At 48.2% G+C, this 132,121-nt stretch overlaps 39 protein-coding genes across 39 annotated transcripts in view; 20 read left to right on the top strand and 19 right to left on the bottom strand.

Moving 5' to 3' along the window:
- Window positions 1–14,308: 14,308 nt before the first annotated feature.
- M430DRAFT_47069 (hypothetical protein) lies at window positions 14,309–15,250 on the bottom strand (the record flags this gene model as incomplete). Its single annotated transcript, XM_024867897.1, has 4 exons — window positions 14,309–14,650; window positions 14,719–14,928; window positions 14,981–15,123; window positions 15,175–15,250. The coding sequence occupies 4 exons, from the start codon at window positions 15,248–15,250 to the stop codon at window positions 14,309–14,311; spliced, it is 771 nt and encodes a 256-aa protein (XP_024725535.1).
- Window positions 15,251–16,270: 1,020 nt separating this feature from the next.
- On the top strand, window positions 16,271–17,937 carry M430DRAFT_92917 (hypothetical protein; the record flags this gene model as incomplete). Its single annotated transcript, XM_024869746.1, has 2 exons — window positions 16,271–16,502; window positions 16,556–17,937. The coding sequence occupies 2 exons, from the start codon at window positions 16,271–16,273 to the stop codon at window positions 17,935–17,937; spliced, it is 1,614 nt and encodes a 537-aa protein (XP_024725534.1).
- A 20-nt stretch (window positions 17,938–17,957) lies between these two features.
- On the bottom strand, window positions 17,958–20,915 carry M430DRAFT_32537 (hypothetical protein). The gene is made up of 4 exons (XM_024866193.1): window positions 20,616–20,915; window positions 19,987–20,554; window positions 19,341–19,933; window positions 17,958–19,291 (listed from the first exon to the last, which is right to left on the bottom strand). The coding sequence occupies exons 1-4, from the start codon at window positions 20,655–20,657 to the stop codon at window positions 18,425–18,427; spliced, it is 2,070 nt and encodes a 689-aa protein (XP_024725533.1). The 5' UTR covers window positions 20,658–20,915; the 3' UTR covers window positions 17,958–18,424.
- Window positions 20,916–21,346: 431 nt separating this feature from the next.
- M430DRAFT_92411 (hypothetical protein) lies at window positions 21,347–22,225 on the bottom strand (the record flags this gene model as incomplete). The annotated part of the gene is made up of 2 exons (XM_024869708.1): window positions 21,347–22,062; window positions 22,111–22,225. The coding sequence occupies 2 exons, from the start codon at window positions 22,223–22,225 to the stop codon at window positions 21,347–21,349; spliced, it is 831 nt and encodes a 276-aa protein (XP_024725532.1).
- A 235-nt stretch (window positions 22,226–22,460) lies between these two features.
- On the top strand, window positions 22,461–23,441 carry M430DRAFT_63195 (hypothetical protein; the record flags this gene model as incomplete). Its single annotated transcript, XM_024869039.1, has 4 exons — window positions 22,461–22,506; window positions 22,564–22,711; window positions 22,774–23,338; window positions 23,402–23,441. Exons 1-4 carry the CDS (start codon window positions 22,477–22,479, stop codon window positions 23,439–23,441), a joined length of 783 nt encoding a protein of 260 aa, XP_024725531.1. The 5' UTR covers window positions 22,461–22,476.
- A 444-nt stretch (window positions 23,442–23,885) lies between these two features.
- M430DRAFT_55417 (hypothetical protein) lies at window positions 23,886–26,375 on the bottom strand. Its single transcript, XM_024868539.1, has 4 exons — window positions 26,163–26,375; window positions 25,794–26,096; window positions 24,162–25,738; window positions 23,886–24,112 (listed from the first exon to the last, which is right to left on the bottom strand). The coding sequence occupies exons 1-4, from the start codon at window positions 26,165–26,167 to the stop codon at window positions 23,892–23,894; spliced, it is 2,106 nt and encodes a 701-aa protein (XP_024725530.1). The 5' UTR covers window positions 26,168–26,375; the 3' UTR covers window positions 23,886–23,891.
- A 189-nt stretch (window positions 26,376–26,564) lies between these two features.
- Window positions 26,565–27,035, top strand: M430DRAFT_15234 (hypothetical protein; the record flags this gene model as incomplete). Its single annotated transcript, XM_024863204.1, has 1 exon — window positions 26,565–27,035. The coding sequence occupies one exon, from the start codon at window positions 26,565–26,567 to the stop codon at window positions 27,033–27,035; it is 471 nt and encodes a 156-aa protein (XP_024725529.1).
- A 135-nt stretch (window positions 27,036–27,170) lies between these two features.
- M430DRAFT_113331 (hypothetical protein) lies at window positions 27,171–28,626 on the bottom strand. Its single transcript, XM_024861507.1, has 4 exons — window positions 28,301–28,626; window positions 27,857–28,243; window positions 27,353–27,809; window positions 27,171–27,301 (listed from the first exon to the last, which is right to left on the bottom strand). The coding sequence occupies exons 1-4, from the start codon at window positions 28,515–28,517 to the stop codon at window positions 27,181–27,183; spliced, it is 1,182 nt and encodes a 393-aa protein (XP_024725528.1). The 5' UTR covers window positions 28,518–28,626; the 3' UTR covers window positions 27,171–27,180.
- A 679-nt stretch (window positions 28,627–29,305) lies between these two features.
- On the top strand, window positions 29,306–31,035 carry M430DRAFT_47061 (hypothetical protein; the record flags this gene model as incomplete). Its single annotated transcript, XM_024867896.1, has 8 exons — window positions 29,306–29,429; window positions 29,488–29,741; window positions 29,788–29,879; window positions 29,933–29,983; window positions 30,034–30,583; window positions 30,682–30,737; window positions 30,796–30,907; window positions 30,958–31,035. The coding sequence occupies 8 exons, from the start codon at window positions 29,306–29,308 to the stop codon at window positions 31,033–31,035; spliced, it is 1,317 nt and encodes a 438-aa protein (XP_024725527.1).
- Window positions 31,036–31,471: 436 nt separating this feature from the next.
- On the top strand, window positions 31,472–32,502 carry M430DRAFT_63190 (hypothetical protein; the record flags this gene model as incomplete). The annotated part of the gene is made up of 3 exons (XM_024869038.1): window positions 31,472–31,576; window positions 31,647–32,436; window positions 32,487–32,502. Exons 1-3 carry the CDS (start codon window positions 31,561–31,563, stop codon window positions 32,500–32,502), a joined length of 822 nt encoding a protein of 273 aa, XP_024725526.1. The 5' UTR covers window positions 31,472–31,560.
- Window positions 32,503–33,244: 742 nt separating this feature from the next.
- Window positions 33,245–34,253, bottom strand: M430DRAFT_93263 (hypothetical protein; the record flags this gene model as incomplete). Its single annotated transcript, XM_024869768.1, has 2 exons — window positions 33,245–34,095; window positions 34,151–34,253. The coding sequence occupies 2 exons, from the start codon at window positions 34,251–34,253 to the stop codon at window positions 33,245–33,247; spliced, it is 954 nt and encodes a 317-aa protein (XP_024725525.1).
- A 347-nt stretch (window positions 34,254–34,600) lies between these two features.
- M430DRAFT_161610 (hypothetical protein) lies at window positions 34,601–34,973 on the top strand. Its single transcript, XM_024863404.1, has 2 exons — window positions 34,601–34,846; window positions 34,899–34,973. Exons 1-2 carry the CDS (start codon window positions 34,617–34,619, stop codon window positions 34,915–34,917), a joined length of 249 nt encoding a protein of 82 aa, XP_024725524.1. The 5' UTR covers window positions 34,601–34,616; the 3' UTR covers window positions 34,918–34,973.
- A 4-nt stretch (window positions 34,974–34,977) lies between these two features.
- On the top strand, window positions 34,978–39,478 carry M430DRAFT_113318 (hypothetical protein). The gene is made up of 6 exons (XM_024861506.1): window positions 34,978–35,498; window positions 35,558–35,691; window positions 35,761–36,150; window positions 36,201–36,267; window positions 36,322–37,705; window positions 37,757–39,478. Exons 1-6 carry the CDS (start codon window positions 35,435–35,437, stop codon window positions 39,075–39,077), a joined length of 3,360 nt encoding a protein of 1,119 aa, XP_024725523.1. The 5' UTR covers window positions 34,978–35,434; the 3' UTR covers window positions 39,078–39,478.
- Window positions 39,479–39,907: 429 nt separating this feature from the next.
- Window positions 39,908–41,709, top strand: M430DRAFT_24371 (hypothetical protein; the record flags this gene model as incomplete). Its single annotated transcript, XM_024865053.1, has 2 exons — window positions 39,908–40,725; window positions 40,776–41,709. 2 exons carry the CDS (start codon window positions 39,908–39,910, stop codon window positions 41,707–41,709), a joined length of 1,752 nt encoding a protein of 583 aa, XP_024725522.1.
- A 1,554-nt stretch (window positions 41,710–43,263) lies between these two features.
- Window positions 43,264–43,888, bottom strand: M430DRAFT_32532 (hypothetical protein; the record flags this gene model as incomplete). Its single annotated transcript, XM_024866192.1, has 1 exon — window positions 43,264–43,888. One exon carries the CDS (start codon window positions 43,883–43,885, stop codon window positions 43,574–43,576), a length of 312 nt encoding a protein of 103 aa, XP_024725521.1. The 3' UTR covers window positions 43,264–43,573.
- Window positions 43,889–47,039: 3,151 nt separating this feature from the next.
- M430DRAFT_63184 (hypothetical protein) lies at window positions 47,040–47,291 on the top strand (the record flags this gene model as incomplete). The annotated part of the gene is made up of 1 exon (XM_024869037.1): window positions 47,040–47,291. A coding segment is annotated over one exon (199 nt), but the record flags the coding sequence as incomplete, so codon positions are not given.
- Window positions 47,292–47,325: 34 nt separating this feature from the next.
- On the top strand, window positions 47,326–49,149 carry M430DRAFT_161547 (hypothetical protein). Its single transcript, XM_024863400.1, has 5 exons — window positions 47,326–47,689; window positions 47,895–47,999; window positions 48,052–48,192; window positions 48,264–49,011; window positions 49,061–49,149. Exons 1-5 carry the CDS (start codon window positions 47,454–47,456, stop codon window positions 49,061–49,063), a joined length of 1,233 nt encoding a protein of 410 aa, XP_024725519.1. The 5' UTR covers window positions 47,326–47,453; the 3' UTR covers window positions 49,064–49,149.
- A 1,437-nt stretch (window positions 49,150–50,586) lies between these two features.
- On the bottom strand, window positions 50,587–52,427 carry M430DRAFT_161552 (hypothetical protein). The gene is made up of 4 exons (XM_024863401.1): window positions 52,200–52,427; window positions 51,742–52,131; window positions 51,440–51,693; window positions 50,587–51,379 (listed from the first exon to the last, which is right to left on the bottom strand). Exons 1-4 carry the CDS (start codon window positions 52,228–52,230, stop codon window positions 50,669–50,671), a joined length of 1,386 nt encoding a protein of 461 aa, XP_024725518.1. The 5' UTR covers window positions 52,231–52,427; the 3' UTR covers window positions 50,587–50,668.
- Window positions 52,428–52,500: 73 nt separating this feature from the next.
- M430DRAFT_55408 (hypothetical protein) lies at window positions 52,501–54,895 on the top strand. The gene is made up of 2 exons (XM_024868538.1): window positions 52,501–54,576; window positions 54,632–54,895. Exons 1-2 carry the CDS (start codon window positions 52,726–52,728, stop codon window positions 54,821–54,823), a joined length of 2,043 nt encoding a protein of 680 aa, XP_024725517.1. The 5' UTR covers window positions 52,501–52,725; the 3' UTR covers window positions 54,824–54,895.
- Window positions 54,896–55,243: 348 nt separating this feature from the next.
- Window positions 55,244–55,853, bottom strand: M430DRAFT_38691 (hypothetical protein; the record flags this gene model as incomplete). Its single annotated transcript, XM_024867269.1, has 4 exons — window positions 55,625–55,853; window positions 55,484–55,550; window positions 55,341–55,405; window positions 55,244–55,283 (listed from the first exon to the last, which is right to left on the bottom strand). Exons 1-4 carry the CDS (start codon window positions 55,753–55,755, stop codon window positions 55,244–55,246), a joined length of 303 nt encoding a protein of 100 aa, XP_024725516.1. The 5' UTR covers window positions 55,756–55,853.
- A 1,619-nt stretch (window positions 55,854–57,472) lies between these two features.
- Window positions 57,473–58,500, top strand: M430DRAFT_93092 (hypothetical protein; the record flags this gene model as incomplete). Its single annotated transcript, XM_024869758.1, has 5 exons — window positions 57,473–57,533; window positions 57,591–57,897; window positions 57,950–58,191; window positions 58,255–58,325; window positions 58,387–58,500. The coding sequence occupies 5 exons, from the start codon at window positions 57,473–57,475 to the stop codon at window positions 58,498–58,500; spliced, it is 795 nt and encodes a 264-aa protein (XP_024725515.1).
- Window positions 58,501–59,641: 1,141 nt separating this feature from the next.
- On the bottom strand, window positions 59,642–61,831 carry M430DRAFT_94219 (hypothetical protein; the record flags this gene model as incomplete). Its single annotated transcript, XM_024869825.1, has 3 exons — window positions 59,642–61,149; window positions 61,206–61,514; window positions 61,786–61,831. The coding sequence occupies 3 exons, from the start codon at window positions 61,829–61,831 to the stop codon at window positions 59,642–59,644; spliced, it is 1,863 nt and encodes a 620-aa protein (XP_024725514.1).
- On the bottom strand, window positions 61,453–62,417 carry M430DRAFT_161355 (hypothetical protein). Its single transcript, XM_024863394.1, has 2 exons — window positions 61,786–62,417; window positions 61,453–61,529 (listed from the first exon to the last, which is right to left on the bottom strand). The coding sequence occupies exon 1, from the start codon at window positions 62,293–62,295 to the stop codon at window positions 61,828–61,830; it is 468 nt and encodes a 155-aa protein (XP_024725513.1). The 5' UTR covers window positions 62,296–62,417; the 3' UTR covers window positions 61,453–61,529; window positions 61,786–61,827.
- Window positions 62,347–62,997, top strand: M430DRAFT_32524 (hypothetical protein). The gene is made up of 2 exons (XM_024866191.1): window positions 62,347–62,469; window positions 62,561–62,997. Exons 1-2 carry the CDS (start codon window positions 62,432–62,434, stop codon window positions 62,859–62,861), a joined length of 339 nt encoding a protein of 112 aa, XP_024725512.1. The 5' UTR covers window positions 62,347–62,431; the 3' UTR covers window positions 62,862–62,997.
- An 831-nt stretch (window positions 62,998–63,828) lies between these two features.
- Window positions 63,829–65,845, bottom strand: M430DRAFT_47044 (hypothetical protein; the record flags this gene model as incomplete). Its single annotated transcript, XM_024867895.1, has 2 exons — window positions 63,829–65,313; window positions 65,372–65,845. The coding sequence occupies 2 exons, from the start codon at window positions 65,843–65,845 to the stop codon at window positions 63,829–63,831; spliced, it is 1,959 nt and encodes a 652-aa protein (XP_024725511.1).
- Window positions 65,846–67,235: 1,390 nt separating this feature from the next.
- On the top strand, window positions 67,236–67,841 carry M430DRAFT_32520 (hypothetical protein). The gene has a single exon (XM_024866190.1). It carries the CDS (start codon window positions 67,294–67,296, stop codon window positions 67,456–67,458), a length of 165 nt encoding a protein of 54 aa, XP_024725510.1. The 5' UTR covers window positions 67,236–67,293; the 3' UTR covers window positions 67,459–67,841.
- Window positions 67,842–68,979: 1,138 nt separating this feature from the next.
- M430DRAFT_24363 (hypothetical protein) lies at window positions 68,980–71,229 on the bottom strand (the record flags this gene model as incomplete). Its single annotated transcript, XM_024865052.1, has 1 exon — window positions 68,980–71,229. One exon carries the CDS (start codon window positions 71,227–71,229, stop codon window positions 68,980–68,982), a length of 2,250 nt encoding a protein of 749 aa, XP_024725509.1.
- Window positions 71,230–73,754: 2,525 nt separating this feature from the next.
- Window positions 73,755–76,708, bottom strand: M430DRAFT_32517 (hypothetical protein). Its single transcript, XM_024866189.1, has 5 exons — window positions 76,596–76,708; window positions 76,242–76,388; window positions 75,886–76,193; window positions 75,426–75,836; window positions 73,755–75,247 (listed from the first exon to the last, which is right to left on the bottom strand). Exons 1-5 carry the CDS (start codon window positions 76,656–76,658, stop codon window positions 74,107–74,109), a joined length of 2,070 nt encoding a protein of 689 aa, XP_024725508.1. The 5' UTR covers window positions 76,659–76,708; the 3' UTR covers window positions 73,755–74,106.
- Window positions 76,709–77,519: 811 nt separating this feature from the next.
- On the bottom strand, window positions 77,520–85,714 carry M430DRAFT_47039 (hypothetical protein; the record flags this gene model as incomplete). Its single annotated transcript, XM_024867894.1, has 10 exons — window positions 77,520–78,374; window positions 78,431–78,748; window positions 78,799–80,555; window positions 80,609–83,512; window positions 83,598–84,126; window positions 84,186–84,717; window positions 84,769–85,102; window positions 85,152–85,209; window positions 85,316–85,402; window positions 85,460–85,714. 10 exons carry the CDS (start codon window positions 85,712–85,714, stop codon window positions 77,520–77,522), a joined length of 7,629 nt encoding a protein of 2,542 aa, XP_024725507.1.
- Window positions 85,715–85,962: 248 nt separating this feature from the next.
- Window positions 85,963–86,985, bottom strand: M430DRAFT_38684 (hypothetical protein; the record flags this gene model as incomplete). The annotated part of the gene is made up of 3 exons (XM_024867268.1): window positions 85,963–86,802; window positions 86,867–86,885; window positions 86,944–86,985. The coding sequence occupies 3 exons, from the start codon at window positions 86,983–86,985 to the stop codon at window positions 86,087–86,089; spliced, it is 777 nt and encodes a 258-aa protein (XP_024725506.1). The 3' UTR covers window positions 85,963–86,086.
- A 2,931-nt stretch (window positions 86,986–89,916) lies between these two features.
- Window positions 89,917–92,305, bottom strand: M430DRAFT_132043 (hypothetical protein; the record flags this gene model as incomplete). The annotated part of the gene is made up of 6 exons (XM_024862226.1): window positions 91,844–92,305; window positions 91,398–91,729; window positions 90,834–91,338; window positions 90,617–90,703; window positions 90,518–90,568; window positions 89,917–90,464 (listed from the first exon to the last, which is right to left on the bottom strand). Exons 1-6 carry the CDS (start codon window positions 91,926–91,928, stop codon window positions 89,917–89,919), a joined length of 1,608 nt encoding a protein of 535 aa, XP_024725505.1. The 5' UTR covers window positions 91,929–92,305.
- A 1,776-nt stretch (window positions 92,306–94,081) lies between these two features.
- On the top strand, window positions 94,082–95,419 carry M430DRAFT_132039 (hypothetical protein). Its single transcript, XM_024862225.1, has 4 exons — window positions 94,082–94,505; window positions 94,565–94,770; window positions 94,866–95,264; window positions 95,328–95,419. The coding sequence occupies exons 1-4, from the start codon at window positions 94,333–94,335 to the stop codon at window positions 95,405–95,407; spliced, it is 858 nt and encodes a 285-aa protein (XP_024725504.1). The 5' UTR covers window positions 94,082–94,332; the 3' UTR covers window positions 95,408–95,419.
- A 378-nt stretch (window positions 95,420–95,797) lies between these two features.
- On the bottom strand, window positions 95,798–99,597 carry M430DRAFT_113285 (hypothetical protein). The gene is made up of 6 exons (XM_024861505.1): window positions 98,966–99,597; window positions 98,579–98,723; window positions 97,571–98,470; window positions 97,051–97,401; window positions 96,494–96,766; window positions 95,798–96,442 (listed from the first exon to the last, which is right to left on the bottom strand). Exons 1-6 carry the CDS (start codon window positions 99,134–99,136, stop codon window positions 96,084–96,086), a joined length of 2,199 nt encoding a protein of 732 aa, XP_024725503.1. The 5' UTR covers window positions 99,137–99,597; the 3' UTR covers window positions 95,798–96,083.
- Window positions 99,598–117,607: 18,010 nt separating this feature from the next.
- On the top strand, window positions 117,608–119,038 carry M430DRAFT_93167 (hypothetical protein; the record flags this gene model as incomplete). The annotated part of the gene is made up of 1 exon (XM_024869764.1): window positions 117,608–119,038. The coding sequence occupies one exon, from the start codon at window positions 117,608–117,610 to the stop codon at window positions 119,036–119,038; it is 1,431 nt and encodes a 476-aa protein (XP_024725502.1).
- Window positions 119,039–120,293: 1,255 nt separating this feature from the next.
- Window positions 120,294–122,383, top strand: M430DRAFT_269289 (hypothetical protein; the record flags this gene model as incomplete). Its single annotated transcript, XM_024865474.1, has 5 exons — window positions 120,294–120,445; window positions 120,501–120,519; window positions 120,575–120,654; window positions 120,716–120,989; window positions 121,043–122,383. 5 exons carry the CDS (start codon window positions 120,294–120,296, stop codon window positions 122,093–122,095), a joined length of 1,578 nt encoding a protein of 525 aa, XP_024725501.1. The 3' UTR covers window positions 122,096–122,383.
- Window positions 122,384–123,060: 677 nt separating this feature from the next.
- On the top strand, window positions 123,061–123,893 carry M430DRAFT_15209 (hypothetical protein; the record flags this gene model as incomplete). The annotated part of the gene is made up of 2 exons (XM_024863201.1): window positions 123,061–123,283; window positions 123,346–123,893. The coding sequence occupies 2 exons, from the start codon at window positions 123,061–123,063 to the stop codon at window positions 123,891–123,893; spliced, it is 771 nt and encodes a 256-aa protein (XP_024725500.1).
- Window positions 123,894–123,911: 18 nt separating this feature from the next.
- Window positions 123,912–124,433, top strand: M430DRAFT_32511 (hypothetical protein). Its single transcript, XM_024866188.1, has one exon. It carries the CDS (start codon window positions 123,953–123,955, stop codon window positions 124,166–124,168), a length of 216 nt encoding a protein of 71 aa, XP_024725499.1. The 5' UTR covers window positions 123,912–123,952; the 3' UTR covers window positions 124,169–124,433.
- Window positions 124,434–124,610: 177 nt separating this feature from the next.
- On the top strand, window positions 124,611–130,373 carry M430DRAFT_132028 (hypothetical protein). The gene is made up of 3 exons (XM_024862224.1): window positions 124,611–125,115; window positions 125,169–128,956; window positions 129,004–130,373. The coding sequence occupies exons 1-3, from the start codon at window positions 124,689–124,691 to the stop codon at window positions 130,168–130,170; spliced, it is 5,382 nt and encodes a 1,793-aa protein (XP_024725498.1). The 5' UTR covers window positions 124,611–124,688; the 3' UTR covers window positions 130,171–130,373.
- A 665-nt stretch (window positions 130,374–131,038) lies between these two features.
- M430DRAFT_24351 (hypothetical protein) overlaps window positions 131,039–132,121 on the bottom strand; it is a gene marked incomplete at both ends in the record, with an annotated part of 1,585 nt that continues 502 nt past the window's right edge. Inside the window, one exon of the mRNA XM_024865050.1 lies at window positions 131,039–132,121. This exon is cut by the window's right edge and continues 75 nt beyond it. Within this exon, the coding sequence (XP_024725497.1) occupies window positions 131,039–132,121 (1,083 nt within the window).

Below are 132,121 nucleotides of genomic sequence, written 5' to 3'. Positions count from 1 at the left end.
TCTAGGATAAGGCTAAGGATCTTAATTAACGGTTCTAGGGCAATCTCTATATTACTTAAGGAGAGGCCTACGTTTAGGTTATGTTTTTGTCTTTTACTTAGGTAGAGTAGATAGTATTTCGTTAGTTTAAAGACAGCCTTATGTCTATAGGCCTAGTTAGAACATACCTAGTAAATCTTTACTAGCCCTTAGTAATTCCCTTCTGTTGTCTTGCCTTAGACAATAATGTTTATATTATTAACAAATCTAATAGTACTTTCTTCTTATAAGGTAGTATTATACTGTTTTACTAGTTCTAAGTTATAAAACAAAAAGAGGATAAGAGACAAGAGGGAGCCTTATAGAATTCTAGAAGGGACTTTAAAGAAGGGGCTAGTGTAGTTATTGATCCTAATTAAGCTACTTCTTCCTAAGAAAAAGCCTTTAACTAGTTAGACTATCTACTCTAAGATCCCCTTTATACACAAGATATAGAGGAGCCTTAAGTAAGATAAATTATTAAAGGCCCTAGCTATGTCTAGGCTAAGAATTAACGCCGCCGTTTTTAGGCTACTTTACTAAGCCTTATAGACCTGTTCTATAATTAGTTCTAGCGCTATAGTTATGTCTCTCTCTCTTTACGCCCTTATTTAGTGTACTAGAAAGAGTTAGTAATCCTTTACTAAGTTAGTTAGTCTTATAACGACTAGCTTCTCTAGAGTCTTTCTAAGGGTATTAAGGAAGGTAATTAGTTAATATAATTTTACTTAGTAGTAGTCTTTTCTTAGCTTTAAGATTACAATAGTTTAGGCTACCCTAAACTTCTCTAAGAAGTACCTAACCTAGGCATAGTAGTTAAAGAGGTAAGTATAGTATTAGAGTAAGACCTTTGTTAACATTTTAATAATCTCGTTTAGGATCTTATCTAGGCCTAGGGCCTTTCTGTTCTTAAGCTTCTTAATTGTAGCGTAAACTTTATCTACTAGGAACTCTTATAGGTAGAACAGACTGTCTCTATATCGTCTCCTTCTTAGGTTAACTAGCCTGTCCTAAGGGTGTTAGTATTCTAAGATGTCTAAAAGATTAGCGTTAAGAGCTAGAGTAAAGAAAACGTCTTAGAAAGCTTTAGCCTTCTTCTTATAAGTATTAACTAAGGCGCCTCTACCCTAGGAGTAAAGGGTTAGGAACTATAGTAAGGGTCTAGGCAAGTAGCTTCTATTCTTTACCTATCGTTTAAGTTACTATATTCCTCCTTTACGCTAGCTAGCCTTATAGACTAGGGCCTTAAAGTAGAGGGTCTAGGCTTTTAGGATTACTTTCTTTTTTTCTCTTACTATTCTATACTACTCTCTTATTATCTCTTTCGGAATTCTCTTACCTCCTCTTTAGTACCTTCTTAGGTCTGCCTGTCTTACCCTCTTTACTTGCTTACTGTACTCCTTGTTCTAGAAGCTTTTAGACCTGTTGCTTACCTTTTACTATAAGACTACTACTTTAATAGCCTGATTTAAGGAGTCTATAAGTAGTTAGAGCTAGTTATTAATATCCTCTAGAGTACGTAGCTTAGAGATTACTAGCGCTAAGCCTTATAGGATTTTAAGGAGCTTTAGTTTGTTAGTCGCTTTCTATTGTCTCTATAAGAGTAAGACGTAGCTTTTAGCCCTAAATCTAAGCTTTATAGTAATAGAGAAGTGATTAGACTAGAGGTCGTGTCCTAGCTTTACTCTATAAGAGCTAAGGAGATCTTTAAATTCGATTAAGATTAGGGCTAGGTCGATATAAGATTTGTAGTTTCTTCTTTCCTACGTTTGTTCTTTAACAAGCGTTACGATCTTAAGTAAAAAGTCTTATAGAATACTTATTACTTTGTCTAACATTCTCTCTAGGTCTTAGGAGGCTCTGCCCCCTTATATAGAGTAATAGAGGTTAAAGTCCCCTACTACTATATACTTGTAGCTTTAGTTGTCTAGCTCTTCTTAGAGGGCTAGGAGAGTAAAGGGTCCTCTTAGGGTATACTTGTTAAGAAGGGAAGGGTTATAGATGTTTGTAACTTTAACTAGCGTTAGAGTGCCTATAACGTCGACTTTAAGGCTGACTTAGTACAGGTCTAAGTAAGGGGTGTTAAAGGTCTAAGTAGTCTGATCGATCCTTTTGTTTATATACATTACTACTCTTGTACCCTCTACCTGTCTATAGATTAGTCTCTACTAGAGACCTAGCGAGGTAGTTATAAAGTTGTGTCTATTGTACTAAGGTTCTTAAATAGCTAGGATGTCGTACTAGACTAGAGAAGGGTCCTAGAGTAGCGCGATTATAACGTCCTTCTTTTTGTTAACGTTGTATTATAGTATGTTAAATAAGTCCCGGTCTAATTCTATAGGGAGTCCTGGCTTACAAGCATTTCATCTGTTTAGGGTTCTGTCTGGCTTAGGATAAGGACTTATATAGAACATAATAAAGACTCTTTACTAGTAAGTAACCGAATAAGTAATAAGAACTAAACTAGATTTAGTATAAAACAATAATTAGGATAATAATTAGGACAGCCCTAGGCCTATATTAAGATAAGCCTACGTAACGTCCTAGCTAGTAAATAAAGGCTATACTTAATACGTGTACAAAACTAGTACCTAAGGTAGTTATAAAAGTAATTTATAATATAAAGAGAAAAAGAGGCTTATAAGATTAGAATTTTTTATCTTAAGAGTTAAAAGAATAGCATATAGACAAATAAAGGGCAACCCTTAAGTAAGAACTAAGGTAACTATAAGTAGTTATTATTTTCTTATTTCTAATCTAAGAACAAAGTAGAGTACTAAGAGTAGTCTAGTATATAAGAGGCGTACTATATTTATAGTAATATCTATAGGCTTATATAAAGAAGATAAGGATATAACAAAAGGACTAGCGATATAATAGCGCCTTAGTAAGAGGGTTTTATTTTCTTTTCTTCTTATAGAACTATATATATACTAAAACTTAGATTAAACTCTTATAGTACCTAGTATAGGTATTTAATAGAGGAAGATGTTACTACTACTACTACTATAGTAAGTACAAATTTACTTAATAACTAGGCTACTAGTATTAGTAGTAGTTACTTTATACCTTACTTACTAAAAGGGTTTTTATAATACTAAGAGTATTAGGGGGTGTACCTAAGAGATGCCTAGGGCACCTATTACTAAGCGCTTACTAAAGCAAGCTAACCTGTATACAGCTCTTGTCTATAGCCTTTCTTTAATCCTTAAGAATAAGTAAACCTTTAAACCTAATACCTCTCTAGATAGTCTAAGTCTATTATAGTCTTATTCTTTAATTCTCGAGTCCGGCTAGGTATTAGATTACTACTAAATTTTGTTTTATCTAAAATCCTACTATTTTAAATAGCCTACTAATTTAATACTTAGAACAAGTAGCTAGCTATAAGATTAACGACCTTACTTTACTCTCTAGTTAAACCTAGTTAAATTTAATTATCTAACATATAGTCGAGTTCCTTAATTAGGCTAAGAATCCTAAGTAGATTTCTTATATAATTATCCTTAAGTACTTTAGCTTCTTATCCTTAATAAGGTAAACAATATATAGTAAAAGAAGAAGTAGAAGAGGCGCTATAAAGGCTATAGAAAAGGTATATACTAGACGTTAGATTATAATAAGGAGATAGTATATTAGTTAACATATTAATAGACAGTAAGGACTATAAAGACACTATAGTACAAGACTTAAATAGGATTAACCTAAATAAAGACGACACTATTACTAATAGATCGTCTTCTTCTCTATTATTAATTCCTAAAAACATACGCTCTAGTTAGTAAGGGCCGAGCCTATAAAGTAGCCCTAAGGTAAACCTAAGATAAGAAGACTAAGAGTAGCAAAACTATTAATCCTTAGCCTACTAATCTATCTTAGTAGAATCCTAATATATTATTAAGGATTAAGCCTAGGTAATTAGAGAGTAGTAAGAACTTATCTTAAAGATAAAGTAATAAGGGGCGGTTATAGTAGACTAGAACCTACTATTAATGTCTAGTAGCCTAGACCTATATAGACAGCCCTTACTAATGTACTTACTGTTCTAGCCTTACCTAGTATAGTAATATATTCTAATCTTAAGACAACATTACTACTACTTATTTACCTACTTCTAGTCTATACGACTTATGCCCTTAAGTATTATAGGACTACTAACGATCTCTATACCGTCCTAGTAACTAGAACCCTAAGAGGGCCGTTTCTAAGAGCGCCTTAAGGTAAAGGCGCTACTAGTGTTTAATCTAAAAAAGGACGATATACGGCTATAGATACTTAAGCTTAAAGATTACTTATAGAGAGAAAGGGTAGCTAACCTAACGCTTTAGGCGGCTATAGGTTAAGACTACTTTTTATAGACTATTAAGACACGTATATAACTTATACGACTCTATAGACAGCTAAAGGAATTAGCAAAATTTTAGGACTAGGTATAGCTAAAATCGTAGTTATATTAAGAGTATAGTCTTACTAACACTTTATTAAAAAGAGATTTAAAATTAAACAAGTATAAAATATTTAAAACTTAGTTAGTATAAGATTTTACTAACTACTTTAAGTTACTACTATAGAATATAGTATAAGTAACGTTAGATATAGTAGTCTTATCTACCTACTAACTAAAGCTTATAAAGCCTATACTTAAGCGTATTTACAAATCTTTAAATAGCGTCCTCTTATTAATATATACAGAATTAAAACGCGTAGCTCTTAACGTAAAAGTATAGATCTATAGTAAGTCCTAATTATTCTCTTAAAAGAATAAAGAAGAGAAAAAGCCTAGAAAGTTAGTTACCTTTATAAGAATAGACGACTCTTTATAAAAACTACTTATAGAATTAGTAAGAAATAAGAGAAAGGACTCTTTATATCTAGATATCCTAGTAGAGACAAGAAAGAAGGCCTGTCTTAATTAAACCTACTTTTACTATTAAAAGAGCGGCTATTTTATTAGTAATTACCTAGATTAATTAAGAAAAGACAAGTCTTTCTACTAGAGGTAGTAAGAAGAAGAGAGCTCTTAGGCCTTACCTAAGACTCAGCCCTAATATAACATTACTTACTTATAACTAATAACGATATAACTAATAACAACAACAATTATTACTTAGATATAACTATTTCTTATAATACGCTTAGTATAAAGGTAGAATTATTAGTTATACTCGCCTTACTCTACTTAACAAAAGAATACTTTAATTCTATTAGGTTATAAGACATAAAACTTATTAGCTAGATAGCTACTCTATCTATTTCTTTACTAGATAGTATAAATACTCTATAAGCTATATTAGATTAACAAGATTAATTTTTAAACGTAACTAGTATTAATTTAAATTTTTTTACGACCCTTATAACGTTCTAAGAGAAGGATAGACAGAACGTCTTAGCTTAGGCTTTAGTAGATTTAGTAGCTACTTTAAATTTTATTAACAAAGATTTTGTTAATATAGTTATTTATAACGTTATACCTTAATATTACTTACTAGTTAAGGATATAAAAGGACGAATCCTAGTGATAGCGTTAGATAATAAGGCTAGGGTAGTAGTAATATCCGGGCTATTAATAAGTTTAGTATAGGCTACTACCTTTAGAGTGATTACTATAGAGGCCGCTAATGTAATCCTTAGATTACCCTAGCTACGTAGCTATAACCTAAATATCGACTAGGCTACAAGTTACTTATTAGTTAGAAAGTTAACGACACTAGATATAAATAAGGTAATTACTACTTTAGTATACCTTAATCTAACTTATAATATAGATAAAGTAGTAGAACAGGCTCTTAGGGATTAGCTAATAGATATAATATAGGCGCTAACATACCTCTTGTTTATAGTAAAGCTAGATAGCGCCTAAGAGGTGCCTAGGTTAAACACCTAAATCTTATAAGAGTATAAGAAGTAAAGTAGAGTTTTTAGTAAGAAAGAGGTAAAGAAGCTCTTACTATACTAGCTAGGATTAGATTACAAGATTAACCTACGCCTAGATAGTAAGGTACTATTTAGGCTATTATATAACTTGTTAGAGTAAGAACTTTAGACCTTATAAGAGTATCTAGACAAGATACTATATATTAGGTTTATTAGAGAATTAACGTTAGAGGCTAGGGCCCTAATCCTGTTTATAAAAAAGAAGTTAAGAGAACTTTAGTTATATATTAATTACTATAGATTAAATAAAGTAATAGTACCTAACTAGTACCTAATTCCTCTTATCTTAGAAATCCTTAACTAATTAAGCTAGGTAAAGGTATTTACTAAGTTAGATCTCTAGAGTACATATAATTTAATACATATAAAGAAGGGCTAAGAGTAGATAATAGTGTTTAAGACACGCTTTAGCTCTTTTAAATACCTAGTAATACTATTTAGTCTATATAATGTACTAGCGACATTTTAAGCCTATATAAACAAGTACTTATAACGCTTTATAGATGTATTCGTAATAGTCTACCTAAATAACATCTTAATATTTTTAGTAGATCTAGCTATATACGCTTACTATATTAGCTAGGTCCTTAAATAGCTCTTAGAATAAGGTCTCTTTTATAAGCTAGAAAAGTGTAAGTTTAGTGTTAAGGAGGTCGGATTTTTAGGCTATATCGTTTTTATTATAAGGGTAAACATAGACTCTAAGTAGGTTAATACGATCTGTTATTAGCTAACTCTATAGACAACTAGAGAGGTACTTTTATTTCTAGGATTCTATAACTTCTACTAGTAGTTTATATACTAATATAGTAAGATAGCTTCTAGTATAATAGTAATCTTAAAAGGTAAGATCCCTTTTACGTAAATAAAAGAAGTATAACAAGTGTTCCTTTAACTAAAAGATATATTTTTAAGAGCGCTATTACTAGTTTATTTTAACCCGGCTCTCTTTATTACTCTAGAGTATAACGCTTTTATAGTAGCGTTAAGTAGTATCCTCTTATAGACCTAGGTAGACACCTACTAATACCTAGTTATATTTTACTTATAAAAGCTTATCTTAGTAGAAGTTAACTATAGAACCTTTAATTAAGAACTACTAGTTATAGTAAAATTAGCTAGACATTAGAGATACTTCCTTAAAAGAGCTTAATTTATAGTAAAGATTATAATAGACTATAATAATCTAAAGTATTTTACTATTATACGTACTCTAATAAGGCGCTAGGTAAGATAAGTAGTATCCTTAGTTACGATCGACTTTATTATTAAACACAGGCTAAGAAGAAAGAACCTAGCTAATAGCTTATCTTAACGTCCTAACTACGCTTAGTCCTTACTAGTTCCTTAGCCGCTACTATAAATAGTAAAACTAGATTAGGTCTTACTATTAGACAAAAAGAAAGACTACGTCTATATAATAAGAGATATAGCTTTATAGCTACTTTAAGAAGGTAGGGATTTTATACTAATAGAACTTATAGAGATAGACGATCTAAGATAGGCGTAAGATTAGGTAGATTTTCTAGTAGTAACTAAGGATCTCTTAAAAGGCGCCTAGAAAGAGCCTTTAGCTAGTCTAATAAACAAGATCTAACAAACGTAAGAGTACTATCTAGACCTAGAGAGTCCTAACTTCTTTAAGTAAAAGGGTCTCTAGTTTTTTAATAACATAAGACTATACGTATTAAAAGACAAGAAGCTAAAGAAGACCTTATTATAGAAATTCTATAATAGTCTAATAGTAGGCTATTTTAGGTACGACTATACGATCTTAGCTATAAAGTATATACTATACTAGCTAGGTATAGATACTAACATTAAAAAGTATATATAAACCTATACTACTTATAAGAGGTATAAGGCTTTAACTACTTAAAAGGCTAGAGAGCTCGCCCCTTTACTAATTCTAATACGTCTTTAAAGAAGCGTTTCTATAGATCTAATTATAGATCTACTACTCTCTTAATATATAGCAGACTTTACTACATTAGATATATTAGCCTTACTACTATTCCTAGTCTATAATTTTATTATAGTTATAGTATACTAGCTAACTAAAGAGATTAAGCTAGTTTTGTATTATAAGGATATAAGCTCTTATTAGTTTACTTATATCTTTATAAAGTATATTATTACAAAGTATAAAGTACTAGATAACATAGTAATAGATAAAGCTAGTCTGTTTATATTAGCCTTTTAAGAGTCGTTTACTAGTATTATTAGTATAAAAAGAAAGATCTTTATAGCGTTCTACTTATAGACTAATAGTTAAACAAAAAGGCTAAATTAGATTATAAAGACGTACTTAAGATTATACGTTAACTATAACTAAGTAAACTAGGCTAGCCTACTTTATATAGCTAAATATTATTAGAACTCGTTATTATTACTAATAACTAAGCTGTCTTTATTTAAAGTAAACAAGAAAACAGTAGTATTATTCTATATTAATGTAGTAAGGGATTATAGGTCTAAGTTAGTGTTATAACTTATAGTAAGGATAAAGTAACTATATAACTAACTAAAGGATAACTTAACGTACGCCTAGAACATCTAGGCTAAGTACTATAATATAAAATACAAAAGAATAGAATTTGTAGTAAGGGATTAAGTTTAGTTGTCTATAAAGAATCTATTAATAGATTAACTATTAAAGAAGCTAGGCCTAAAAAGGGTAAGGCCTTTTAAAGTTACTAAGAAGATAGGTTTATAAGTATACTAACTAAAACTTTTACTTTAATACTAAATCTATAATGTTTTTTATATTAGCCTACTATTACTATACCTAAGACCCTCTTAAGATAATCTTAAGGACTAGGTATAAGAACCTTTAAGGCCTAAAGTCGTAGTAAGACTAAAAGGTAACGTTAATAAAGAGTAAGAAGTTAAGGCTATACTAGATTCTAAGATTAGGACTAGATAAAAGAAGTTATACTATTTAGTCTAATAAAAGAGATAAAGTAAAGACTATAATATATAGTAGATAGTAAAGAAAGTAAAGAATACTCTTAAAAAGGTAGCTAAATTCTACTTAAAGTATCTATTTAAGCTAAGACTAATAGTATAGTAAGTACTATAATATTTTAGTAGTTACTAAAGGTTTAAAGTAAGTTAATTAAAACTCTTATATATATTTAAACTAAGCGAATTTAAAGAGTTAATTAAGACTCCTTATACTTATTACTAAGTAACGCCTTATTCTTATATAAGAACTAAATTAAAATCTAACTGTTTATAGTAGTAATACTATTAGTAGCCTAGATAATAGTAGTAGTAACGCTAGAGGCGGCTAAGACAATAGTAGTAGTAACGCTAGAGGCGGCCTAGACAATACTAAGGACTACTCCTTTTGTCTATAGTAATGATTTCCTTTGTTTATAAAGTAAATATAGTAGGTATTTAATCTAATTAATAGCGCTATAACTCTCTCTTAATAAGTAGGTAACTTGATCTAACTATTAAGTTATGTTAACTCTATAACACTACTTACCTTCTGTTCTCTAACTTCTCTAACCCTAATCTAATATAACTATTATAGCGTCTAAGTCTATAAGACTTAAGTTATTAAGCCTATAGAATACTTTAGAACACTTTTTACTAATAGAAGATAGAGCTTATCTAACAAGACTTTACGGCATTAAACGCTAGCCTTACTTACTCTACTCTTACGGCTTTAAACGCTAGTACTATACGCTCTACCTCTTAAGGTTCTTAAGCGGCTCTTAGGCTCGACTTAGAGACAGCCTACTAGAACGCTATTATAAGAGTAATTAAGTCTAAATCTAATTAAGCGTAAAGCGTTATTTTATATAAATCTTACTATCTAGTAAACTAACCTAAGAAGTATAAGTTCTCTTTTTAGGTTAGAGAAACTAAAGAGCCTTTCTTATAGATTACTCTAGTTTACGTATCTAGAGCCTTTAGAGAAGTAATAGATAGCTTTAACCTTAATAATAAAACGTATTAAGGAATAGCCTACTAGGTCTATATCTAGAAGAGTAGTATAGGTACCTTGTCTATAGATCTAATAGACTTAAAGTTTAAACGCCTTTAGGCGTACTATATTATAGACAAACACTTTATAAAGTAACTATTTAAAGAGTTTAACCTAGAGATCGACTAGGACTATACTATATAGAGGATATAGACATACTTTAAGACGTACTTTACTTAGTAGAATACCTAAGAGTAAGAGCCTACTACTACCTTAGTTTATAAGAATGTAGTATAGTAACTCTTTAATACGCTACTACTAATAAGACAAAAAGCCCTAAAAGTAGGTAGTAGTAGCTCGACAAAGTAATAATAGGCTATAAAGTAGGACAGTACTTTATTAAGACCTATAAGACACTAAGTATTAGAAGACAAACCTTTATAATCTATAAAAGTAGACAAACAAAGTAACGTTAGTATAGTTAAAGTAGAGGACATATAGGCTCTACTATAATCAGAACCTGCCTATATAGTAAAGAAAAGAGATAGAAAAGAGTTTAAGGTATTTAATTAGAAGACTAGAACGTTTGTCTTACGTAATACTAATTAAGTAACTAGTAGAGACGTAGAGTTTCTAAGAATAAGTAATAACAACATCCTAGCCCTAGTATTAGAACTTCTAGACCTAAGAGAGTTATAGTTCCTTTATATTATCTTTTAAGATTAGAACACGTAAGCCGTACTAGTAGTATAGCTATTAAAAGTAAAGTATAGAGCTAAGAATTCTAACATTCTATTTAGTATACTTTACTAGAACATTTTTAACTAGAACAAGAGACGTTAAATAAAAATATAAGGTAAGATAGCTTAGGAACTTAGTCTAGTTATACTAAAGACAAGAAAATAAGGTAAGCCTATCTTCTTAAAAATTTACTTAGGCTGTTTTGCCTCTAATTAAGTATTTGTTAACTAAAAGTAAGTATTTATAAATATAGACGATATGTTAGTCTTAGGTCTCTAGACTTTTAATTAATTTGTTATAGTAGCTTTATTAAACTATAATAAAAAAGAAGTAGCGGCTTATTTAAAATATAACCTTAAGATATTAGTCTAGTTAGCTAGAACTAGGTTAATATCCTAGTATTCCTTATAAGGACGTACTAAGTAGAATAAATACACTAAGTACTACATCTTCTTAAAAGAAGAGATCTTTAAACTACTATAAGTAGTCTAAACTATAACCTAAGTGTTTAGCTAAGGGTTAGTATATAAGTAGCTAGTAGTAGTAAGTATAGCCGTTTATACTCTAAGCCTATACTTATAAGGCGTAGACCTAGACAAGACTCCTTACTAGCTAGTACGCCGCTCTAACTACTACTATTAATATAACGTTAAAGTAGAGGTTAAGGAGTAGACAAAGGACAAGAAACTACTAATAGTCGTAGAGGATAGAAAGATAATAGTAGAAGAGTAGGCTAAAGAGGATATTATTATAAAAGGATAAAGGCTATAGTACGACACTATTAAGGACGACAGCTATAAAGAGAGGGCGAGTATTAAGGGGTGTACCTAAGAGATGCCTAGGGCACCTATTACTAAGCGCTTACTAAAGCAAGCTAACCTGTATATAGCTCTTGTCTATAGCCTTCCTTTAATCCTTAAGAATAAGTAAACCTTTAAACCTAATACCTCTTTAGACAGTCTAAGTCTGTTATAGTAAGTCTTCTTATGTATTTAAAGTTTAGCTACTAGATACTCTTTACGTGTTTACTAGTATAGATAAGGTCTTTAGATTATAAGAAGAGCCTTTCTTAGTATAGTATAGTATTAAAAGGGCTCTATAAGAGCCTTCTTATTACCTTGTCTAAATAAGAGTTTCTCTTCTTAACACTACTACCTTAACTACCTTAAAGGTATCTAAGACCTTACTACTTACTATATAGGCCCTTAACTTAAGCTTTAAATAATTAATAAGAAGGTAGATATAAAACATCTCTAAGAGAGTATAGCTAAGTTTAATAACTAAAGAGTTATACTATTAAAGGAAATTCTTAAAGGTCTTGTTTTAGTTTTAAGTTAATATTTAGAGTTTTAATACTACTTTAAGAGAGTAAGTACTCTTATTTATAATACTATAAAGAAGCTATACCTTTATTTCTTTCTAAGTTATATTAAGAACTATTCTATCTTTTTTTAAAAAGATAAAAGACTTTTAGTACTCTTTAATATAATCCTTTAGTACTACTACTATAGTACTAATGCGTTTAGTATCTATTAGATAACTCTTTAGATAAGTATTAAACTTTGTTTCTTAGTTAAATAAAAAGGTTATAATACTAGTATATATCTTATTTTTTAGTAAAATAAAAAGAGTATTATAATAGCTCTTTTTTATTTCTTTAATATAAGTTTACTAAAAAGGCTATTCTACTTTAAGAGAGTTATTAAATTTATATAGGTTTATTAAGAGAGCCTCTCTCTTCTTAAGTACTATAAGGTAGTCTTACTTTTACTTAAGGTACTACTTTACCCTTACTTAAGTAATCCTCTTATTTAACTTAGTCTTACTTAAGAAAAGGATTTTTATTAATATTTAGAGAGTTATACTAGGTTCGTTATTATCTACTTATAAAGAGGTATTCTAAAGAGTTACTTAAGAAGAGGCCTACGTCTTATTAAGGTTTATTTATTATATTTACGTTATTACTTCTTACTCTAATAGTCTATAACCTTAGTCTATAACCTTTTAGTAAAGAAAAGAGATTAGAATGTTAGGTATATTTTTATAAAGTAAAAGAGATAAGAGTTAATAGATAGTCGTAGTGTATTTAAAGGTATATTACTACTTTAACTATAGACTAATCTCTAAACCCCTTTTCTTTTCTCTTTTTCTTCTTTATTCTTATACTTCTTAATGCCTATTATTACCTTAGTTATAGTACGTAGTTACCTTATACTTGATTTCTAAGCTATTATAGTCTTACGTGTTAGTATACCTAACAAAAAGATCGTCTAAACCTATAGTAATTAGTTACTAAAAAACAGTATAGGCTAATTAGAGCCCTTATATAATACATAAGGCCTATAGCTATAAGTACTAGGTAGTATATAGGCTAATAGAAGGCGTTATATAAAGGTAATTACTCGCTTAGTAAGGACTAATTAGCGCTAAGGTACGCCTAGAAAAAGAGAGAGAAAAGGGTAATGTAATAGGTTAGAACCTAGTATAAGGTTAGTACTATAACACGTAACCTAAGTACGCGACTAGTAGATTATTGTTACACTATCTTAACTATAGAGTTTTCCCCTATCCCTTATATTGTACGACGCTCCTTTCTTTTCCTCTTCTCTTTAGAGTATTCTTCTTGTAGAATAGATTAACATTTACTCAAGCATTGTGTTGTCAACCCGTGACACTGTATACAGTTATGCAAGTAATAGGTATAGGTATTACAAGTAGATTTAGTTACTAGTCAAGTAGATTTAGTCTATCCCTATCTGTTTGATCCCTTCCGCGATCCCGCGGGTACTGTCTGCTAGTACAATAACATCATGCTCGGCTTCCTATTCTACTATCTCTTCCTAGAAGTCATAATGATTATGTGGGTTGCCCTCATCATCCGCGTCGCTATGCGCGTGTTCAAGGGAGAAGCGCTAAGGATCCCAGAAGCGATGTAGAGGGGGGGAAAGAAGAGTCCGAGGATTGAGTGTAAGAAGCAAATTGATTAATAAATGGCGTTTTAGAAGAATTAACCTTGGACAGCTCGGGAGGGAGTCTGTTCGCCCTGTCATGCATAAACGGCCTGTGCAATCACACCAGTCAGGAGCATCTATAGGCTTCAAAGGGACACTGATGAGAAGAGTTCTGGCGTGGGCGTGTATTTTAATGGCGTAACTCTATGTGAATATGGTAGGGAATCGCGCATACGGAAATGAGACCGTATTGACTCAAATGATTCTGCCTAGACATCTAAACAGGATACAGAATGTCGCAAGTATAATAGTATTGTATTTTAACGCTTTCGCAATTGATACAATAGATCCTGCATTTGCCACAGGTACAGATTCTGATACATGAGTATTGTCCCATATTAGCAGAGGTGCCTTTAAGTCTTGCTTCAGTGATGTTGGCATCTGACTTGCCAGAAAGCATGTATAGTTCGAATTTAGTTCGAGCTTAGGCTGCCCCATGTCTCTGTAGTTCTAGTCTGGCCGGTCACAATCATCTCACCAGCCTGTTTAAAGAGCGGTTGGAGGGAGGGTATACAGGCCTCGGGATGGTCGAAGGTTTCAACTCATCGAATTGGGACATGTAGCTCTCAACCTTCCCACCTCGCGAATTTGCACGCGTTGAGGTATAGCAGAGGTAATTCCACCGGCCTTAAAGCAATTGACTTTATACTGGACATATAATTTGACTTCAGAACCGTTCTTTCATTCTCGATGCTACCGTTCGCAAGTTGCCATAGACTTTCCCTGGAGGACTGCCAAGAATCAAACTCACAATAGCCTCTCTGGCAATATGGATGTTCTTGAAACCACCCAGGATGTGAATCTTGGAATCAGCTAGCACCACTCTTGTCCTGCTGGCATTCTCAATAGCGAACTTTGTCTTCCCATCTTTGCCGGCTATTCGGCCGATCGCACGACCAAGGTGCTCACCCTGAAGCGTCTTGACGTCCTTTATCTCGAAAGTCTCAATGTAAAGGTCATCTAACCGTAGTAATGCTATAGCATCGTCGACATCAAACCCTAGAGAAAACTATGAAGATTTCGGAGTCAGAATTTTCAAGATCGCAATGTACGACGTGCAGAAGTCTCGAAACTTACGGCCTTGACAAAATCCTCACCCTTCTGCAATGCTCCTGTATCGGTGGTATATTTCGAGGTCCTTAATTCTACGGTTCTGTTCTTCATACGGACTTGTAGCTGTAGGTGTTCGACGAGAGGAGGGTAGATTTTGGGCCACGAGGCTTTCAGGGGGGTCATGCGGTGGGGAGGGATAGGAACTTTTCGAGTTTCCACTCTCGTTGGGGCATCCTATGCACGATTAGAAACTGCCTTGGAAGGCCCGAGCTGCACATCCACATACAGTATGCTTTGCTGGTGCAAATCTTGGCCGTCCTTCCTCATCGATGTGCATTTCAGTATCTACATCTTGGGTGGCGCTCGGAATAGCATTTGCGTCTGGCAGAATATTGCTCGGGGCATCAAGCAGAAAATCGTCTTCCTGGCCTGTTCCACATTTAGATCACTATCGTCGACATCTGAGATCCGCAGACTTACTGTTGCCCGGTAAAGGCACATTTACGGGCTCAGCCCGCTTCTCAGGCTGCCCGATTAATGCTGTGGGCGCCGGCATCTCGATTGTATTTCAATCGCACACAAAGGATTCGACCGAGGAGACTGGTTACCTGTTGGCGGGGGGTTCTTGGTGTCCTGGGTTTGGAGGAGTGTCCGTCTATCTTATCCAAGAATGCGAGAAATGATTTTTACATGTGGGGAGCGACAATCAATCAGGCGGTGAATTATCTAGATACCTGAGATACCTGAGGCCGTCAGATTTTCCTTATCGATAAGATTTAAGATTTTCTTGGTCGGTCGAGACTCGATGGAGAAAAAAAAGCAGAAACGCCCCAAACCAGAGCAAGCCGAGAAAGCTCTCGTCCCGTCATTAAACCTCCACCACCTCTCTGTTCGCCCACATCTACGTCCACCCCCGCACCGCCAGAAGTAATGGGACCTGCAGCTTCAACAGCCTGCCATCCTTCTTTCTCATCATGATCGTGAGTCGGAGATTATGTCTTCACACCTAAGGCACCGGATATGGTCCCGATGGGATCCTGCAAACCAGCTTCTCCCCCCTTCCAGGACCCCATGGCCTAGTCCAACTCATCCGCAGACATCGCGGCACGTCTTCTTACACACCAGACCAGGACTACCGTTCCGTGCGGCGTTAAGGATACCGACCAACAGAACCTTTTCTTCCTGTGGCGCGCCCATCTATCGAGTCAACTTTTGTAACGGGGCGGCCTCAATATCAACAGCCTCAATAGCGGCATCGCATGCGACCAGCGTGGGAAAGACTCTATATACAGGCCCGCCGGTGTCAGTGTCACGGCAATCGATTTCGTTCTTAGCCCAGCAAGTATGGCGGAGAGGTATATACTCGGGCGGTCGACGCCGAGAAAGAGGCAGTGGAAGGCGAAATAAGAGCTCGGCATCCAGTAGCCGGAAAGGTCAAAAGCCCGTTGAAGACGACAAGCATGCTTCACCAGCACCACCTCCACCCGACAAAGTCGAGCCCCATTTGCCCGATTCCTCGCCGCCTGGCAAATATCTCAATCTTCCGCAAATGCCCAAAATGCCCCAGATGCCCCAGATGCCACATAGGCCAACAAAGGAGGAGCTACTCCAGGCTGCAACGGGATTTTGGTCTCGCCTGAAAGTCCGTTTCAAATGGTTCTCTATCAGGAGTGTACGACCTTGGAACGTTGATGATTGGAGCGCCTTCGTGTCCTGGTTTGTCCTTGGGAATATAGTATGGATCTTAGTTGGAACCACGACCTTTTTCTCACTTGTCATCCTTTCTATCAATACTGTTGTTGCCCAAGGTATGTTAATTATATTATAAGTTGCGTAATATAGATATTGACCGTCATTCCAGAAACGTTGGCGAGATGGGTAGGCGATTACTTAACGCATTCAGCTGGAATCAAGGTTGTATTCGAGTCTGCGATCGTTCCGAAATGGGGAGATGGGGTAATAACGTTCCATAATGTCTTCGTGTCGAGGAGACCAGGGCAGGGAAAGACCAAGGTCAGCAAGGGGTCTTCCATGAGCGCCGCAGCAGCGGCCGCTGCTGAAAGACAGGCGGAACTTGAAGGGACCCGAGAAGAGGAGGAAGAAGAGGAAGATACGAACTACACTCAATTTGACCTGACGATTGATACTGTGAACGTCACACTATCTTTCGTTAAATGGTGGAATGGCAAAGGGCTCCTCCGAGACGTCGAAGTCAAGGGAGTTCGGGGAGTTGTCGACAGAACTTCAGTACATTGGGATGATGAATACGTCGACCCCAAAACTTTCCGCCATGAGCATAACCCTGGGGATTTTGAAATCGATTCCTTTAAGATGGAGGACCTTCTGGTCACTATACACCAGCCGAACGGATTCCGACCTTTCTCAGTCAGCATCTTCTCCTGTGAGCTACCTCAACTACGCAAGCAGTGGCTGTTTTACGATTTCCTCTCTGCAAATAACATGTCCGGGGCCTTTGACGGATCGCTATTCACGATTCACCCACGTCAAATCCATGGGTTTGCGGGATCTCAAGCATCCCACATTAACTCTGGGACTGATGGTGAAGCGAACCCGTGGAAAAAGCACAGTAGACTTCGCATAGATGGCCTGAAGATCGATCATCTCAACCGAGGGGTTGAAGGGCCGTTTGGATGGATTCACGAAGGGAACGTCGACATAGTCGCAGATGTCATGTTTCCAGCAGAAACAGACGACAGCATCGCCAAAGTCATGTCAGATTTCTATGATCGAATGGAGGCCACAGTGGCCTCGAATAGATATTTACATCTCCTTGAAAATAACCCAAGGACAAATGACCTCGATACTCCGGAGCAAAGAGCAGCCTATTCGGAGAAGTTGAAACGGGACGACGACAAACGCTTTCTTGTAATGGACCTCCGAGTCCACCTTAACGATGTAAAAGCCGCGGTCCCCCTCTTTACGCGAGATTTGTCTTACATTAATTCGGCGTTGATCCGGCCAATTGTAGCCTATATCAACTCTAAAAAGACCTTCATTCCCATCAATTGTCGAATCGTGAAACGAGCGAGCGAATTTGACGGTAGTTGGACAATATTCGACAGTGGTTTGATGGAGGACCTTTCAGCTGAGACATACGAGGCATTTGCAAAGGACGTGGTTGACAGTCAGGCCCGGATGCGAAGGCTTAAAAAGGTTGGGTTTTGGTCGATTTCATTGGCAATTCAGGCGCTTTTTATGGGAATGGCAGGCAACGTTGCCTGATAATGACACTCTTCTCACTCCGTTAACGATATATGTATAAAGCCGTCAATTTGTAGACTATGGGTTAGCGGGTACATCACCGGATCGGCGTACAGATATGGAGGTCACATCTGTCAAGATCGCCATGGAACACAGGAGTTTTGGGATATGGCGAACTGTATATAGTTGGTTGTAATATGGATAGACACGGGCCGCGAACGCACATCTGCCCATAGCAATGATTCAAAGAACAGATCATCTCACCATTGGTTTCTTTCTACAGGATTGGCTCTGAGCTGGTCTTCGCATTATTAAATATGATACCACCTCATGCCGCTATATCCCCCCGGTACAAAGGCTGCGTTGCTTTTTCCCAATCCGACCATGTCCACTTCCGATGTTAATACATGCAAATCGTGAAGAAATGTATCGAGCAAATTCAGGATCCGCGGCTAGACTTCAAGCGTCGCTCGAAAGCCACAAAACCATTACGCCCTCAGATTCATACTTACTTCTTGGGTGTAGTGTTAGCTGCCAGATCCTTGGAGTACACGGAGTCGCCATCGTATCCAAAGAGGGGTTCGTCAGCCTTCCCGCCAATTTCCATGAACTCATTCGGATTTCGATTCTTAGACGGCGTCTCTTCCTGCTTCGGCGCACCCGCGGGGCCCTTTGACAGTCCGCCAGCATTTGTAGCCATGGAGTTGTTGACTCGGTTTTGGGAAGCTTTCGAGTTTGGATTCTTGACATAAACCTTGATTGGATCTTTGTCTGGCTGGATCTCTATGACCCGCGTAATCTTGACATCGTTGATGCTGCTGAGAAGTGTTCGTTCCCGCGCCATCTTCCTTTTGCTGAAATCCAGACCCGCAATTCCACCAACAAGACCATCTGTACTGTCGTTAGGGTTCACTGCCCCTTGAGTTATCCATGGGTGTTCCAGGCAGTTGTCTATAGTGTATCGCTTTTCCACATCCACTGTCAACATGCGGTCGATTAAGTCGAGGGCTGGGTCACCAACGGAGTCCCAGTATGGGGATGGATAGTCGAACCTTCCGGTCTTGATCTGTTGCGTGAGGGTATATGGGTTCTCCTTTGTGTATAACTCGTCAGAGAAGGGAGGAAAGCCACACAGACATATGTAGAGCACAACGCCCAAGGACCATATGTCTACTGCGCGCGTATATCGGCGGTGTCTGCTATCCTCTAAGATTTCGGGGGCCACGTAGCTTGGCGTTCCACATAACGTTGTCGTGAATGATTCTTCACCAATGATCTTTGCCAGGCCGAAATCAGCTAACTTCACGTGCAGGTCCTTGTCTGTAAGTAAGATATTCTCGGGCTTGATGTCTCGATGCACAATGCCTCGATCATGCTGTAGAATGTTAGTGAAGAAGACACTTCAAGAGTCGAGCCACACCTACCAGATATTTAACACCCTGAAATAGTTGGATGAACACTTTCCTTGTTTCTTCCTCGGTCAACTTCTGTTTCATTACGATCCAGTTGAATAATTCGCCCTCAGGCGCAAGTTCCAGGACAAGATATACAGAATTGGGCTCGTCAAATGTATCCTTTAGACATAGCATGTTCGGATGGTTGACGCCCATCAATACCGCGATCTCCTGTTGTAAGCCTTCGGTCTTTGATCTCTCCTCCACACCAGGCCTCTTCGTGAAGATTTTGGCAGCATAACGCTGGCCTGTGGCTTTCTCAACGCATAAAAACACCTCCGCAAAGTGTCCCTTCCCAAGCTTCTCCAGCAGTGTATATTGTTGCAAGAAAGCACTCGTACCCCGATTCTTTGGATACCTGAAAACGAATCTGGCTTTATCCAACAAAGTAATCTCATCTTGATCTTGCAGCTCCCGACGTTTGTTCCGCCCGATGAGGGCTTCGTTGACAAACGTTCCGTTACTTGACAAATCCTCGAGAACAGCAACGTTATCACCACCTTTGTTCTCGGCGAAGATAAGACAATGCCTGTTTGAGACAATGGGATCGTCGATAATGAGATCTACCAAACTTCAGATTAGTCTCGGTCTTGACAAAGAATCTTTGGTCACTTACCGCACTCGGGATGGCGACCTATCAAATATCCACCTGAAGCGGTTCCCTTCGACTGCGTCTGCTCGTATGCCTCCTCCCCCTTTTCGAAGACCTTGGCATCATCGTTTTTGTTCTTTCTATTCTCACTGTATTTACCAACCTCCTCTATCCCATCGGGCTTCGGACACGCGTTTCGTCTACGCAAAACTAACGACTTGCCATATTTTTGATCCAACGGAAGCAGATATCCCCAGACACCCTCCTCCACCTCATCCTTGACTTCATCGGACAATGCAGATGTGGGATAGACGAATTGTGAGAAGGCTTGAGTATCTTGAGGTGGGGAGGAGAAACCAGGCTCTTCTGTTAAAGAGCTGGGATCGGGAGGACGCTGATGTAGTTGGCTTGGTCGACCCTCAGGCGGGGTTGCTGTGGCCTCCTTGTATGCTGCAGCCGAGGAAGCCGAGGATTCCTGAGTGATAGGAGATGGTAAGTGTTGCTTCTTGGATACCGGGGTTGTCTGAGGCTGAGATAGTCGTTGGGAACGGCGTGGTTTCTTAGCTGAATCTCTGTCGTCGGCAGCTCCGCCCTACGTCGCGCACACATCAGCTCAACAGTTGACACAGAAGGTATGGGAGGGCTAAACAGACTCGGTCGCGTTTCAATTGCAATTTTCCCTCTTGCGGAGCCATCTTCACTGGTAATCAGAGGCACCTCTGAGAGCAAGGGGAAAAAGCAAGAGGGGGAGAGCCGGGCGCCCAACGGCAAGGAGCAGAATTGGAGCAAGCTTGATGCCAGCCAGCGGAGCAAGAAATATAGAACTGGAGATGAAAAATGAAAATGCGAATTAAAATCAAGGCGATCAAGTCAGTTTGTCTCGAGTTGAAGGGGACGTCAATGGTAATCAAGATGTGGTTCTTGGAGGACGGGCGACGAATGCCTGATTACTCCGTGTGATATGATATGTAGCTATCAGGCACCGGATCGTCGACTTTCGGACGTCGAGCCGTTGGAGGAGAGATGCAAGTCACATAACGTCACAGAAGGTCATCACCATGGCGTAGTTACGCACATACATCTACAGACGTATACATTTACATCTAATTAATACGTAAAATACTCTGTACAGGCACGTAAAATACCCAGATGCTCACTCACGGCAGGTACTGTAAGGTACCTGGGTACATCACGGAGAATTCGCCCAAGGTATCTTGCAGGGCTTCTCGCCTCTGATTGGTGGTGCCTGTCCCCGGGACCTAGCCTCGTGAAGCCCCAGCCTTGCCTTGGAGGGCATCAGATAGCATCTTGGAGTGAGCTGATCAAGACCTGTGATTATATATTAGTTGTAGGAGGGATTGGATAGGCTATCTATCATCCATAATCAGCTCTCGAATCTGCTCTTCCTCTTCAGATTCGGGACTTGCGGCGAGTTTGATCGGCCTCTGTCGAGCCCCGCCATAACCCTCTCTGCCGCACTCTTTTGGCCCATGCGTCCTCCAGCACCTGGCGTTCCGCCCCTGGATGAATCTCCGGATGCTGTTGCTGGCACAAATTCTATGGCGTCTCTCTGGCCCCTAGTGTTTTCGTCTTCGCGTTTCTTGAGGATCTTTTGCTGGCTCCTCGCCAGCCCTTCTTTGTATGCACGCTCGGGAAATCCATCGGGATCCCATAGATCCTTTGGTAACGTAGTTGAGTACTGACTGGCCTCGTCAATGTCTGAAAAATCCATGAGCTTTTGCATGAGACTGGGGTTCTTGAGGGCCGATGATTTGGCTAGCTTCTCGTTGAAATGTATGCCCTGCTGTTTCAAGCGAAGGAAATGCTTGAATTTCACGTTTGCGCTGGCATCAGGGGACTCCGGAGGGGAAAGTGGGATGTCGTAGTTGGGGACTGTGGGAAGCGTCAGGTCTCGTATGAGGGCTCGATTTGCAGAGTACGGCGATAGTGGCGCGAATCCTTCACCTTCCGACGACTCGGGAATGGTATCGTCGATTGGGTTGGCCGGTCCTAAAACAGGACCTACGAGCGGAGCTGTCACCGGAGCTGGTTCAGGTGCAGGTTGGACAGCGGTCCCATTCTTTGGGGTCTCGATTGTATCTATCGCACGGTTAGAAAGAGGGTGCGGGTAGGGTTCAAGAAACATACCAATCGAGACGCGGGCCGTGGAAGCACCAGACGTTGGTGAATGGACTTTCTGGAGAGCAGCCACCTGCGGGTCTTCCTCGTCGTCACTACTCCCATAATTGACCAGTCCTGCCATTGTGGGGTTGTGAATTGTTGTAGACTTGGTGTTGGATGTTCACCCCCAAGGAAGGCCACGAAATATTTCAGTGCCTCACGGATCAGGTCGTCATTGGCGCCTTGACGCGGTCAAGCTTGCCTAGCCATGCTAACCCCCCAGCTTCAACATCCCACAGTCTCCTCCACAGTATCTGCTTCACATACTCTTTGAAAGCCTTCTGATTCTACCCCTCCAGCTCCATTCCATCAAACACACAGACAGCTGCAAGCATGAACCATCTCCCCCAAGCTTGGGGTCGGGTACGTCCAGAGCATCGAGCTTGGTTTATTGTAGCTCGCTGACCTTCTACTCTCCAGCCCCGGGACGACTATTACGGCGCGTATGATGCCTCGTACTTCCAAAGCAACGGACCCAATCAGCATACCCAGCAGCCCATCGTTACTGGTACCTCGGTGGTGGCTCTCAAGTTCAAGGATGGCGTTGTGATCGCAGCAGACAACCTAGGTACACCCCATCGCCTTCATACTATGCTTCTGGCCTGGACCTGACATACTGCACTCTAACAGCATCGTACGGATCTCTTGCTCGATTCACCGATGTCAAGCGGCTTCGCACCTTCGCTGATACCTCTGTTGTTGGTTTTGGCGGCGACGTCTCAGATATGCAGTACCTAGACCGACTCCTCAATTCTCTCGATACCGAAGAAGCTTATACCTCATCTGGCCACACTCTCAATGCACGCAATCTTCATATCTATCTCTCCAAAGTACTTTACAAGCGCCGATCCGATTTTAACCCACTCTGGAATCAAGTACTAGTTGCAGGACTAGACGAGGAAAAGAAACCTTTCCTGGCAAGCGCCGATTTACTGGGCACGACATTCAGTGCACCAAGCTTGGCTACTGGGTTTGGTGCCCATTTGGCTCAGCCTCTATTAAGGAAGGTGGCTCCTGACGAGGAGGCTGCAGCCACATTATCCAAAGAGCAGGCTCTGGAAGCGGTGAAGGAGAGTATGAAGGTCTTGTTCTACAGAGATGCAAGAAGTATGGACAAATATTCCATTGCTGTGGTGACGAAGGAGGGTATTGATCTGAAGGAGAATGAGAAACTGGAAAATCAGAGCTGGGCTTTGTAAGTTGCCTCCCGACCTCCTTGGACAAGGATGCCTAAGCTGACAAGAGGGATTAATTATAGCGCGGATCAAATTCGAGGATATGGAACACAAGTCAACTGAGAGACCTGTTTTGAGTACCACTTCACTGTACCATTAGACACGTAACAGCACGAGGCATGACCGAAGGCAGTAATTCCTGCAGCAACCTGGCCTTCTTCCTTCTAAACCCAATGGTGATTTTGAGAGAGATAACTGGTCGACGTTTATATATTTATTGTAAAGATACTCTGAACGTGATTGACTAGGGCCGGGCAGCCTTATTCTATGTACTTTGAGGTGTGAAGAGATATCTCATGATCTCACAGTAGGAACTTTAGCGGGTAAAGACCTGGGACAGATCTTCAATTCAAGAACATCGCCAATAAGAGTCATATAATGCACCAAGTCAATTACTTCTGCAAGAGCATCTAGAGCACAAATTCAAGACGTGGCTTATTTCCGGATTCCTGGACCCCTTTTCCCTCTCGCTAATACAATTATCAAACAATTTGGTAGAGGCTTCGAGGGCGTCTATTCTACCGTGACAGACTTCGCCAAGTTACGTGGGAAATCCACATTCAAGCCCTCTGCAACAGCCAGCCAGTAGGCCATAAGCTGTAGTGGAATGACGTTCAGCAGACCCTGCAGACAGTCGACAGTCTTGGGGATCTCAATCTTCTCGGCCTGACCATCCTTGAACTCCTCATCGTTAGGGTTGCAGATGACAATTGGCTTGCCTCCGCGAGCAATGACTAAAGATGTTAGAGAGGGGTAAAATTTAGGGTCTCTTCTGAAGCTTACCTTGTTGATAAGCATTGAGGGACTTCGCGAAGATATCATCCCGTGTAAGAATCATGATGATAGGTAGATTCTCGTCCACCAACGCCAATACGCCATGTTTGAGCTCTCCAGACATGACAGCCTCGCAATGTAGATATGAAATCTCCTTAATCTTGAGAGCCCCCTCCAACGCGGTAGAAAACTGACTGCCTCTGCCCAGAAGTAGGAGACTTTTTTGGTGCTGGAACACTCTAGCACAAAGTTCCTTGATTGGCTGATCGAGTTTCAAGATCTCCTTGATCTGCTCGGAAATGCGGCCAAGGCCATCCATAATATCCTCTCGCCTCTTCTGCTTTGACGCCCGATCTTCACTCAAGGACAGTGCGAACATGATCATAGCAATGAATTGTGACGTGTAAGCCTTGGTCGAGGCAACACCGATTTCTGGGCCGGCGTTCACGTGCACACCACAGTGCGTGAGAAGGGATATGGAAGATCCAACCACATTAACGATACCCACAGTCAATGCACCCCGTTCCAGACAGTAGCGCAGAGCCATAAGAGAATCGGCAGTCTCGCCAGATTGAGAGACGAAGACACAAGTATCGTCACGGAAAACAGGGGCCTGTCTATCGAGGAAGTCGGAAGCTAGCTCAACTGAGATTGGAATCTCAGTGAGTTCCTCAAAGGTGCCACGAACTGCCATGCAGGAGTGGTAACTTGTGCCGCAAGCGATGAAGATAATTCTCCTACAGCGACGAATAGTAGCGATATATGATCTTAATCCGCCTAGCGTGACCATCTTGTTCTCAACATCAAGGCGACCTCTCATTGTGTTGACGACGGACTCAGGCTGTTCGAAGATCTCCTTCTGCATGAAATGGTCGAACTTGCCCTTCATGATTTCTTGGAGTTCTAATTCAAGCGTCTGAATGGTACGGACGTTCGATGAGCCATCAGCCTTTGTGAGTCTGTGGATATTGAGAGAGCCCTCGTGGATGTGTGCGATGTCATCATCCTCCAGGTACATGACTTTCTTGGTGTGCTCAACAATGGCCGAGGGGTCTGATGAAAGGAAGAACTCGGTTGGCATTGGAGCCCCGTCGTCTGTCATGAAGGCTCGAGATTGGGATCGGTGCAGGAGCGATTTGTCAGGGGGTGCGAGCAGATTGCCAGCTGAAAGAAAGTTTCCAACATTGGATTTCTTCAGAGCAACGTTCTGGGATGCTTGCTCAGCAGGAAGTGGCCCATCCTCCGTATATTCGACGTCGACGAAATCCACCTTCATTCGCTTTTGGGTTCGAACTCCAATGACCAAGGGGGAACCCTTTCTGGCCGCAATCACCTCATGGGGATAGTGAACTGACTTCATCAGTAATCCGAAAGCCCCCTGCAACTCCTTGATGACCGCCTTTGCCAAATCTGTGAAGCCAATTGTCGGGTGCTGGTCGTAGAGGTACTTTGCGAGCTTGGCGATACATTCGGTGTCGGTGTCGGTCTCAAATGTGAAGCCCTTGGATGTCAGGAGTGTCTTGAGCTCCTTGTAGTTGGTGATAATGCCGTTGTGGACGACTGAGAACTGCCACGATGGGTCGGACCTGAAGTGCTACGTTAGTGACTGCAATCTAACTCCGCCCATACGCGTGAATATACCTGTGCGGATGGCAGTTGCGGCGAGACGGAGAGCCATGGGTTGCCCATCTCGTGTGTGCAATGCCAGCATGTGAATCAAAGATCCTGCTCAAATCTGGCTTCTCTTCCTCAATGAGCTGCTTCAATTTCGCAACCTTGCCAACCTCCTTGTAGGCAAAGACCTGGTCCTTCTTGTCGCCGTCTACAGCAAGTCCCGCAGAATCATAACCACGATACTCGAGTCGCGACAGGCCATTAACGAGAGTGTCGAGAATGTATTTCCTGTCCCTCTCGACGAGGTAGTTGATGTAGCCAAAAATGCCGCTGCATGAAGGATTAGCGGATGTGATTTGGGAAGGACTGTGAGACCTGGGCTATGCGTATACGCACCACATTGCTGTTTATTTTTGGGAGAGGGGGAGAACGGGGGAACGACCGAGCGGGCAGAGGGAGAGAGAGTGTGTATGAGTGAACGAGAGAAGAGGATAACGAGGGGAGCTGGGTTTGTTGTATGGAGGGCAAGGCAAGGGAAAAGAAGAGAAGAGAAGGTCTTATTCTCCTTCCATGAAGCAAGCTCTTTGTCTTTAACGGAGGACTGTGTACACTTCGGATTGGTGTTTTACAAACGTCCAGCCGCGGAGCGCCCTGGCTCGCTAGCGCCAGGTGGCTGGTGGCTTGGGGGTACGAGGTTCCTGGTACGAGGCAAATACGGGGTTTCTATTTTCTATTCTATTCAGGGACGCCGGCTATTAACATTTATCGGTTTACCCTGGCGTCAAGCCCCTTTGTCGGATGGCAGAAATTGGTCAGAACCAAAGTACCCGATTCATACCACACAAGTTGTATACAACGCCCTTCCTCTCCGACATTCTGTGGGAGCTGGAGGCTGCTTGGCTGGCTCTCTCCAAGCTTCCAGACTCCCAGGCTCACGGTCCACCCGAGCACCTTGACACCACACCACACCACACCGACACCGACACCGACACCGACACCGACAGGTGCTTACGGAGTAGCAGGAAAAGACTGGGCCGGATCGCGGATGGCGCGAGTAGCGAGGGAAGGGCAGCAAGACAATGCACTCTCACTACCTACTCCGTACAAGCCTCTCTGCAAGGGAATCCTAGCCCTGTCAGGACGAACGGCCGCCGTGTTAAGGCGCCATTCGATTCGGTGTATGCCCAGGGGGAGGGGACTATTACTTATGAGCGTCAACGAACCTTTTATCTACTTGGGGCTGGCCAGATCATTCAGATTCAACACTGAAATGCATTTGGCTTGCACAGCATCGCCCGAGCACACGTTTTGAATGTCTACGCATTTGTAATGTTATTGTTACAGGGTCAAGCCATTCTCGACCTCCATATGCCATGGCGCCAACGCAAGAAAAACAACCACTCTCAGACCTAGATTAGAGCTTTTGGTACTCCAGTTTGCCTTCCAATTTCTTCGACTCTGCTACCTTGCGAACTGCTTTGTTAAAATCGTCTTGATTGACGGCATCCCGGTAATCTTTAATTGCGAATAGGCCACTATAAATAGAGTTAGTCCCTGGAAAGAGCGGTTCTGGGAGGCGTGCCTACGCTTCTGTTACGACATTTCGCAAATCGGCTCCATTTAGCCCATCACTCATCTTCACCACACTCTCAAAATCAATGTCCCCCTCTGTAACCACGCCAGCCGCGTGGATCTTCATGATCTCCAGACGGCCAACTTCGTTCGGAAGCGGAATCTCAATCTTCCGATCTAGACGCCCAGCTCTGAGAAGGGCAGGGTCCAGGGTATCGGGTCGATTCGTAGCCATGATAATCTTGGTCTTGCCCAAGTAGTCAAATCCATCAAGTTGGTTCAGCAGTTCCATCAACGTCCGCTGAATCTCGCGATCTGCTGAAGTGCCCTCTGAGAATCGTCGGCCACCAATTGCATCGATCTCGTCCATGAAAATGATGCAAGGTTCATGTTCTTTGGCGTATCCAAACATCTCTCTTATTAGGCGTGCCGACTCACCAATGTATTTGTCGACGATTGCAGAAGAGACGACTGCAAAATGTCAGAAGCTGAGGGGGAGTAGACCTGTCCAGACTTACCTTTCAAGAAATTGGTCTCAAGACTGCTTGCTACAGCTCTCGCTAGTAACGTTTTCCCTGTTCCAGGAGGGCCATATAAGAGAACACCCTTGGGAGGCTTGATCCCAACTCTGAGGAAAAGCTCGGGGTTCTTCAACGGGAGCTCGATGACCTCCCTTAATTCTCTGATTTGTTCATTCAATCCACCAATTCCACCAAAGCTAACCTGGCCAGGGTCCTCCAGAGACATATTGTAGACAAGCGGGTCAACTTCTCGGGGTAACATTCGCATTATTGTGAGAGTGGTCATGTCGAGCGCAACGCGGGTTCCTTGCTTGAGCTGCGCCTTATCAACCTTTGATCTGCAGCCAACAACATAGCGAGGACCTGAGGACGCCTTGACGATAACTGTTGGGCCCTGTGTCAACGAAAGCAGATCGTCAAATGTTACAGAAAAGTACTCACATCTTTCATCGTCAAGTTGCTTCAGAACCTCTCCAATAATCTGTCCAACACTCTGTAAAGCTTTGATGTTATCTTCTGTGTCATCGAACTCCTTCTGCAACCCCTTGATCTCTAATCGTAGCGCCTTAAGCTTTGCCTCCCACTCCCTTGATTCCAGTAGCTTCGCCTTGAAGGAAGCCAACGCGTGTTGACGCTCCTCATCACTTCCGGAGGACATGTCGGAATGCGGAGGTAGGCAAGAGATGAGAAACGGCAATCCTGATGGGGCGCTGTGATGGTGGCAGGAGAGAGGAGGTCGAGGTGTTGGGAGGTGAAGGGTTGGCTTGGAGCTCCGTAGATGATGACTTTGGTACGCGAATGCCTTCAACCTGGAGACTAAGGTGGTCGGTGGAGTCGATAGCTTCGGGGAACCTCAGGCAGAAACGCAAATCACGTGCCGTCATATGCGCCGTAATAAAGGCATGTTGGGGTAGAACAGGCTCCCGTACCCCGATAGTGGCCCCCGTATTCCCCCACCAAGTTCTGTTGACCACGAAACAGCCCCTCTTCTCCCCCCATCACTCAACTGCTGAAAACGAAGCAAAAGGCAACTCGCGCATCACAAGGTCAGTCTACTGTTTTGTTTTATCTCGTTGTACATCCCTTTATATACCTATTGATTCTGTCTCTCTCGCACAGACAATGTGTGTGCGACACCCCTCAATGCCTTGATGTGTACCTTGGAGCCCTCTTCACCCCCTCCCCGCCCTTGCTCGCACCATCATGTTACCATATCACATCCTCAACCCCCACCTCGTCTCTGCAAAATCTTTTCTCCCTCCTCCAACTTCTTCATTATTTGGCACTGACAGCTTCTTTCTCTGTTTCTTCTTCTCAGTAACCAAATCAGCAAACCACAGAAAGTGAGCCTGAACCCCGAGATCGCGTCCTTCCTTTGCCTTCTTGTTTCATTTACCATTAATAAATAGCTAATGAGTTCCATCCCAGCAGACATCATCTGTCATCATGGCTATCACTAAGATCCACGCTCGATCCGTCTACGACTCTCGTGGCAACCCTACCGTCGAGGTCGATGTTGTCACTCATACTGGTCTGAACCGTGCCATCGTTCCATCCGGCGCTTCCACTGGTCCGTATATCCTCTCTTCGCTGCTTGCACAATAGAACTGACTAAGGGCGCGATTTAGGTCAGCACGAAGCGGTTGAGTTGCGTGATGGAGATAAGGCGAAGTGGGCTGGAAAGGGTGTTACCAAAGCCGTCGCCAACGTCAATGATATCATTGGGCCTGCCCTCATCAAGGCAAACATCGATGTCAAGGACCAATCAAAGATTGACGAGTTCTTGATCAAGCTCGACGGCACTCCAAACAAAGGTAATTTGGGTGCCAACGCCATTCTTGGTGTCAGTCTTGCTGTTGCTAAAGCTGCCGCTGCTGAGAAGGTAAGTACATTGCATTTTATCGCCAGCAAGCGTCTAATTTTGTTAGAATATCCCTCTCTACGCCCACGTTTCCGACCTTGCCGGAACTAAGAAGCCATATGTCCTTCCGGTTCCATTCATGAATGTTCTTAATGGAGGGTAAGTAATCCTGTTTCCAGATACCGTAGAACAATGACTGATTTCTCATCTAGATCACACGCTGGTGGACGTCTAGCCTTCCAGGAGTTCATGATTGTGCCATCGTGGGTCAAGTTTCTAAATTACAAACAAACATTACACTGACATCTTGCAGTGCCGCACCGTCCTTTTCCGAGGCTCTGCGCCAGGGCGCAGAAGTTTACCAAAAGTTGAAGTCCCTTGCCAAAAAGAAGTATGGACAATCTGCAGGCAATGTAGGAGATGAGGGTGGCGTTGCGCCAGATATTCAGACCGCCGAGGAAGCCCTCGAGCTCATTTCCGAGGCTATTGAATCCGCCGGATACACTGGGCAGGTCCATATCGCAATGGACGTTGCCTCCAGTGAGTTCTACAAGGCGGATGTGAAGAAGTATGACTTGGACTTCAAGAACCCTGATAGTGACCCAACCAAGTGGCTCACCTACGAGCAACTCGCGGAGCAGTACAAGGAACTGGCCAAGAAGTACCCAATTGTCAGTATTGAGGACCCATTCGCCGAGGATGACTGGGAGGCCTGGAGCTACTTCTACAAGACCTCTAACTTCCAGATTGTTGGCGACGATTTGACCGTGACCAACCCTCTCCGAATCAAGAAGGCTATTGAGCTGAAGTCATGTAACGCCCTCTTGCTCAAGGTCAACCAGATCGGCACCCTTACCGAGTCTGTGAGTATAAGCCCGCCCCATGAAGACCTTCTAGAATACAGTCCTCCTTCTACCGCAGTGTCTTTTGATGAGATGAAGCTAATAGTGATCTCTCTTAGATCCAAGCAGCGAAGGATTCTTTCGCGGCCGGTTGGGGTGTGATGGTTTCTCACAGGTATGCATTTTCTAGATCCCTTTGGCTCCTACTGAGTGAGACACTAACCGGATTCCAGATCGGGTGAAACCGAGGATGTGACCATCGCTGATATTGTCGTCGGCCTCCGCGCTGGTCAGATTAAGACCGGTGCTCCAGCTCGATCCGAGCGTCTGGCCAAGCTGAACCAGGTGAGCCTCATATTAGATCCTGAGGAGAACCTTCCGTGCTAACTGAATAGATCCTGAGAATCGAGGAGGAGCTGGGAGACAAGGCTGTGTACGCCGGCGAGAAGTTCAGAACTGCTGTCAATCTGTAAATAAACGAGTTGAATTGCCCCCCTGACAAGTTCTTGCTGGGAATGGACACCCATATAACGCATTGGCGGGTCTAACAACAAGCATATGCTAAGAAATAGAGATAAGAGAATGAATATTGTAGCTGGAACTGTCCCTCTAGACTTGCTTTACTATTATTTATGCAGATTTGCCAGATGAACGCTTTGTCGAAGTGCGCTGTCTCAGGCGCTTCAGGTACCAGGGTAACTACTTCGTTACTACGGAGTACCTAGGTACCTGAGCTTAACCCAGCTAGACTATTGGCGTGGCACGTGCATTACCCGATAAATTTAGCTCGCTTTATCAATTAGGCCGCAACGGGCCCTTAGTTAAGGCAGAAAGAAACACACCAAACGCAAACCTCAAAAGGCCTTCCCACAATTTCGGGATCTGTTTTCTTTCAAGCCTCAAAATCTTGAAAGAATCGCCAAAGATACCGCCACTCTCGATTTATAACCAGCACAAATTGTCAGATACCTCCCACAACGCGATTGAAAATCCTCACCATGCCTGAGAAGTGGGGTAAGTGGCCAGCTTTCGCACACGACCTTCGCGCGATAGGTAAATGGCTGACCACTACTTGACTGAGCAGACGAAGAAGAGGACAGCTCTACCCCTCCTAGCTCGCCTCCAACCGCAGCAGCCATCCCTAGGAGGAAGTTCGACGATGAAGAGGCCGAAGATAGCGATGTACTCGAGTCTTGGGATGCTGCTGAAGACTCCGAAGTCGAGCGAGAGAAGGCCAAAGCTGCCGCAGAGAAGGCCGAGAAAGCTAGGGAAGCAGAGAAAGCTGCCAAGAAATCTAGGTCCCAGCGAATAGCAGAACGGAAGGCCGAGAATGAGCGACGACTTGCAGAGCAGAACTTGGACGACAGCAGCGAGGAGGACGAGGCATCCAGGAGGGAACGTCTTCGACGCACCGAACAAGAGTCGGATCTCAAACACGCCGAAGACTTATTTGGCAATATTGGTATCAACGATCGCAAGGTCATTACTGCAGCCAATGCTGTTGTGCTTGATGACAAGAATCCCTCTGCAACTGTCGACTTGACAACTCTCCCACTCTTCGACCCTAAGACGAAACTGCAGTTTGAGAAGCTCCGAGATACTCTCATACCCATCATCGCCAGCAACTCTAAGAAGGCCCACTACGTGATCTTCCTCCAAGAGTTCACGAAGCAACTGGCTAAGGATTTGCCAAGTGACCAAATCAAGAAGATCTCAAGCAGCTTAACTGCACTGAGCAATGAGAAGATGAAAGAAGAGAAGGCTGCTGAGAAGGGAGGCAAAAAGAGCAAGGCCCAAAAGACAAAGGTTGCGCTCGTCACGAGCAGGAACACAACGACTGCGGATGTCAATGTTTATGATGATGACTTTGGAGAGTAAGTCTCACAGGTCCGTTTGTTGGAGCTGTTCTGCTAACAATGGACAGCGACGATTTTATGTGAAGCGGCTCGTGATATAGGCATTGCGCTTCTAACATCTTCTCGCACAACCTCTGCCAATAATAAGTGGCCAGCCTCAGCATTCTTGGCTTCTAGTAAGCAAAGCAAACGTCAACAGCGTGGCAAAGTGGACAATTACAGGTGAAACTCTGTTCGCAGGCAGTTAACTTCCCAGGCTTACCACCCTACGCTCAACGATTGTGTGGTTGAGTCGGTGGAGGAGGGTTGTATCGACAACGGATTTGCAGCGGCCTTTCATTTCATGATATTCATGTATTACTTGTAGAACGCGTGGTCCTGACTCTGGCAAGGCCCTTGCTTTATGCTTCACTCTGGAGGCACTTATTAGTCATGACTAGTATGCTGAAGGAATGCAAGGTTAGCAATGTCTGCTCCCTCTTGAGAATTTGACAAGTGAGACTGGCGGATATCAAGTTATCAAATTGCGAACTCTTATCAGTCCAAGGCAGTCAGTCTCCTGAAGACTTGCGCGAAGTACAGGGCATACATATACATATACATGCCTCAATCCATTCCCAAAACTTTCGTTCTCTGACTTCTCTACCGCTTTCACGTGCATACATTTCTGGAAGTCGAAGAAGTATCATGACGGAGCCAGGCGTCTTGTATAGGAATAGAGCCGCCTTGCTCAGCCTACGTACTGTATCGTTGTATCCTCGGATAGTCCGCTGTCGCCCCAGGTTGTTGAGCACGATTTGGTCTAAAACGTGTCTTGGACAAAGCTCTATATTCTAGCGCCCGTCTTACGATTTGCTAGATTTCTTTCCGAACCAACAGCTAGAGCAACATGGTGGCTCAACGCCACTATCTCACCCCCTTCATCAAAGACCACGACCTCCAAATCCATTCTCCCATTTTTTATCTGTTTAGTAGCCACCCTCACGAAGAGCCACTCCACCCCCTCCGCTGGTAAAGCTTTCTTGATATCCAGGTTCAGGAGGACGGTGGGATACCAGAATCCTGGCGGCTTAGCTGCAGCACTGTTCGTGGTGATATCGTACGGATTCTCTTTACTGAGAAATGACTCTACTGGCATGGGCCACATATCAACGACATACCCCAACGACGCACTTGTCCAACCCTCCCCAGTCTTTAGACGAATCCATTCATCTGCCATACCCCGCTGCTTCTGCCCTGCTCGCGGAAAGTGGAATTGCGTCTTCGATGTGGCCTTCCGAAATGACGCAAATGGCATATCACCCTGTCGAGCCCATCCAACGTCCTTGTCTTGTTTTAGGAGAGCAAGATCCGCTGGGACAGGGGGCGGCGTGAGCTTGTACTCGGTGGAGAACGTAACACCTTCTTCCGTGTGCATGTTACTGTGAGTAATGTAGCCCACAACCTCTTCACGAGAGTTGGGAGACTCTCCTTGGGAGAGGGTGACGTGGATCACAGATGTCTGGCGTCCAAGTTTGGTATCAAGCACCGTAAAGAGGGCAGGGCCTGCCTGAGTGCGGCGGAGGAAGTCCAGATGGAGAGTTATTGTATGAGGCTGGTTCTGCGCGGCCAGAGTGCTCTTGAAGTGGGCTTCAGCAACTCTCAAGAAGACAGCCGTCACGAAGCCTCCATGGGGAACTAAGGCGCCGTGTTAGTAGGTCTTCTGACTTTGACGAGGTGTCCTCTTAAAGACCTGATCCGATGCACCAATCATCGGGGAAATTGGCAGCGTACGTATGAGAAGACAGTTGGTTTACGGCGGTCGCCTGAGCGAAGGTCTTGGTATCTGAGGCCATGATGGTTCAAGAGAGAGAGGGGAGAGGGGGAAGAGGGGAGGATAGGTGGGTAGGTAGGTAGGTAGGTAGGTAGGTAGATCTCTATATCTACATCTACATCGAGGTATAAAGGAAGAGTGTACAATATGACACGAGAGCAAAGAGAGTCAAATCAAGCCATCGAGGGGAGTAGAGCAGGAGAAGAGGAAGAGGAAGAGGAAGAGGAGACAAGTTGATGTTTTATTCAAGACAAGGTATGTCATGTTCTAGATGGATGCTGCAGAGTACATGATGTACCGAGGTTGATGCATCCTATTTAGCCCAGGTACCTAGGTACGATGTGCTTACGCCTGAGGCACAAAGGTCAGGACCAGTATAGAAAATATGAGACGGATTTCCCGGTTCTGTAGAATACAGAACTGGCTCCTGTCCTGTGAACGTATAGTGCCAGCATGGCCGCAAAATACGAGACGTACTACTGCATCCTGTCCTTGTGAGACACCGCTCTGCTGTTACGGTGTATTGCCAATTTGTTACATGTTACAAGTTACGAGTTACGCCGTCTCTCCCCAACTCCACAGCCTCGCTCTTGCGGCGTCAGCATACCTAGGTAGGTAGGGATATATATAGAGATCATATGTATACGGCTGTTTATTTATATATCAGTCTGCTGGGCGTACCCTAGGTACATCATGATACATGACCCGGTGCCCGGTCTATACGTTCTGTCGAGGTACCTTGCAGTATAAAGAAAGGCAGACGCCGCCAATCCGTCCAGTGCGCCTGAACTCGCCCGTTACTGTGTTATTTCTGAATCCGAAACATATCCGAGTTGAAAGACCGATCCCGTCCTCCTTTCGTTGCTGCAGAAATACGTTATTGATCGGAATACCTGCCATCCTTTATTAATCCGCTTTCCAGCATTCTCTAACGGCGCGTCCGGGCAGGTTCGCGTGAAGCGAACTGGAACGAAACTCTCGACAGGCATCCCCCATCGTACTCCATCCCTCCTCTATGAACCCATACGATCGGCTCTGCCGTCGTCCATCTATCCCTCCAAGCATTTCTTCTTCCAATAATCATCTTCAGCCTTCGACCTAGATGCTATTGATCATCAATCCAACAGCCTTCGACAGCCCTGTCACACCCCAAGCAGCATCGAATCCCTGAGCGCGCCCTGTTGGAGGGGTAGATTCCGAAGGATGGGGAACGTCAGTAGCAGGCCCGACGAGGGCGCCATGCTGTATCTCAGGGACCAAACCAGGTGTTAGTACAATCTTGACAAAGTGGAGAGCCCGGTAGAGCTGATGCGGGTGCTTGTATAGTCACTATTTCGTCCTTGTCAGTCACCAGCTCACGAAGACGAACCGTCTTGAATGTGGCCCCGAACGCCTTCCCGGCGACCAAGCTTTCCGTGAACCGTGATCTTGGAGATAATAGCATGGTGGAGTTTGTGCAGGTACGGTCGCATCTCCTCCCTCGAGCAACCTAATACCTCCCTGGGCCGTCCTGACCAGAATCCATACAGGACCCTGAGCCGTCCCCCAGCGGAACCTCACCGAACTTCATACTCAAGCTCAACAACGAGGAGGACCTGACGTTCAATTTTACTTTCATTATTCGGCAGGCACCTTTGACTTCCGCAAGTCCTAACTCCGCTCAAGATGCTGCCAACAGCCTGGCAGATACTGTTATCAATGGTCTCACATATGTGTCGGCTTCTACGGCGAAAGAGGTGGAAACACTGGTTACTCGAGAATTCCATGCCGATCCGAATTTGCACAAGAATGCAAATGTTCAGTTAGTGGGGGACTATTCGACTGGTGGAAGTCAATCAGTATCTTTCGAGTGGTCCTGGAAATGGAGGCCTCCAAAGTCCACAGAGGACAGAGGAGGAGGTTGGAGAAACAATTGCAGTGTACGCCTCTCTTTACGAAGCGAGGAGTATCTTTGCTGACAGCCTTTAAGTTCGTCGAGTACGATCAACGAGCGCACCGCTTGAATACACTTGCGAGCTTTTCATTTTGGGTCTCTAGTATGCTCTCAACAATAGCGGCGCTCCCCATTCTCCTGCTAACTTCGTACCCAGATTATAGACAGTATCCGAGCCAGCCTAGCTCTCCATCTCCGTCTCTCGCCTTCAACCTCGTCCCTCCTCCAAAAGTTCGAGTACCATCATCACATTCCATGGATTCTCGGCTGAGCGTCCCCGACGCACGCGAATACGAAGAGCCCCCGTCGCCCAACCTGCCTACAAGTGAAGGATTCGCGGGAGGTGCTCAACTGCCGATAAGAGATGCGATCAAGGTGGATGTCTCTTGCCAGCGGCCGGGGGAGGACATGACTGCCGCCGAAGACGGTCCTCTATTTCGCGCAACTATGAAGGCTCTAGAACAAAAAACGGGAAGTATGAGACAGCGTATGAAGAAGGTCCTGAAAAAGGCCGAGGCGGCACATCTGGCACAGATAGAGTGCAACGACGCATTTTCAGGATTCATGGACGCACTACGAGAAGCTTCCTCCTCGAATGCCAACGCAGTTCAGCCAGCACTGGAGCATTACTTCGACAAAATTGCGCGACAAATTTTGCAGTATGAAAAGCAAAATACTGTCAACTTGCAGAGGATCATTATTGACCCGTTAACAAAACTTTATAATCTGGACATCAAGCAAGCAGAGTCTAAGAAGCGAGATTTTGAAGAGGAGAGCAAAGACTATTATGCATACGTCTCGCGATATCTCGGTCAACGGCAGGACTCGTTGAAACAAAAGAAGCGAGCTGAGAGCGATTCCAAATACCAAACGAAGCGCCGCAATTTTGAATTGAAACGCTTCGATTATTCTTCTTTCATGCAAGATTTACATGGAGGCCGCAAAGAACAGGAGGTTCTGTCACATTTGACCAAGTATGCTGATGCGCAGACTAGGAGCTACTTATCTACTGCTAAGCTAGTTGAAAGCATGCTACCCCAACTCGAGGCTCTTAGCGCCGAGGTCCAGGAAGCAGACAAGGAATTCCAGTACCAAAGGACCGAACGAGAGGAGAAACGCCGAACACTTGAGAAGAGCACGATCACCTACGTTGAACCAGAGACAGTACCTGCTGTAGGAGTCATGTCTCAGGCTTCAAACTTCAACGGCCATAACTCATATGTGTCCGATTCAGATCTTGGTAGGCCTGATAGTACATCTCAGCTGAGACCGGTGCCCACAAATGGAACAGTGGCATCCATGAATGGTGGGAATGAGTTCTCGAGATCGCCTGGCAACCTTTCATCTACCGTTGGCCCCATAGGGAGTCCTGGCCAAAACTCAAAGTTCAGAGGAATTCGGGACTTGGAAGAAAAAGACCACACGCAGATCGCAACACGTGAGAATAGTGGCACACAAAGAAAGGAGGGCCTATTGTGGGCTCTTAGCAGGCCTGGCAGCCATGTAGATCCAAGAGGTCTCAACAAGCAAGCCTGGCATAAGTGAGTCATTAAAACAAAAGCCTCGTCAAGCAAAGCACTAACGGAAAGCAGATTTTGGATTGTCCTTGACGCTGGTAAGGTCTCCGAGTACAGCAATTGGAAACAGCGCCTGGACTTGCATATGGAACCCATCGATCTTCGAATGGCATCTGTCAGGGAGGCTCGCAATGCCGAACGGCGGTTTTGCTTCGAGATCATTACGCCTCAATTCAAGCGTGTATACCAAGCAACTTCAGAAGAGGATTTGAACAATTGGATATCCGCAATCAACAATGCTGTTCAAGGCGCGGTCGAAGGAAGGGGTATGAGGGATCTGCCTACTCCAGTAGTATCACAGCCTGAACCCCATTCGATTCGAAGGGATATAGGCTCGATCTTGACTGGCAAAAGTTCTTCAATTAATCACGGGAGCCATCACGTTCACAGTAACGGGGCTGCCAATAGCGTGTTTCGTCGAACGACGGTTGGCGCTCGGCCGGCCTATGCACGCACAGGTACCAAGAGTTTCGATGAGAATCCTGATAAACTTCTTCAGCTCCTGCGAGAAGCAGATCAGGGGAACTGCTGGTGTGCGGACTGCGGCTCTGGAACAAAGACCGAGTGGGTCTCGATAAACCTTGCCATCATTCTTTGCATTGAGTGTAGTGGTATCCATCGTTCCCTCGGAACGCATATCAGCAAAGTGCGTTCTCTCACTCTCGACATCAACTCCTTTACTACAGACATTGTCGAGCTCCTAGTGCTCGTAGGAAACCGAGTGTCTAACATGGTCTGGGAAGCGAGACTGGACCATAAAACCAAGCCCTCGCCGCAGGCAACGCGCGAGCAGCGGCTCAAATTTATCACAGCTAAGTACGTCGAGAGGGCTTACATAGAGCCTATCTCATCCACTATCTCCCGTTATGCTACGGCCGACGAGACACTCGTGGCTGCCATCAAGAAGAATGACATCCAGCAAGTCATCTACGCATTAGCACTGAAGGCAAACCCGAATGTCACGGACAAATCGCGAGGGACACATGCGGTATTCTTAGCCCTTGCTGCGGCAGATCCTGCCTTGCCTTCGCCAGTGACATCCTCCCCTTCACGAAGTGATGCACCTCCGGTCAAAGCGGTGGCCTTCCCGATTGCGGAGATGCTTGTACAGAATGGTGCTGTGATACCGTCTACATTGCCAGCGTTCCCACTCAGTCGAAGTGCGACGTTATATATTGAGCAGAAGAGTGGTCGTCAGGGTGGTCCAGCCAACGATGCAGTTGGCGCCCTGCCTACCACGAGCGTTGGGGAGAAGCAGAAAGAGCGCGAGGCGCGGTTGCAGAAACGGGTCAGCGTTGGAGGAAGACTGGCGAAGACAGCTATCCCAGAAAAGTGAGGAGACACGGGATAGGACATTTTGATGATTGCTTATGATGGTTTGGAGATACCATGGGAAGGGTTGGTCTGATAGGAGCATTGTTGGAGTTAGGTTTCTCTCAGCAGCATTGCTGGGAGGAAAGCGTCAGGGTGTGCGGGTCTCTGCCACACTGGCACGTTATCACTATCTGGATCCGTCGACAGAGGGCCATGACTGGATTGGAAAAACGAAGAAAATTCATGTTATGGATAATAATTAATGCGTGAGAAGAGACGATCATCAGCTCGTTGCTTCGCATGGTAGTTTTACCTGTCATTTGGACAAGAGGGGCGCATGCCAGGATAGATAATACCTTATGCATGTATACATACAGATACACACATACAGCAGCCCACATGAAGTCAAGGCTCGTAGAAGCGTACCTAGGTACCTTACCTATAAAGGAGCACCCGATAAATATAGAAACGAGAAGGGGAGCGGGCGAAAAGGGGAGGGGGCGTGTTCTCGCTTACGCCGCATGACGTAGAGTAAGGCGGTGTGCAGTATCTTCCTGATTTCCTAGGCAGGGCGTACCAGGTACCTTGGATAATTCACATGAAGATGTACTTTACCTTATTGTCCTGCACACCTGTCGCTTCGCCGGGGATCCCTCGTATGGGATCTCGAACTTGCCCTTCCACCGACGAAACCTTGAGATATCACCGCTACCTCCTGCCCTCCGTGATAGAACTTTTACTCTCGAAACATCTACGGTCTCTGCTTTCGTGAGGCGCCACGTTTGAGCGAGCGTCCTGTTGCCCCGACTTGTTTATCCACCAGCCCCGGATCCAACCTCCAATCAATTACCCATGCCCGAGAATGACAAACCCCAGCCTGACGGCCCCATAGATGGTGGGAGTACTGATGCTCAGAATGGCCCCGCGGGGAAGGAATCCAATGACCCCCAAGGAAAGGTCGCGCAAGCAAAGGAGAAATTGTCTAAGAAACAGCAGAAGCTCCGCGACAAGGCCAACCCCCCAGGAGGATATGATTCGACTCGATTCCCGCCCGCTCAGGATGGGTATGTCGTACGATTTACCTTCCACCGCGCGGAGAACCTACCAGTCTCCGACCTGAACTCTCGATCTTCGGATCCATATATCCATGCGACATTGACTTCTTCCCTGCCAAAACGACATAAAGAAGACCCCGACTTGATATTCAGAACCCCAACGGTTCATAAGAATGTTAACCCGGTATGGAGTGCACAATGGGTAGTCGCAGGAATTCCGTCGAGTGGGTTCCGCTTGAAATGTCGCCTCTACGATGAGGATCCAGTGGATCATGACGACCGCTTGGGCAATGTGACTATCCCTGTGGACCACATTGATGAGAGTTGGCCTGGTATCCGAGAAGAAGGTTTCGGCATTAAGAAGCGCATGGGAAGCAAGCGGGCATACTTGATCCGAGGTTGCGCCTCAATGCTCAGTAGCAATGTGCATATGGATGGGTATCTCTATGTGAGTGCGGAGGTCCTGGGGTTGGCAGAGGAGCCTTTCGGCCGCATGTACACGGTTGGGCCGACCTCATGGTTCAAGCATTACTCGCCCATGATCGGACGACTCGCTGGCACGAAGGCTCCTGGACATTCAGGGGACGGTACGCACGGGACGATCGAGAGATATGAGTAAGTCTTGCATACCCAGGACCGACAGAGACATCTCTAACAAAATATAGCTTTCAGGCAAACCAGTTCCAACTTCAAGGCCCCGTTCCGGCCGAGTTATACCATCGATTTGTTGAATTTAAACCCTTTGTGAAAGCCATGTTCTCGAAAGCTGGTCTTCGAGGGCGGATCTTGAACAGGGCCCTCCATCACCAACATGCTCGCGTGTACAATTTCAGCAATAGCACTGAATACGGAGTTGTAAGGCCTAGGTCCGAAGAAGCTTCTCTCCAATTTCTCAAAATGGTCCACTACGACAAAGGAGGCCGGATATTCACCTACGTCCTGACACTTGATGGCCTCCTACGGTTCACTGAAACTGGGAAGGAGTTTGGCATTGACTTGCTATCAAAACATACTATGCATAGCGACGTGAACATCTATGTCGCATGCGCTGGTGAGTTTTTCGTCCGGCGTCTCTCCCACCCTGAAAAGATTACGGATGCCCCTGAGCAAGAGACACACCCCAACAAGGATATCCCAGGTGGTCCGCCAGACTTGCCACCGCCTGAAGACCCAAGGAATTACGAGCTCATAATCGACAACGAAAGCGGCACTTACCGTCCCAAAGGGTTTTTGCTTCCTCAACTCAAGCAATTCCTCAACGAAAATTTCCCGGGTCTTCATGTAGTTGTCAAAGACGGCTCTGATAAGGATCTGGCGGCGTGGAAGGACAAACAGAGAGAGAGAAAGAAGAAGGAGGGGGGAAATGTGGTGTTGGTGCAGAATTCTGACGATGAGATCAGTAGTAGTGACGAAGAGGCGCTGGATAAGAAGATGAAAGGGCAGAAAAAGACACGGAAGCAGAGGGCCTACGATGCTCTCGAGGATCCTGGAAAGGCGATGAAAGAACTTATTCCCGGGGAAAAGGGAAGAGAGGAACGCGAGGAGCGAGAGATAGAGGGGGATCAGGCAGAGCTTGACGGCAAGAGATCGGGGGTCTGATATGGTTGCGTCGAGGGAGTATGAGGGCGTAAATGATGTACTAGCGACGACTCGTGAATCTGTGCGGCGTAACCTCTCTTGTCTTGATTTTTCTCTGGATTTTCTTCGTTTTTTCTTTTCTTTGGATACCCATTACCTTTACTGGATTTAATGTAATGGAGGGGTGTACTTCTGAAGTTCTGAGGATTTGGATGCCAGCCGGTTCAGTTATTGATCAGAGAGGCAAAAGGATGGATGATCCATGGCCCGTAATGATCGACCCGGAAACAAGAAAAATTGAAACAAAATAAAACAAATAAGGGAATGAAGGGCAAGCAACAACACTATTGCGAGGTCAGATTGTCAAGTCATTGTCCAAGTCTGTACTGTACCTTTGAGAGTGGGGCAGCAACATGAGATGGGAGGAGAGCTTGCATCGTGCAACTTCAGATCAGAGGAGATGCGCATCACGATGCAGTGAAGATCATACGCAGGCAAGATACAGTACGGCAGTAGTAGACAGATAGGTAGATAAAGCCAGCTTACATTGCTTACATTATCTACATTGCACTGTGCAATGGCTACTGTACTGTGCTGTACCTACTACCATTGAATGCGATGCCTAGTCCAAGGCAGATGTCGCGCAAGCAGCACAGCGAGGTGTTCGCAGAGAGAAGCAAAGGAGAGAGAGAGGAGGAGACGACAAATCAGGGCCTCGGGAGTTCGGGGAGAGAGAAGGGTCGGCACGGCATCCCGGCGTTCAGCTCAGGAGTCGACTGACTACTGACTGTTGAGTAGTTCAGTCAGCATTATCAGCCGCTCTGGGAACAGGAGATCCGAGGGCGGTCCGGGCGGGTTCGTTGGACTCCAGTACTACTACTACTATTATTACTACTACTGCTATTTATTACTGGACTCTCCTTTGACGAGGCTCGAAGGCGGAAGGTCTGGAACTGCCATTTGGGAGTGGGCTGGGTGGAGCGCGGGCCCAATGAGGTATCGAGTGGATTACGTGCAGGGCGGGTGTGTGGGTGATCAGCGAGCTCTCGAATAATCATCGATCGAATGAAATCTGGCGGGCATTTGCAGGGCAGGGCAGGGCAGGGCAGGGCTCATGATTGATTGCCTTGATTGCAGGGCTGGCGTTTTGGGCGGCAGGGTAAGGTAGGGCAGGGCGGGCGAGCGTCATGGATGATATAGCCATTGATAGGGGAGCGGGAGTACAAGGGGAAAGGAAAGGATGGGAGGAAGGGTGAAGGATGTTCGGCACACATGGGGAACACGGGAATATGGGATATGGGATATGGAAAATGGAATGGGGAGTTCGGAGTTTTGTTTGGGATTATTGAGGAGCGGCAGCGATAGGGAATGAGGATCTGTCAAATGGCACATCCCGAGGGTGATCTCTTCTGCCGTGGCTATATAAGGAAAACAGAAGCACGGAGTAGAGTAGCAAGGGAGGGAGGTAAGGTAGGTAGGGAGCTGTATATATATATAGAGGTATGTATATATTTATACATTCATAAACCATGCTTAGATGACAGATAGGACGGAGTGGGAATCCGAATTCCTCATGCCCTGCCCTGCCCTGCCCTGTTCGCAGGCGATGTACATTAACCTAGGCTCTAGCTACAGGAGTGTATCTAATAGCTACCTAGCAGGACAGCACAGCTGCACAGGCTATACTGACTACCTACATTGGTTCAGAGTTACTCCGCAGGTACAGTAGCGGGAAACCCAAGGGGAGAGACCATATAACCTCTGTTGTGGTTCTAACTCTGGTGGTTATTGTTTTGTTTTGGTGGTTGTTTATATTTCTTCTTGTTATTGTTGTCCCTCTTGAGACGTGAGCAGCACACGCCTTACTAAGGTCAGCCCTTCAGAATCAGAAGAGAGTTTCCGGGATCCCTACGGACTCGGTCAGTCGGGTCTCAGCAGCCAATCCCGCGCGGCAACCAGCTCCCGAAGCGGCTAATGTGGTAATAGTAATAGGTCCTGATGGTAGTGACAGTAATAGTCCGGGAATAGTCGTGTAAATAGTCGTAATCTGCTGAATCGTGAATCGTGAATCGTGAATCGTGATGGACGCGAGAGAGGTCCTAGAGGCAGGAGAGGCAACAACAGAGGAGAGGGAGTAAAGAAGAAGAGAAGAGAAGAGAAGAGCAGGGCAAAGACAGAGAGAGGAGGCCAAGAGCATAACAAAAGTCATGAATCATGAGGACCGCTTCAGCCATACCTTACCTTTGTATATGTCCACGGCTCTGCTGCCTCTACAGATCAGCCCCTACTGCGTAATCATTAAATGCCTCGAGCGAGCAGGTAGCAGTACATGGCCAGTACAAATAGTGGTACATCCATGGGTGGTACCGCCAAAGTAACTCGCCGCGCTATGGCTGGCGGGAAGGTACCTCGATGGGACCTCAGCCGCATGTCCCTGTCATGCACCGCTGCTGTTCCAGCCCGTCACCCCTACAGTCCCTCTCCCACGGCGCGACGATTTGCCAAAGAACAAACAAACAATTCTCCTCGTCGATGTCTCCCGCTAACCCTCCGTGCTCCGTAGTGTAGAAGACTAAGCCCTCTTTCTTCCCACGATCCATGATCCATTGTCCCAGCCCTTCCGTAATCATTAAGCCCTGGATCAATCATCATCATCATCATCATCAGCCCCTTCGCCTCTCGCCTCTCGCCTCGCCCTCCCCTCCCCCCCCAAAACTCCCCTCCCAGAGAACGCAGAGAACGGCGCGAAGCTCAAGCCCAAGCCCAAGCCCAAGCCCGAGTTCAAGTCCAAGTCCAAGTCCAAAATCAAATCAAATCAAAATCAATTCCAACTCCTTCTCGCTCCTTTTCTCTCGATCTTCTTTCTCCCTGATCTCCCTCTCAAAATAGTCGTCCAAGGTTCCCACCCGCCAACCCCACCCGCCACACAACCCACCACTCACCTCGCATCGTCAATTTATCCGGATTTTCATCCATCCATCCACTCCGTCCCATCCCTCCATCATCCCTCTCCTCCCGCCCACCACACTTCTACTCCCTCAACCACACACCACCGCTGCCCCTCTCCCGACCTATCATCATCATCGGTCTGTCTGTCCTATCGCAATCCCGTCGTCGTCGTCCTCGGTTTTGCGTCGATTTGTTTCTGCTTCAGCAGCCCCCCGTTCTGCGATTTCCTCTCGTGTCGCCTCGGTCTTGCTGCGTCCAACCTTCCTCTCGGATCCCCCGCTCCCAAGGTGTTTCCTGTAGTTGATTAACCTGTGTGTAAGTCGATCTTCTCGCTCCCCCGTCTGCCCGCTCTCACGGGAGCTTCACGCGCGCAATCGAGTCAACTCAGCCCTCCATCTTCAACTTCAACCCGACAACACACCCCCCCCTCCCCGACAACCCCTCCTCCGCAACAGACCGCCCGTGGCCCGGGCGTGGTTGTCTGCAATCGCCGTCTGTTCTGCTGCTCGCATCGCATCTCTGCACGCGTGCCATGGTTATGCCAGGTGCATTGGCCCTCTGCCCGCATCCTCCGGTCCACGTCGCCAGTCCAGCTGCGCGCGTTTGCCTGCCCAGCTCGGCGCAAAGGGTAGAGCGTGTGCGGATCCGGACCTTGAGTGGCCCTGCTGTCGTCTACTTTATCTCTCTCGGGATCGAGAGTTCAGACCATTTGACTGACCCGTGCTGCTACGTACAGATTTGAAGTCGTCCGCCGCAATTCTTTCCAGCGAATCTCGCCGTCTTTGATTGAGGCACTTCCAACTTCGACTTTCCTACAGGCGCTAGCGCTGTCGTACCTTCGAGCATCCTCTTATCGAGTTCCTGCTTTTCAACTGCTTTCAGCCATCCGCAACGAGCGTCACTTTACGGGTCGTCGATATCTCCTTCGAGCTGGTTCTGCAATCTCTTGAGGTAAGCTTATACCTCCACCCCTCCCCCCCAACATCAGAAGTGGTCAGACCCCTCCTCGACATTGAAGCCGGAGAGTCACCGAAAATCTGCGCGCCGCAACCCGTGGCTATTGCCTGTTTCCTTTTCATCCAGTCAAGCTTGAGGCGAAGCTATAGGATTCCGATATACCTCTTTCTGAGCGCAGAATGCTGGATTTCTACTTGACGGGGAGTGAGGCAATGTGGAAGTAGGATCTGCGGAGTGGCAGTGGATGTGAGCCGCATAGGAGCCACCTATAGATTGCTACATTGGCCTAAGTGATGCGTGCCAAGTACCATGCAAAGCCTCCCCAAGTCCATAAAGTCAACTAGCGTTCGTCGTCCGCCTCATCAGGGCCAAATCTATCGATCCTCATGGCTCAGGATTGGCAGACGCTGCTGAGGTGGTCCTGGAGATGAGGAGACGCCTCCAACTGAAGCAAGATCTTCGGACGTGATGCTTGCCACTGCAAGTGTGAGAGACGAAATCGCGCACCCCATACGTTTCTGGGGTCCTGTTCGAGTGACCGGCCCCTGTGCTGCTTGTCATGTAGTGCTGACGCCGCGAGAACTTTCCCAACGACGAATCTGTTCCTCCTTGATCGTGACACCGTATAACATAGTCGCGTCCGAAATTGACGCGTGAAGTTGGCCAGTCCTGGGATTTGCATCTTAGTAGATGAGCTCTCCGCACAAGAGTGATCCCTACGAATAAACGGGCTTCCTATCAGTCCTTGTGTAGCTGCCGTACTCCCGCTGGCCTTTTCCGCAAGGTGGTGCTTGTGAGAATCGATGGTATCTCTTACACAAACCCCAGATCAGTCGGGCGAATAGAACGCGATTCTGTCGAGTGATCGACGCCTATAAAAGTCCGCTGGTGTGAGCCTCCTATGACAAGTTTCTGAATGATCTGGATTAGTTGTGACCTGTTGGAGATGACTCCCCGCGTTGCTCAACGTAGCAAATCAGGTTGTCTGTTGAGCCTCTACTTCAAGGAAGTCAGCAGGTGGAACCCGTGCCAGGTGCGAAATCCATTGTCTAAGTTCTTGAGTACTTAATTACCTTGCTTGCATTCATTAGTCAAGATGTTAGGTTTGGAGGCTGCAGACTTGGCGGCAGGTAATATCCTCCGAGTCTCGGTGTTGTGTACATTGTCTAGTCTTGGATTTTTTTCAACCCTATTTGCTATGTGAGCTATTTGTGGATGGGTGCCGAGACCGCAAATCGTCCAATTCGATGCATGTTTTGTGCAGGTTACGAAAGCGCTCGAACATGTAGTAACATTCACGAACAATCAAAATCCTGAAGGAGCACCACGTCTGGGGATTGAGGGCAGATCTTGTAGTAGTTCAAGGAACGCAGACCAAGGTCTTCGGGTGCAGCGCACATTATTATGCAGCGGTCTCTTGTAGTAATACACCAGGCGGTTGTATTTATGTTTGCGCATGTGGTACATTGTTTTACCTTGCGTTGGATCATGATTGTTGGCCCTTCAGCTCTCGTTGGATGTTTTCCATGCCTGGTCATCGCTGTGCCTCGATGCCTCACTATGCCTCACTATGCGCTTTCCGGAAGGGGTCTGCCACTACTAAACTTGACAGAAAACATAATGAGCAACGTTCTGACTAGGTGAATAAACAGATCATCATACACACTTTTTCAGTTCCAATTTGATCATTGACCCTTTCTAAGCGAACCTTGCTGCTTAGCCGATTTAGCCCCTCATCGATTACATCTCGCGACAACAACTTCTTTCTACACCACCAACCGTCCTTCAGATTCTACCAACCCTTCTATCTTGATACCTCGTTCTTCTTTTGAACCCGTATTCTACTCGCGATAGCAAAGATGGCATACCAACAGCAGTTTGACCCAACCCAGCAAGTCCAGTTTGCGCCAGATGGCAATGGCAACGGACTGCAGCAGGGGCCCCCTCAACAGGGAATCCCCCAGCAACGGCAGCCTCAGGGCATGCAACAACCCCCTCAAGGTCAAGAGGGAGGTTCTCCAGCTCCATTTGCTCAGCAACCTGGTGTTGAAGGCAGCGCCGGCAGCGTCGCCGGTGACGCGAAGACAACGCTCTGGTAAGCTTTTGACCCTTCCCCTGTTTCAACTATATCATTTCGGCATCGCGAACCATCTCAGTCTTGAGTGGCACCTTTGAAAACGAGTGTGTCTTTTTTTTACGGTCTTCCAGGCCCAAATATCACACCTCGCCACCTGCCACCAGTCTTTACGAAACATTTATAAGCTTCGATATTGATACAGTTCCTCTAACGTCTTCTGTAGGATGGGTGAGCTCGAGCCTTGGATCGACGAGAACTTCATCCGCAGTGTCTGGTTTGGCATGGGTGAGAGCGTTAATGTGAAAATGATCCGTGACAAATTCTCAGGGTGAGTGTTCACGAATGAGGAAGACCGCCAATATCATAACTGACCGTGATAGCAACGCTGGTTACTGTTTCATTGACTTTGCCACTCCTGCTGCCGCCGCCAAGGCGCTGTCCCTGAATGGAAGCATGATCCCGAATACCTCCCGACCCTTCAAGCTCAACTGGGCTTCTGGCGGTGGCCTCGCAGATCGTCGGTCAGCATCCCGGTTCATATTCCTGACTTCCTTTATCTCAGTTCTCGAAATAGTTACTAACTATCTATCAGTGATGAGAGAGGTCCCGAATACTCCATCTTCGTTGGCGATCTTGGACCTGAAGTAAATGAATACGTCCTTGTCTCACTCTTCCAGGCCAGATTCCCATCTTGCAAGTCGGCTAAGATTATGACCGACCCCATCTCCGGCATGTCACGCGGATACGGTTTCGTTCGTTTCGCTGAGGAAGGTGATCAACAGCGAGCTCTTACGGAGATGCAGGGTGTCTACTGTGGAAACCGCCCTATGAGAATCTCTACCGCTACTCCGAAGAACAAGTCTGGGGGTGGTGGACCCGCTGGTATGCCTATGCCAGGAGCCATGGGTGCTGGAATGGCACCGGGCATGTACTCGATGGGTGCTCCGCCGCCTCTGGGTTACTACGGTGCGCCCCAGCCCATGAACCAGTTCACGGACCCGAACAACACCACGGTCTTCGTCGGTGGTCTATCCGGGTATGTTACGGAAGATGAGCTGCGTTCCTTCTTCCAGGGCTTCGGAGAGATCACCTATGTTAAGATTCCTCCTGGAAAGGGCTGTGGCTTTGTTCAGTTCGTACAACGTCATGCCGCAGAGATGGCAATCAACCAGATGCAAGGGTACCCGATCGGAAACTCTCGTGTCCGTCTTTCCTGGGGTCGCTCGCAGAACAACTCTGGCCCAGCCGGCACACCATATCGGCCAGCACCGCCTCCCCCGCAGTACCAGTCCATGGGAATGCCGCCTACCCATCCATACGGCAACTTTGCACCTCTTCAGGTAGGTCAATACCCATATCCTTGAGATCACCGCTGACCCTCTGGCGCAGTAAGAATGCATCTTCGTGTCTCGCGAATGGAGTTTGATATAGCGATCATGGCGTCTTTCTGCAATTGGCTTGCCTTTTTCAGTGGCTTTACTTCTTTGCGTCCAATGCCTGGATAGCCTTTTCTCCTCTTAGCGTTACTTCAAAAGTATCGGATGGGTGGGGATCTGCATTTTCCATGATGCCCATGTACAAAAGTGCATTAGACGTCTCCTTTTCATGCGTCCACGAATGGATATCACATGCGCTGCTTTCCTTACTCATGTACTCCTGTAGCTCATCACATAGCTTTGCGTTGTTCGTTGTGGGCTGGCTAGCAGGGCTTCTCTCGGTTGGCAAAGGGGTTGTGTCTACTACCAGGCTTTGCCATGATGCTTTTTTTACTAGAAACTGCCTTTGTCCTCGTTTTCCAATGATGTTTATCTCAAAAGTTAAAAAAGTTTAGACTGTCCTTTCGCTCTCTCGCACACTGTCACGCACGCACACACACACCGCCACCAGGCCCTACATTTTTAGGAGACTCGTGGCCTGTGCGAGCTCAACTAAAAAGGCCGAATCGTACCGTCCTTTGCAACTCTCACGAGGCGTCGTCTTTGCTTTCCACATACCATGTTCGCATTTTCGCATGCTCTACGGCGCCTTCTGAATTGCTTTGTTTTTGCTTGCTTGCTTACTTGCTGCCCACCACCACCCACACTGTAGTAGCGAGCGTTTCCCCCCGCCTGTACTTGTACTTATACAACCCGTGTCTGTATGTTCGCTCGCTGCTTTTCTTTTCTTTCTTCTTTTGGAAAACCATGAGAAAAACTGCCCCCGTCAATGTGCTGCTTGCTTGCTTGCTTGATGTGCTGCTGTCTGCTATCTAGCTTCCACCCCGCGCACGCCTTCCCTGCCTGCCTGCCTATCTATCTATCTATCTATCTATCTCACTGCTGTGCTGCTGTGCTGCTGTCTTTTGTACGTATGTATGTATGTATGCATGTATGTACCGCACTGTACAGTACAGTATTGGATAGGATCGGATCGGATCGGATCGGATTGGATTGGATTCCCTCTCGTGCGTGTGTGTGGGTACCAGGAGGGAGGAAGAGAGGAAGAGAGGAAGAAAGATAAGATACCCTGATAAGTACGTATGTATGTAGGAGGCAATGCGCTGCGTTGCGTGGGTTATGTGTGGCTTGGTTTTGGCTGTGCGTCGAAGTATGAGGTGTTGTGTAATGTAATAATAGGTATTATAAGGTTTGGATTTTTTTGGATTAGGGAGGTGAAGGGGTGGGTGTTCTTATTATATCATTGATAGTGATGTGGATGGATGGATGTAGCAATGGATAAGTAAGGATCATGAAATTATATATGTGCATTGAGTTGCAAGCTCTCATTGCGGAAGCAGTACAAGATGATAGGAAGCCAGCTCCTTTTTCTAAATGCATATTCCACAACTGTCCCATGTCCGTCGTCTATCATAATGAACTCCCATCGCTCAAGTAGAACGGGCCATCAGTGTTTTGGTATATAACTCCTCATGACGCAGCATGTTCCTCCATTTTTCGCAGACTTCCGAGTCTGGCGTCCGGAAATTTTAAACAGTGAAGGAAAAAGACAAAGGGAAAATTACTTCCGCACTTTCCTAGCATGCTTCACTAGATTCTCAATGACGCCCTCGAATGCCTCCCTATCCCCTAATTTCTCATCCGTCCGTTTCGTCCAGTATTCCAGGACTTCTTTCGCTGTCCCCTGCATGGCTTCCAACTTCTTGACGTGCTCCTGTAACTCCTCCATCGTAAGCCCGTTTAGTGCCTCGTCCGTGATGGCACACAACTGCCGTGCTGAGACTAGATCTAGCTGTGGCTCAGGCGGTGGGCCCTTCCTCCTCCGCGACTCTGAGCGGGAGGGCTTGCCCTGCGAATCCAATGACGTGGACGAGGTGTTCCCATCCGGGTGCTTGAGCCGCGACGCGGAGCGGGAGTCAGTTGATGTCCGTGGCGAGCCAGAAGGTGGGTTGAGGTGCATGGACGGAAGGATGAGCTTTTTCTGCTTCGAAGCGGGGAGGATCTCATCGAGATCGACAGGCACGCCCAGGGAGACAAGGAAGAGCCTGCGGATGCGAGACCGGATCCAGTTCGCCGGCTGGAGGGGCGGGGGTGCGACGAGTTGCGACCAGAGTGAGGCGCTGCGTGGGGTAAGGAAGATGGGGTTTTCGGCGTGTACCGGGGGGAGCACGGAGGAGTCAATGGTATCGGGCGGGAAGAGAGTATCCAGGTACGGTTCGGTGGCGGCTGCAATGTCTTCTGTCGAATTGAGAGCGGCAAAATCGAGGACGGGCTATGGGATTGGTCAGTCAAAGGTTTCAATATGCATAGGCCTATGTATATTGTTACTTACAATCGAGAATGTCGGAGGTGTTGGCTGCGGTGGCGGGGTAGGTTCTGCCTCTTGAAAGCCGTTGTCGAAATCACCAAACTCTGCATCCTCCTCGCCTTCCTCGAAATCATCGAAGTCATCTCCAAAACCCCCGTCTGCAGATTCGTCCTCTCCTTCGTTGTGTGTTCCATTGGCCATCTTCCTCTCTGCCTCAGATGACTTCCGGCTTGAGTGATCTATGACCGGGGACCTAACACCATCTGAAGTTGGCGACCCTGACTTGGTCAATCGCGCTGAAGCACGAGGGGATGGGGTTGCCGTACCTGCAGTGTCCTCTGCTACCTCCACAATATCAGGCTCCGCATCTTCCTTTCTCATCTCGAAAGCTCTTGTATTGGGAACGTCTCCGTGACTAGGAGAGGACGGCTCAACCAGCTGAACTCGAGTAATAGGAATTGGTTGTCCTCCAGGCGTTGAAGGTTGCATTGCAGGAGACTCAGCTCCTGAATTCGTCGACTCCTCTACAAAGCTGACCTCGTCAGGTTCAGCATCACTCTTTCGCATGTTGCAGGCATCTGTCCCGGGCACCTCGCCATGGCTAGGCTCATGGTCGACTTTCTCGACACGGGTCGTTGGCACGACGGGGGAGACACCTCCAGAATTGTCGACACTAGATTGAGCATCTGAGAAGTGATCGTCTGAGTCTGATGATTCTGCATGAGTGGTTCAGTAAGTATATAGACTGTTAAGGAGCATTGTAACCAATGGATTGTAAAGTTACCTAGGTCGTGTGCTGGATGTCCCTCCGCCATGATTGGGGAAAGCGCTCGAGGACGGTTGGGGAGCTGAGGACAAGTAAGAGAAGAAGAACTGGCAAAAATTGAGGCCCCAGAGAGATTGCTTCCCAGCAGAACCTAAAAGCAGAGCGGCAGGTCACTATGTGTATGTTAACTGCCAGTGCAAGGGTGACGTTCCTCTCCTGATCATGTCCCTCGCTAACGAGTATGCGCGGGTGTTTGATCCAATAGCAAAATGTAAATATTTATCGAGACAGTAAGGCAGAGTAAAGTCAAAAGTCCCATACGCGCGCCGCCTTTCATTCTAGAATGGCATCCAGATCGCAACCAACGCAAAAGGCATAAATATCGACAATTCACACGTGTCGCCTGATGCGCCGCATCTGATTCGGCTTCACTCCTTTGCTTCTTCGTGCTTGCAGGAGGTAGAACCCACCATCTCCCCATTCGAACTCGCGACCTCCATCTGCTTCCTCCCTCCTCCTACACAATCACTCTCCGCCAGACACAATGTCGGCACAGTTCAACTTTGGCTCTGCCGGCGGCAGTGGTGCTTCGAATCCATTTGGCTCCTCATCGAACACTGGCAATGCCACCCCTAGCACCTCCGCGCCCTCAACAGCAACAACCAAGGCGCCGACGAGCCTCTTTGGCGGCACACCTACAACGGGCGCGAGCCCCTTTGGAGGCTTGACGGCCGGAAGCAATCAGACAACCTCGATATTTGGAGGTGGAAATACGACATCAAGCTCTGGCACTTCAGCGCCACTCTTTGGAGCAGCCAGCAGCACGGGTAATGCTCCAGCGGGAGGCCTCTTTGGTTCAAAGCCGTCTCCAACTACAACATCTTCGGGTACTACTGGAGGTCTTTTTGGCACGGCAAATACGACCACTCCTAGCTTTGGGGGTTTGTTCGGGCAGAAGAAGGATGAGGGTACCAGCGGCGAGAATAAGACTGCAACCTCCACATCTGCTCCAGCTGGATCAGTGACTCCAGCACCAAGTAAAACCTTCAATTTCGCCTCAACCACTCCAGCTGGACCACCCCCGACAGATAACCAAGCATCTAAGGCTCCTACGAGTAACCTATTTGGCAATCTCGGTCAATCATCAGGTGGACTCTTTGGTGCTCCAAAGACTGGAGATTCGTCACAACCAAAAGCTGGCTCTCTCTTTTCAGGCACTACCAGCTCGAGCACACCACTCTTTGGTTCAAAACCTGCTTCTACTAATTTATTTGGCAGCACACCTACTTCGGGTGCAGCCAGTTCCGGCGCAAGTGCAGCATCATCTACAGCTACGGCTGCGGCTCCGCAAGCATCAAAGCCGTTATTTGGGTTTTCCAGCGCCACTTCAACTGCACCAGCTTCCCAGGCTTCGTCGTCTACTGCGGCGCCCGCAGCGAGCACAGGGGGCCTCTTTGGCGGGGCCGCGAAGACGACCCCAGCCTCGTCCGCGCCAGCACCAGCATCTAACCTGTTTTCAGGTCTATCAGGAGGTAGCACTACAACTGCAGCTCCAAGCACCAGTACATCTGCTCCAGGCTCAACGCCCGGCTTGTTCAATCTCGGGACCCCATCTTCAACTGCCGCGAGTACTGCAGCCCCAGCCAGCACCGCACCAGCAGCAGCAACATCAAGTTTGTTTGGAGCAGCCAAACCAGCAGCGAGTTCAACCAGTCAACCGCCATCCACAACAGCAACATCAAACCTGTTTGGGGCCAAACCAGCAGCGAGTTCAAGCGCTCAGCCCTCATCCACAACTGCAACAGCTACAACAGCTGCAACAGCTGCAACCGCGGCCCCTACTACAACAGCAGCAGCTGGCTCTACAGGCACTGCAGCACAGTCTAGTGCACAGCCATTAGGGGCTTCGACCGCGGGGCCCGCGCCTCAGCTGTCACGTCTCAAGAACAAGACAATGGATGAGATTATCACTCGATGGGCATCTGACTTGCTCAAGTATCAGAAAGAATTCCAGGACCAGGCGGCAAAGGTAGCAACTTGGGATCGTCTGTTGGTTGAAAATGGAGAGAAAATCCAAAAGTTGTACTCAAGCACGTACGAGGCCGAGCGGGCCAGCACGGAAGTGGAGCGACAGCTTGCTGCTGTTGAGAGTCAACAGGCCGAGCTCACCTCTTGGCTTGATCGCTACGAGGCAGAAGTAGACGAGATGTTTACACGACAAGTAGGTCAAGGCGAGAGTCTGCAAGGCCCAGATCAAGAGCGAGAGAGAACATACAAGCTTGCCGAAAAGTTGACGGACCGGTTGGACGAGATGGGCAAGAACATCACGAGCATGATCGAAGCTATCAACGAGGCATCTTCAAACCTGAGCAAGAGTAGCAAGGCTGATGATCCGGTGAGTTTTGGCGTAATCAAAAATTCCGACGTTTTTTGCTAACTCGACCCCCCAGCTGTCTCATATCGTTCGGGTCTTGAACTCGCATCTTATGCAACTCCAGTGGATTGACCAGAATGCAGAGTTGCTGCAGCAAAAGCTGACGGCTGCTCAAAAACTTGGACAGAGCGTTGGCGCGAATGGATATGGTGGCCAAGAGACTGATAGTGCGGAAGCATTCTACCGGTCTTATATGGGCAGAAGATAGGAAGGGAAGCGCCGTTGGGTGCATAATATTTCAAGTTGGCATTGCGGGAAGTGTGGTATCTTGAGGTTCAAGATCTGAGAAGAGTTGCCTATGTCCGTCATGAGATTCCGAGAGAAGGCTGAAGGGATGTTTCCAGATTTTGCACCATACACCAAAAGAAAAGTGTAACCAATGTACGATAGTAAAAGATACGAGGTGCGAAGCCGAACGCCTCTTATGTAGGTATGATTTGCGAACTGCAATGTGGAGTTTTCTTTCCCAGTACAATATACAATTGACCCTTGTTATACAATCGACCTCGTTGACTACCCTTGCCATCCATTCATTCAACGCCTCCTCAACTCGTTTAACTATACAGGCAGAGGCATTCAGCATTGCCAAGAGCAGACGAGCTTTTCCATCACGCCATGTATATCATGCCTAGTTCTGCTCGCCCCCTTGTGATTTCGAGAGTTCATCACTGCAGGAGATACATTGTCAGTAATGGCAGATCCGAGGTGAAATGGACTGATCTCACATGTGGTCCTCGAGCTGCTTGAGGTGCTGGTGCTGCTCAGCCAGCTTCTTCTTGAGCTCCAAAAGCTGTTGTATCAAGGAAAGTCAGCAGGGCAAGCTCCGCATGCTGGAGAGAAATATATTCTCCTTGGGAGTACGACTGACCTTCTCCTGCTCACGCACGCGGATGTTGTAGTCCTCGTTGGCCTTCTCGCGCTTCGAGAAAGCGTCACTGGAAAGAGCAGCAGGATGGTTAGCTTTGAAAAACACTGGCTGTTCTGCAGGAGTGGCGTGACTTTGACTTACGCTTGGGCGGTTGGCTTGGGAGCTCCAGTATCGCCGGCAGCCATGACTCTGGAGGTGGTGGTGAAGGCAGCACGAGAGTTGACGGATGAGAGAGCTGGGCGGACAGCTTTGACGATAGATTGGCGGAGCATGTTTGCCTGGATGGTGGTGAAGAAGGAGAAGTAGAAGTGTTTGAAAGAGTGAGGTGAGGGGAATGGAAAGATGAGGAACGGGACTGGGGGCCTTATCAAGGATTTAAGGGCTGTGTGGGATTGGGTCTTCTTGGCTGAGGGGAAATGTACCTGTACGATGGTCAGGGAACTTGGAAGCTATGGCGTATGTCGTAAATACCTTGCCTAAGATAGCTCAGTGTGGGGCGCCTGAGGCAGAAAGGCTTCTGCGGGAATAGTCATACCTCAGGCTGTCAGGCATAAAGGAATAAGTCTCCATGCCTCAGGCACTATTGTACGCCCCCCCTTTGACCAATCCATCCAGGAGAGACAATGACAGGAAATCGGGTGACAGGCGGTCAGATGACAGGTGGTCAGATGACTGACGCTAGAGACAGTGGAGGGCCAGAACCTCCGCGTCAGCAGAAAGTGAGAAGAAGAGCAAAGACATGCAGATTCATATAACTCTCACGAGGATATAAGCTTATCTGAGTTCTTTCTTCTTGAAAGACCAGCGCTCTTAGCACGACGGCAGTTCTCCTAAGCGCGTGAACCTACCGACGGTATTGTCTCTGTTGTATACGGAGTATCGGTACCTAGGTACCTAAGGTTCACAGCTTCACACTACGGAGTGGATTAGTCATCAAAGTGATTTATGCTCATTCACCGCATTAAGATAGGCAGAGGGAGAATGCGGGAGACATACGGTGTTAAGGAGGTCTTTCGTGTATTAGAAAGCATGGGGATTTACATATCCACCATCTTACCTATCCAGGTATCCAGGGATCCGGTATATACAGTGTATAAATATTCATATTCTCTCCATCAGACGGTTGTCGGCCGCAGGAATCACGCTCCCATTTGATACGCTCGTGTTTGATATTTGATAACACACGGCTCCAGTAGTACCTGAGCAAGGATAACTTCCTAGCTCTGTCCTCGGGGTAATAAAAGGGGAAAAAAAATCAGAAAAAGAAAGAAAAAGAAAATAACAGAAAAGAAATTAGCATATCCCTCCTGACTTTCAATATATTCATATTCATATAATATATATAATATATTATCCCCCGTTGGTGGTTGGTGGTTGGCTGATCGCTTCCCTTCGCTAGCGTTTAATAAAACGACACTACAGGAGTAATGTAGAAAGGCCGCTTTCGATCCCGCAACAAACAACAAACCTCCTCCATCTTCTTCAAACCATCCCCTCACCACCATCCGCCGCACACTACTCTAGTCCACCCCGCGATCCTTTGCGCCCTTATCCTCTCTCATTCTATCGAGCATCCAGCCCGCTCTTTACCCTATCCTCCCAGCCAGAAATCTCCCTTGTCAGCCAGGTAAGGGACACGCCCGCTCCTATTTCGTCATTTGCTGCCTTCACCCTCCGTGTCTGGCCCCTCCCCGCTACTGCCATCCATTGCCCAGCGCCGTCCCCTCTCTTGCAGAAGCATCAGACTTGGTTCAACAGCACGCGCCGCCGTGGTGTCGTCCGGCGCATTGTCGCTGCGCTGCTTCTACCCCTTTGCGGCGCCCTCCCCCCCCCCCCCAACCCGCAATCAAAGAGATCCGCGCTCACCCACATTCACTGTTGAGGGCGGAGCGATCTCTTCATCCTTTCCTGTCACGCACGCGTACACGTCCACACTCTACAGCTTACTGACATTGCATTCTCTACAGATCCCCCCCGACAGCCGCAACCATGGGTTACGAAGACTCTGTGTACCTCGCCAAGCTCGCGGAGCAGGCTGAGCGATATGAAGGTTAACATCCTGAGAAACCAATGCCTCGAAATATCATGCTGATCTGTTCCCTTCCAGAAATGGTTGAGAACATGAAGTCCGTTGCTTCTGAGGACCAAGAGCTGTCCGTCGAGGAGCGAAATCTACTCTCTGTCGCCTACAAGAACGTGATTGGTGCTCGCCGTGCCTCATGGAGAATCGTCACCTCAATCGAGCAGAAGGAGGAGTCGAAGGGAAACACAGCTCAAGTTGCCTTGATCAAGGAGTACCGCCAAAAGATCGAGGCTGAGTTGGCCAAGATCTGTGAGGATATCCTCGAGGTTCTTGACAAGCACTTGATCCCCTCTGCCAAGAGCGGAGAGTCCAAGGTCTTCTACCACAAGATGTTTGTTTTGGCTCTGTTCACTAGAACCTTTCAATGACTAACAGTGTTGCAGGAAGGGAGACTACCACCGTTACCTTGCTGAGTTCGCAGTTGGCGAAAGACGAAAGGAGTCTGCCGACAAGTCCCTCGAGGCGTACAAGAACGCGACCGAGGTTGCCCAGACCGATCTTGCCCCAACCCACCCCATCCGCCTTGGTCTTGCTCTCAACTTCTCCGTCTTCTACTACGAGATCTTGAACTCGCCCGACCAGGCATGCCACCTTGCCAAGCAAGCCTTTGACGATGCCATTGCTGGTAAGCAACAATCTTGTCGACAGATCTACAAAAGTCGCATTTAACTAACATAACGTTCTACAGAGCTTGATACCCTCAGCGAGGAGAGCTACAAGGACTCCACACTCATCATGCAACTCCTGAGAGACAACTTGGTAAGAATCTCTTTGCACTTGCGACCTGCGTTCTCTTGCTAACAAAAACCCCCTTTTCTAGACCCTCTGGACTTCATCAGAGGCCGAGCAAACTGCCGCCGAGCCCAGCGCCCCGGCCGAGACAAAGGAGCCCGAGGCAGCTGCGCCAGCAGAGCCCAAGCCTGACGCTGAATAGATGATTAGTTCTGGCGTTGTTGTTTGGTCCTCCGGGTATGAGCCAAAGGGGGCTACGATGGGATATTGCATGTTTTGCGGGTGAGGTAAAGGTCGGGCGAGAATCGAGGAGCCTTCCTTGGAGGTCTATTCGCAACTTGCTTGCTTCTTAGACTCTAATGCACATCAGACTGTACTTGCCTCTCTCCTCTCTCTCCTTGTTCCCCCCTTCCTCCTCCGCGATATCTCCTCGATGCACTCTCTAGCCAGCACCAAGCCTCCTTTTCCCCCTTTGCGCGCGCGTATCAATCACACACACACTTCTTGCTTTGTCTATCGTCATGATTGATTGATTGATACCTCTCTCCCTCCTCCCTACCTACCTACCTCCCTACCTACTAGTATACTACTCTACCTACCTACTTCACATACCCTTACATCACATCCCTAGTTTCCGTTTCCCGCGTACATCATTTTTCTCACCTCACTGGCTCCCTCTTGTCTCTCTGTCTTCTCTCTCTCCCTGCCTCTCAAAACTAGACCAGCTGAGCCAAAAAGAAGAAGAAAAATTTAAATTAAATATTACAAAAAAAAAAGAAAAAGCAAGTAAATTCATAAAAAATAATACTAAAGGCAAGAAAGAGCTCTCTTGCTCTTGCTAATTATCTGAGCAGACAGAGTCAAGCAAAGCCCTTGCAGAAAATCAAATCACAACGTCACTCACTGGGAAGACAAGCACAAGCCAGATCCTCTTATTTTTTGATTAAGTTTTTGTTTTGATGATTTCCTGAACGCGATTTCTCTCTTCTACTTTATCTTCTATGCGATGATGCTTGATCGTGATTCATCCATCATAAAAAAGAAAAGTTGTCATCAATCCAGCTATCGAAAGAGGCATGAAAGACGAATCCCCGTGCTATCCACACAAATACAAAAATAAACACAGCAATAGCCCGTCCAATTCACCCACCCAACCATCCAAGCAAACATACCGCAAAGCAACAAGAACCAAAGCACGTGATACTCAACAGAACAACACCACAAAATTAAAAAGCCACCAGTAAACTCCACGTAGCCATATCCCTCCTAGGTCACACGTATGACGAACGCCGGGTCTTATGCAAGCACAAAAGGTACAGCATGTCGAATCACCTCTCCTGCCTCTACACCCCCGAGATCTTGCGGGAAGAAGAGAGACTGATGCTCCCAACCCGCCCACTTGTCTTCCGGACACCTGCCGTTTCTTTGCTCCGCAAGCCCTCTCCACCGCGCTTTGAGTTGCTGCGGACCTTGCCGAGCGTGCTGGATCCACTCCCAGATTTCATGGCGCCGGGGGTCTTGGGACGGGGAGTTGCACTTATATTTTCAATGTCGTTGCTACTGTCATTGTCAAAAGATGTATAGACAGTGGTCGTTTGGCTCGTAGACCGTTTCTCGCTTCGCGCTGGGGAACGGGAGGCTGTTTTGCGAGTCCGCATTCTCTGTCGCACTTCCTCTTCGCCTTCTGGATCATCAAAGGATGACCGATGGATGGTGATCATCTCTGTTTCATGTTGCATTATCTGCTCCTCTTCACTGGTGCTATAGCTGGAGATGCTACGTCCATAAGGATGGTGGCGGTCAGCGGCCCTGCTCGTCTTTCGTGGCTGGCCTGGGGTTGGAGCTGGTAAGCAGTCCTCTTGTACACCAATAGTGGTGCGCTGCTCGTTATCGACTTCTCCGAGTGGGGACCGTCTGCTGTGACTGCCGTTTGGAGGAGTGGCTACTTGGCCGTTGTTGACCAGATAAGGCTTGTGGGAGACTCTGGTAGGTGTGCTGGGTTGCATGCTCGCCAGCTTCTCCTTCATCCTCTTCTCGAACTGCTCCTCCAGCCACCACTCTCTAAATACCCCCTGGTTGAGATGAAGCCAATGCTGTTGAGGCCCAACGACCATCCCGGGCCGCATAAAGCGCATGTAGGCAATGATTTCATTAGCCGTGAACCCATAACGATATATTAGGTATGCTCCAATAAGACAACCAGTGCGGCCAAGTCCGGCCTTGCAGTGGACCGCGATCGCTCTCTTCTTCACTGTAATCATCTCGTGCGCTATAGTAATGAATTTGCGAACAACATGGAGCGCAGGACATGTGCCATCATCGAAGATCATATCGAGATGCTCTATGCCTAGGGCGGTGAAATATGATGGGCAATACAGTTCGGAATTCAGACGAACCACAAGACCGATATTCCGCTGTGCGAAGTGCTTCAGAACGTTCTTGAAGGGTGTCGGGAGTGTGGGGTGAGCATCGACGGCAGCCAGTGTGGAAGGCAACGCGGCGTACAGAGGGGATGAGGGTGGGATTGGAGCAACGGGAGAATGCTGAGGTGACGCAAATGCCAGAAAATCCGGAGTCAACCAATTGAAATCTCCCTGGTCCACGCGTTCATATCTCTCATATTCCTCGAGGTCGAATTGTGGCAGAGCGCAGAAGCCCTGTTCTTTGGCGCGCCAGACGCCATAGACGACATCCTGGACGGTGATTCCATAGTCCGCTTGACTATATCCCGCATCACGGAAAGGCATGAGGGGTGGGTCGGCCTGCGCGATTGGCGCAAGAGCAAGATGGGGTGCCCATGATTGGATGAGAACCATATAGCTTGCGAGGAGACATGCTGCGTTGGCGCGACCTGGTTCATGGTGTTAGCAGATCCAAACAGCTATGTTTCAAAAGCGGTAAACTTACTCCGCGCATCGGCCTTGCTCCAAAAAACCACAGGCCTGTTCTTGTTTTCCGGCGCCCCGAGGATATCATGGAATTGTACAGCGAAGCGGTACAAGTGTCCGATGTGCAATGGCCCAAAATCATGGTGGAAAGCATTGTATAGCAAGGTATCGTCAATAGAGAAGTAGTACGGCGGGTTGCGATCCCTCTCCGACACCACCGCTGGGCCATCCGCAGCTCTCGCAGAGCGCTTGGTGGGAGACCGGCGAGTAGGTTGTTGATCGGGGTATGGAAAGAGGGTGTCGGGCGTCGGCGGGGTGGTGTAGGATGCTAAATACAATCGGTCTACGTATGTCAGCAGAGTACGCGGAAGAATTGGTATATGATATTCGTTGGAAGCGTCGCTTGCGTCGAGCCCACCGCCGTCTGGTCGAGAGGCGGCCGACCTGGCCATGGAGAGCCGATCCATTGACCGCATGCTAGCAGCAATGCATAATGATGCTGAGCTGTTGAAGTGATGATAGCCGGTGCCTTGAGCGTTGCGCGGCAGGGCGAAGAATATATGATGCCACTGATGTGTTGGTAGGAGAGGTTTGTTTACCTGGGATATACTCGATGATTTGCCCATATTTTACGGCAGGAGTCATCTTCGGCGTTCTTGCGTGGTATCTGGGACCGAGACAAGTCGTCGATGCCAATTCCTTCTCAGTGATGATATTATAAGGGTAATGGTGAGGTAATGCGAGCGGCTGGAGAGAGACTCTATGCGGCGGCAGTAACAATGGGCAGGGAGATGCGGTATCAGTATCAGTATCGGTATCGTTACGTGGACGAGGTTGAAAGGGAGGATAAACAATGCATAACCCTTCTCCGTGTGTTGCGTATAGATAATGGTCGACGACAGCGAGACGGACTGGAGAGGCGAGAAGAGAAGAGAAGAACTGGAGATGGAGATGCGATTCGGAAGACTATTAAGGACGCTGGAGAATGTTTTCGTCTCTGTCGCCAGCGTTGTGAGGGGATCGTGGATATTTGTGCTTTTTCTGGAAAGGGCTAGTGTGACCAGCGTGCAGACATCTGATTGGTCAACCGGGTCACCGTCCCAAACCATGTCTTTGCCATAGCAACCAGTCTCTCCTCTCACTCTCACTCTTCACCCCCACAACCAACGACGACAACGACGTCGATAATCCACTCCCGACTTTTCCTGTCTTCAAGGTCGAACCCCACTATCTCCAGCACCAACAATGGCTGCGCAGTCAGACCCCGAGTTTCCTTGCTCACTGTATGCCCTTCTCTCTCCCCCTCTCCCTCTTCTTCTTCTCTCCTTGGGAAAAAGGAAAAAGAAAAGAATACTAAACCGCACTCATCCCCAGAACGATCGACGTCCCCCTCCCCACCGCCCGTCTCGCCTCCGCCGCCCTCCAATCTCTGCGCGTCGACCAAGAACTCTCCCCTCTGGTGCGCCGCTCCTTCTCCACGATCCCGTCCCCTAATTCCCCCACCGCCTCATCATCATCATCATCATCCCCCGAAAACACGGTCCTGCGCACCGAGTACAAAGCGACCACGAACCGCATGCTGCGCGTCGCCGTCAACGGGTTCATGGAGAGTCTGAGTACCGTTTTAGGGGTCATGGAGGAGCTGGATGTTGATGTTTTGGGTCGCGACCAGTAGACGATTATCTCATTCATTCGCTGGGATTGGGATGAATGAATGATTATTTACGGATTTCCACTGGCAGCGCCTCGGGGGGCTTTGTTGGACCCGCCTAGTGCTCTCGATGTACATGAGTGATGAAGAGAGCTGCGCGGGATGGAAGCCAGAATAATGGGACGCGCATAGGACGAAGGGGATGTCGAGTCCTTCCCCGCCCCATCCTGGAATGCTGGGGTTCATAACATGGTACAAACCTCGCGGGCTGGCCGATGTCATAAGGAGAGAAGACCTCGCTCTCCTTATGAGGACCTCGGCTTGGTTAAAATATGCCCTGATGATACTGGCTTCCAGCGAGCATTATAGCAGAGCATATACCCCCGTAGGATGTACCACTGGCCCTCGTTTAGGCCAATCCAGAGGCGTGAGACTACCTTACCTGACTTTGTCAAGATAACAAGCAAACGGGGACCAGATAGAATCAAAAGTGTCGAAAAATAACTTTTTTAAATTCCTCGGCTGATATCGAGATTCTTTTTGACTCTTACCCAGCCCCATTTTAAAACAAGTCCTCAAATGTACATACATATTCCGTATATATTGCCCATCACGGAGAACCCCTCCTACCAGGATAACATAACATATACCTAAACACTCGCTGCTAGATAGATAGGATGTTACTAAACATGAACATAAATAACAACGACAACCGCAGAGGTAAAGTAAAGTAAGGTCAATATTTGTTTGGTGTACCGCCGACCAACCCTCCAATCCTCGAACTCCTTAGTAGCAAGGCCCTCTTTCCTTTCCCTCCCTCTTATAATATCCACCCGCCCATCCGCGTCTAGCCATCAGAAAAGCATAAGGTAGGTAAGGTAGCCAGGTATCACTCATTATATCACAGACTCCCGAACTCCGGGAGGGGATAAAAAAAAAAGGAAGAGGCACGCCGCATGTATAAAAAAAAGCCGTGAGAATCACCCCCCCTCTAGGTGCTGGTACTGGTGCTGGTGCTGGTGCTGGCGCTGGTTTTGGCCGCCAGCTGCTTTTCAGCTTCCTCGGCCCTCTTGTTCGCCTCGGCGAGATCTTTCTTTAGTTGCTTGATGTACTCGATGGCGTGCTCCACGGTACTCGCCTTGCTGTTTGCGCTCTGGGGGGTTTCTTTCGTGGTCCCGCCTTCGTGAGCCTCGCCGCCGTCACCGCTGCCGCTCTTCTCACCACCACTGTCCTTGCTCGAGGCGCGCGGTAGTAGGGTAGCGATCTCCTGCAGCGCGGAATTGATGCGATTCCTCCGACCCTGCTCTGCAATCTTGTGGGATGTGCGTTTTGATGTGAGGTTTGTCGAGAGCTCCGTGGGATATGAGACTCCAGGAAGATGTGTACCCTCAAGAATATTCTGATAATTTGATTTTGACGCTAGGAGAAGGGAGGCTGTATCCTCAGACACAGATCCACCCCCGGGAAGCAGTGGTTTTATACTCGGTGATATCCTGGGTAGGAGTGCGGGCGATGCGAGCACCGAGCTGCCGGATCGCTTCTTGGAGCCGCGAGGAGCGAGTTGGGGCGTCTTGCGGGACGACCCATTTGCTCCATTCATCGGGTCGATCTGGGGGCTTTGGCTCGCCGATATCGACATTCTGGGCCGAGCGAAGGCAGGGGGAGGTAAGGGTTGGAGCCCGGGGGTTTTGGCACCTGCTGCGCTCAAGGTGGGAGTGACCTGGCCATCCGACTGTGACTCCATCCGGGAGGTCGGGGGTCTGGTAGCATTCGCAGCTTCGGGTAATCTGAATCCTTCTATTGCCCGGTCGTCTATATCCATATCTTCGGTTGTTACCGGCTGGTTGGAAGCCGGTGATTGCGTGAGTCTCATAAGTGAAGCTGGGGTAGCTGGCGATCCAAGAGCCAAGCGTTCCGCTCTGGCATTCTTCTGTGCCTGGATATAGGGCGATCTCCCCGCGGATCCCGGCAGCGGAACCGGTGGCGGCGCCATATCTGACAGGTGTTCAGGAGATATTGAGCCATTCTCCGACTCTTCTGTGCTGGCTGTCGAGTGGGATGAACTGGTCGCTTTTGAATTGGCAACCTGAGCATTTGAGGGTTCCAGAATATCACCGAGAGCTTGGCTAGGGATGGCGGAACCGGAACTCTTCTTTCCCCCCTTGCGTGGTTTGCTAATTGGGGATTGCCGCACTGAGCGAGTACTGCGGGGCTTCTGCTGCAATGCCTTCCTGCTGGGCTTCCTCGAGAGAATCACAGAGCTTCCGGGCGCAGAGTGGCTGTCGAGGTTGAGGTCGATTGGCGAGTTCGTCGATCCGGAATGTCGCTGGTCATACGCCGAAGCCTGTTCATTCTGCGCATGTAGGGCCGGGGAGCTCAAAGGACTAAAGTACGCGCCTGGAACTGTATATTCGGGGATGTTGAAGTGTGCATCGAGAGGAGTCACAGCAGGCGATACGAGCGGGGTGAAGGCCATCTATCCCACCAGGTTAGCCAGTTCCGGATGAACCCCGCAGCTCCAATATTCGACTCACCTCCTGATCCTTTGCTTGCATCCGATACCTCTCATACATAGCTTGGTGCTGGGGATCCGACTGCGGGTAGAATTGGGAGTTGGAGCCGTGCAGTTCCATGCTGTTGGGAGTGGGCGGGATCATTCGGTTCTGGGCATAGTAATTCCGCTGCTGTTCCTGCATCTGCTGCTGCTGCTGTTGCTGCCTCCGCTGCTGCAAGTACTGTATCTGGGCATCCAACTCCACGATGCTCTCGCCCGAGGGTTCCCCGTCGATCGGGCCCGGGATGGTGGGGTGGCTCCCCGCCGTGGACATCGAAGGCATATGCTCGTGCATCGTGATATCGTGCCCCATTGCGCCATGCCCTTCATCCATCCGCGTACCGATCTGGTCCCCATCATTCTGGTGCATCAATTGCGATCCGTGGCCCTGCTGGTGGTTGTTGTAGTCCTGAAAATCGAATTGCAGACTGTCGCCGAGGTTACTCATCCCCATGTCGAGGAACTGCTGGAAGTCATCCTGCGACGCCACGGAGAGGGTCGGGTCCTGGCTATTCCACACGGCCGAAGAGTCCATCATGGCGGGAGGGGAGCTCGCAGGAAGCCCCGCGGGATTGTGTGCGACTCGCGGTGGTGGGAGCGTCGGGACGTTATATGTAGAATTTGGCGGGCCCCAAGATAAGGACGGTGCTGATAGTGACGATGACAATGGCGTAGGTCAGTCCATGCGGGAAGCGATGCAAATCTCGTCGCGGGGTTCAACACGAAGCACGGATACGGAGGGGCGGTGGGCGGTGGGCGATTGCGGGATTAAGGTGATTCCCATATGAGGGCGGAGAGCAAGACACGGATGGTACCAGCGAGAGGAGGCGAAGAAGGGCTCTCGCCGAAGAATTGACTGACTGACTGATTGATTGATTGACCGAGTAGTGGGTGGGAGAGAGAGAGAAGGTGAGGGGAGAAAATATCGACGGTGGTAGTCGAAGGCAAAGTTAGAATCAGAATTGTCCAGCCGGCTGGCCGTCCTGGCTAGGGATCCAAGGCCGGGGACCTCAGGGACGTCTTGGGTAAAGAGCGTACGGTCCGCACAGAGTAGCCAGTGCGTAGTGTTGGAACTTGGGTAACAAGTGTGTGGTCGTGTCGAGAGCGAGTGGGGAAAGGCAAAGCGGAGTTGGCGACGGCGAGATTCTTGTCACTAGGTAGATAGGTCCTTACTACTGTAATTCGACCCTTGATTCAAGGCTTTTGAGTTGCCGTGAGCTCGACTTTTGAAGCGTCAAGACTCGAGGCTCAAGACTCAAGAGACCTCTTCGATGGCCTGTCTATATTTTCGTGGCGTTGCTTCTTTCTTTTTTTCTTTCCCTGCCCTCAAGTTCTCAACCAACCAACCAACGATGGAGCGGCGAAGGACGGGAGGCTAATCCTGAGAGCGGACAAGACCGATGCGATGCTTCGAGATTCGAACATCCAGGACCGACCCAAAGTCCCACCACCGTCCCAGGTTGCGCCATGCTCCGTACATAGACCAGGCCCAGGAATACGGAGCGCACAGTAGTTACAGTCGTAGTCAGTTGTCAGTTAGTCCCCCAGCCAGGACGGGGGTTTTGCTGATCCGGCTGGCGAGGCGTGACCCTTTTGAGGTTGAGACGTGTGTAGGGGACGGACGGACTTGTGATTAACGGTACGTAAGGTATAAGAAGACGGCAAGAGGGTCAGCGGTGATTCTTCGCGTGGGATTGGTTTGTTTCTTTGCTTTATATTTCATTCTGTACCTATGATTCCAATGTTCTTCTACAGACCTTACCTCCAATATCTCTCTCTCCTCAGCAGAGAGCGCTCGAGACAGAGAAAGAAGCCATATACAACTCCTTCACCTTGAGCCCACAGTGCCGCAACAGAACCAACAAAATAAAAGTAAAAATAAAATCAAAACATATCCCAGCCATGAACACTCTCGCTACGAATCCTCCCTCTCTTTTCACTTTCCGCCCGCCTGCCCCGCCCCCCCTCCGTCAGTCAGTCAGTCAGTCCCTCCGTCCCTCCTCCCCCACCATGCGCTCAAGTCGGAGCTCCCTCATCAACCGACCACCCTCCCTCCCTCCTCCATAGAGATGAATCTTCCAGTATAAGTCATGCTCTACATTCACATATGTCTTTCCATCCCACAGCTCATGCAACAAGGGGACCTGGTATCAAAACCGTCTTCTACCCGAGTCCCGAGTGCTGTATGCGTGCATGCATTGCATACAACGTACATACATCTCCCGTCCCCCCCCCCTCCGGGCTCCCTCCCTCGCTGAGAAGCCATTCATTCATTCATTCCGTAGTCGTACAAGCCCTTCGCCCCGCCCGGAAAAGCAACAACCCATCCATCCATCCATCCATCCATCCAATCCATCCAATCCATCCACCGGGTCGGCAATCTCTCATCTACTATGTATAGCATTAGCAGGTAAGGTCACAGTCTCACAGACGAACTACACCAAAGGACCCCTCCCTTCTTAAAGTTAAAAAATCACGCAACCAATCAGCGGTCCCCGTCTCCCCACGCTGCCGCGATGTCGTTGCTCGCTGGCTGCCGGGCAGGCGGGGCGCCGCTCGCTTATTACTTTAGTTACAACTTACTCATCTTGTTAGAGGCTCTGCGATTTCGGGGTCTTCGCGCTTCGGGATCTCTCTCTCTTTGTCTGTTTCGCAGGGGGGAGGGGGGGAGAAGGGTTGGAGTTGGGGAGAAATAATAATGGGTACCTAGGTAGGTACAGAGTATGTACTTAGTTAGGTACCTAGGGACGGGAAAGAGTAATAATTATTATTATTTCTTTTATTATTCGAGAAGAGAAGAGAAGGGAAGGGAAGAGGACGCCGCCTCCGTGGGAAGGCGCCGTTTCATTTCAGAGGACCTGATCCAGATCCCGTACCTAGGTAGGCGGGATGGCCGTGAGTGGTGCTATTATGTACTGTACTTTACTCCACTAACATGACACCTGCACTTACACTTACGCGCAGTACGCGCAGTAACAGGGTTCGCAATGACAGCTTCCATATTACTAGAATCGGACGGCCGGTGCTGATGCCGCCTGTTCCTTCTTTCATGTAGGTAGGTAGTAATATACTATATTTTCATCATCGATATCTACCGACACTTTCTCTCTACCTACACGAGCCGCTACGCCTCCTTTCCTTTGCTGAGGTAACGACAGGAACCCATCCATGTTTAAACATTGCCATCCAGATCATGCTCGTCCCCGCCCAGAGAGGCAGGTTGGTATCAAGGAAGAAAGAAGTACAGAGGTATAGAGAAGAAAATGACACACACACACGCACATACACACGCAGTGCTACTCCATCATGCTGGCTCTCGCGACGAGATTCTCGGACCAGGAGAAAAGAAACAAATGAGAAGTGTCGAACCCTCAGAACGCCCAGTGGGAGGGGGTCGAAGCCAGCCAGTCCCCTTGTTGACCCGCTTCCACGGAATGCATATGCAATGAATGAACGGAAACCCACATGCGGAGTCGCGACGCTAATGCCAGAATTGGAAAGGAAATTAGAGAATGTCAGAACTTCATGTCTGACGCGGTCCAGCTCTTTATATGTATACAAGTCCGCCTGCATCCGGGAGTCGGCTCCCTAGTCCTTCGAGTTACCCCCCAGGTTCAGCCAGCTCATGTCCGATGATGTCGGCGCCGGTGGCCGTGTGGACGGAGGCACTGGGAAGGGCGTGTCCATTGGGAAATCGCCCGGGAAATCCCCAACTGTGCTTCGTGGCAGCGGCGTAGCATGCGCACCTTCAGTATGCGTATTGCTCGGGACCCGCTCATCCCAGCGCGGTCCATCCACAGGTGTCCAAGAAGTCTGTTCGTGAACGCTCTCGGGCACGCCGCTGGAATAGGCATCTCGTTGGTCATCGTCCCCGTAGGAAGAATGTGAAATCACTGAGTCGGATCTTTCGATTTGGCCCGACATTGCGCTCCTCAGGGGGAATTTCCTTGAAGTATGCGCCATTGTCGGACTCCCTGTTACCACCCTATTAAGGTTCAGCTCAGGCTGTCCCGGGATTCTCAATGGTGGCACGGTTGCCGATGTTTGCGTGAGCTGACTTGGGTGCCGCTGTTCGGAATATAGCGAACCCGAATCTCTATCTGATCCCTCATTATAGGTGGTCCGTTTCGAACCAAACCCGAGAATATTCATCGTGCTTACACTACCGGACCAGTACCTATCCCATCCCGAGCTCGTTCGCCTACTCCCGCCACGTCCGCCTCTACTATAGCGGGGTCTTGGGGGAGGCAGGTCTCGATCCGGTGTGCTTTGATCCTCCACCACGACAGAAGGAGTTGCCTTCATGTCACCAGCCGGCAATGGCAAGCCACCGAAAGATCTCTCTTGCAGTATGGGCTTGCTAATCTCCGCCTTGTACTTGCTATTAAACTGACTGCTCGCTTCGGAGCCATCCCCCTTATCATTGCCCCTCTTATGGCCTGCCACCCGGCCCATCAATATCGACATTGAGCTGTACGAGCCTTGTGATGTTTGCGGCGCGTGACCCAGAAATTGTCGACCAGAAATCATCTGCGGGAGTCCTCGATCCGCAAATTCTAAGCTATCCTTCTCATCACTGGGGATGCCGCTCGCACGTCGCAGGTGGCCAGCCTCCGAGAACTGCTTCCGTCTTCGTCGTACCCGGAGGATTAACACGGCCAACAGGAGTATGAATGCCGCACCAATGATCGATACAAGGACAGCCACCAGAATTTTCGTGGGGAAGTGGTGAGGTGCGGCGCCGGCGGCACTTTGGCTCGGCGAAGCAACCTTCGAAGCAGTCGAGGCTGACGATGTCGTGGCCGTATTCAACCCATGGTGTGTTGAAGATTCCGATACCAGTACTGCCGTGGCATTCACCCAACGATTCTCCCTAGCCTGAAACATGCACAGTACATCTTGTGGATTCCCACCAGAGATCACCACGAGCCCGTTCTCGCCTTCGGCGAGCGAGGAAGACGTTCTTGTGCTTGTGGGTACTAAAGTACCATTATAAGCTGGCCAGTCACCGAGCGTCAAATCTCTTTCCACTCGGTTCGATCTCTCCTCCCACTCTGGTGATCCCGTCAGCGCCCTCGAAACAATCGGTCTCGAGTTCATAATAGGATTTCCATTGCCGTCTACAAGCGCCGTTCGATTCACCACATTGGGGGAGACCTCCATGTCGAAAGTGTACAAGGTCTTGCTCGCATCGTCACCATGTATGAGAACAGATTTGATGGTCGAGGTGTTCTGTAAAGGCTCTGACAAGTTGGCGCCGGAGCTGAACCATGATGAGGCAGGATCGAACACCATAGCTTCTGAACCGTAGACCATCAGTGCCTGGCTGTCCGTCCATGGCATTAGCAAGGGCGAGATTGCAGGCGGTGCCATGGATCGAAAGGCCAACACCGTATATGGCTCGGACGCCTGGATAGTGAAGGTCTGAGTCGAGGGCTGCATGGTCCCATCCTGTGTACCAGCGTAGACCAAGATGGAATCGGATGCATTGAGATAGACGGCATTATGGTAGAGTCGGTTCTTCGTGATAAGGGGGTCGGAATTAATTGTCTCCCACTGTCCATCTGCAAAGGTGAAGCGCTGCAACCCAGTATAATTGGAATTCGCAGCGGAACCACCAACTATCCACAGAGCACTGGCGTCCGTATTATTCTGTGGTGTCGTCTTGACACATACGCCCCCTTTCACCGGGACTCCCATCGGCAACTCACCCCATTTCGCACCCTTCTGCAGGTCCAGAGATTGGAGGTATCCCTCGCTCGAATAACTAAAAAGGGTATTATTGTATAAGACGCTGCACGCGTCGTCCAGAGGGTGTTGTGGACTTGGCAGGTCCATGATCGTGTCGCGTGATTCCCGTTCGTAACTCCTATGATGTTCGAAGAGAGGGCGCAATTTATGAATCCGACTCGTCGTGGGTGGTCCGTCGTACAGCTCGTGTAGGTGCTTATTGCGACATAATTAGGGAGGGGACGATATATCGACGTAGTCGAAGACAGAAAACCTCAGCGCGCTTGCTCCCCGAAGTCGATGGGACTGCAAGCGCTCTCGCGATACTACTTTAAGATTTCCAACAAAGCGATAGATAGGAAGAAGAGAGGAAAGAAAGGGAGGCGACGAAGATGCGAGAAGGTCGTCGTCGTCGTCGCGGGGGCGGCGGGTCTGTGAGAAAGAAGGAGGAATGGATGGAAGAATGGGATGAAGTGGACGATGATTCGAAAGCACGACGCGGGCCGGTGAATGGACGAGGGCCGGCCCTGTACCAGGAGATCTACAGAACAGAACAAAGACGCCGATCGGGTTCCCGGCTGCCCAAAGTACAATGGTTCGGGGGAGTCGTTCGACAAATGAGTGTTGCAGGTCTGAGGCAGGAGGGAGAAGGGAGACTCAGAGTCAGGGAGCCGGGGGAGGCTGGGAAGGGGGGGAGAAGGGTCGTGCGGTAGAAGGTGAAGCGAGGGTTGTTTCTCCCACGAAGTCGAGGAGACGGGGATGGTCTCGGGGTCACCTAATAGGCAGGACGTAAGAATCATGAAGCGTGAGTTTGTAGAGGAGGGGGGGAAAAGAGAGGGAGAGAGATTGGTGAGGCATGGATAGGATAGGATGGATGGATATATACCTTGAGAGATGTTGGGTTAGATAGAGAGAGAGCTCGACAAAGAAGAGGGATCAGAAGACGAATGAATGCACACAATTGATTATCCACAGGCACAGCGTAAGGAAGAGGGATGTATCCAGGGAGGGATCAAGGAAAGAAGAGAGGTCGGTAAGGGATGTATGTAGGTGGGTAGGTTCGTAGATGTATATCCCCTTGAATAGATGATGATGTGATGTGTCTTGAGTCGTCGAGCGCAGGCGAGGAATCATTGATACTTGGAGTAAGAGACAGGATAGTCACAGATAGACAGACGTTTTCGCAGACCGCGCAAACTCTCGCTCTCCCTCGTGGGAAGCTAAAGTAACACCACCGCCACTCCAGAGGGCCAGCAGGAGTTGGCGCCGTTGATGGTGGTTGAATGGTTGAGTCGTGAGCTCTCGTCGTCGTGCCATCGTCGATTGATCATTGCCCGGCACAGCGAGACATCGGCTTCATCGCGTACCTGGCTCCTTGGCCCGATGCGGAAAGGCGTGTTGCGGTATGAAACGCACTGCCGGCCGCCCCCTTGCCGGTCCGTTTAGCGTCGTATATACCGCTACTCGGGCGGTATGTGGAGATATACCGTCTATATATAGCCGCATATGGCTAAGATAGGTAAGATATACCCCCCATATACGCATATTCACATCCCCCCGTTATACCGTGATTATATAGAAGATATCTCAGATTCTCAGGGGGAGCCACAGAGAGAATACCTTACACAGTCGCACTACCTTACATCCCATAACAGATCAATGAAGTGAAATGAAATCAGAACTCTGTATCTAACTCCTTATCTACGTACAAAAAGATAGGAGGCTGAGACCCTCGGCGCTCTCGGATAGTCATGCATCTGCGAGGCTCAGAAGTCAGAGACGTTGGCATTGTCAGTCAGTCTCGCTCTCTTGCGCCTCGCCCCGGCATTCTTGATGGTGGTCTACTACTACAGTACCGTTGCATGTTCTTCCGTAAGGTAAGATACCAATGTACATATCTACCTACCTACCTATACTATATTCTATCCTCATGCACCAGCATATCGCTTGCATCCCGCCGCAGAAAGTGGTTCCGGTCGTTCAAAACATCATCCTCGATTCCTCCCTCATGATCCGATCGAAGCCTCTACGCCGCCGTCTCGCATTGCTACTCTGCTATTTTCCTTTCCTTTCTATAATTCTTCTATTATCCCTTTATTTCCCCTCTTTGAGTCCTCTCTCTCTCTCTCTTTACTCCCCTCTCTCAGAAATCCCAGGCGCCGCATCTCCTCCTCAATCTCTTGAAGCGCGCGCACTGCACCCATCTCTCACCTCCCAACCCCGCCCACACCCCCCATTGGTCTAAACGCCCCGAGCGCATCACCACCCCTCTACGTATCGCATCTCTTTTTTCCAGATCACACCCACCCAACTCAAGTCCATGGAATCAATCAGACAGGGATAGCTTAATGATGACGAACGAGTTTTGTTTGTTCGTTTTCTTGCGCCGTGCCTTGGTTGGTTGGTTGGTTGCTTGTGGAGGGGCTGCGCAGGGCGGGGGTTCTTTGGTTATACAGTAAGATCAGTAAGGTACGTACCGAAGTACTGTAGTAAACGCGCACGCCTGTGTGGCTACTGCGGCGTTCCTGCGTGCTTGCTGTTGGGATTGGATACTCGAGAGACACATCCGCTGCGCGATTCCTGCTCGTCGCCGTTCCGTCCCCTCTGTATGGCGGACGGCTGGTTGAGTATTGCTCTCCTATAATGGGGGGGAGGAGACGAAATACTCAAGGAATTTGAGATGTTCAGCTCCCTCCCACGCTTTCCACTACGCACCTACACATCTCGACTACTATGGAACTGTGGATGAAAACACACTTGAATCAAGAAGGGTCCGGGTCCTCTTGAAGATCCAGAGCTATTACTTTAGGGTGAAGAGTCCCGGCGCTCTCAGAACCCCATCAATCAAAGCGCCTCCGTAACGCCATCCATCAGAACCCTCTGGTATCATGCCCTGCTCCATGCCCAATCCCATCCATACATAACCCATACCTTCCATGCTCCCCCGACGCAGTGAAAATGCAATCATCATTTTGAATCAATCACTCAAAGAACCATGAGGTCATCCGTCTGCTCGTCCCTGCTCAGCTCGTAGCTCAGCACCGTGTGGTCGTGGTAGTGCAGAATTAGCCTCCACCGTCTGGCGTTACGCCTCTCCTTCGCTCCAGTCATGTCGTCTGTCTGCACAGGCGACACGGCCATTCCCATCAGTGGCATGGGCGGGCGGATGCCCGCGTGCTGGTGCTCGTTGCTGGGGAGCATACGCTCGACTCGGAATGTGACCACTGGTCCATTGACTGAGAATTGGTCGTCGGGCCGCGTGAGGGTGAGGAGCGCTGCCCTGCCGGCCTGGGAGGCTACAACTACCAGAGACAGCGGTGGAATCGCAGCAAGGAGGTTGAGCCGTTCGAATGGCCGTAGCACTTCGTAGGGCGCAGGTGATGCGCTCTGTTTGACTAGTCTCTTGCAGATTGTCCTTGGCATGGACCTGGAGGGCGGGATCAATTCGGCATCGTATTGGTAGGTTCGAAGGATTGCTGAATTATCTGGGAGAAGAAACATGTCCTCATCTTCTGAGGCCGCCGTGGGAGTCATTGCTTCGAACTCTTCCGATCCGAGTTTGGTGTATTTTTCCAACAGATCCAAGAGGGTTTGTTTGTTTGTAGGCATTGGTACGAGGGCCGGATTCATGTTTACCAGGCATTGAAAGTAGTCCATATCACTCCCTCTGCGATCCATAACTGAGGACTCTGGAGAATCCGCATCGGGATCGCTGGGCCCTTCCATTAGCAGTCCCAGTACCGTTGTAACATCTTCTTCTGATTCCAAAATGCTGAGCGCCCTACCCTCTTCATCTGAAGAGTCCGTTACCATCTCCGAAGGTTCAGCATCCGTTTCCTCTGAAGTAGCGTCCCCCTCAGTTAGATTCCCAGGCTCATCTTCTTCCGGTATCAACGGGCTTGCTGTATTGGGAGTAGGTTGCCCAAGACGGACGGCAGGTGCTGAAGGGTCATAGTTGAACGAGTCCCGGAGTCGGATATGAGAAGTAACGTCGAAGATTCGCTCTGTTTCTCCCCCTATTTCAACAACAGACATGGCACTTTTCAGATCATGTACACCGAGTGCTTCATGCGGGGTCGACGTATGCTTGAAAGCATTCAGCGGCAAGACAAGGACTCCCCAGCCCCTGAAACGTTTGGTTAGTTAGCACTTTGTCAGAACAACTGTCCCATAGAAAGAAGATGGTGGTAGATTCTCACTCGAGTTGGATATGGGGCATTTGTTAGGGGAATAAACAAGACCTCGGATCGATCCCTCAAATAAATACAATACATCAAATAAACAACAGGCCATAGAGCACTTACATTGGCACATCTCCTCTGGCGCTCCTCGGGTGCACACCGGGTAGTCGTTGCCTTTTATCGCTATATATATCAAAGATCCAGAGATTTCCAAGTATATCTGCCGCAAGTATTGATCGTGCTTCGCCATCAACATCACTAGCAAAGCTTAAGCTTGGGACATTGTGGCCTTCAATGCCCAGTTTCATGACCCTTCTCCTATTAATTTTTCGGTATGAGGGCGATTCGGGCAGGTGTGGAAACTCCGGGAATGTACTGTCTTGGAGAAACTCTTCAACTCGTGGGTCACCATCGGTAGTATAAGCAGGCATGAAAACGGTCACTTCGCGAAGATTGGAGCTTGCGGCTATGAGGCGTGATTGCTCATGGATAGCCAGTCCCCAAGCGCTGGCCCCAACGTTCTCATGGAAGAGCCTATCCGGAATCAGGTACGCCCGTCAATGTCTTGAGCACGAAGACTCACGGCTTGATAATGCCAACCTCGCTTCCCATATCATTCCGTGATTCAATCGCGGTAACAATAGCATGCGTATAATATGCTATAACGTCGCCATCATCGAAGGCCATCAAGAGAATCTCGTGACTCCCCAGATCAGAAATGATCATGTTGTTCACACAGTGTGGGCGCGCTGGGTCGATGAACCCGCCGACTCGAATGGCTTTCTGGGATCTAGGAAGGGGTAGAACGAGGTCAGGTGTACCGGGCAGTGTTTGCTTGAGTCCGCGGGGTATCGTAACATGAATTTTATCTCGATAGGCGGCAAAATAAAACTATTTCATATGAGTATCCATTCTCCGAGCAACTAGAACACTCCTCACGTTGTATCTCTGAGATAGGGCGACTAGGTTCGATCGCCATTCTGCAATACCGGGTGGCTGTGATGAATCGGTCTCATCGTCGTCGTGGATGAACAGATCATCGTCTTGGACGGTCAAACCACTGAAGAAATCGTCCTGAGCGGGAAACTGTGGGGGTTAGAGTTGCTAAGGTTATTTGAAATGGAGAGTAGAAATGGAGACTATGTATTGCCAGGAACCTAAAGAAGATAGGTAACAAAAAACAGCGCTTTAAGATCTAAATGTGCCACACTGAGGGCAGATGTTTGTTCCATGAAGGGATTGCGGAGTAGAGAGGCTACTGAAGGGGAATGAATATAGGAGCCTTCTGCTCACCCGACGCCACCCTTGTTGGTTGGAGAAATTTGTCACATCAACTTCTTTAAATCCTGTTGACATCTTGGCCACCTTGGCGTAAACGAAGAGCTCTTTCTCGACATTGATGTTGGAGGTTCGATGTGTTGGTAGGACAGTCAGTCGCCTCATGATGGAGTTGTTCGTTTGGTGTATTCTATTAGCGCGAGGCTACAAGGCTGGCAACCCTGTCAGGCTGAGGCACCAACATTGATTTTTAAGGCGTCAATAGAGTGGGGGAAGCACCACAAAAGGCTCGAACATGATTTTTAGAATCTAACTAAAATACCTAACTTTAACGCGCCTTAAAACCACCATCAATCACGAAAACAACTAAAGCAACACACATCTTTGATGGTCTAACGGTCATGATTTCCGCTTGTCATCTAACTGGCAAAGCGCGGGAGATCGGGGTTCGACTCCCCGTCAGAGAGTCTTCTCTTGAGTTCACGACCCTAAGCATTGCTTAGATACCAACTCATTTTTTGCGTTTCTGCATTTTTTTTTTTTTTTTGCCCCCTTTTTGGGCCAGTTTCACTCGCTCCCACGGACATAAATTTATATCCTTACTCCTGAAAAATGATACAAGGACAGGGTTCAGTTTCTGTGTTGAAAACATACCTACATTTTCAAAAACTCATCGTACAGATCTTCGACAGTCAATAGGTACTGACCTATGGGAAGGTCTATAATGAGAGATCACTCAGCTGTCGATTGAAGCCATATAGAAAGTCTTATTTTCTATATAACGAGCGACTGGCGAGTGCTATTTATCTGCACGAAATAGTGATAAAATAGCAAACGCTTATCCGTGAATGTTCCAAGGTGGAATGATGGAGAGTAGCCGATGCCGATCACAAATATCGCATATCGGCCAACCCTATTGTAACGTGAGGCTCTATACCATCAGGCGCTGCTGGCATATCGCTTCTGATTGTCGGCAACGATCCCAGACTTCTGGGAAATTCTCTTCGACAGGTCTGAGAGCGAGCTGCTCTCCATGAATTCAAGGAGGCTCAGTCGAGCGTCGAACTCATGAGCAATCCAGTTTCTGATCTCCACAGCGACAAGCGAGTCGACACCATAATCAGAGACCTGCTTTGATGGAGTAATATCATCTTCATGCAGTGATAACACTGACTTGAATTTCGAGATGACACTGCTTTTGATAATCGCTTCGTCCTCATCTAGGGACTTGCTCTGGGCTAGCAATTGCGCTGCTGGAAGATCTGAGACTGCCCCTTTTTTGCTGGGATGTTTGCGGTCGCCAGTGATATTGCGAGGCCTGCAATGCGCAAATTTGCTATCAGCAAACCAAAAGGGCTCAAGAGGAGGCGGTAGAGTTAAGCAGGTGAAACATTCCTGATCCCAGCTCTGGTGGTATTTCCCAATGATAGTAGCCTCCAGAAGAGCGAAAAGTTGCGCTTCGTTCATTCCCTTGTTGCCCCAATTCTCCTCAATTATGTTCTGCCGTTCCTGCTGATCAGCAATATATCCAACACCAAGCACTGGTCCCAAATCAAGTGAGGCTCCTGGAAGTCCTTCTGAAGCTCTCAGTCTGGCAAGGGCTCCGAGGTACGTCGTGGTAGCTCCATAGGCTGCACTGCCTGGGATTCCAACAACACCGGTACCTGAAGAGATAATGATGAAGAATTTAAGACTGTTGTCTCGGAAACGGCGATGTAAGTTCCAAGCGCCCTCCACTTTAGGTCTGATCACCTCCATGTAGTCACGATGACACATTTTTTCAAAAAAGATTTTCTTGAAAGGCCAGTTAGTATAAAGTCTTGGTTCGTTCTGTATTCAAGAGCATTTACCTTGAGAACCATTGCAGTATGTATGACTCCCTTGATCGGAGGAAGAGATTTGGAGCTCTCGGTTAGAATACGCTCGAGATCGCTGTCATTCGCGACGTCTCCCCGGAACACGTCTATCCTGATTCCCCTTGGTAAAAGTTCAGAGACCAGCTCCTGGACTTTGCCAGATTTGAGGCCATTTCGAGAGATGAGAATGAAATTCTTGGCTCCTCTACGGGCCATCCAGCGGATGATACTTTGTCCAATGCCACCGCCGCCAGCAACAACATAGGATGCGTCAATATCAAAGACGGGGTTGGATTGTTCACTGGCTATTATCTAGATAATGTGTTAGTAAGCATAAACTTACCACTTGATTAGGATCTCACCTTAAGTTGCGTATTTGGTCTGAAGTCCACCACAACCTTACCCATTGTCTCGCCGCTACCTATTGCATTCAATGCTTCCTCTACCTGTGAGATGGAGTAAATGGTCACAGGCATCTTGACACTGAGTTTGCCGCAGGAGTACCAGTCGATACCTTGAGTTAAGATCCCGTTCAATAGTTTCGGTTTGTCTTCAATCAAGGCATCTAAATTCACCGCGGAGAAAGTTGCGTTGAAGCTGAAGGGCGACATAGACAGCCGGTTGTCATTTAAGACATCTCTCCTCCCGATGTCCACAAATCGCCCATTCTTTCCCAGGCATTTCAATGTCTCCTGCAGGCTTTCCCCGGACAGGGGGTTCAGTATGACATCCATTCCCCGTCCGTGCGTCAGTTTCAGGATATCGTGCCGGAAGGAAGTATCTCTGGAGGAGAAGATCCTCTCGGACGGAATCCCATAGAGATCTACTAGGGACTGCTTTTTGCTTGGAGAACCAACTGTGGCGTATATTTCAGCTCCAAGGAGCTTCGCGATAGCTATCGCTGTTTGACCAACTCCGCCAGCAGCCCGATGAATCAGTACACTTTCGCCGTGAGATAGATTTCCAACGGTGACGAGAGAATAATAGGCCAGGACAAAAGCCATTGGAATGGATGCTGCTGTAGTGAAATCCATCCCATCCGGGATTTTAGCTACGCTGTTTGCAGCACAACGGATGGATGAAGCATAGGTTCCTTTTGCTAACACACATACGCGGTCTCCGATGGTGAGATGTTTCACGCCGGGTCCAACTCCAGTAATGACACCGCTGCACTCGTATCCAAGCTCGCCAGGAATTTCACCCCGACTCATGAGGACATCATGGAAACTGATTCCACAAGCCTTCACTTGTATATCAACTTCATCATGCGCTGGAGCCATTGTCGGGTAACCCTGTTCAAGGAAAAGCACCCTTTTCGAGACACCTGGCTTTTCGAATATCATTTTTATTGGTCGACTTTCTTCAAACTCTTGAACCTTGGGTAAAAAGTTCTCGCGAATACTTGTCATAGTCTCGTTCATCAAGGTATCTGGGACGAATCGGGGTATCCTGACCACCCCATCACGCTCAGAAAACTCCAGCTCGACATCAGGTCCCATCGATCCCAGATGCGAGCCAAAAACATGTGAGAAGACTCGTGATATTGTTGCGGCAGCTTCTATATCAGAAAGTCGGTTTTCAGGGTCCATATCCAACACCACAAGTTTCAGGCCGCGCTGCTCATTGCGAATGCTTCTAACCAATCCCAGAGGCATACTGTTCTCTGGTTTGATCGAGCTTTCATTACCTCCAGTCACCACCCAGAGAATGTTTCTGGCCAGACAGAGTCTTTGTAGAGCGTTGTATTGTTTCTCATTGATAGTGCGAAGGAGAGGTGATCTGGCATCCTCCAGAAATATATACGTCCTCGAATCAGTCTGCTGAGAACAGGTGGACTCCAGTGAGATGATCTCAGGAACAAATCCCAAAGAATTTCGAAGACTGCTGCAGAGCTGTTCTGAGATCCCTTCAGAGCTATCGGATATGATTGTTAAGTTTTCAGGATGTCGTATGGTTCCCGTCCGCAAGGCAGAAGAGACTATCATGCAGCACTCATGCTCAGTAGTATCTGGGTAATCCTGAATCTCTGCCTCAATCCCAGTAAATCCTGTGGATCGGAGAACCTGATTCCAACTGGAGGGGGACAGTGTCGGCCCGCTTTGACGGAAGTCTTCTTCACCTAAGACAAGATAAGCATGAAAAGATAGCGGGAAGGAATCATGAACTACTCACCTAGCCACCACCCAGGAAGCGTAGCAAACGGGAAGACGGTGACAGTTGGCGAAGTGATCTCAAGGAGAAGTAACTTTCCACCAGGCTTAAGAAGTGTTCGGACATTTTTCATGGTTTTCTCCATGTTAACAGTAGCATGTAAGACATTTGCCGCGATGATCAAATCGTAACTTTCTTCGATGAACCCCTGACTTGAAGGTTTGGTTTCAATATCAAGCTTTCGAAAATTGATGTCATCTTGCCAGGTTGCGAGCTTTTTCTTTGCTTTCTCAAAGAAACCCGCACTGATGTCGGTAAAGTCATAACACCCGAAGGGAGGTGAGGAATTGGTTGAGCGACTCAACGCTTCCAAGATCGGCAGAGTGGCTCCTCCAGTTCCAGCACCGATTTCCAGAATCCTGAGGTTGGGTAACTGGTGAGATAGGTAGGTCGCAAAGGATGCCGCTGCAGGATATAGGCGACTCTTCAGAGGAAGTAATTCCTCGTAGTATCTCTCAAGTAGGTTGTCCACTAACATTAGACTCAAGGGCTCAACCTCTTCCCTAATGATACTGGGAAGATTCTCTCCAATCCTGCAAAGGAATTGCCCAACAGGTCCAGACGATTCGGCTTGCTGAACGTATTCAGGAACTTGCTCGTCAATATCATTCGATATCGACTCTTGTCCTAGTGATGGGCTGTCGGAGCGGGAGCACCCACCGACTTGATCTTGGATCCATTTGTACAGATTGGCGTGGCGTGTGCCTGAATATCCACCTTTCTCAGATATCCGTTTAAGAGCATTCCGAAGATAATAGCAAGAAACACGATTGAGTAGCCTAATTAGAGATCTCTCTTCAAACTCTATGGTTCTGGAGGAGGAAAACAGCGATCTATATTGTGATGGGGTAAGCATATCAAGAAATGGCATCCACTTCAGCTTGGAATATGGATCGATAATTTCGTTTGAGGTCGAAATTTGTGTCGAGAGGCCGATTAATCTCAATCCCTTGATAGAGATCAGCTCTTTGGCGGACTGTGTATCTAACTCGCGAGCAGAGATAGAGAAGACCGGCGTATCCACAGAGTCTTTTGTCAACATTCCCTGTAGGTCTAGTTGATGGCCTGCCGTCTGATCCATCGGGCAACTGATCTCTATTTCCTCGATGAAAGTGGGCATGTATAGCCTCTTCAGACCGGTTTGCCTCGTGGTCAAAAGAGGAAACATTAGCTGGAGGCATATATCCAAAAGAGCGGGATGGATCACATAGGTGCTTTCGTGTTCAAGGGGCATGGATTTCACTGTGTTCGGAATTGTCACTCGCGCCCGACCAAAATACCCAGAGGATTGGATATTTGTGAGCCCCTGGAATATTGGGCCGTATTGCACCCCAATCGATTTGAGCTCCTTATAAAGCTTGGAGTATTCCATGGAGTGGCCGAAAATGGCATTCCTGTCATGCGAGCATAGAGCTCCTTGACTTTCTTCAGTCAAACTAGTGCCTGTCTGATCTGAATATTTGACCTTGAGCTGAACGGAGACAAGCCCTCGGCAATGTTCCAAAAAGCCCATTTCTTCAGAGCAAGAGAATATGACAAATTCATTCCACTGTTTTGACTGGTCTTCCGGTCCCAGACGGTAGGGACGTAAAGATAGGAGAATCTCATGTCCGGTATTTTCGGATAATATAAGACGATTCTTGGCCGATACTTGTTGTAACTTGATTGACGATATTTCTCTTTCTTCACCGTCAACATTTGCATGTTGCAGTGCGGCCTCAATTGCCATTGATACGTAACCTGCCATCGGGAAAACCGTCTCAGACAGCAAACGATGATCACGGAGCCAAGGGACATCATTAAGCCTGAGTATATTTCTCCATCGAGGCTCCAGTGGATTGAAATCAGCGGCAGGGGAGCCTAGCAAGTCATTGTGAGGATTGCTCCTTGTTCTGTAAGATTTGCTAATCCGGGACTCATGCCAGTAATTTTCTAAGTGCATCCAAGGATATGGTGGAAGATTTGCCAGCACAGAGATCTGATTGAGTTGATTGGCATCACCCTCAAAGTTGACACACGTAATATCGAGAGGATAACCTTTCATGAGAATTCCTGCTGCTAGATCCTGGGTAGTTTGAATGGCATCTTTGCCTCGTACCAGAGACGGAACGTAAACGATGTTACCACTGAGTGAAGCACCTTTCAGTGTTTGCTCTATGGGACCTTTCAATGCTGAATGAGGACCAATTTCAATCAAGATCTCTATCCCACGTCTTTGTCCATCCACAGTTTCGGAGAAACTGCATAGAGCATGTAGAGCATCTGAGAAAAGAACGGGGCCTGTCATGTGGTTGGACCAAAATTCACCGTCTAAGCTGGGCCGCTCCAGTAGTCCTCCAATAGTCGAAGAGTAAAATTTTACGTTTGATGAGGCAGTGGTGATACTACCAAGAGAATCCTTGTACTGGTCCGCAACGAGCTCCATATGAGGCGAATGGTAGGCGACGTCGACCTTTAAAACCCGGTTGAAAAGGTTCCGTGTATTAAGTAATTCTTGGAGCTCGATGATAGCGTCATGGTCTCCAGAGACAGTAAAGCTTGAAGGACTGTTCTTGCAACCGATTACCGCTTTTCCAGCTTTCACTTGATGTAGCAGCTCTTGTAGCTCGGTTTCACCGCATCCGACGGCCATCATGGCCCCACGGCAGTCTGGATATGTGTTTCTCAATTTCATGGTGCTGATCCCGCGATGATACGCAATGGCAACACATGAATCAAGAGGTAGAATTCCGGCCGCGTAGGCCGCAGCAACTTCGCCGCTGGAATGACCCAGGACTGCCGACGGTTGCAGTGTCCATGAATGTAGCAAGTCAACTAAAGCAATCTGAACTGCACAACACACAGCCTGACTGATGTGAGGTAAACCTAGGCGAGAGTTCTCTGGGTCTCTTAATAACTCATCTTCACTTGGTCAGCAGATAGTAGTAGTGACTATGGGGTCTTGCGTTACCTCGTAGAGTCCATGTCGCTCCCAACTCCAAGAAGATGGTCTCCGACTTGATAATTGATGCTGCGAAAACCTGATGGCTGAGAAGCTCACGCCCCATCCCTTGCCATTGGGCACCTTGACCTGTAAAGATGAATCCTATCATGGGCTTCTTCGAGGACCGGATTGGCACGAGTGCATCACTTCTCAATTTCTCAACAAGTTCAGTGGAACTTATTGCAGTTGCTGCAACTTTCCAAGGAAACATAGACCGACGAGCACCTAATGTATAGGCAAGATTTTTCATCAAATCCTTGTTGAACATTATTGGATTCTTTCTCAAATACATGGCAAGCCGCGTCATTTGCTGTCGCGCGGAATACTCGGATTGTGCGGACAAGACATAGATATAACGGTTCCTAGACACGATACCAATTGGCTTCGGCGGACCTTGCTCGAGGATGACATGAGAGTTCGAGCCACCAAGGCCAAAGTTGTTGACCGAGGCTCTCCTGATTCCAGGTTTGGGCCAAGGCGTTATAGCAACAGGGACCTGAACATTGAAACCGTTAACAACATAATCGGGAATCATGATGCCAATTATCATCTCACCTGAAAGTTGCGATCTGCTAATTGCAGTTTCTCATTTGGACTGTCGAAGTTGGTATTTGGCAAAATCACCCCCCTTTCCAACATCATGGCTGTCTTGATAACAGAAATGAGCCCGCTGACTCCTTCGAGATGTCCGAAATTCGATTTGACCGATCCAAGATATGTGGGACCAGCTTTGAAGTCGCGCTTGCCAAATATTCTGCTAAGAGCTTCAACCTCGATAGGATCACCAGTAGCTGTTCCAGTACCATGGGCCTCAATATACCTAGTTTCCAATGGATCAAGTCCTCGTGCATTATACAAGGAACGGATCAGGCTTTCCTGGGAGGCCACACTAGGGACGGTAATACCTCCTACTGTCCTGCCATCTTGGTTGATGCCAGTGTTTTGAATGATCGCTCTGATGTTGTCACCGGCCTCAATAGCCGCACTGAGAGGTTTGAGTATGACACATGCAGCCCCTTCCCCACGGCCAAAGCCTCCAGTGGCTCGCTGGTCGAAAGGATACGATTTACCTTCATTCGACAACAACCTGACCCAATCAGTGAAAGCGTTCTGAGAATACAACAACCATAATACTTACTGAGATAATGAGTATGAGACTGTGGTGTCCGGGGAGATATTAAGGTGACAAGCAGACACGATAGCGTGTGAAGATTCCCCCGTGCGCAAGCTCTGACAGGCTAGATGTAGGGCAGTGATGCTGGAAGAACACGCAGTATCGATCGTGATGCTTGGGCCCTTAAGGTTGAAGAAGTAAGAGATTCGGTTGGCCAACATACAAGGATCGCAACCAGTGGCAGTGAATTTAGGAGTTGTCTCCGGATCTCGAAGCAGACTGTGGCCATAATCCGAGAAGGAGTTTGCAGAGTAAACAGCAGTATTCCCACCATCCAGGTGCTCCATGGGAACTCCCGCTGTTCAAGAGTGTTAGAAACTTTTCAGTAAGAAGGTAAATTCAGGTACCGTTTTCCATGGCCTCGTACGTCACTTCAAGAAGGAACCTCTGCTGAGGGTCCATAGCCTAAAGTTCATCAATAGCATCTATGGTCAGCAAAGGTTCGTAGAGACCATTTTTGCCCCGTTGCCATTAAGCAAACGAGAAGTTATTAAGGCTCATACCCACTGACCTTGGCTTCGGTGGAAGTGATATGGAAAAACGGTGCATCGAAGCAGGTGAGGTCATGCTTCAAGTAATGGCCCCCTTTGTTGTTGAACTTTGAAACATTATTATCTGGTAGTGAAGATTGTTTCTAGTTGGAAAGTTAACATACACGCCCTTCCCGCTCAGGATTCGGGTGCCAAAAAGCCGAGTTGTTGAAACGGCTTTTGTCATTTTCCGACCATGCACTGTTCCGAAGAGCACAGAAGTTCCAGAAGTCGCCAAGGGTTGAAATATCCGGAGGCAAGCGACATGCCATTCCAACTATGGCAATAGGCTCGACTTTGCATGTAGGAACGCGGAAATCAGAATTGAGGACACCACCGGTGGTGATGCCCTCCGTGGGAATCCTGAAAGTTTCTGTCATATTCGTTACTCTTTGAAGTGAGCCGGATGGGTAGGAAGCCAATGGAGCAGTTCTTTTCTCGGATCTTGGAATGTATAAGTACGAGGGTGAAAATGTGGCAATCTCGAGACAATATATAGTACGCGAAAGTCCATATCTACCTTGTTGAGCCAGAAAGAGACCAGAGACCACACACATAGATTGAGTTTGAGAGACCAGCATAAGTGATTCTGAGTGGTTTCCTTGATTGAACGAGTCTAACCTGATTTCGGAAAGAGAAGAACACTTCATTTCTGCATGTATGTTGAATACCGTGGAGCTAATCTAGCAATGGTTGCGCTGCATCTCTATCTCAAAGGATACTCGAGGTGGCGTGTTGAAGACTCCATCATATCAAGCTTGTTGCGCAAGCTCGACCAATTTGAGAAAGGATGCACTGACAGCGCGCAAAGCACTTGAGTCTTGCGGCATAAGATGGCCTGAGCCACCTTCAATCACCGTAGCCTGCCCCGAATCACAAAGGTTCAATAACGCCATGGCCCCATCAATGAGAGCGTCATCTGACCCTATGACATGGCATGTGGGAAAGTTGAAGATTTGGCCATACTCATCTGCCAGGATGACCTTCGACCCATCAGGGGCAAATGGCGCATATCCACTGAAGAAGAGAGCGCACTTGAAGCTTTGGGGTGCGTGAAGGCTGGATTCTTTGCGCAAACGATCGAGGATGAGAGTTGCACCAAAAGAAGCACCTTCGCAGTATCCAATCAACCCATCAAAGGGACCTTCCTCATCAATTTTAGAGTTTAGAAGCGCAAGTGATCTGCCAATGCTGCCAATGAACTCGGACCTTCCAGGTGTATCATTGCTGTAATAGAAATCAAGTGCATGGCGCCATATCATTTCTGCACTTTCACCCGATGGTGCCTTGGCGATACGCTCAATAACATCGTCCATAGTGATCCATTGAGGGTGCTCTATGAACCGCATATGCGGTCCCGATCCTGCGTAGGCCTCGAAATCGAAGGGAAGAGACGTGAGTTCATGAGGCGCTTGGACAAAATGAAATTTGATGTCATTCCCCGGCGGCAAACTCAAAATGAGGCCCTCTTAGTAGAATAAATGAGACCTGGTAAGATTATTGATTCTTTCTCCGCGTAGAAGGCCACCTACCAAGCTGATCTTGAAACACCTTGGTTGACATCGGTTAGCTCTCTTTCTGAGGCCATTCGTCTAGAAACGGAGCTTACCTGTGCATTGGTGCCAGCTCCATGGAGGCAAAGGAATTTCATTGTGAAGGTAGACGTAATTCTTGATGATTGCTGGCCCTGGGACCTGGGTTGCATGTTCTAGCATTCTACTCCTTCACTTACAGCACGCTATTTATATCTTGTGGCCGCCTGAATACCGAAGGTGCCTGCAAGAATGAATCCTAAAGGTACGTATAAGCATAACGTTTTTAGTGTCTTTAAATCTCTGTATATTACCAGGTCTTACGCTATAGCCTCCTGGTTAGCGGCCCCATGTTACGTTACAAAACGCATACATGTTCTGGCCCTCCTGATAGAGGGGTCTCGGTGTCTAGTTCTGAATTTCTTGTATCGTGGCTATACACAGATACAATATGTACGGTTCATTCAACCCTGATTGTAAATCTCCTTCCCTTTCCAAATTGACGCACAGGTATTAGCAGCTGTGCTCACTCTGCATCTGCTTCCAGATTGGGACCGGAAAGTGTTCGTCTTTGGCTTTGTGACCTCTGCTTGGTTTTGGGCACCCTGTATGGCATATAAATGCTGTTTTCTTTTGATACTGCATGAATCAGTGCATGGTGCCATGGATACTAGAGACAATTGGATTTCGATGAGAGTACAGCCCGTTGGATATCCTGTTGCTTCACAGCTGCACCCCAACCCAATGGTGAGTTTCTGGCGGCCATTCTAAATCCTAGCTCGTGAATCATATGCACCTTTTTCAACACGTTTTGCTCAGATGTAAAACATATCACAATACTACAAGCTACTTATCGATCAATTGACACGAATACACACGCCTAGCGTCTGCAGTCCAAATAAACTTGATATCTGATCATTCCCGGCACCTGACCGACGATGATGCTACACTTCCAAGGCGCTAGACTACGCACAGGCCTGTCGCTGTTACGTATTGTTTTTCGAACTGAAGAGGCTCCTTTATCCACATAATATGCTGGATTTGGACGTCTTTTTGCGCATTCAAACTGCCTAGATATAAAGGGACAAGAGATCAGTTCGATAAGTAACTTATATGAATTCGATTCCGAATATATGATTTGCCTTTGAGCATATATTACTTTAGAGATCTCCTCGTCCGTGGGGTAGGGTGATAACAGCTGCATGCAAGAGCGGGATGATTTTGCCAAAGGCCTGACACTAGTCTTTCAAGCAAGATAAACACGTCCAGATAAGTTCGGCTGCATGCACATTCCCGCTTGCGTGCTGATTCCCGCTGGGGCTGCATACACGGCTAACAAGCCTAATATTGCACCAATGAACACTGAACACCTTGTTCAGAGTTTTGGTGTGTTATTCCATGAGGAATTTCTTGCATAGGATGAGGCTCTTGAACATCGGCACTCCTGTAGCCGCGCCAAACGGACCATATCTCCACGGAAACTTTTCTCAAGCTGGAGCAAGTTGAGCTCCCGGCCGCCACGCGATCAAATAAATGAACGTCCTTCTTCACCCTTCTCTTCAACCCAATTTGGCTGGGTGCCGGAGTGTATGGCTGCTGGTGATGCTGATAGCCATCATCGTGAGTGGACTGGATGATTCGGTATTCGTTTTTTGTCGTAGAACCCTCGATCGTATGTGCGTGAAAGTCTGTAGTATAAATATGTTGTCATTATAAGCTACCTGATATAGGTAGGTACGTGAGGCGAGGTCACATGCTCGTCCTTACAATCCAGGCATTCCGAAGTTTTCCACCGCCAATTCCTGACCAAATCATCATAGTCATCCACGGGCTTGCTTCTGATGTCCAGTATTAGTATTAGCTAGAGCATTCTGCTCACCAGAATAGTTACTTACACTGGAATTGAAGATACAGGAGAGTCCGCTCTCCTTGTAGTTCTACATCGGTATGGCTTCCGATAGCAGCAACTATATTTTTCCAAAAGCAAGAAGTAGATACTCTGTGCTTTTCTACAAGCAGTCCAATATCTGTTTGTTCAGTGTAGTCAAACCCCTTATTATACCGAGTAAGAACGAAATCCTTCTCGTCACTGAGAGGTTGGCTCAGAGGCTCGCAAAGGAAGCAAAAGGGAATACAATTCTCTTATATTATTACCACTTTTTCTAATAAACATACCATTATATACTATAAGCTCACATTCATTCAAACACCGATATTCGCAGCTCCAGGACTCTCTCTCTCTTTTCTCTCTCCTTATCAGCCCACTCTTCTTATCATACCTAAGGTAGGGTGGTTATCAGTCCAGGTACCATTTCGGGACTTAGCGCCCGCACGGGAACTGATAAGGGAGCAGAAGTCCAGCCAGCCAGCCGCCTCCCAACTTCCCGGCAGATAAAACTAGATAAAATAAAATAAAATACTACCCCTTGGGGGGGATCTCCCTCTAAATTAGTAGGAGAGAGAGAGAGAGACCTTGTCCTTGATGACCCGCGGGACGGGAGAGAGCGTCTGGGGTGCATAGGAAGCTAGGTAGCTAATCGGGACGTGATGTCATGGTCATGCATGTATATTTTGACGTCGGGTCTTGGATCGTGGTGAGATGTGGAGTGTGGCCTGACACTAGGAGAGTTTGGAGAGACATTCTGGGGATCTAGGGAACTTGTCTTGGATGGACAATTGAAATGGTTTAGCCTTTTTGATGGAAGTATACATACATGTGAAACCGAATCGTTCAACTTGAATCCTCCGGGTGAAGTTCAAGGTGAGGTAAGGGAAGGCGGTGGTTGATAAATAGGCAGTTCTTAAATAAGGTAGGTAGCCAGGTAGACAGGTAAATGGGGTAAAGGAGGGTCCACGTTATGTGTAATGATGATAGATACAGTATATCGTTATATGTATAGGTACTTATAGATACATAGAACAAATAAGGGATATCTCTCATAACTTGCAAAAATCATGGCCATAGCCAATTTTGGATATCGCTCCCCAAACCCCAACAACTCCTTGCCTATCCAAACAAATCATCATTCGAAGTAAAAAAAAGCACCTTGCTATGCGCCGTTCGGGTCTTCAACCTTTTCCTTCAACTTGTCCTCCGCTGCAACACCGTGGCGATCACCCATCACCGTAGTATGAGCATTACCACCACTGCTGCTTGAATCTGGGGATGTCCCATGAATCATGTTGCTATGCTCCTGACTCCCGTGCTGGGGGCTAACAATGTGTTCCCCCGGCTCACCTGAATGTCCTTCAGTCGCAGGGAAGAAATTCTCGAATCCGCTGTTGTAGTTTCTCCTTATCTCCACATAGTCATAAGCAAACTCTCCAAGCTGATCGTCGTCCATTCCAAGGAGTTCGGCCTCTTCTGAAGCACGGAGGTGAAGTCCGGGGATGAAATTGATGACGTAAGCGAGAATCGCAGACACCACGAACGAGTAGCCCATGCACGCTAAAACGTACGCGATTTGGACATACAGTTGCCTGTAGTTGTGATTGATCCAGCCTCCGTTGATGACCCCTGTGCTGACCCCGTCCAGGCCAATAATGTAGTCGGCAGCAAAAAGAGCGTTGAAGATGAGGCCGACAACCCCAGCAATTCCTGTTAAATCCATCAGATTGGGGCACGAGATGATTGAAGTAGAGTTAGCTTACCGTGCTCTGCAAGCACATCCATACTGTCATCAATGCGGATCCAGAATTTTACTACGAACTTGTTAGTTTCGACAATCCATCAGGATAGGGAGAACATACTTTTAGTTGAAAAGTTAGCAATAATCCCAGTGACAATACCTAGGATCACGGATGCCCAGGGAGGAATAAAGCCTGATGCTGGGGTAGCTATTTAATTATCAAGTTAGCCTCAACGTCTCCCAGTTTAGAAAAGTCAGAACTCTCGAGGCGTGCTCCTTGAGTCGCAAGACAAGCTCCGAAAACAAGGATGCGAAAGAAGATACTCGGGGATACGGACCTGCAACAAGACCGGTGATACATCCGGAACACCAGCCGACCATACTCCATTTCCGGGCGAGTCTATAATCAAGCAGGCACCAAGTGATTGAGCCAAACATGGCAGTCAAGCAAGAATTCCAGCAAGCCATGACTGCACGAAGATTGGCACCAAAGGCCGAACCACCGTTGAATCCCAACCATCCGAACCAGAGCAGGACCGTGCCGAGGGTAATTAGAGAGACGTTGTGAGGTCTGAAGTTCAACATCATCTTCTCCTGACGCTTGCCGAGGACCATCGAATACGCAAGCGCCGAAAACCCGGATCCAATTTCGACGGGTCCACCTCCAGCGTAGTCCAGAACCCCGTATTTGTATGCCCACCCATTTACGTTCCATGCCCAGCATGCGAGGGGACAGTACACAATTGTTGCCCAGCAGAATATAAACACTAATGCGGGGATCAGACGGCCTCGTTCGGCGACCGCACCCATGACAATGGCACCCGTGGTAGCGCAGAATTGTAACTGGGATTGTCAGAAAGTGAAAAAAAAATGAGGAATCAGGCTGAGCAGGCAAAACTGACCTGGTAGAAGGAGTAGAGCAGTTCTGGGATGAGGGGGGAGCCGGGGGAAGGCGCGCCCAACACGCCTTTGAGACCAAAGCGACCCAGGTTTCCGATAAATCCATTCGTCGCAGAGGAGCTAAATGCCAAGGAATACCCCCAAAAATACCATTGGAAGACGATAATAGAGAAACTGCCCATGCAGGCCCAGATCATAGACAGCGCCGACTTCCTTCGGGCCAACCCCGAATACAAAAACCCCAGGCCCGGGATCATAATCAGAACCATACATGATGAAACGATGATATACGCTTGATCACCGGGATCGAACCACTGGTTGAGATTTTCGACGGCTGTTGTTCACGTATTAGCATCGCGTAGATGACGGCTTAAAAAAAGACGAAACGCGAAAAAATAATTTCCAACTTTAGAGAAGCAAATAAATGCTTCCTATGCAGGGTCCTTACCGGAATCGCCTCCAGTTTTGCCGGTGCCATTGTAGACAGTCGGTGCTCCAACATAGGCATAATTGGGACGGTAGGCCTCCGACATGGTCGAAAGTTGGCTCTTCCTCTCCGCTCAGCGACCTTCGCCTTCACAGGCGTACCGAGGGTTGGGGGGGCGAATGACGTCGTCTGAGATCGCAGGGTGGCCGAGGCGACAAAAAAAGAAAAGATATAAGGAGGGAGGGCCAGCGGCCAAGGACAACAATGCGATGCGCTTTTGGAGAAGAAAGGTGGGAATGAGAAGGAGGGATGAGAAAAAAGAGAGAGAGAATGGTTTTGTATAAGTATAAAGGATAGTTCACTCCGTGTCTGGCTAGCCCGAGTAGTTGATGGGAGAAGTCGGGGACTCGGGGGCCCTATGTGTCTGGCCCTTGAACCGGCTCTGCGTGGTAGTTCGAGCGTAGCTGGTCCACCCACGCGCGCCTTATTAATCGGGACGTATTAATAACGACAGTTACAGTGCCTCCTATGTATATCGTCCTATGCGCCGTCTCCTAAAGGCACGCTGCATAATCCGGACGCTGCTGGTCAGGTTGGAACGAGCGGTTCCCCGGGAGAGCTCGAAACACACTCACTGGAAGACGGGAAAAAAGAGGAGAATCGTATGAACAGGAAAAGCAAAGAAATGAAACCCCCCACATCCATTTCCCCTCGGCCAAGAACAGAGAGATAAAGAGAGAGAGAAAAGTTTGCACATCTCGCTCTGCAAAGCAATGCGACTGACGATCCAGCATCGAATGCTCCGTAATGCTCAACTTCTCAAGACTCATCAGCCTGACATGCAGCGGCACTGCAGCTAGAAGATACAGGGGGAAAGGCTTCCAGGGCGGCAGCGTGGCAGGGCCCCAACCAGGGGGTTTCTCTTCCAATCCGGACCTTAAACCTGCGCGGAGCCAGTAGCCGTTGCGCATCTCCCACGTCCCATAGGGCCGTATCAAGGGCTCCTTGGCCTCAGGTACGCCTCCTGTGGGGTACTTACTGCGAAAGGAAGAGTAATCAGTAATAACGAGGCAGAGAGTGCCAGGAAAGTCAAATAAGAGAACAGTAATGCAAACTAGTTGCGTAAAAGTCCTGTCCACGGGCTCTTTTCGAAGGTAAGGTTCAATGTTCATGGTCTATCTAGGGCTGATAAAGTACCTATATATCAACGAGGCCCGTACCTTTATCTCATCACTCCTCAACTCTTCTCTTCCGCGCTCTCCCCTCGCCGCCCCTGCATGTTCCTTCCCCCGCCGATGACCGGAGCCGCCTTTCGTCCGGGAATTGCTACAGCACAACGGGATGATCCCGTGGAATTCTCCCCGTAATTATGTGACGTACTTCCGTTAGGAGACTTTGGCATCTCCGATGAAAAGAATTCGTGGATGGCCGAATGTGGCGTAGCGTGTCCTTAGCCTTATCGTCGTCCAGCGCAGCCAATGAGAGCGGGCGGTGCATGACAAGAATCTTTGACAACTGCTGATAGCGATGTGGATCATTGTTGGGCCTCAGGCTCGAATCCATGTGCGCCGCCGCCACGGGCCACGGTGCCAAGGCTGCTCGGCTAAGTGCTCCGTAGAAGGATTGGAAGGATGTGGATCAGTCGATCAGGCAATAATCAGGCACCTCTCGGCTAGCCCGCTATATCGTTACGCCGTTACGGGCGCCCCGAGAGAAGCTTGTCTCTTCACGGAATAACATATCTCCATACCGAGTAGATCCTTAATCCTAGTGCTGTGTTTTGGTTCTCTGTCTTCTGTCTTTGTCCATATAACATTCATATCAGCAATGAAGACTTGCTTGACCTGACTCTCGATACGTCGTCCTCATACTCGCTGGCTCTGGCTGCTCCATTTGTCCCGGCCTCACCAAATCTACAAGAGACGGTGCTAACTGCTACTGAAGCCAGACTACCGCAGCTACCGCACAAGAAGATATACTGAAATGTGTCGAAGTCCTTCGTGAGGCCGTACCAGCTCTTCCAGTATGGACGAAGACTTCACGTGAATTGTGCGGCGAGCTGGCCATCGCTTCCCAGCCTCAAATCAGCATCAGTGTGCTATTGGGGTCACGTGCCTCAGACCCCGCTGCCCGAAGCTCTACATTCCGTACCAGTATGGGCAGGATAGGATAACCATCAATGATACGTGGATTATTTCTCAACAGATCCTGCAAAGTTGGATGGTTGTATCTCACTGTACTTGTACTCACGTCCTCATATCTGATTTGTACCGAAACGTGGAGGCGGGTACCGAGTGGGTACCCTTGGATATCGCCATTCACAAGTTTCCAGCATTCTACCCCACTTTGCGGAGAGGACGGAATAGCAACCGCCATCATTCAACTTCATTGCGAACTTACCTTCTAAGTTCCAACATCACATCCATAGCACGGGTTTTGTCCATCTTTTTGAAAGAAAGATATATATATTTCCACCCAAAGCCCCTACTACCCTATCTCTAGCTACGATCATGGCACCCTCAGCAACGACACTCATAGCTGAGTCTGAGGGCAATGCAAAACTTGGGGCTCTAGGCAAGACCGTCTCAGGCAAAAAGCTCAAGATCCGCTCCTATCCCAAGTTTGAGACTCTGGAAGAGGAGAGATTATACCGCAAGCAGCATCTTGCAGCTGCGTTTCGGGTGTACGCCGTTCCTCAGCAGGCCTCCTTGCTCTCCGACTTCCACTGAACTTTCCCCGCAGATTTGCAGATCGAGGTTTCGATGAGGGCGTTGCGGGTCACATCTCCGTCCGGGATCCCATCCTCACGGATCATTTCTGGCTCAACCCCCTCTCGCAACACTTCTCTCAAATCTGCGTCTCGGACCTTATCCTCGTAAACGAGGCCGGGGATGTGGTGATTGGAGATGAGCCCATCAACGCTGCGGCATTTGCAATTCATTCAGAAAGTGGGCACAAACCTACCTTACCTTACCTTACCTACCTACGACCGCATCCAGTTCCCTCTGTGATGATGCCAGGCAAAATTGACCATCCTATCTAGTTCACAAGGCACGCCCAGACGTCCACGCCGCGTGCCACGCGCACTCGGTCTACGGGAAAGCATTCTCGGTGTTTGGCCGCGAGCTAGACATGATCACGCAAGACGCTCTGCGCTTCTACAAATCGCACTCGGTGTACGACAATTTCGGAGGCATCGTGCTGGATCGCGAGGAGGGCATTCGGATCGCGAAGTGTCTGGGCAAGGGGAAGGCGTGCATCCTGCAGAATCACGGCCTGTTAACGGTCGGTCAGTCGGTTGACGAAGCGGCCTTCTGGTTCATCAGTCTTGATAAGACGTGCCATGCGCAGCTATTGGTAGATGCCGCCAGTGCGGGAAGTGGCCATAAGAAGATTCTCATCAAGGATGAGGAGGCTGCGTTCACTTATGAGCAGGTCGGAGGTATGTTATTTTTTTTCCCCTTTTTGTCTACTAGGCCATGCATGATGCTGATGATTGATGTAGGACCGGAGAAGGGATGGTTAGCCTTCCAGGGGTATTACGATGAACAGGTTGCCAAGACCAATGGAAGCTTCCTTAAATAAGTATCTGTAGACTATTTTTGAATTTGATAAAATCTTCAATGTCGATTTGTTTACTGCTTGTCGCGCATATCAATAACAGTGTATTCTCCGGGGCGGAGGGGGGGGTTTATCAAGACACTTCTTTCTCATCCCTCTCCCTCACTTCCGTAACCAGTATCCCATCGCACGTACCCCCCCTCCATTCCACCATTCCGCCTGATGGGTTGGTCTTAGATGAGATAAAATGGAATGGAATGGAATTATGGCTATGTGTTGGGAGGTTTTGATGAGGAGAAGGAAGGGAGGGAGGGAGGGAGGGAGGGAGGGGGGGAGGGGCGGATTTGAGACGAAACGTGTGTATGTATGTATGGGATGACTGGGGAGGGTTGGGGAGAGGGATGGACTTGTTCTGGTCAAGTAAGACTCATATGGGACTTTTTGGCCCTTCTCCTATCTAATAATACTTCTTCATGCAGCTTAATCCGACGTAAAAAAGATTGTGTCCATTCCTAGTTATGTATATACATATGTTGCCCGAATATATCTCCAAAGGGCTCAAATCAAAGATGCTCGCTCGCTCGCTTTAAAGCCTTCCACCCATACCCGCTCCAAATACAATGCAATTCATGAACCTATACCCAATTTCTACAAACCGCTATTCCCGCCAAAAGAAATCATGAAGCCTCGATGATCCCGATCAGTAGGCGATGCCTTTATAATCACCAGGCGAATAGGCAGGAGGATCCGATACCGCCAGCCCGTGCGGTTGATTATCTTCGCCGAATGGAGCTGCGTGCTGGATGAGGCTCTCGCTGCTGTCCAAGGATCCCTGACCGCGGGCGCCGTGCGATTTCCGGTACGGCCTGGAAGGCGCTGTTCTGGTGTAAGGGTTCGCTGGCTCGGTCGTGAAGTTGAAACTCTCCACGCTAGATTGACTGACGAAAGGCCATTTGAAGTCGTTCACGTATGTGACATTAGACCGCGCTGCGGGGTCTAGGAGTAATGAGTTTCGTGCGTCAAGAGGGGTGAGATTGTCGAGATCGCGGCTGAGTTTTTCTATGGCTGCGTTAACTTCGGTGTAGTGGTCTGGATATTGAGGATTCTTACCAGCTTCCTTACGCCTCTTACGGTGAGGGTTCTCTTTGATGCATATTATAATAGCATTGACAGCGATAAGAATGGCCAGCGCTCCGGTCAAAGCCGATTGCACCGCTATCAAGACGACCCCCGTCACGGTTTGGGTTGTTTGTGTAATGCCAAGCTCCTCTACGAAGACAAGGATGCACACAACTGAGAGCACTCGCACGACTTGGATGAATATGTTGATGATATTTCCGGATCGTCTCTCGTAGGGCCGATGCCAAGCAAGTAGACCAAGCACTGGGGCTGCATTAGCAATTGTTGACCATACAATAAGGTGGGCAACATAAGGTTCGAGAGAAATCCAGTTAAAGCTTTTAAAATCAGAGCAATTCTAGTGATGAACTCAGATTCACCCCATAGTCATAGTTCAATACTAAATGCGCTCCATTTATCTTAAAAGCTTGAAAAGCGGTGTCTCGTTCAGTTTTACTCAACACTGCCGAAGGGTGTTTTGGAGGAAGGGGGTCGCAATGATAGAAAAAAGGTCCCTTGAACATTAAACATAAGGAATGTTCACTTACTTAAACACTCAATAACCAACTGGCAAATTGTTTGAGCCAAGCCATGGCCATCAGCAGCAGCTAATACACAGCCCTTTGCAAACGCATATATGATAACGGGGATGAAAAGCCACCAGAAATCCTTCTTGTAGCTATCGTAGAAGAGACTGTATTTCAGCCACATCTCCTTATCTTCGTAAAGCGCCGATGCGTCACCATCGATCTGCTTCAGTTGACGCGCCGTCTGCCAGATTTTGAAGGCGAAGTATGCAAGGACGCCAGTGAAGAGACCAAGAGTGATACCGGCTAATGTTTTGGCTGCCCATGAATCGCCATGCGTGAATTGGAAAATGCAGTAAAGTACCCAAACACCTATATAGAATCAATTAGCAATCGCGATCTGGACAAACCCGAGTACTCAAACAGTGAGCCCCGAAAGTTATTCCGTTTCATCGGCAGAACCATGACGGCCACCAAATAATTTCGGTGACTGGATCGCAGCCACGTAAAATGCCACCCAGTTAAGTAGAGAGGTACGAACCGTAGAAAACGAGTATCAGATTCACAATTGTCCTCGCCATTGTCCCCCAATAATGGTTCCTGAATCCTGCCAATCTCTGAGGAAAGGAGCCACGCTGTGCCCAGAGCTCCAAGATCAACTTTAAGAGTAAAATGCCGACGATAATGACAGCAACGACGATTGCTAAGATCAGGAGAACGGTCATAAATGTATTGGCCTGAGGAACGGATAGTTCTTCAAAGTATGCTTTCATACCCGAGAAGGTAGATTGGCCTCCGGGGTTTGTTGGTTCAGGGGCCGTTGAGGATGAGTTGACGTTTGTGGAGATGTCTCGGCCCACCAGTCCACCTAGTGCCCGGATCGAGATTGGCGATCTACTCTCCCCATATTGAAGAGTGGCATTCCGTAGGAATTGGACACTGTCGCCTGTCAGGTTGCCACCAGTCGCCGCCCTAAAATTATCAATCGAGGTCTGCATAGAGGTCCAGGGAATAATGCCCGTGCTGAATGCGAAATTCTTCGCGAAGCTTCTGTAGATAGGTGGATAGTTCACAGAGAGCATTCCATTCATGGCCATTCCTTGAAACCAACCAAAGGTTGTAGTGAATGACGGGCCAAAACCTCCCGAGGCCCCTGCTCCACCTCCAGCAGCAGCACTACCAAGAGTAGAGAACCCGGTCACTAAAAGAGCTGTGCCGGCGACCCCAGCAGCAACGTAAGACACAGCAGGTACGTTGACGGTCTTCCCGTTGCTTACTTTTGAGGTAATGCAAGCCACTTCCTCGCCGCTATCAAGAGCTTTCAGTTCTAATGTTGCCTGCGCCGCTATGTCGGGAATGGAAAATGCTATCGAAGGAATCATAGAGCTATATTTTGCTGGAATAGCCTGCGAGCCAGTGGCCAAGAACGATCCCGAGGGTACTACAGGCAGAGAATCAGTAAAATTGCATGGTGGGTATTTTGAAATAAAAAAAATCCACCGGTGTGAGTATCGATAGAGCGCATTTTTCGGTAGAGAATCGAACGTACCAGGGCAAAGTTTGGCAACAAATGTGTCTGCATCGCAAGGGTTGAACTCGTTATGATATACTGTCGTGCCATATGCAGTAACATTCAGCTGAGCGGTTACATTCATAGTTTGGCTGCTAGTCCCAGCCAAGTTGAACGTCACCGTCTAGAGAGAATCGTTAGCCTCCGTTGTGTATCTAAAGAGAACTGCAATGGTTGACAGTATGATTGAATCTCAGCTGATATTATAGGCTATTACCACAATGGTGGAAAAGCTGGCGATGATCGAACTGTATATCAGATAATTGACAGGTTCAACCATTGCAGCTTTATCGAGAGATGCCACTAAGTCAAAAGGACCCCTCATATCGGATTTCGCTCAAAACGAATAGTTGATTTTGTGCTCACCTTGTCACTATTGTCATATTCAACATCCACATTTTGAACCGTAATATCGGGATTCGGTAAACATGTGCTGAATCCAGTCGTTTTGAGGATCTGGCTTGCGAGAACTCCGGCCGGCAGGGTATTCAGTAACAGGATAAGAGATGGTAGTATGTTAAAGGATTGTAACATCATGTTGATGCGGATGTGAATTGACGCGGGATCCACACCCTAAGCCACCAGTAAGAACGGAGAGATTCTTCCACCGATGTAGATATATGTGTATATATGTGACGCGAACGCTGCGGATATGCTTGGCTGGATACAAATTCGTGCCGCGGAAGTTGATGCTAATAACTCGAAATCGAGGTTGATAATGTGCTGGATTTGAACGTCCGAAAGTCTGTATTGGTAAGATGGGCCTAGGTTCAACCTGGCAAGAATCGAAAGAACTGAGAATCAGGGATGGTTGGGGTGACGGAGGAGATATCGACGTCGACCGGCTCGAAAAAGGGAGGGACAAGGAAGCAGTGGTAACGGGATTTCCTTTCGATGGATTGAATGATTGTCGTGTAAAGAAAACAAACAGAGACAGAGACAGGAAAACACGCAGAACTTTTGGGTGAAGATATCACGGAGAGGAGAAGAGAAATGAGGATAATAATAGGTATGGAGAGAGAGAGGAAGATGGCCTCAGGCCGCACACATACATACGTCAAGACTCAAGAGGTCCAGAATCCCAGGAACCCGAGTTTAGGTCAGGGGTAAAGCTGGAGCGACCCACAACGAAACAGCCAGTTCGACGCCAGCAAAGCGGGATACGGCTTAGTCCCCGTTGCCGTCGACGGGGCCAGGAATGGACGGGAGATATGATTGGTGCCAATTGGATTCATGGACGACGGAGGTGGGATAGTGGGCAGATTGAAGCCTTTGGAGGTTGGGTGCCAGGTCCAAGCTCCAGCAGACCAGCTTGCGGGCGACGAGACATCGAGAAGAGCCGTCAACGCAGTGAACCCGCTACTGGGGATCGAGCCCCAGATACCGCGACTGAATGGAATACGCGCACAGGAACCTGAAACGCTCCTTTGTCGAGTTGCGCCGGTCCATGATGTGCACGACTCAGCAATCGCGATGACCCGACGAGATAGGTACGCTCAACTTCAGCGGCGAAGGGCGGCAATATCTTAGCTACGCGGCACGACTGATAATCCGTGCCCCGGTACGAATTACGAGGGAGATGATAACTGAAGATCCCGATCTTAACTGGGTGATCGCAATCGCTATACAACCTACAGAGTACAGAGTGTACGATCAATCGAAGATGCTCCTTCTTACCTGCACAGCAACTTTATCACCTCTCGAGTGAGCCAGAGGTGCCGCATCGTCAGACGCGAGATATCAGATATACTGGCCGTCAAAACTTTATTATTCGAATATTCCGAGAGATAGCCGAAACCAGGCTGAATTTTTGCCAAATCGCCCGCCGGTTAGTAGGCTAGTTTCATCCCCCCTATGTGGTACATGGGACATGGCCGTCCTCGAGTCATCCAGATATGCCTACGGAGGTATGTACCTGCTTCGCCGTGTAACCAGTCTGTATGGAGAGGATAAAGTCTCAGTCTCGTGACTGTAAGACAGTGGGCTGGGAGTCTCGTCCTCTGGAACCAGACAGACCTCGACTCCGGCATAGAGACGAGAAACTCGTGGAGTCGTGGGTGCCGCGTGCAACTAGTTGCAAAGGTCATTGCGGAGGTACCTCCTCCAAATCAGCCTCAATTTGCTCAGCTCATCCATGTCGTATGACGGCAACAGAAACCCCTGCTCCAGATATGATATGCATGTGCCATCGTGCAACACAGACGGCCACGGTTGTAAGGCTCCCGCCTCCTCATCCTCGCTGCAACGTGGAAGAATTTGCTTTTTCTCTTTCTCAAACTCTTCTTACATTTTACCCTCTCTTGGATCCCGACCACTTGGTTTTCTCCAAATTGTTCATCGCCTCCTATCGCGCTTGTTATCATGCGCCTTTGTGGCTGGTAAATCAAATCGTTTGTCAGGAGAGGGAGATCAACATAAAATGATGATACCCATGGCCCATGGGCCATGAGATTTTGATTATTCTGTATAGCCCGCAATGCCTAGTCGGCTCCTTCAGACCACTCTTTCTCCTCGGAAAATCCGAATGAGAGGATCAGATGGTTATTGGAGCAGATTGAAAATCAACAGCTTTTACTGCAAGAATCATTGCTCTGAGCACTACCACTCGCGAGTGATTCAGAGTGTGTTAGAGAACGTAGTTTTGACATATAGGTTCTTCCAAGTCGCTGCGACATTTGAGATATCGGGTTTTGGAGCTTCTCGTTTGGTGTTTTCCTTCTCCTTGTGGAGCACTGCCTTCCGGTGAGCTGGCAAACGGGGAACCACAATATTCCATGCAAGAGAAGCCACGTCCACTACCGGATGGTGACTCACGTCCCACAAGTCGAGGCTAGGTACTCGCAAAGCGGACTTATTGGCCATCTTTGTTAATTCTGGTATCAATCGCAAGAATTTATAAAAACGCAAGATATCAAGTGGTTCATGGTTATGATAAGAGGAATCTCACCTTGATTCCCTAATCTGTTCAATGGTAATTGAGAGGGTCCAGGGAAAGAAAAGGAAGAGTGCATTTGTGCATTTACTGGCCGCTTTCACAATTCTTTTTAGTTTTTCAAACGTTGAACAGATATTCCTGTTCGGGGTAAAAGAAGGTTTTTTTTGGGGGGGGGGGGGGGTTTGAGAGGGATGCGGTCATTGTTCAACCTCACTCACCATATACAAGAACACACAAGACACATCAGCACATCACTCATCACTCCCCATACCACCGCTACTATTAGGAGGATTGGCCAGCGATGGGCAAATCAACTTGGTGATTGCAGGTGAATGTGACGGAGCGGGACAGCACGTGACTAACCTTAAAGACCTGAGGCTTGCCGCACCGCCTCCCGTATATCATATCATATCACCGTGGTGATAGCGCACATGCAATGCGACTCGTAGCTTTTGACAATAAATACGCAGAAAGACGGAATGCTGAAGTTTGGCAAATCGCAGGGCGAAGACTCTTTTCCTCCTCCATCTTGACTTTGCCACTGCCAACTCAACAGTGAGTTGTACATCTTGATTGGGTAGACCCCGAGAACCCTGTCTTAGCTGGCTAAATTCCTCACCGTACTTACCTTTACCTAGTTGGATCCCGTAGCTCCCAGCCTCACCCATTGTTTATTCTGGCTCGCAACCACGGCACGATCCGTCCCCCAGAAACCAATGCAAACCGGACCGCAATAGCCATCAACGATGCCAGATAGGCGTCGTAGGAGCCCTGAGGGCTCCAGCAGGAGGAGAAAGGAACGCACACACTCAGATTACGATGAACCCGACCGAATGCGCTATGCCGCCGAATCCCTACCCTCCTCCTACTCTTCATCCTCCTCCTACATCGACATATCGCACATGTACCCACAGAAGAGTTTAGGTATTCGCACATTCTTCACTACGCCATCCGAGCGGCGGCGACTGCGAAGGCGAAGAAGCAACCGGTTGTTTAATATCAATAATTCTTCATCATCGTCGATAAACAGCGATCTTGCATATGGCACCGGATTCATCAAGCGCCCAAAGCGACGCGGAGTGAGGTCTAGGAAGGGCAGGGAAAGGCATAGGGAAAGGGACAGGGACAGCGCCAGGGAGAGAGAAAGTGAACGTTCTGGATCGAGACGCCGTCCTACAACAGACGCCGAAATTCTAGCTGTTGGTGCAGGCCTGGCAAAGCTGGCTCGGGAGCAAAACAAATTAGATTTGAGGGCGACTAGGAATGGTAAACGACCAGAAGTTATTGCCGTGAAGGAATCCTCTTCTCGCCGTGGCTTAGGACCCTCGAAGGTATCGCATGGCTCAGACACCCTTGATGAGGACGGATGGGAGTCTGCATCTGATGATGAATCTGAATCCAGTGTTGATTCGAAGTTGGCATTCGGAGAGGATACATCAGGTGGTTGGTTCGGCTGGGGCAAGAAGAAATATGGCCCTCAAACCAGGAAGAGCAGCATTGTCGATCCCAGGTTTTTTGGACCCGAAAACTCCTTGCGCGGGCATGTTACTGAGCCCGTTGGCTTTCGCCAAGTGTCATGGAGTTCCTCAAGTGATTTTGGTCAACAAGATCAGTTTCCAGCGGGGTCAGGAGAAAGCGTTGCAAGTGGTTCACAATACTCATTGCAACATGTCTACCCTGTCCCGACAAGTGATCCATCAAGATTTGAAGCTGCAAGAAGCTCTGTTGTCTCCGGATCTGAGCCATACATTTCCTCTAGACCAGGGGAGATTCCTTTGCAACAACCGCAGCCTATCACGCCTGTCTCCCAGAGCGTCTATGAACCAACATACCCAATTCGATCAGAACCGGATGCTTTCATGAAGGCTTCGCCATCTTCCGGTCGAAGCAAATCGCTAGCGGAGGCTGCACTTATAGGCGTTGCAGGTGCTGCTGCCGGGGCGGTGATTGCTTCTAATCGAAGAGATGGGCGGAATGACAGGCATGACGATGGTGACCGAGATGATCGTCATGTCAAGCGACGCGACAGTGGAAGGAAGGACTCCAAGGATGACAGACGTCGAGAGAAGCGTGACAGTCCAGACCGAGAGGAACGCAAGGAAAGGCGCCGAGAAAAACATAGACATAAGCACTCTCCAGGTGACCCTCATCGGGATAGGAAACATGAGAAACGCTACGATGAACCCCGTGATGACCGAGAAGAACGGCGCCGGAAACGACGTGAAGAAAGACGTAACGAACGCCCAGACGATCGGTATGATGACCAACGTGCCAAAAGCGAAGTATCCACTTATACAGCTTCTGTGGATCCTTTCCAGTACCAGGTTGAAGACGACGCCTTCTCAACTCCAACTCGTGCATCACCAAAACATCAAAGGATTGATTCCATCCCGGCTATTGTTACAGTGGAACGCGAGCCAGATTTTGCTCGTAAGAGGAGCTCGTCGATCAAGGAGCAAGAAGCCAGCTCCAGACCCGAGCTTCGAAGAGATTACTCACAGCGAGAAGACTGGGAACAAGGTTACCGAGGAAGAGACCCCCAAGCTAGGACCTTGCATGATGCTGAAGCAATTTATCAAGAAACCGAACACTCTACTGCCCCCATCGAAGCTGCAGCCATCACCGCTGCCGTCGCAGCTATTACGGCTGAAGGCTACCGCGAATCAAGATCCGAGAGACGGCGAGATGAACGACGGAGCGAACGCGCAGGCGACTACGATGGTAGAGACTATGAACGCCAAGAGAAAGCTTCTAGCAGGGAATCAAAATCGAACCGTGAACCAAAACGTGAAAGGGACCCAATACAAGAGGAAGCTGATCGAGCCTACCGAGAAATCATCATGGCACGGAAAATCGCATCTCAAGTCATCCGCTCCCGGTCCCCTTCTCCCGATCGCTCTGTCATTGACAAGTACAAAGACGACCAAGAAAAGCCAATTGTCAGAATCGTCACTCCGCCTGGCATGGAACACCACAAGCAGCCAGGCCCTTACGATGCTCCCAATGCCGATTTTCAATTGGATCACATCTTGGAAGACCCAAGAGATCTGCAGAACTTCAGCGTTGCTTGTATCAGTTCGGGCAATTCAAATGGTGTCGGCCCTAATCTGAAATTAGACCCTGATGCATCAAAGCCCCGCCCCTACTTGAATCTTGTTCGTCCTACACCCGCCACAACTCCTGCACCGGAAAAGCGAGATGTTCGCTCTGAAACGGCTGAACAATCTACGTCTGTATCTGTGTCTGATGTTATTATTGACCAGAAAGGAAATGTTGTCCCGTCCCCAACAGAGTCGACCGTGTCGAAAGGTGTCACCTGGGGCGAAAACGAGACCAAGCACTACGAAGTGGAGAGCCCACAGGAGCATAAAGATGAATTCATCTCGAACCCTGAAAATCAGGATCGCGACAGTCAAGCGGAACAGCCCGAGCCATCCCGTTCCAGCAAGCGAAGTGGTTGGGGCGCAGTTGTTGCAGGTATAACAGGAGCCGATGCAGTTGCCGCCACTGGAAGTTCGAGTGAGACTTCTAAGCCAGAGTCTAAGTCTGAGGAGATTGAGAGTAAGCAGAGCGAAGAGCCAGAAAGCGCCTATTCAGAACAACGGCAATCTAGTCCTCCGCTTACGGGATCGAACCCTTCCGATCTGGCCTCTCATATTCCTGGTGCCTTCAATGATGATTTGGATTTTACTGCCACGGTTGCCGCAGGCTTGCAAGACACTGGATTCGATCCAAACATTGTCATTGATGATCCTTCATTCCGCAGACGCCAATCACCCCCAGGTTCTAATGAGCCTACTAGTTACCAAGCTCCATTCGCTGAGACTGTCTCGGATCTTGGCACGATCCCCATGGGTTCCCCAGAAGGGGATGATCCACAAGGGTTCATTATGGGCGAGGTGGCGAGCACTCCAAGAGACTGGACGAGCGTTTCGCCTGATACCGAAGATCCCCCTTTGAGGCTCAGCAAAAAGGAGCAGAAGAAGCGCGAAAAAGCTGCTAGAAAGCAAAGCGACGATGTCACTCAACTTGAAGAATCCTCCACCCCCCAGGATATTGTGGAAGAACCGGATACAAACTTTGAGATGCCAAAGCTGAGTAAGAAGGAACAGAAGAAGCGTGACAAGGCGGCCAAAAAGCAAAACAGCCAAAACGAGGACGAGAGTCAATTCGCTGAACCTTCTGTGGTAGAAGAAATTGTGGAAGAACCGGAAAGCTACTTCGAGACCCCTAAGAAGTCAAAGACTAAGAAGTCTAAGAAAAAATCATCTACCTTAGATGATGCTGAGGACGCAGTGGAAGATAATCAGATGATTTCTGTCCCTGTCGATGCTTTCGATGACTTGCGCAACGGGGAGGACGAATGGAATGCGCCAAAGAAGTCCAAGAAAAAGTCCAAAGATAAATCACGGCGCAAGAGTACTGATCCTTATGAGGCTGAGGTTGATCCTACAGAAGTTGCTCTGCCACCAATTACTCCCTCCGAAATTAGTCCAGATGGGGACCTGGAGGAATCAAATTCTCGGTCAGTAGTCTCAGCAGATGGTTGGACATATGATGAGGAACCTCGAAAGTCCAAGAAAAAGTCAAGGAGCGGTACGAGAGATGACTTTGATGATACAATGTCTGTAGCCTCTGCCCCTGTTGGCGATGATTCTGGATATTCCAAGAAGGGCAAGAAAAAGGATAAAAAAGGCAGTGGCAGTTTCTTTGGTCTTTTCGGGTCCAAATCAGAAGTAGGTGCAGGAGAAGAGAGTCCGAAAGACCCCGCGGACGACTTCGAGGAGATCAAGAAGAAGACCAAAAAGTCAAAGAGAAACTCCCTCCCAGCTGAGTCAACTCCATATGGTGATACCGGTTCTCAATCTTTAGATAACCTTGACCAGACTTCATCGAACGGTAATGGCGATAGGAATGGTTCTCAAGACTATGACGAAGATCAAGGTAGTTGGTCGCGAAGCGGTAAAAGCAAGAAGAAGAGCCAATCTCCGACTGAAACTAAATCTTCGAAAGATGATTCTTTTTTAGCTAAAGCCGGCATCCTTGGCGCGGGTGCCGGCCTGGCAGGTGCTGCTGTTGCAATTGCTGCTCAGCATCACCAGCAATCAAAAGCCGATAATGTTAATATCGATGAAACACGAGAACCGGCTTCAGAAAGCTCAGGACCATCATCACAACAACACGAAATACTCGACCCTGACATCAGTCAACGGCACTTCAGGCCTTCCATTGATCCCCAATATGGGGATCTTCTTCCCCTCCCTCCTAGCGACCCATCGTCCCCGAACGTCGAGCCGATTGATGATCTTCCGGACTTGCCTGAGAGTCGACCAGAAACCCCGGAAGCTGAGCGACTTTCAAGGGATAAAGTCCTGAGCTCTGTCCGTAAGAGTCTGCAGGAGACTCCTGTGAAATCGCCCAGTCAAAGTGCCGTTCCATTGAAATTTATCATGGGAAATAGATCAACACCTTCATCGCCAAGCGCTGCTCGAGCTTCCCCTTCGCAAACTCCAGTTATGCCGAATCAAGAGTCTTTCACATATCCACGAAGTCGGTCAAGACCCACATCATGGGATAGCACTAAGGAATATAAACCCCTCTACCTTGTAGAGAGCAACCGGCGCGACACTCCTACCCAGCAATATGAACCTGAAGAATCGCTGCCAGCGCTACCACCAAGCCAAATAACATCCAGGAGCTCGTCGCGTCTGGATCTGGCTGACCTCGCCGAAGACCTAAGTGCTAGCCAGCCTTTTTCAGACATACAAGAACGATCTGTAAAGCCTCCAGCCATCGATACAAACCTTCCAGCGGCAGACTCATCATTAGATCTACTTGATTCCCAACAGTCCACTCCAAAGGCTGCTGTCTTCCCGGAGGATAATCAGCCCTCACAGGACGAAGCACAGGCACCAAGTTTCGTTGACCCTTCTACACTCCCGGCGCTTCCAGAAAGTCCACCATTATCGCCCAGTCCGGAAGAGCAAGGCCAGTCACTCGCTGAATCCATCGCTGGGGCAGCACTGGTCTCATCAATTGGCTATTTTGCTTCATCTCCCAATCATCAAACGACAAATGAGTCATGGTTGGAAGAGTTGCCCGCCAACTCATCTACACAACCCCAGCCTGCTCCAGTAGAGCCCATGAGCAAGGATAGAAGCTCGTATTTGCTTCAATCATCTCCGCTGTCTAAGGAATCTGATGATGACAATGCTGCTGGCCTGAATCTTGAATCTCCAACCGACCGCAAAGCATTCTCTTATTCTGATCGTGAGGTTCTACATAGTATACAGGAACGAGAAGGGAACGATATCTTTGAAGTAGCAAGCGAGGCACAGCCGGACGTGAAAGCAGATCCCGAGAGCGCTCCAGATGCATCGTCTGCAGCTCACAATGAGCCACCAGTAGAGGTCACCCGCGACCTCGAAGGTGATGATGACACCACTCAGATTGTTCCGGAGGAAGAGCCACAACCAGCTGTTATGCCAGCCTCTAACGATACCGAACCGGTAGATGAATTTGCCTTTACAAAGTCCAAGAAAGGTAAAAAGAAAGACAAGAAAAAAGGCAAAGACGTTTCCCCCCCTTCCGCTATAGATGACCCTCCCTTCGCAGAGACGAGCCAAGAGCCACAAGAGGATCCGACACCTGTTGATATTCAGCCTGCAGAAGAAAGCTTCTCTACCAAATCCAAAAAAGAGAAGAAGAAAGATAAGAAGAAAGGTAAAGCAGCGTCTTTGGCTTGGGAGCCCGAAGAGAACGACAGTGTGCCGCAGCCTCCTCAAGACTCATCTGTCGATGCCAGTCAAGACATCTCCAAGGACTCACCTGCACCCGACGAATTCTCTTCTGTGGAAACCAAGAAGAACAAAAAGAAGAAAGGTAAGTCCGCATCATTGACTTGGGAACCACAGGAGGACGAAAATGCTTCACAGCCTCAAGAGTCGTCTCTAGATGCTACTCGAGACATCCCCCAAGAACCCTCTACTTCTGAAGTTGCTACTGGGACCAAGAAGAACAAGAAGAAGAAAGGAAAATCAGCATCATTGTCTTGGGAACCCCAGGAAGACGACAATGTGTCACAACCTCCAGAATCCTCTCTGGATGCTAGTCGAGATCTCTCCCAGGAACCTTCCCCACCTGACGAAGCCTTTGCGGTGGAGACCAAGAAAAACAAGAAGAAGAAAGGAAAATCAGCATCATTGTCTTGGGAACCCCAAGAAGATGACAATGTGTCACAGCCTCCTCAAGACCCATCTCTGGATGTTAATCAAGAGGTCTCCCAAGATCCTTCTACACCCGACGAATCGTTTGCGGTGGCGACCAAGAAAAACAAAAAGAAGGACAAGAAGAAAAACAAATCTGTCACTTCGTTTGAGCCCGAGGCCGAGGGAGAAGAGACAGTACCGCCAATATCAGAGTCGAGTCAAGACGTCCTTGACCCAGCCGTTGTTCCGGAGGATTCTACTCTTGCGGAGCCTAGAGAGACTGAAGAAAGTATGATAACAACGTCTGGGGAACCTGAGGCAGAAGAGAGACCGCAAGAGCCTCAACCTGAAACAAGTCAAGACAATCCAGGTGAAGTGCCTCCCTCGAACGACGCCGTCTCTGTAGAGAAAGTCGAGGAAGAAACGCAGGCGTCACCAGCTTTGGAACCCGAGGAAGGAGCCACTTCTAAATCCGCGTCTCCCGAAGCACCTGTAGAAGGGGAGGCTCCAGAACCGCCCGTCGTCGCTGAGACTGAAGAACCCAAGGAAGCCACATCGGTCCCTGGTGTTGATGAGGATGAGAAGGCATCGCCAGCGCCGAACACTCAGGAACCCGAAGTGGACGAGGGATTTTCTATGCCCGGATCCAAGAAAAACAAGAAAAAGGGCAAGAAGTCTCAGGCAAAGGCTATTGAAGATACTCCTGCGGCTGAGATCCTAACGTCGACAGACTCTGCTATCGAGCGAGTGGATGCTCCTGAAGTCGGATCTGATATCAAGTCTCCTGAGGAGGTAACGGATAAACCTGAAGAAATCGTCGCACCGGAAACCCAGGAACCGGAAGGCGAATTTTTCATACCCGGATCGAAGAAAAACAAGAAAAAGGGCAAGAAGTCTCAGGCAAAATTTACTGAAGATACCCCTCCTTCTGAGATTCCAACGTCGACAGACCCTCCTATCGAGCAAGCAGATGCTCCTGAGACTGCACGTGGTATTGAGGACCCCGAAAAGGTAACCGACGAACCTGAACAAACCGTTGCGCCGGACACCCAGGAACCCGTACCGGAAGGTGACTCTTTTACACCTAAAAAGAACAAGAAAAAGGGCAAGAAGTCCCAGGCAAAGAGTTGGGAAGATACTGCTGATATTCCAACATCGACCGACTCTCCTCTCGAGCAAGCGGATGCTCCTGAGACTGCACTTGGTGTCCAGGCCCCCGATAAGTTAACCGATGAACCTGAACAAACGGTTGCGCCGGACACCCAGGAACCCGCACCGGAAGGTGACTTCTTTACGCCTGGGTCAAAGAAAAACAAGAAAAAGGGCAAGAAATCTCAGTCAATAAGTTGGGAAGATACTGCTGATACTCCAACATCGACCGACCTTCCGCAAGCAGATGCTGCTGAAATCGTCTCTGATATCAAGTCCTCTGAGAAGGTAGCCGATGACGATTTTGAGCAAACACCTCGATCAAAGAAAAACAAGAAGAAGTCGAAGAAAATGCAGTCGTGGGAACCAGAACCTGAGCCGTCACCAAATCCGGTAGAAGACGTTGCAGCAGGACAAGACGCAGATATTGCTATAGGGGATGGACAGACCGAGGCGAAGCAGGAGATACCGGAATCAGAGAACACAATATCTTCTGAGTCGCCGGAATCTAAACTGCCCATGGGCGAACCTGGTGCTGAGCTAGTTGGAGCCGCGCTAGTCAGCGCAGATCTTCAGGAGAAAAACGTTGTCGGTGAAGATGATGCTGGCGTCTCTAGTGACCAGAAACATTCGTCCGAATTTCTCGAGACAGTTGAGCCTCCGCCACCGCCACCGCAGCCAGATATCGACCCCAATGCATCTGCTCCCGATGGTCTTAAGGCTGGTTACGACAGTCAACAACTCAGTCTTGCTCGGCAACTGCAGGAGGAGTTCGGTGCCGGAAGTAAGAAATCAAAGAAGGACAAGAAAAAACGGCAAAGCTTACCTTCGACCCCCGACCGCGAGGCTTCGAGATCAAGGGAAACTACAGAAGCAACAGAAGCACAACCCCGTGCGAGAAGCCTTTCTACTGGTCCTGTGATTGCTGCAGAGACAGCTGAAGGAACGGCAACCAGCGAACAGGGCAAGAATGTCTACAGCGAGGATCAGCTCGAATTGGCTCGGCAGCTTCAGGCCGAATTTGAGTCTGGGAACAAGAAATCGAAGAAAGACAAGAAGAAGCGGCAAGGCCTTTCGCATTCCACTACCTATGACGAATATTCTCCAGATCCTCCCACCGAGCCTTCTCAGCCCCCTGTCACCGAAAGTGCTGATGGCCCGTCAAATATAGATCTGGCTGAAGCCTCTCCCAAGGGAGATGGATTTTCAGCTGGCTATCAAGAAGACCAATTGTCTCTTGCACGTCAGCTCCAAGCCGAATTCGGGTCAGGTACGAAGAAATCGAAGAAAGACAAGAAGCGTCGGAGTACCTCACAAACACCAGCTCAGGAGACAGAAGTTCGTGATGACTATTTTGGGGAGCAGCCTTACTCCTCTCCTATGGATTCAGTGCAAAATGATACGAACGAGGCCCCGGAATCAAGCACCGCCGACAAGGGTAGTCCACGTGATGGCTTTGCTGTTGGATACAGTGCGGAACAACTCGAGCTTGCACGGCAACTAAAAGAGGAGTTTGGCTCTGGTTCGAAAAGTGCAAAGAAAGACAAGAAAGACAAGAAACGCAAAGGCCTCCGCAGCACCACTGATGATGCCCTTGAAGATGCTAGCGTTCCACGCGATGCCGATGCTGAAGCTGATGCTTCGAACCTAGAGGCTACCGAAGCTGGAACGAGTGAGCCCGTCGCTGCTAGTCCCGAAGACGAATTCGGGGTTGTCTCCAAGAAGTCTAAGAAAGACAAGAAGGACAAGAAACGCAAGAGTCTGCTCGCCGCTAGTGATAACCTCGAAGATAATAGCAATTCACCTGATGCTGTTGCCGACGCTGAGGCTTCGAATCTAGAGCCCCCCGAAGCTGGTACAAGTGAGCCCGTCGCTGCTAATCCCGAAGATGAATTCGGGTTCGTCTCCAAGAAGTCCAAGAAAGACAAGAAGGATAAGAAGCGCAAAAGTCTGCTCGCCACCGATGATACCGTCGAAGATACCAACAGTCTACCTGACACCAATGCTTCAAATCCAGAGACTACTGAAGCGGGAACGAGCGAGCCTGCTGTTGCTGATCCAGAAGACGAGTTTGCGTCTGTCGGCAAGAAGAAGAAGGATAAGAAGGATAAGAAACGCAAAAGTCTGCTCGCTACTGATAATGCCCCTGAAGACACCAGCAATACACCCGATGCCGCTGCCGTTGCCGATACCGATGCGCCAAATCCAGAGGCTACTGAAGCTGGAACAAGCGAACCTGTTGCTGCTGATCCGGAAGACGAGTTCGCGTCTGTTGGTAAGAAGAAGAAAGACAAGAAGAATAAAAAGAAGGGCCTGCTCCGCAGCACCACTGACGATCCCGCCGAAGATACTCCCGAACCAGGCAATGCCGATGCCGATACTTCAAATCTAGAGGCTACTGAACCTGCTACTGAACCTGGAGCGAGCGAGGCTGTTGTTGCTGATCCGGAAGACGAGTTCGCGTCTGTCGGCAAAAAGAAGAAAGACAAAAAGAATAAAAAGAAGGGCCTGCTCCGTAGCACCACTGATGATCCTGTCGAAGACACCGCCGATCCAGGCAATGCTGACGCCGATACTTCAAACCCAGAGGTTGCCGAAGCTGGGACAAGCGAACCTATTGAAGCTGGATCAATCGAACCTGCCGAGGCTGGAATAAGTGAAACTCCTATTGCTGATCCTCAAGATGAATTTGCATTTGTCCCCAAAAAGAAGAAAGACAAGAAGGATAAGAAGCGCAAGAGTCTGCTCGGCAGCACCGCTGACGATACTCTCGAGAATACCAACAGTCCAAGCAATGTCGACACCGATGCCCATGCCCATGCTCCAAAAGTAGAGGCTGCCGAACCTACCGAGCCTATTGAAGCCGAAATGATCGAACCTACCGAGGCTGGAACAGTTGAAACTCCGGTTGCTGACCCTGAAGACGAATTTGGTTTTGTGTCCAAAAAGAAAAAGGGCAAGAAGGATAAGAAGTGCAAGGGTCTCCCAACCGTGTCCGACGATGCCCTTGACAATACCGACAGCCCAAATAATGCCGATGCCGATACTTCAAACAAAGAGCTTGCTGAACCTGGAACCAACGAACCTATTGAAGCTGAAACAGCCGAGCCTGAACCTGCTGAGGCTGGAATAGTTGAAACTTCTGTTGCAGATCCGGTTGCAGATCCAGAAGAGGAATTTGCGTTTGTGTCCAAAAAGTCTAAGAAAGACAAGAAGGACAAAAAGCGCAAGAGTCTGCTCAGCAGCACTACTGACGATGCCCTCGACAACACCGATAGTCCAAGCAATGCCGATGCCAGTGCTTCAAACCCTGAGGCTGCCGAACCTGCTATTGAAGCTGAAACAGTTGAACCTGCTGAGGCTGGCATAATTGAAACTCCTGTTGTTGATCCGGTTGCTGATCCTGAAGATGAATTTGCGTTTGTGTCCAAAAAATCAAAGAAAGAAAAGAAGGACAAGAAGCGTAAGGGTCTCCTCACTGCTTCCGACGCTGCCCTCGAAGACACTAGTCCAAACGATGCCGATGCTTCAAATCAGGCTGCCGAAGCTGGAACAGGCGAACCTGTGGAAGCTAGCACAAACGAACCTACTGTTGCAGAGCCCGAAGACGAGTTTGCATTTGTGTCCAAAAAGTCAAAGAAGGATAAGAAGGACAAGAAGCGCAAAGGTCTCCCCACTGTTCCTGACGATGCCCCGGAAAACACCAATACTCCGCCCGATGCCGATACTGGTGCTTCAAACCCAGAGGCTGCCGAAGCTGGAACGAACGAACCTATCGAAGCTAGCACAAATGAACCCACTGTTGCAGATCCCGAAGACGAGTTCGCGTTTGTCACCAAAAAGTCTAAGAAAGATAAGAAGAAGAAATCGAAAGCCGAAGCTGGAACCAACGAACCTACCGGGACAAATGAATCTGCCGAAGCCGAAGCTACTGAACCTGCCGAAGCCGAAGCTATTGAACCTGCCGAAGCTGGAAACAACGAACCTACCGGGACTGGCACAAATGAATCTGTCGGAGCTGAAGCTATTGAACCTGTTGAAGCTGTAACAAATGAACAACCTGTTGCAGATCCTGAAGATGAGTTTGCGTTTACTACTAAGAAGTCCAAAAAAGACAAGAAGAAAAGGAAAAGTACAACTTCCGGAGCTGGAACAAATGAGACCATCGAAGCTGGGACAAACGAACCTGTCGAAGTTGGAACAGATCAGCCTATCGAAACTAGATCAATTGAACCACTCGCAGTTACAACAAGTGAACCTGCTGTTGCGGATCCTGAAGACGAGTTTGCGTTTACTACCAAAAAGTCCAAGAAAGACAAGAAGAAACGGAAAGATGCATCAACCATTAACTCGGAGGAGCAATCTGAGGCACCAGCCCCATTAGATTCCGCTTCTGGGTCCATGGATCCCTCCGAACCTCAGTTGCCATCCGAAGGCCCGATAGAGAGTACCGAAGCCGATGATGCTCTTTCAAAGCACAACTTGCAAGACTCATCGCTCGACAATGCAACCGCAAAAGAGGTAGTAGACGAACCAGAAGACGAATGGGGTAGCTTCTCAACGAAAAAGTCTAAAAAGGACAAGAAGAAGCGCAAGTTCGGCCTTTCAACACCTGTCGAACCGAACATAGCTGCTACCGAAGCAGAAAAGCCTTCTGAGGTAGAAGAACTCAATGAACCCCAGGCAGAATCGTTGTCTTCGGATCGTAATTTATCCATTGTGGAGACTGGCCAAGACTCGTTTCAGGAATTAGAGAAAGTAGATGAAGCCAGTGGTGATGCATTTGGGTTTGGTACTAAAAAGTCCAAGAAAGACAAGAAAAAGCGGAAATCCGGTCTTTCAACACCTGCCGAGCCGACCACCGCTCTAACTGAACCAGAAAAGCCTTCTGAGACAGAAGAGTTGACTGCTCAAGATAATTCTCAGGAACCAGAAATAGCAGATGAAGCTACTGTCGATGCATTTGGATTCGGTACTAAAAAGTCCAAGAAAGACAAGAAGAAACGCAAGTCCACCTTGTCGACGCCGACTGGAGAGACCGTGGCAGTGGACCAGCCAGACGATGCCACTCCAAAGGATGGGGATCTCGTGGAGTCGAATTCAGCCTCAATGCCGACACAACCTGATTCACATGGTACTCTCGCGGACGAGAGCTTCTCCCAAGGGCCGCCAGATGAGAAGACTGAGGATAATGACTTTGGGTTTGTTGCCAAGAAGACGAAAAAGGGAAAGAAGGCTAAGAAAGGGGAACAAGTAACAAGATCTGGAAGCGACCCTGCCACCCCTGACGATATCTCGACTTCGGGCACTCCCCCAGGTACTGGGCTTGAAGATCAGGCGCCATTGGAACCGGAGGAAATACCGTCCACCGAGAGCCCTATACCTGAGCCAAATTCGGATCTGAACATCTTACCTCAGAATAGCGAAACCACTACTGGCCAGACCGAGAACAACGCTGAGGAGTCTAACGTAGTTTCGAGCGGGCTTGGTCGGAAGACATCTAAGAAGGACAAAAGAAAGCGGCAAGCTACCATTGATGCTTCCACAATCGATGAACCTGTATCCACGAATACGCCCGCGATGTCCTGGGCGGAGGAAGTTGAAGAAGCCGAGGTTGAAAGAAAAGTCCCCGTCATTGAAGATATTGCAAAAGACGAGTCTTTGTCTCAGATTGCTAGCACAACCGAATCAGCTCCTGTTGATGACTTTTCCAGACCTACCAAAAAGGGCAAGAAGGGAAAGAAGAAAAACTCCGAATCTTCGTCACGTCAACCAGTAGGAATCAGCTCATCGAAGGGAGAACCATCAGGGGAGCAGGAAAGTGCGACGGTCTTAGCAGCTACAGCCACAGCGCTTGCGGCTGAAGCCATTGTTTCTGGCAAATCCGAGGGAAGAGAGACTGAAATTACCAGCGACCCATCAAAAAACCCTGTATCTGCAACTCGAGAGATAGAAAGTGTTCCTCCTAAGCGGAAAATGTCAAAAAAGGAGAAACGCAAGATGAGTATTGATCGCAGATCGGCTTCAAAAAATGACGATATATTTGACGATCCAGCTCTTTGGGAGGGCGCTGAGCCGAGAGCTTTCGAGGAGGGCGCTGAGCCGAGAGCTTTCGAGGAGGGTGAAGCTGAAGGTGGGGAGGATGGGGATGGGTTTTGGTCAACACCTGATGATAATGATAATGCCACTGCTACAAATGGCCGACTCCCGGCCGACGAAGAGCCTGGTACTAGGTTGGAAACTCACCTAGAGCTCCCAGAAAATATGGACTCGTCGCTTCAAGAGTCCGAACAACCAGGTGAAAAGGAAAGCCAGCTGCCAGTATCGGATGTTCCAGAACAAGTGGAAGAGTCGACAGAGATCGTGCCTTCGGTGAAGAGTGAACCGTCAATACCGGAATCAACTAGAGATATTGGCAAAGCAGCGGATACAAATGAAGGTGCTCCTTCTGAGGAATTGTCCTCGACGAATTTGGATCGAGAATTTCGTCCACAGGATGAGAGTGCGTCATTACAAGACAGACCGATCGAGCATGAACCCATCACTCCTTTGATTACCACCACATATGGTCATCCTGGTTCTTCAAGCTTACCAGTCGTCCAAGAAGAGAGCCCGACACAAATTGAACCGGAACCCGTTGCCACTCATTCTACGCACTTTCAAAGGGTGGATGATTTAAATAGAGATAGTGCTCTCGTCACGGAATCCCCAATCCCGTCCCCAAGACTTCGACAGCGCGGCTTTGCCGACGATCATGAGCACATTCGAGACAGCGGCGTTCATATACGGGATTTCTCGCCAGCGGAGAAAGCAAGGGACCCCGTCTCCTCTACAGACGACGCGATTGCAAGCATGTCCTGGCCTGCGGTCGATGAAAACGCAGAGACGGTGGACCTGCATAGATCGCAGCGGCCGAAGGTCGAAGCGCGTGAGGCGGGAAAATTAAGCAAGCTTGACGACGAGAGGGCTCTAACCAATGAACCACTTTCCTCACAAATGCAAAATGATAGGGGGAAGACCACCGAACTTCACCGAACACAAACAATTCGCCGATCGCCCAGACTGAAAGAAGACAGCATTGTGAAGCAGCGCGTCCAACGCCTCGAGTCTCCAGATCTCTACCGATCACATAAACCCAAGGAAGGGAAGTATGGAGATCTCAGTGCCTCGCAAAGACCAAGGGCAGAAAAACCTTGGAGCATCCAGGACAATCCAATAGCAGCGGCTGCAGGCATAACTGGAGCCGCGGGGGGTTTTGCTGCGGCGCGCCAGTCAAGTAGAGAACTGCGAGAACAGCGCCCTGACAGTGCTCAAAGCCAAAGGGCGTCTCCGAATACCAATCGTCTGCGAACGCCAGACCCGATATTGAAGTATCGTCCCGGGAGCGCTGGCAGCAATCGTTCGTCAGGCACGCCTCCGCTCCGCCGTAGCGCCCAGAAAAGTGGGGACCTGAGGTCGCTCAGCCAACGTGACCTCGCTAAAGAAGCTGAGCTCGCCGACATCACCGCTTCAGCTTCATCATCAACTGCGAACCCCACGGCCAACGAGGGCCGTGTCCGGGCCAAGGACATGGCTGATGTCTACGTGAGTCGAACCGAAATACATGCGTCAATTGATACATCTTGCTCATCAGATCTACAGGATGGCTTCGGCGAAGGCCGCATCGGCTCACCACGCTCTCCCACTCGACCCCACAGTATGCGCCGACGACAAAGCATGCAGGTCCTCGATCTCGAATCCAAATTGGAGCAATTAGCTGCCGAAAATCGAATGCTCGCGGAAGCAAAGGCTCAAGCCGAACAGGCCTTGCAGACCACACAACACTCCTCTGCGGCGTTGATGGAAAGAGATGCCGAAATCGACAGTCTCAAAAGAACCCTCAACTGGCTCCAGAATGAAGTTACGAGACTCACCGAAGTCAATGAAGGTTTGACAAGCGCGAATATTACACTGGGTAACCAGCACAATGACCGATATGGCATGCTTGAATCGCAACATGCTCAAACGACTCGCGAGCTTCAAGAGGTGCGGGATTCGCACAATACTCTTACGGCTAATATGGAGTCAATGGTGAGAAATGAAGTGCAGAATGCTGTACAGGACAAAGATCGCGAGATTGCGCAACTGCGGGCACAACTTGAAGCAGCAAAAAATCAAATCAGAGAAATGCAGAGACAGATATTAGCATCCAAAGCGAACGACAGCCATTTCCTTACCATTCGAGACGAGGATTACTTTGATAATGCCTGTCAGCAGCTGTGCCAGCACGTACAACAATGGGTTCTCAGATTCTCGAAGTTTTCCGACATGAGGGCTTGCAGACTCACTAGCGAGATCAACAACGACAAGACAATTGATCGGTTAGACAACGCGATCTTGGATGGGTCAGACGTGGATGATTATCTCTCTGATAGAGTCAAGCGCAGGGACGTATTCATGTCAATGACAATGACGATGGTGTGGGAGTTCGTATTTACACGCTATCTATTTGGCATGGATAGGGAGCAACGGCAGAAGCTCAAGTCGTTAGAGAAGTTACTTCTAGAGGTTGGACCAGCCTCAGCAGTCCATCAGTGGCGCGCAACTACGCTCACGTTACTGTCAAAGCGCGAGTCATTCGCGCACCAACGGGAGCAAGATACACTGGCCGTCGTTCATGCGATTATGGAGACATTATCGGAGATCCTCCCTCCCCCAAGTCATCTCGAAGACCAGATCCAGGAACAGCTGGTTAGAGTCATGAGAGCAGCAGTGGATCTCTCAATCGAAATGCGTACTCAGCGGGCAGAATATATGATGCTTCCACCTCTTCAGCCGGAATACGATGCAAATGGCGACCTTGCCAGCAAAGTAACCTTCAATGCAGCGCTCATGAATGAGCGAAGCGGGGACACAGTGTCCAACGAGGAACTTGAGGCAGCGGGTGCAGTGGTGAAGATTGTGCTTTTCCCGCTGGTTGTCAAGAAGGGCGACGACAGTGGAGAAGGAGATGAGGAGATTGTAGTGTGTCCAGCGCAAGTTTTGGTGGCCAAACCAAAGAAGACGGTTCGCGTTTTCAGCCCAGGGAGCAGCATGATGCATCAAAACCAATCACGCGTTAGCATGCAGAGCAGTGTGCCCACGGATCAAGGGGAGAATGTTATTTAGGGATGCTTGATATCCAAGTCATGATGATTAATGCTGCATATGTATATGGGGAGCATTTTGGCGTTCTTTTGGGGTATAATGATTGTGTGGTTTTGTAGGATTTGTCGTACAGTATTATTGTGTAGGTCTTGGTCTTTAAAAAGCAGTTAGTCCTTAATGCAATGGTTTTGGAGCTCCTTAAGTGAGAATCTCTGATAGGAGTCTTATCTATCTTCACATAGCTACGTCACGAACCGTCCTTTCATTCAGTCCATTCGTCCATTCGTTCATGGCTGATTAGGATTGCCTCACCCCGGACTCGTCGCCATAGACGACCAAGTCCTCGCACTTCCGCGGCGGTGTTTGTTGAAGATCTTGAGTCAGGTGTCGGTGATTGGTTAAAAGGCACGACGATAAGTGAGTGGTCTGATAAGCGAAGCCATTTGCATGGCCCTGCACCCCAATTAATGTGGGGAGGTTCAGCTATTTCCGGGTTCTGTTGGCTTGAAGCAGAATCTTCAGATCCCTGGCCTTCGTTCCTGATTTGATAGAATATCGCCTTATCTCGGAACGTGCCTAGCTAGTTAGTGGATCGCGAAGTCTAGAAAGGGCATGGGTTTTCGCCGCTTCTGCTTCGTCAAAGATAAGAGAAGAGAGAGATATTATATACGGTGTAACGGTCCTAGGAGATGCTGCCACCAACACGCCTGTTCCTTATCAGTTACCTGGACCCGCGCTTGTTACTTGTACTTGGCCTTTTCGTTGTTCGCCTCTGCTCGCCGAAGGTATCAGTTACCTTGACTCAGAGAGGGGACCACGGGCACAGCTTGGCAAAGCTGCATTATCTCCACAACCATATCCCAAGAGCCAACCAACACCTTGACGCCAATTTACCCCGTAGCGTAAGGGTCCCTCGGGCCAGCCAGCTAGACGGTTGGTTGCCCGCATAGATCGATTCAATACATCAAATCAATGTCCCGCGGATTTGCTGCTTCTTGCCTAAGTAAACATTTCCAAGACTCCTCATACGCGTACGGGTGAGATATGAGGCTATGAACCTACCGGAGATACACCAACCTTCTGGTTGACATTGCATATTCATATCTCTTCCCCTTTTATAAGAGCGTCCGGAATCCTGACAGCTCGAGTGGGTTCCTCATTCAGCATTTCAACACACTGTGTCTTCGATATAATATTATATATCGAATTGATATTATATATCGAATTGGAATTCCTCATCGAGCTATCGGAAGAAGCCAGGCCATAATCACCAACCATGGCTTTCAAGTTTGCTACTCTCTGGCAGGCCCCAGAGGTAAACCCGGTTAATGGGAAAGCTCGTTCGATTCCCATTCTCAACCCTATCAACAAATATGGACGTGTCTTCACGTTTTCTTGGCTTGGATTCATGATGGCCTTCCTGTCGTGGTGAGTGAAGAGACACCGTCCGCACAAAATTAGACATGGCGCTAATAACTGGTAGGTATGCGTTCCCACCATTGGTACGAGACCAAACGCCTACCCCGTACCCTGCTTGCGACGTCTAACATATTCTAGTTAACTATTACTATCAAGAAAGATCTCAACTTGAGCCAAGCTGAGATCGCCAATTCCAATATCATTGCTCTTACTGCCACGTTAGTAACGACAGTTCCGCTGCCATGCCACCCAACAACGTAACTGACCTGGTCCCTGCAGTCTCCTTGTCCGTATTGTCGCTGGATCATCATGCGATCGTTTCGGACCCCGAGTAACATTCGCCGCATGCTTGTTGATTGGCGCTATCCCGACCGCACTCGCAGGTACAATTCACAATGCTGCCGGCCTATACGCGATTCGATTCTTTATTGGCATCCTTGGTGGAGCTTTCGTTCCTTGCCAGGTTTGGTCCACTGGCTTCTTCGACAAGAACATCGTCGGAACGGGAAACGCTTTGACGGGAGGATGGGGGAACTCCGGCGGTGGAATCACCGTGAGTCCTTCGAGGATCTCGATAGGGAATAGATTTGCTAACATCTTTCCAAGTTCTTCGTTATGCCAGCGTTATACGATAGCCTTGTCCAAAAGCAACACTTAACACCTCACGTTGCATGGAGAGTCGCCTTCGTTATACCCTTTATCATCATCACCTTCGTTGCTATCCTGATGTTGATCCTCTGCCCCGATTGTCCTACTGGAAAATGGTCGGAGCGTCACCTTGCTGTCCAAGAGAACCTTCACACACACGGTATTAATCCCACAAGTCTCGATATTCCCGCTGCTGTCGGTGACCATGAGACTGGAGACGTATCCACCACTAGCGAGGATGAGAAACGCCGAGACGAGAAGCACCCAGAGAAGAGCCCTGAGGAGGAAGCCGATATGGCAAGAGCCAGACACGGCTCATTCACCCGCGAGGCTCCCATGACCGAGCAAGAGATGCTTGCTACGGCCCAGGGAGAAGTCATCGTGAAACCAACCTTGAAAGAAGCAATGGCCGTCACCTTTTCTCCGCAAACATTCGTCATTGCTTTCTGCTATTTCTGTTCCTTCGGCGCCGAACTCTCCATCAACTCCGTCCTCGGTGCTTATTACCTCAAGAACTTTCCCAAGCTCGGCCAAACGGGCTCTGGACGCTGGGCCGCCATGTTTGGTCTCCTGAACGTTGTTTTCCGTCCTCTTGGCGGTATCCTCTCCGATTACGCCTACCGCAAGAGCGGCACTGTCTGGAGCAAGAAGATCTGGCTCCACATCTTAGCCGTCATCTGCGGAGCCTTCCAAATCGCGATTGGCGTCGTGGATAGCAAGAAGGAGTCGACCATGTTCGGTCTGGTGGCCGGTATGGCCTTCTTCCTCGAGGCGGGTAACGGGGCCAACTTCTCGCTCGTGCCTCATATCCACCCGTTCGCCAATGGCATCATCTCCGGTATCACAGGCTCGGTTGGAAACCTGGGTGGCATTATATTCGCCATCATTTTCAGGTATCTGGGAGCGGACTATGGCAAGGCGTTTTGGATAATTGGCGTCATTACCATAGGTGTCAACATTGCTCTGTGTTGGATCAGACCCATACCCAAGGGCCAAATTGGGGGTCGCTAGATCTGCCATTTTATCTGTGAGGACGGTCAATGCACCACTTGATTTTTGTATGTTTGTTGTATAGCGTGTTTGAGATACCAGAATAGACCGATTATGACTTGCTTGCTTCGACCAGCTCCTACCTACCTAGGTAGTACCTTGATACTTGATAACAGCTCTCAAAACAGCCCAGAAGCACACGACGTGAACCCCAGACGCAAGGGTAAAAGGAGTGATGTATATTCACTACTGTACTCAGGATCTGATAATGAACTGGATAATTATATTTCTTTTTCTGGGGTGGGGTAGGAGGGGTAGGTGGGGTGGACCGTGGAGGGTTCAACTGGGCACAGACGCATATATATACATCAGCCTACCTAGGTACATAAGGTAAGGTAAATGTCCGCTGCAGCCTGCGCGCCGTCCCTTAGCTGACAGACGCACGTGATATAGCCGGTTCAATCACGTGATATCAAACCAATCGGAACGCTTCATGTTCGTTGCGGGAACTGGCGACCGCGACCGACGAGATGAAGGAACAACGCCGGGCATTGAACGGGGTAACTACTTTATAACTTTGACAGCACAATATACACTCAATATTGCGATTCTGCGCCACCACACACGTTTCCCTCACGATACGCTCGTATTCAGCATGACGCTACGATTACCAAGGCTGGTAAGACTTAAGCGGCGTAGCGCCCCCCTGGTTTTACTGTAATTTGGGGTCGGTCAACCCGTCCCCCCATGCAACCTCATTTCGTTTTAATCTAAAATTGGGGGGGTGTAGCGCCCCATCTCACGATACAAGAAACATGTCTCCTCCCTTACAGTTTCATTGTTATTCTTGATTCTATTCCAGAGTATTGCTCCCTTTGCTCAGTCGCTCTTTTTTTTTCGCATCTTGATCTTGAGTCTTTGCTACGCTCATTCTTTCAGCCCTTTCCACCATATTGTGTATTCGTACACCTCACACTCTTTCAAACATGCGTTCCTCCTTCTGCGCCGCCGTTCTGGCGCTTGCTTCGTCTGTTGTGGCCCAAACACCTCACTTCGATGTTATGTCTTCCCCAACTCAGGGTCAGGTCATCCCTGCGGGCTCTTCTTTCGACATTATCTGGGACCCCAACTCTGTTCCGGGTACCATCACCATTACTCTGATCCAAGGACCAGCGTCCAACGCACTCGTCAAAGGCCCAGTCATTGCTTGTTCGTGATCCCCCTCCTGCGCGCGAGACTGCGCCAGATGATCGCTGCTAACCACCTCATAGCTGGTGTCGACAATTCTCTTGGAAAGTTCACATGGTCGCCCGTGCCTAGCGGCCAATTTGCAGCGTATGGCTTCAACATCACTTCTGACTCGGACCCCTCAACCTATCAATTGTCGAACGGCTTCCATATCTCTGGAGGCAGCACCCCATCACCCACACCTGCTGCCGGCGGCATAACCACAACAGTGCGTTTGGCGCCTGGACCTGCTTATACCCCTCCCCCGAACACCACCACTTCTTCCGTTGTAACCACCACCCACAACGCGACGCAGACCTCTTCAGCCGTCAAGGCAGTTTTCACTTCGTCCGCCAACGTGACCACTACCACTCCAGTCGCAAACATCACTCTGACAACTCTGACAACTCCCTTGGTAACCGCCACCCCCGTTACCGCCGCCAGCCCCGTGACGACTCCGTCCGAGTCAAGCCCGACTACGCCTGCAAGCATTTCAACCCCTACTCCCAAGTTAACCAGCGGTGCTGCCGCAAACATGGCATCCGGTGGACTGGCAATGATCGGAGGATTGGTTCTCGCATTCGCCCTGTAAGGGAAAGACGTATCTGGATACGCAAGCGACCATCTTTGATATACCTAAGGAAAGAAATCATGGCGGCGTCTGGCGGGTTGCAGTCATCATCTATTTCTCGATACCCTAGTTCTGTTCTCTTAGTTCACAGTCTGGGAACGTTAGTAAATCAGCTTGAGAGCGAGGATGGAAATAATTTCGGAAGAATGTTGAACCGCCTACATGTAATGATCAAACTACGGTTTTCTTTCATTGTCTACCATGTCATGCTACCTTGCAACGGCGACTCCTTATGAAGAGGATCCAAGCTTGCGGGCTGGTCTAATGAAATCTGTGATGCTCTCCTGGCAGAATTGTGCTCTCAGCTAGTCTCTGTTCCCCACAGGAAGCTGTTGATGTAGATATCTGTTTTTGGATACTGGTCGATCGTGTGGTATTGGGGTGAGGCTGTAGACCGTCACGTTCTAGACGTTTGATGCGGGGAATCCTGATCAACGGCAACGACAAGATTGAGTTATCTATAGCAGATATGAAATAACCCAATAGATTAAGTTTAACTGAATCAATGAAAAGTAGATCCGGAGAGTATAGTGACTATAGTCCCTGAGCCTGTGGATCCCAACGAACACGGTCATGTGATGGTGGGACTCGACGCGATTGTAAAAGCGCGCTAGGGAAGGTACCTGCTATCACCGCACATCGCCCGACAGACAGCATATCAACACCAAAACCGCGAGACCAATTCCTGTGCAGATGTGAGGGTCAGAATATCATGCAGATGGGCTCATTCAGAAAGGTTTGCGGTAGCAGAGCCCCATGACTCGACACAATCTTGCCAGTCATATCTCGTGGTTGTTGTCTAACGAAAACACTCCGCCCGTGGGCGTTCCCGCGATAGCCTCAAATCACTCAGCGGTTGCGGCAGAAGTTTCCTATGCAGGGCTTGCGGAGGAGGATACAAATCAGCCGATCTCGAGGACTTCAGTCAACCCCCCAGTCACCCAATCAGTCAATGTCGGCCAAGGTTTCCAACGCCCTGCGCTCCCCTCCACAGATAGCCAAAATCCGCGCGTACGGGACCAGACAAAGAGCGTGGTGGAAGAATCAATGGGCAGGCTCTCGTCTACATCAAGGTCGACGCGACCAGGTCTCGTAATTCAAAATCAACTTGCTACGCCAGCATCTACCACCGGATCCTCGAGTTTGACGCAAGGCTATGCTACATTTTTGAGAGCAAGCAATGGTGAGTCCAAGGCAGTAAAGCTGCTTCATATACCACTGACTGATTTTGTGCAGGCACGCCATCTTCAAGGCCCGTCGAGCGACTGCCATCGAATATCGCAAGACCCGTGCAAACCCCACAGACGCCCAAACAGACACCCCGTCCGACGTCAAAGCTCAGACTCGACAATGTCGAATCGGTGGATCTTACTGGGGATAATGATGTTCATGCAGAACAAGCTTCATCTAGTCCAAGCAGTGCAGAAATGTTTGGGTTATCCCAGGTTATATGGACTGAGGAAGCAGCATGGCGGCCGGAGCCTGTCGAATCTTCTCAGCCTCGTTCAAAGGCTGGAAAGAAGCGTAAGAGCGATGAAATATCTACGGGATCTGTGAAAAATAGTGCCAGCAAAAATCGGCGAACGGAAAAACCGAGGAGAGATCAGCGAGCAGACTCAGAGGATTTCATGGATATAGACGATATGATTACTATCCACCCGCAATCGAACCGACCAAAATCCGGCAAATCTAGTGTGGGGTCAGTCTTACCGACTGTGGAAACGACACTGAAAGACGTTTTTGCGGAGGAATATAGTATAACTGAGACGATCAGCAGAGTGGGAACCCAGACCAAGAAGAGTGTGAGTCGCCTTCCCTCCGTCGACGAAGCTCCCACCGTGTCGAGGATCGCTCGTTCTCCTACGTTATCAAGGATTGGGTCTCAATCAAACTCTGGCCGTGCTACCACACCACGGCCAATATCGATGATTCAGGTCACAGCATCTCCTGCACGGGAATCCGCAAAATCTTCACCTACTAGGGCCGTTGGAACACCAAAGAAACGCCAGAAGGTACCACAAGATCGTATAATTCGGGATTCTGATGATGAGGATGAGGATGATGAACCTATTTCTATGGAAAGACAATCGAAATTTTCACCTCGAACATCTGTCAAGGACAGTCCCAAGGTCATTGATACTTCCAGAAGCAGCCCTAGGCGGAAAGACATTCCACTTTTTGAGCCTAGCAGCCACAAGGTGAGAGATAGCAAGGACACAAGGCCAAGAATTTCAAGTCCTTTGAGACCGATTTCTCGAAATATTGCCATTAGACAAGACAGCGTTCCTTCGCCATTCCAAAGAGATTCGCCCACGAAGGTGTCTCATGCTGCTAAATCGCAGCAGAATTCTAGCCAGCAGACCCCTTCCTCCACGCTCACTGACGACGAGAGAAAGCTGGCGAACCTATTTTTGACCCAAGCTTTGTCTATTGCATCTTACCACCTGCGCGTGAAGAATTTGCTGGATAGAAACGCTATCGAGTCCATGTCCTATATAGACGAAAAACAAGTAGCGCCGCCGGAACTGAAGGCTCAGCGTCAAGCCTTAGTGAAGATGGAGAAAGCCTATGTTGCTCTAGAGAACCTTGGAGAGCGATATAGAGATACGATTGCGGAAAAACGGGTTATTGCTCGCAAAGTGCTGGAACTTCTGGATAATGGAGTCGATACTAGCGTGCAGGAGGAACGAGCGTCTTTACTCACTCAGGAGATCCGGGAAATAGAAAGAGAGACGGTCCGGCTTTTACATGCGTCTGGGGCTATCGAGGATGGATTCGGCACGGGGTCGGATGACGACAAAACCGTTACTCCTGCACCAGCTTCAACGAATCGTGATTTCCTGGGTTCCGCACCTCAAGGATCGAGCGTTGTTGCCAATACTCAGATCATCTACCAGACACAGATCCCATCATTGGAACAAAATCCAGTGAGCATTTCGAGCAAGCGAACTCAAGGACAACCTACACTACAATCCGAACCGGCAGTTTCCCGTGAACGTTTTGGAAACCCAGCATCGCCTTGTCGTACGGGGCGCGCTGCTCCTCCAGAGCCTGTCGTGGAGGAATATAATCCCGCAAGAGAACAGGACGATTGGCCCAGGCCTCAAACTGGTCTGAGACAGCCCAACTTTTACCGTGACCCAACTCCTATGGATTTTGGTTTTGATGGCACCGATGACATTGATGGATGGCTTCAAGACGAGCAAGAAATACTGGAGGCTACTAGGGCGAGGAATGAGGTACAAGAAGATGTTGATGATTACGGAGAATGCGATGATGACGACGATATGCTTGAATTTGCTCAAGAAGTTGAGCAGCGACACTCCCTGCCGGATACACTTCCTCGAAACGCCTTGTCTGAGGCGTCCGGAAACATGCCCAATCCCCCAAAACGTACTCATCCAACCGACGGCAAAAACATGTATTCCCATGTTGAGCAAGAGAACGCGGCTATACGAAAGCTTCCTTGGTATAGAGATGTCAAAAGGGCTCTTAGGGAACGGTTTAAACTTACCGGGTTTCGCCACCATCAGCTTGATGCCATCAACGCCACGCTAGACGGGAAGGATGCCTTTGTTCTGATGCCAACCGGCGGTGGAAAGTCTCTCTGTTATCAGCTACCCGCCGTCATTCAATCAGGAAGGACAAAAGGGCTGACGGTCGTTATATCGCCGTTGCTAAGTCTCATGAGTGATCAGGTCGACCATCTCCGAAAACTCAACATCCGAGCAGCTACCTTAAATAGCGAGATCCCGCCTGATCAGAAAAGAGAAATCATGAGTCACCTGCGCGAGTCTGACCCCGAACAGTTCATAGAGCTACTTTATATCACGCCCGAGATGATCAACAAAAGTGGAGCCATTCAAACTCTGCTCACCAGACTTCACAAAAACAAGAAACTTGCTCGCATTGTCATCGATGAGGCGCATTGCGTAAGTCAATGGGGTCATGACTTTAGGCCTGACTATGTAGCTCTTGGTGGAGTGAGGAAGCTATTCCCAAACGTGCCTTACATGGCATTGACTGCCACAGCGACAGAAAATGTGAAAGTCGACGTCATGCACAATCTCGGCATGGAGCGCGCAACTGTATACGCACAAAGCTTCAATAGGCCAAACTTATATTATGAGGTGCGGTCAAAAAAGGGGAAAGGGAAGGCTAAAGAACTCCTAGACGACATTTCCGAGTTGATCCATACCAAATACCACAATCAGACGGGCATCGTTTACACGCTATCTCGTAAAAACTGCGAGCAGATGGCTGAGAAGTTGCAAGACCAGTATGGCATAAGCGCTCACCACTTTCATGCAAGCATGAAGGCAGATGAAAAAGCAAGAGTTCAACGGCAATGGCAAAATGGGCAAATCAAAGTCGTCGTTGCAACCATCGCATTTGGTATGGGTATTGACAAGCCCGATGTCCGATTTGTTATACACCATACAATCCCCAAGAGCCTGGAAGGGTACTATCAGGAAACGGGGCGTGCTGGTCGTGATGGGAAGATGTCTGGGTGCTACCTCTACTATGGGTACCAAGACACAAAGGTTCTCAGGGATTTTATTTATGAGAGTGAGGGTACTGAACAGCAAAAGGAGAGGCAGCGAAAGATGCTCCAAAACATGATTCAATATTGTGAGAATCGGAGTGACTGCCGACGAGTCCAAGTCCTGCACTACTTCGGGGAATCCTTTTCGAAGGAGGAATGTAACGGCACCTGCGATAACTGCAAATCTGACGCCGTCTTTAAGACCATGGATTTCACCAGCGTGGCTCAAGCTGCATTGGACCTGGTCGAAAGACTCATGGAGAGTCGCGTTACCCTGCTCTACTGCGTAGATATTTTGCGCGGCGCAAATTCAACCAAGATCAAAAACCTTGGTCACGATGACCTTGAGGAGTTCGGAGCTGCGAAGCACTTGCCCCGAGGTGAAGTAGAGCGTCTGTTCTACCGACTTCTCATGGAAAATGCCTTGGCAGAACTTAATGTCGTCAATAGGGCTAACTTTGTCACTCAATACCTGGAAGTGAGACATCAATACCCCTTTCTTAAGAGACATGCTGACTTTCATAGCTTGGACCGAACTGCGATGATTTCAGGACGGGACGTCGTAAACTCAAATTACAAGTGAAGGTGTCAGGCTCACCTGCTACAGCTTCGAGGCAAATTCAATCGAAACCTACCGCTAACCCCTCCACTTCTCGAGCTGGTAGTTCGACATCGCGTGCTGGGGCGGCATTTCAGTCCTCACTATTTACCTCACCAACGGATGTTCCACAAAGACGCGTGCGTACGAATCGAAGAGACCCAGACAAAGAAATGCACGATAATGGCTACGCTCGAGACGGTTTTGTTGTGTCTTCGGATTGTGACGATGACGATGAATATTTCGAGCCCCCTCCAGACAGGAGGAGGCAGCGAAGAACTCCTGGCGACGGGTTGGGCCCGCCTATCACGGCAGATGAGCGAATGGCAGCTCTCCCCGAAATGCATCGTGTTTTCGTCTACCAGTTTGTCGAGGAAGCGAAGAGAGAGGTGGACAAGATTAAAAACGACAAAAACCTAGCGAAGCCCTTCTTCACGGAGGCCAATCTCCGAGAAATGGCAATCAGCTGGACTGTGACTCTCGAAGACATGCGGCGGATACCTGGCATAAATCCCGATGCCGTTGCTAAGTGGGGTAAGAAATTCATTCCACTGATAGAAAGATATTCCAGTCACTACGATGAGGCAATGAGTGGCTACGAAGACCGAGATATCGACAAGAATCATCAGAACGTGATCGACCTCGTCAGTGACGATGAAGACGAATACGGGCTTGGTGAGTCGGATGAGGAGGCCCTACGACAAACAGAGCAGGGATCCAAGTACTTTCAAACCCCCCAGGCCCCAGCCTTCAATGATCACGCAGCGAGGGTAGGTCGTCCGTTGCCAATGCGAGCAGAATCCCGGGCCAACTCCGCAGCGCCGAAAAAGAGTTACAGCAGAGGGAATGCCTTCCCGTTCCGAGGGCGGGGCCGAAGCAAAAAAGGCGGGGCAAGGAGGAGCTACGGGTCCAACTCGGGTCAAAGCAGCTCTGGTGTAGCGAAGAGACGATCCTCCGGCGCTTCCAAGAGATCCGGTACCAGCAAAGCGAGCGCCAGCACCAGCAAGTCCGAATCGATCTTCAAGAGATTTGCGAACCCGAGCACTTCCGGAGGAAGAGGTGGAAACTCAGGGATCGGAATGATGCCGACGTAACAGCAACTTGATTTCTTGTCTCGTGGCAGAAAAAGAAGGCCCCCCCTTTTTTGGCGTAGATCTTATCTACTACTACTCTCTTCTTCTTGATTAAAGAGATAGATAGAGCATAAGCATATCATGTCCGTTCGTCTTGACGTTTTTTGGAGTTTACTACATACTGGGCATAGCGCACGGAGACTGGCGTAGTCGGGGGGGGGGGGCGCTCATGGGCTTTCTTTTTTTCTTTTTTTTCTTGTCTTTAGAGAAAGATATTGATACCACTTCATGAAGTCTTGGTTTGTTTGTCTGTTTGTGTGTTTGTTTTATCCCTTTTTTCATATCTGCTTGGTTGGTGTAAGGTACTCTACAGTTAAGTAAGTAGCTCATGAATAGAAAGAGAGAAACATGTTATGTTAGGAAGAGTTTATTCATCATCATCATCAGGTTTAGTCACGTGAGTATATCTCCTAATACAGTATTCGAATTCAGGGGTTAAGCGAGAAATCGATACTTAGCTACAAGGACAGACTCCCCGAAAATCAAAGATCTCCTCCAAGTTTTGATATCTTAGACTCATCTTCTGCTAGCTGTGGGACATTTTATTTCAATTTTGCTTATTCCTAGGTATGCTACCGTGTGAGCTCTTTGTATGCAAACTGCTCCGAGGCCTTAAAGTCGTGCAAGAAAGAGCCAGCTACTTGTTTTGCCACTCAAAAGTCCCAAACCCGATCTTCCCGCATTTCGAATCTGTTTCTAAAGCGCTTCTCTTGCCTCTCGGAAAAAATAGACCATGTGATTGCTACCCCCTGTGGTGATTCTCATACATGTGTTTATCGTGGTCACAGATTCCGCATATCGCTCGCAATTTCACCTCCCAGTACTGTGGCTAAAGCTCCATTGCGTCGTCGTATTCCCATTCGGTTCTTGGGATAGACAGAGATACGCCGCCACCACGGCTCTGGGTTTTCTTGTCTCCGAGCGGCATTGGCTTCTCGCTCTTTTCCATGTTCTCCATCTTCCAACTACCCTGCTTGCCCTGCGTTGGTACGGCGTGCGAACTATACGGGACCGGCCAGGGCCCTCCAAGACCGCCCGCTTCCTCTCGAAGCCTTAGCTCGAATCTCATCCCTTGAAGACGGTTCTCCATATACTCTCTGGCTTCACATAGTGCTGAGTCTTGCTTCGAAGTCGACGGGCCGATTGTGAAGTTTCCCAGCCAAACAATGAGGTTGCTGAGCTCCCGAATCGGGTCGCGACAGTGGAAAAGGTGATATTCGAGCTCCGAGGCATCGAAAGATCCCCCGTCTAGACCCATATCGGTTGTAGCATCGGGGGTCCACCCTGATGGTGTCTTCCTTGCCTGGTATTTCTCAGTGACCGCATACGTATGCCAGTGTGCTAATTCTCGAACCCTCTCCTTCGACTCGAGGATGCTGACATCTCGCACACTGAGAAGCCTCTGTTTCAAGATAAACATGGACGAGACATCCCCGTCCGAAGCCTTTGGAATTTTCACTGCTACGATCAGCTGTCGATCGGGCTTTTTTGTCCGGGCGTTGAAACAAGCAAGCTCTAGCTGAAGGAAATGGAATCCAAAGAAGTCGGTCTTGAATTGCTCTTCGTTCCACAATCCCTTCGTCACCTTGATCCCGAAAGAGATAGTCGAGCCTGTGTCTCTGAGACCATACTCGAGCATATGGTCCAATGCGCCCACGTCGGCGTTTGTGGATGTTGTATCTGTTGGATGCGTCTTGACAGAGGCTTTGTGGCGATTGAAGTTATGAGGGCTGTTGGATACCTTTTCACATCTCATTGCGACATGAAGTCCATTAAATGACAAGTCGCCCGCTGCCCAGTAACCCGCTCTTAAGATTCGTTCGATATTTTTGACCATGTCGCTATTTCCTTTAGGTACCTCGGTGGCGATGATGATCCTGGTTCCCATGCATGGGGGGAAGGTAGTGGATTG

Source organism: Amorphotheca resinae (genome assembly GCF_003019875.1).
Source record: "Amorphotheca resinae ATCC 22711 unplaced genomic scaffold M430scaffold_1, whole genome shotgun sequence".
NCBI lineage: Eukaryota > Fungi > Ascomycota > Leotiomycetes > Helotiales > Amorphothecaceae > Amorphotheca > Amorphotheca resinae.
The sequence above is the reverse complement of the archived record's forward strand: the minus strand, read 5'-3'. Positions and strand labels throughout refer to the sequence as shown.

Coding starts and splice junctions, on each gene's coding strand:
- M430DRAFT_32537 (XM_024866193.1), bottom strand. CDS start 20,657: ATGGCTCCGCAAGAGGGAAAATTGCAATTGAAACGCGACCGA. Junction 20,555..20,615: donor TGCAATTGAAACGCGACCGA/GTCTGTTTAGCC, acceptor TGCGCGACGTAG/GGCGGAGCTGCCGACGACAG. Junction 19,934..19,986: donor AGGTCGCCATCCCGAGTGCG/GTAAGTGACCAA, acceptor GAAGTTTGGTAG/ATCTCATTATCGACGATCCC.
- M430DRAFT_55417 (XM_024868539.1), bottom strand. Junction 25,739..25,793: donor CGCAACTGCCATCCGCACAG/GTATATTCACGC, acceptor GTAGCACTTCAG/GTCCGACCCATCGTGGCAGT. Junction 24,113..24,161: donor CCTCAATGCTTATCAACAAG/GTAAGCTTCAGA, acceptor TAACATCTTTAG/TCATTGCTCGCGGAGGCAAG.
- M430DRAFT_113331 (XM_024861507.1), bottom strand. CDS start 28,517: ATGTCCTCCGGAAGTGATGAGGAGCGTCAACACGCGTTGGCTTCCTTC. Junction 28,244..28,300: donor GCAACTTGACGATGAAAGAT/GTGAGTACTTTT, acceptor AGGGCCCAACAG/TTATCGTCAAGGCGTCCTCA. Junction 27,810..27,856: donor TGAGACCAATTTCTTGAAAG/GTAAGTCTGGAC, acceptor GACATTTTGCAG/TCGTCTCTTCTGCAATCGTC.
- M430DRAFT_161610 (XM_024863404.1), top strand. CDS start 34,617: ATGAGACGGATTTCCCGGTTCTGTAGAATACAGAACTGGCTCCTGTCC.
- M430DRAFT_113318 (XM_024861506.1), top strand. CDS start 35,435: ATGGGGAACGTCAGTAGCAGGCCCGACGAGGGCGCCATGCTGTATCTC. Junction 35,499..35,557: donor TCTCAGGGACCAAACCAGGT/GTTAGTACAATC, acceptor GTGCTTGTATAG/TCACTATTTCGTCCTTGTCA. Junction 36,268..36,321: donor CTTTTCATTTTGGGTCTCTA/GTATGCTCTCAA, acceptor CTTCGTACCCAG/ATTATAGACAGTATCCGAGC.
- M430DRAFT_161547 (XM_024863400.1), top strand. CDS start 47,454: ATGGCATACCAACAGCAGTTTGACCCAACCCAGCAAGTCCAGTTTGCG. Junction 48,000..48,051: donor ATCCGTGACAAATTCTCAGG/GTGAGTGTTCAC, acceptor TGACCGTGATAG/CAACGCTGGTTACTGTTTCA. Junction 48,193..48,263: donor GGTGGCCTCGCAGATCGTCG/GTCAGCATCCCG, acceptor ACTATCTATCAG/TGATGAGAGAGGTCCCGAAT.
- M430DRAFT_161552 (XM_024863401.1), bottom strand. CDS start 52,230: ATGGCGGAGGGACATCCAGCACACGACCTAG. Junction 52,132..52,199: donor ACATCCAGCACACGACCTAG/GTAACTTTACAA, acceptor CCACTCATGCAG/AATCATCAGACTCAGACGAT. Junction 51,380..51,439: donor CACCTCCGACATTCTCGATT/GTAAGTAACAAT, acceptor CCAATCCCATAG/CCCGTCCTCGATTTTGCCGC.
- M430DRAFT_55408 (XM_024868538.1), top strand. CDS start 52,726: ATGTCGGCACAGTTCAACTTTGGCTCTGCCGGCGGCAGTGGTGCTTCG. Junction 54,577..54,631: donor GTAGCAAGGCTGATGATCCG/GTGAGTTTTGGC, acceptor TCGACCCCCCAG/CTGTCTCATATCGTTCGGGT.
- M430DRAFT_161355 (XM_024863394.1), bottom strand. CDS start 62,295: ATGGTTTGGGACGGTGACCCGGTTGACCAATCAGATGTCTGCACGCTG.
- M430DRAFT_32524 (XM_024866191.1), top strand. CDS start 62,432: ATGGCTGCGCAGTCAGACCCCGAGTTTCCTTGCTCACT. Junction 62,470..62,560: donor CCCGAGTTTCCTTGCTCACT/GTATGCCCTTCT, acceptor ACTCATCCCCAG/AACGATCGACGTCCCCCTCC.
- M430DRAFT_32520 (XM_024866190.1), top strand. CDS start 67,294: ATGAACACTCTCGCTACGAATCCTCCCTCTCTTTTCACTTTCCGCCCG.
- M430DRAFT_32517 (XM_024866189.1), bottom strand. CDS start 76,658: ATGTCAACAGGATTTAAAGAAGTTGATGTGACAAATTTCTCCAACCAA. Junction 76,194..76,241: donor CCCTATCTCAGAGATACAAC/GTGAGGAGTGTT, acceptor CATATGAAATAG/TTTTATTTTGCCGCCTATCG. Junction 75,248..75,425: donor GCCAGAGGAGATGTGCCAAT/GTAAGTGCTCTA, acceptor CAAACGTTTCAG/GGGCTGGGGAGTCCTTGTCT.
- M430DRAFT_132039 (XM_024862225.1), top strand. CDS start 94,333: ATGGCACCCTCAGCAACGACACTCATAGCTGAGTCTGAGGGCAATGCA. Junction 94,506..94,564: donor CTTGCAGCTGCGTTTCGGGT/GTACGCCGTTCC, acceptor CTTTCCCCGCAG/ATTTGCAGATCGAGGTTTCG. Junction 95,265..95,327: donor CACTTATGAGCAGGTCGGAG/GTATGTTATTTT, acceptor TGATTGATGTAG/GACCGGAGAAGGGATGGTTA.
- M430DRAFT_113285 (XM_024861505.1), bottom strand. CDS start 99,136: ATGATGTTACAATCCTTTAACATACTACCATCTCTTATCCTGTTACTG. Junction 97,402..97,570: donor TCTGATACTCGTTTTCTACG/GTTCGTACCTCT, acceptor GATTCTATATAG/GTGTTTGGGTACTTTACTGC. Junction 96,443..96,493: donor TAAGAGGCGTAAGGAAGCTG/GTAAGAATCCTC, acceptor ACGCAGCCATAG/AAAAACTCAGCCGCGATCTC.
- M430DRAFT_32511 (XM_024866188.1), top strand. CDS start 123,953: ATGGCGGCGTCTGGCGGGTTGCAGTCATCATCTATTTCTCGATACCCT.
- M430DRAFT_132028 (XM_024862224.1), top strand. CDS start 124,689: ATGACTCGACACAATCTTGCCAGTCATATCTCGTGGTTGTTGTCTAAC. Junction 125,116..125,168: donor ATTTTTGAGAGCAAGCAATG/GTGAGTCCAAGG, acceptor GATTTTGTGCAG/GCACGCCATCTTCAAGGCCC. Junction 128,957..129,003: donor TTGTCACTCAATACCTGGAA/GTGAGACATCAA, acceptor TGACTTTCATAG/CTTGGACCGAACTGCGATGA.